We start from the raw sequence: 144,179 nt of genomic DNA on the forward strand, positions 1-144,179 counted from the left end.
AAAAAAAGCAATGATCAGATGAAAAGTGAACAGTTGTACAAAACCTGACCGTGTGTATTAGCATAAGAGCTTTCTTAGGAGGGAACTAGGAAGCATGCACTGTGGTACGCTGTTCCCCCTGATAAGCGTCATTGCTCCTCTCAAGACCTGACTCACTTTACATACGGAAAATGTCTTACCCCCTGCCAGAATGAATACAGGTCATCCTGAACCTCGCTGAAAGCCAGCTGAGTGATTGCAGACACGATCCCAGCTGAGCCCAGCCTCGCAAGCATTCCCACCAAGGTGCAAGGCGCCTGAATAAAGCTGTCTTAGACCCTCCGGGCCAGCACATCCAAAGCCAAGTGCTACCAACATCAAGATAAGCAGGAGAATCACCCCAATTTGTCAACATCAAGATAAGCAGGAGAATCACCCCAATTAGTTCTGTCTGAATTCTTAACGCCTGCGGATGGAAGATGAAAACGGAGCCAGTACTGCTAAGGGAGCTCTCTGAAACAGAGCTGGGAGGTCACTGAGTGACTGTGACTTATGCACACTTCAGCCTGGATGGGATCTGACCTTTTGACCATTTATTATCCTAACGAAGGCATCTAGAATATCTGCCAGAAATTCAAGATACTTCTCGGACCCCTACCCTAAAATAACTCCTGATTCCTTAAAGACAAATATTCCCTGACATGTCAATCATAATTCTCACCAGGCAACTTTCACAACCATGTGGCTATTTGTCTTTATAAGACCCTGACTCTTTCCCTCCCCTGGAACACTCTTTTGGTTTTACCTGAATCTGTGTCTCCTAAATTGCAATTGTGAAGACCCCAAATAAAGCTCCTTGTTCTTACAGGGTCGATACTGACTACTGTTCAACATCCCCAAATAGTTAAGATAATATAAATGTTGTTGTTGGCCCATGGGCCAAATCCAGCCCACTGCCTGTTTTTGTACAGTCTGTGAGCTAAGAAGGGATCTTACATTATTAAATGGTGGAAGAAACTCAAAATAATATTCTTTGACACAAGAAAATTCTCTGATGTTCAAATGTCGGTGTCCATCAGTAGCGTGGCATGGAAGGACAGCCATACTCCGCTTGTGTGCTGTCGACAGCTGCTTCTGCACCACAAGGGCAGAGTGGAGTAGCTGCAGCAGAGATTGCTAACTTACTACATGACCCTTTACAGAAAAAGTTTAACTTCTGTTTTAAACCACTAAGTTTTGTGTTGATTTCTTACACGGCAATAGATAAGCAACTGTCATCTAAGTCAAGAGACAAGATCTTGCAAATGGAATACCTAAGAAACACATCTTAATACAACAGTTGATTTCTTTTTTTTTTTTTTAACATCTTTATTGGAGTATAATTGCTTTACAATAGTGTGTTAGTTTCTGCTGTATAACAAAGTGAATCAGCTATATGTATACATATACGCCCATATCTCCTCCCTCTTGCGTCTCCCTCCCACCCTCCCTATCTCACCCCACTAGGTGGTCACAAAGCACCGAGCTGATCTCCCTGTGCTATGCGGCTGCTTCCCACTAGCTATCTATTTTACATTTGGTAGTGTATATATGTCCATGCCACTCTCTCACTTTGTCCCAGCTTACCCTTCCCCCTCCCCGTGTCCTGAAGTCCAGTCTCTACGTCTGCGTCTTTATTCCTGTCCTGCCCCTAGGTTCTTCAGAACCTTTTTTTGTTTTTGTTTTTTAGATTCTATATATATGTGTTAGCATATGGTATTTGCTTTTCTCTTTCTGACTTATTTTACTCTGTATGACAGACTCTAGGTCCATCCACCTCACTACAAATAACTCAATTTCATTTCTTTTTATGGCTGAGTAATATTCCACTGTATATATGTGCCACATCTTCTTTATCCATTCATCTGTTGATGGACACTTAGGTTGCTTCCATGTCCTGGCTATTGGAAATAGAGCTGCAATGAACATTTTGGTACATGACTCTTTTTGAATTATGGTTTTCTCAGGGTATATGCCCAGTAGTGGGATTGCTGGGTCATATGGTAGTTCTATTTTTAGTTTTTTAAGGAACCACCATACTGTTCTCCATAGTGGCTGCATCAATTTACATTCCCACCAACAGTGCAAGAGGGTTCCCTTTTCTCCACGCCCTCTCCAGCATTTATTGTTTGTAGATTTTTTGATGATGGTCATTCTGACCAGTGTGAGATGATATCTCATTGTAGTTTTGATTTGCATTTCTCTAACGATTAATGATGTTGAGCATTCTTTCATGTGTTTGTTGGAAATCTGTATATCTTCTTTGGAGAAATGTCTATTTAGGTCTTCTGCCCATTTTTGTATTGGGTTGTTTTTTTGATATGGAGCTGCATGAGCTGCTTGTAAATTTTGGAGATTAATTCTTTGTCAGTTGCTTCATTTGCAAATATTTTCTCCCATTCTAAGCATTGTCTTTTCGTCTTGTTTATGGTTTCCTTTGCTGTGCAAAAGCTTTTAAGTTTCATTAGGTCCCATTTATTTATTTTTGTTTTTATTTCCATTTCTCTAGGAGGTGGGTCAAAAAGGATCTTGCTGTGATGTATGTCATAGAGTGTCTGCCTATGTTTTCCTCTAAGAGTTTTATAGTGTCTGGCCTTACATTTAGGTCTTAAATCCATTTTGATTTTATTTTTGTGTATGGTGTTAGGGAGTGTTCTAATTTCATTCTTTTACATGTAGCTGTCCAGTTTTCCCAGCACCACTTATTGAAGAGGCTTTCTTTTCTCCATTGTATACTCTTTTCTCCTTTACCAAAAATAAAGTGACCATATGTGCGTGGGTTTATCTCTGGGCTTTCTATCCTGTTCCATTGATCTATATTTCTGTTTTTGGTGCCAGTACCATACTGTCTTGATTACTGTAGCTTTGTAGTATAGTCTGAAGTCCGGGAGCCTGATTCCTCCAGCTCCATTTTTCTTTCTCAAGATTGCTTTGGCTATTCAGGGTCTTTTGTGTTTCCATACAAATTGTGAAATTTTTTGTTCTAGTTCTGTGAAAAATGCCATTGGTAGTATGATAGGGATTGCATTGAATCTGTAGATTGCTTTGGGTAGTAGAGTCATTTTCACAATGTTGATTCTTCCAATCCAAGAACACGGTATATCTCTCCATCTGTTTGTGTCGTCTTTAATTTCTTTCAACAGTGTCTTATAGTTTTCTGCATACAGGTCTTTTGTCTCCTTGGATAGGTTTATTCCTAGGTATTTTATTCTTTTTGTTGCAGTGGTAAATGGGAGTGTTTCCTTAATTTCTCTTTCAGATTTTTCATCATTAGTGTATAGGAATGCAAGAGATTTCTGTGCATTAATTTTGTATCCTGCTACTCTATGAAATTCATTGATTAGCTCTAGTAGTTTTCTGGTAGCATCTTTATGATTCTCTATGTATAGCATCATGTCATCTGCAAACAGTAACAGCTTTACTTCTTCTTTGCCAATTTGGATTCCTTTTATTTCTTTTTCTTCTCTCATTGCTGTGGCTAAAACTTCCAAAGCTATGCTGAATAATAGTGGTGAGAGTGGACAACCTTGTCTTGTTCCTGATCTTAGAGGAAATGGTTTCAGTTTTTCACCACTGAGAACGATGTTGGCTGTGGGTTTGTCATATATGGCCTTTATTATGTTGAGGTAAGTTCCCTCTATGCCTACTATCTGGAGGGTTTTATCATAAAGGTGTACAACAGTTAATTTCTTAGCCACATAACTTTAAAGTTAAAATTTTAAAGGAAGTTAACTGAAGAAAAATTAACATTGAGCTTGCTAAATCTTTTCTCATTTATTGCATACAAATGGCAATATTTTATTCCCATGGGGAACAGGATGAATGTAACCTTTCTTGAACTCCTACCATCCACCAGACACTGTCCTAGGCCATGGACATGCAATGGTAAGTCAAAACAGATCATGACCCTGCCCTCTTGGAGCTTACTGTCAAATGGAGAAGAAAGACAGCAATCAAATAATTCCACTACACAATTTGTAATAGGTGTATCACAGTAATTACATATAGTGCTCTGATAACTATAGCAGGAAGATCTGACCTAGCCTTGACGACAGCTAAGTGTCCCCCAAAAACGTGATACTTAAGTTAATATCATAATGGTGAGTCAGAGTTAATTAGGCAACATGGAGTGGGCATGCTGAGCACAGAATTTTGCAGACTTGGTGTGTACGGTACATTTGAGGAACTGGAGACAAAGACAGTGGTGCAAGATGCAGCCTGAGATCACAGGGCTTGGTAAACTGTCTTACTGCTTTTAAATTATATTTATCTTAAGAGTCACTGAGGGCTTCCCTGGTGGCGCAGTGGTTGAGAATCCGCCTGCCAATGCAGGGGACACGGGTTTGAGCCCTGGTCCGGGAAGATCCCACATGCCGCAGAGCAGCTAAGCCCGTGCGCCACAACTACTGAGCCTGCGCTCTAGAGTCCATGAGCCACAACTACTGAGCCCACGTGCCACAACTAATGAAGCCCGCGTGCCTAGAGCCAGTGCTCCGCAACAAGAGAAGCCACCACAATGAGAGGCCTGTGCACTGCAAGGAAGAGTAGCCCCCGCTCACCGCAACTACAAAAAAGAAAGCCCGTGTGCAGCAACAAAGACCCAACGCAGCCAAAAATAACTAACTAAATACATAAATAAATTAAAAAAAAAAAAAAAAGAGTCACTGAAGTATTATAAGCAAGTGGCATGGGAACAGAGAAGGGTCTTGGCTTTAATGTTATTTGATTCACATTTTGAAAAATCATTTTACAGTGTGGAACAAATGATTGCTGGAAAGCAGGATGGCGTTATATAGAATGAAAAAGGAAAAGGGCTGGTGATAACAAACGTTGGGGAAATTAAAAAAAAAAAATCTTCTTGCATCCCAGAAATCATCTTCACAAAGGTGGCAGAGAAATAAAATCCTTTTCTTGTTGAATAAGCATTAAACCAGAACATGATTCGCATCTCAGGCAACCCGCTAAGAGGCTGCAAAGACGGAAAGAGATCTCCCCCTGTGCACAGCTGTGGAGCAGTTCTGTGCACCAGCCATCAGTCCCGGGAGAACAGGAAGCCCTGCACAGCTAACCAATCCCAGGGGGAGATTCCCACTACATGGAAGATGGCAAAGATAGTCACAATGCTGGTCACCAGGAAGAGAGGAGCAAACGCTCTGCCTGCTGCCTCTTGGTGGTGCCGAAGCAGGGCAATTCGCCTACATGCACCCCTGTCCTGATGCAGTGGAGGACGCCGTCCCCTCCCCGTGGAGGACAGACATAACAGCAGAGTTGGCCAGGTGCCACATGACACACTTGCTTCAGGTGAAGACCAAGGAGCACTTACTGAACCTGAAACAAGGAAAGATATTCCCACACAAGGTGACAAGCCCAGCATGATTTGTGTGGGCTCCTTATCTCTTGGTAAGAAAGTGTTCCAAGCCCAAGGCCGCTCCTGTGCTGCTGAGGGAAGCCTGTAAAATTGTGCATGAGACCAGCTTTCCCAACAGTAGCCAGCCAACTTCCCAACATCACATACATGCTCTTGAGATAAACAACTAGTCCTCAAGTAAGAGGACTTGACAGCACCGTTGGTCACACACGTTCACCCCAACTTTACCTGGTAACTGGGGTGGGGTGACCATTTACGCTAGCAAATTGGCTTTAACCAGAGGAAAAACAAACTTCTCATATCTTTTTTGACCGGAGGTGGTTTTGCAGCTTGAAGCAAGATGCCCACAAACTTAGCCTCCTACCCTCCCACACAGATTGGGGGTCAGTGGTGCTGTCTCTCTAGATGTTAAGTTTCAAAGAGACGGTTGCCAGGTCCTTGGGAAAAACATTTCTGGGTCATTAAGCTGACAAAAGTTCTACCAAGTCTTCAAGAAAATGTATATACATTTCAAAGAGAGGAGAAAGTACTTAGAATTTTCCTAAAGTAAATGCTCTGAGAAAAAGGAGGAAAAAAATATCTCTTTTCAACAGGGAGAATTAAGCCTCTTAATTTGTTTTTCCCCTTACACCTGTCCAAGGGAAGATAGAAAGTATTTCAGAAAGAATGGAGTGTTGAGAAAGGAATACCTTCCATTAAATTTAGGGTCACAGAAGTCATTGGTGACTTCCACGAAGACGGTTACTAGGATGTCCTTAGAGCAGAAGCCAGATGGAGTGAGTTAAGATGACTGTAGGTGAGGGGATAGAAAGAGTAAGAAAAGTAAGCTTCAATTTAATGAAGCTGCCTGTGAGGAGAGGGAGGGAAGCTATACCTGGAGGGGAGTCAGGCAAGTCAGAGGCTGCTGCTTTTCCTTCAGATGGAAGGTGCCTGAGCAGGTTGAAAGCCAACGAGGAGGCTCTAGTAGAAAGGGAAAAGGGCAAACTCAGGGTAGAGAAGCAATAATTCACGGCGTGAGATTCCTGGGGAAGTAAGGGAGGATAGGATTCAAACCTAGGGTAGAAGGATTGAAAGCTTGGCAAATGAGGAGAGTCTGGGTACACAGAGACAGCTCTAAATTCTAGAAAGCAGTTAGAATTTTGATGAACAAACTTTTAAAGAGATACAGATTTTGTTATATTTTTGTTTGAAGGCAGATTAGTTCTGGAGAAAACAGCGTTTAACCCCATATGAGTGCAAGGGAGAGACGATCACAGAGGAACAACTGTACTTACAGAAGTGTGAGGTAGGGAGAGAGGCAGCAAGCTGGTATCCTAGGGGAAGGAGGAGCTTTCCAGAGCCCAAGGCCACCAGGCTCAGATCTGACAGTGGAGGAGGGCCCTGCTGGGAGCTTTAAACCTGCCCAAACAGCCACAGCAGGACACACAGGCACCGAGGCAGGGAGGGAAGCCGAGGAACACCTGAGTCTCTCCTCCTGCCCTCCCAGCTCCTGCCGCGGCTTCCTGTGGGCAGGACAGGACGCAGCCGAGATTAAGGAAGGGGTCAGCCTCCCAGGCCTCAGAGCTGAGTCGAGAACAGGAAGGGGAGGTGGAAAGTTGAGGGTCTGAATTCTCATTACATCTTGAACCTTGAATTGTCTTGAATTTTGCATCTGTCTCCTCTTGACACACACGCGGATGAGGGGTCGATAAAACACAGGAAAGAGAAGGTGCCGAGCCCAGAATGCTCCGCTGGTGATACTCGCCTGGTTCTGCTCTTGCCCCCCTGGACACTTCTCAGCTTTCTCTTCTTGTTTCTCTACCTTGAATGTCTGCCTTCCTCCGAGCTCGGTTCTGGGTCCTGTCACCCTCTTCCACGCTCCTCGTCGGCTGCTGTCCTGCTGTCTCATCCACGCCCGTGGCTCCAAGTCTTGGCTACAACGTGATGACTCCCAAATCTGTTTCTCCCGGCATCTCACCGCCCCCCCGACCCTCTCCCTCTCCTTCTCTCTCCCCTCCTCCAACCCCCCCCCCGCCCTCTCTCTCTAACTTGGACTCATGGATTGACGTGCCTCCTGGAAAGCTCCCCTGGGATGCCCTACAATCATCTCAAACTCCTCAGGTACAAATGGAACTCCTTCTTCTCACCAAACATGCTCCTCCTACCACGTTTCCCATCTCAGGGGCTGACAACACCATCCATGCAGTCGTTCAAGACCTCGACACTCTTGTCTGTCACCACACATACAGTCAATCCCATTTACCTCCTGAATGTTTCAAATCCATATATTTCTCGCCATCCTCACCAGCAGTTCCTCAGCTTGGCCACCGCTTTCTCTCATGGCGACTATTCTAACCAGGCACCTAACTGCTCTTCTAACCTCAGTTCATGGCTCTTCTCCGATCCATTCTCTAACCTCCACACCAATCTTCTGATAACTCAAATGTGATGACACATGCAATTCTCAGGTAATTACACTGGTGCTAGCACAGAGGGCTAATCTTTAACATGGTTTAAAAACATGTTATAAGGGGCTTCCCTGGTGGTGCAGTGGTTAAGAGTCTGCCTGCCAATGCAGGGGACACGGGTTCGAGCCCTGGTCAGGGAAGATCCCACATGCCGCGGACCAACTAAGCCCACACGGAGCAACTAAGCCCATGCGCCACAACTACTGAGCCTGTGCTCTAGAGCCTGCGAGCCACAACTACTGAGCCTGCGAGCCACAACTACTGAGCCTGCGTGCCACAACTACTGAGGCCCGTGTGCCTAGAGCCAGTGCTCAGCAACAAGAGAAGCCACCGCAATGAGAAGCCCGCGCACCGCAACGAAGAGTAGCCCCTGCTCGCCGCAACTAGAGAAAAGCCTGCACGCAGCAACAAAGACCCAACGCGGCCATAAATAAATAAATAAATTCATTAAAAAAACCAAACAAACGTGTTATGATATGGTTCCTGCTGACATCATCAAGCCCATTTTTCACAAGTCCCCACTCTTCACACTCTGTCTCCAACCGGACCCCCTTCTTCAGCAGGATAACTCCTCTGCCTCTCCTCCTTCTACTGTAAAGGTCATCACTTCTTACAGGGTGCTCTCCCTCACTGTTTTAGTGTCCCTCTTAAGGGCTCACCCCCCCGATCATAACATTTATCACATGAAATTGTTATTGCCTGTAACTGTCCTTCCTGAATGATGACAGAACTATTTGTGCGTTAAGTATTCTCTCCCCAGTTTCAAGCGTAATGCTTTAACCTGAGTAGGAAATCAATAGATATTTTCATATAAAAGAAAGAAGGAAGGAAGCAATAAAACTCTTCCATGGAACAATGTTGGAATTGGTCATAAGGGAATTTTGTAAAAGTATAGGATGCTACAGTAGCTAAGGTGGCCGATGAGGGTGGTTTAAAGTTTGAAGGGTAGGGGAAGGCAGGCTTCTTAGCTACTCGTGGTGGTACCTGTAGGCACATAGATCTTGCTCTCTTAAGCTTGAAGTTAGAGGTAGAATTAATTACATGAAAACTTCCACAATAACAACATTTATTAGTGACAAAAAATGGTCTCTGTTGATATTGGTACATGACAATTAAGTAGTAAGACGTGACAGGCTGTGACTGAGTCTGCAATAAGCCATGTTTGGGTGTTTTGCACAAGTGTGATAACAGGGTGTCATCTTGACAGTAGGTAGGATCCTGAACCCAGTCTACAAAATATTAAATTGCAAATTTTCCTGTGAAAATCTTTTTCCTAGATTCTTTCCCTTTGAGTGCTTTAGTATCAAAGTAGAAAACAAAATAAAGGAATTTGAACATTAAAAAAAATTTAACTTCTGGACCTTGATGAAGCAATTTTAGGATCTAACTATATCCCTCCTTACTCAGCCAGGTCAGAAGCAGCAAAGGTGGGATGGAGTGAAAGTGCCCTCTGCTGCTTTCTGCCACCTTTCAAGAAGGGCATTTCTTTTTTTTTTTTTAAGATTTATTTTTATTATTTATTTATTTATTTTATTTTATTTTTGGCTGCATCGGGTCTTAGTTGCGGCATGTGGGATCTTTGTTGTGGCATGCGGGATCTTTAGTTGCAGCACGCAGGCTTCTCTAGTTGTGGCATGCGGGTTTTCTCTCTAGTTGTGGCACACGGGCTCCAGAGAGTGTGGGCTCTGTTGTTTGCAGCACGCGGGCTCTCTCGTTGAGGCATGCGAGCTCAGTAGTGATGGCGCACGAGCTTAGTTGCCCAGTGACATGTGGTATCTTAGTTCCCTGACCAGGGATAGAACCCGCGTCCCCTGCATTGTAAGGCTGATTCTTTACCACTGGACCACCAGGGAAGTCCCAAGAAGGGCATTTCTTCATACGATGGCTGCTAGCCCAGTGGATATTTAGAAATTTTCTCTCCCATGAGAGAATACCCTTCAACTTTTGGAACAGCATATCCAGCATCTTGGTAAGGTGGTTAGATGTTCTTAAGTCAGGGACTTCCTGTCCAGAAAGAGACAGACAAACAGAGGAAGTCAAAATATCTTACGGGGCTTGTCCTTGGAGAAATAATTATATCTTCAAAGATTCACTTTTTTTTTTTTTTTTTTAAGATTCATTTTTTGATATGACATAAATAGGAACAATATATTCATCAAGTCAGATTTTTTTTGTCTTCTATGCAGGGAAATTTCTGTAATCAACATGCTTGTTTTGTTCTAATATGTAGGAATCTTTGCTTCATGGCATAAGGAAGATGGGGGTGTGTGAATATCACGGTGTTAAGATTTTGCCTGGGTCCATTTTGCTCCCTGATTAACTTTGTGGCCAAGTGACATTGCTTTCTACTAGATTTATTTGGAAATCACTGTCCTTTCTTAGAGTTGAAATCACTTTTCTGCAACTTTTGCTCTTTTAGACCAAAGTACTAGATTTATGCCTTAACTCAGCTGAATTTATTGGACAGTAGGCGAGCATGCAGTGTCTTACTTGCAGATTGGGGCAAGGGGTCTGTCACAACTTTCTTTCCTACACGTTCCATTCAAGTTAGCTATGAAAGCACATTATGCCACTGAACACCAGATGTGGCAGTTTCTTACGGCTTTGTGAACAGGTTTGCCATTTTTGTTTGGGTTGCTGAGTCAGGAAATTGACATTCCACTGTTGTGGTTTTAAAAGTATTTGCTGTGATTTCAGTTTTTTCTCCCCTCTGACAGTTGAAGCAGAAAGGTGGATTAGCTTTCTTGATTCCAATGATCTTCCCTGTAGTATACTGCTGATACGCTACTGTGTCAGATAAGTTATGTGAAGTAGAAGAAAATGTCACCTGATAAATGTGACAGTGTTTGAGGGAGGCCTTGAAAGATATTTCTTGTCATTGATGGGTCTCCAAGAAATGTTTTTTAAGGACAGGTAGAATTCTTTTGAAATATTTGAATTGGATTTTTTTTTTCTGCCAAATTGCCTGAAAGATTACCATGCAAATGCCAACTTTTGTTTTTAAAAGAGACATAAATTGAGAAGGTCAGTGTAATATTCTACTTGATTTCATTCCACACTGAGAGTTATTGGAAGGTGTTCTTCACAGCACTTGAATCCTTCTCTGTGTTTTCTTATTGTCATACAGTAGATCACATCTCAGAAAGACCAGGTTCTCACTGACACACGGAGAGAGATTTGAGACAATGACGGGATAATATCTGGTGACAATGTAGTCTTCATGCTTACATGTTTTGTGTTGTGAATTGGTGAACGAAGGCTTAAGTACCTGTGACACTTTCAAAGTCTTTTGACTACAGAGAAATGCCTGCAGTTTCTGGCCATCTGGTGAAGTTGAGTTTAGTTTTCTTTTGATTCAGTATTTATTTCATAATAGCTTATTATTATTTTTTAAGTGTACAAGGTTTCCTGTTTTTCCTGATAAATCACCTTTATCTTTTTACCACATTGAGAGAATTTGAATCACAGTTAAAATATAAAATGCTCGGGCTTCCCTGGTGGCGCAGTGGTTAAGAATCCGCCTGCCAATGCAGGGGACACGGGTTTGAGCCCTGGTCCGGGAAGATCCCACATGCCACGGAGCAACTAAGCCCGTGCGCCACAGCTGCTGAGCCTGTGCTCTAGAGCCCGTGAGCCACAACTGCTGAGCCCACGTGCCACAACTACTGAGCCTGTGAGCCACAACTAGTGAAGCCCGCACACCTAGAGCCCGTGCTCCACAACAAGAGAAGCCACCACAATGAGAAGCCCGCGCACCGCGACTAGAGAAAGCCCGTGCGCAGCAATGAAGACCCAATGCAACCAAAAATAAATTAATTAATTAATTTAAAAAAATAATAAAATAATATAAAGTAAAATGCTCAACTATACTTCAATAAAAAAATAAAAATGTAAAAAAATGTAAAATGCTATCCATATTTTTTTTTCATGGTCAAACATAACTATTTATTATTTTTTTAAATAAACATTCAGTTTCTTCCTTTATGCTATCCATATTTTTGAGGCAAGGATGCATCCCTCAAAACTTTGTAAGGATGAAGGAACTGCTTACAGAGGTAAGATTAAAAAGGAAACTCGGTGATTATGCCTAAGGACGAGGCAGAAAGTGATGGCTGGGTGTTAAATTTGAGTTCTTTGCCTTATGGATTATATCACTGTGTCTTGGTATGATATCAGGAAATCAGTGTGCTATAAAACCATGAAACAAGGTGTTGTGGTTTAAGCTGGGCTCTTTTAACTCTTCACAGAACGGAGACTAAAGACAATAAATGTTTCTGAACTGCTACAGTGGATCATGACTTTTACTAGCTAGGACTGCTGATTGCTAGATTTGTTCATCTTTTTTCCATCAAAAATTAAAACTTCTGAATCATTTTCAGCACCGTATTGAATATATTTTTCCCTTTATTGACAGAAGAATTCCTGCAAATATAAATAGACTTAGGTCCTTGCTCTCATTTAGTCAATTACTGGCATTTCAGTACAAATGCAACCTTCTCAGTTGAGAGTTCCTGTCTTGCCTTCCTCTTGGTATTTACGTGATCTGTAACAATTACCTCCGGGCCTCAACTTCCTTCAACTCAGCACTTAAGCATTGCCAGATAAAGAAAACTCCCCTAATCATTCTCAAGAAGTCTCCCTATTTGCAAACCAGTCTCTTCAAACTAATGAGCAATCAGCAGGGCCTTTACTGGAGCTAAGAAGAGACCAGATAGTAATTTTATTGCCTTAGATTTAATGAACAGAAACTGGGATATGAAACTGGATGAGAAGGAAACCAATGGTATTTCTGTTAGCATTAGAAATATACCTGAAAAGAAAATAACATAGATAAATAGGGAAAAGGAGGAAAGCTTGCCCAGCAATGAAGAAAGACTTGCCAATGCTAAGTAACTTTTTCTGTATGTGGTAGCTGACATCTCCCCTTAAATACACCCTTTTCTGTTCTTCACAGCACACCTCAGGCTCTGAGTAACCAGGTTTGATCTGCAAGATGAATTAGGAAAACCCTAGGGACACAGAGGGAAACAGATGGTAATCTACAGGGAGATGAATTACCCGTCCAACTTGAAAATGTGTGGCTCCATCCTAGGTCAACTCCTGTGCTAATAGCACTTGCTTGCTCCCTGATTTTTCCTTCGGGAAATCTACTTCTGCAGAATATGTGAAAAAAGCAAGAATTTAGGAAGGGTGGAGGCAGGCGGATGAATGGGAGTATGATTTGTATTAGAAATAATCCCAGAAACAAAAAAAACATGTATTCTTTTGGAGTTGATGAGTTGGTATTTTTCCTGGGAACATTTACTAGAACTCTGCCCTGGTTCAGAAAGACTGACTAATCCAAAACTTGATGTGGCTCAAATAATCTGAAATTTGATACAACTCACATTTTACGGGACCTAACCCAAACATGAAATAGAAAAATTTGATTTATTTTCTGAAATTGCCCTTATAAAATTAATATTTGCTTTGAAAAAGTGAGACTCCATATTCCTGCATTCACTCTATGCCCTTATCATTCTTTCTGTGTTTTTATCAGACCAAAATACACACAACATATGTGTGTACATTTGTGGTACATGGCTGCACGCAAACATCACACACAAGTTGCTGGAAGCTGAGTGATTAGCAGGAGGGGAGGCTGAAAGGAAGATGGTTTATGAACGGGGTGAACTGCTAAGGTATCCAAGATTGGCCAGGAATGACGCTATACTCAGGGGAAAAAATGAAAACCAAGGAACAAATGAAGAGAAGAAATATAATGAGAAAGAGGAAACCAGAGTAACTTTGAGTGGAAGGATGAGAGGGCCTTCTTCCTCTTTGGCCAAGCCATGATTTTACCTGTGATCTATGAGTTTCGAGAAAACGAACTTTGCCAGCACACTGCTGAGAAGAGTTGACAACTACCAAGAAACCTACGGATGGAGAGAGATCTGAACAGCACAGCACCCAGTTGGAGCCCTGAGAGAGTAAAACAATGGATCCACTCATCCTTTGGTTATTTCTTGATTTTTCTGTCTCAGACACTATTCTGTGCCCAGGAGACAGAGCTATGAAGAAACAGATAAGGATCCTCCCCAGTGAACCTCGTGTAGGCAAGGGTGTAGGGGAGGACTGGAGAGGGAGGAGTTATCAATAAACAAACCCAACAATGAGATCCTCTCAGACTGACTGGTAGGGTCTGGGTGCAGATTTAGGTTGGTTGATCACAGGTCTTCCCTGAGGTGGTAACTTTGAAGCAAGGTCTGAATGTTGGGTGGAGCCAGGCATGGAAGATATGGGGCTTGATATTTTGCAGTGAATATTAGTTACCAAAATTGGCCCATAATTATCCTGGTCATCTCTAATACATACAGAGTTGCAAAATGACATCCTACTAAAAGCATTTCTGAGAGTTCTGGCAACTTCCATGTAGATGTTGCATTAAATATAATGCAGTATATGCCCTAGTCATTCTTTGACTTTTTAAAAATAAAATCCATCCAGTTCCCTCTCATACTCAGGCATATGTCTCCTGTTAATAATCATCTTCCCTTTTGGTCTTCCAGTATTAATTACGGCTCCTTTCAATGTTGGCGCTCTCAATGTTAATTTGAAAAAAAGCAAAAACATGTTTGGGCTATGTAGAAAGTTTTCTTTAGAAAAAGATTATACTAAATGTTTGTCTTGGCAGGAACAAGTATTTTTTTTGCCTGTGATTCAAAACTATCTGTGTTATTTCGTACCCGCTTTCAAGTAGCAGAGCTACATCTTACGTGATAACCAAGATGCTATATTTCTGCTCGTGACTATTTACATATTGGCAAATTTCCCTGTAATGACATCTCTTCACGTCTTAAGAGCAAGGGTGCTTCCTGGCTTGGCTTCGGGCTGTCTTTCCAAGGATGTGTGCGCAGTGAACAGACTTGGAAGACAGCAGAGAGCTCTCTCTGCAGCAAAGGCAGGTCTGAGTACTGTCCAGTGTAATAAAGGTAATGTCTTCCTCTGGGCAAAGGTCAGGCAGGTTTACTGCTCATTATAAAGGATTTGGGTTCCTTTCCATTATGCAACTGACTACCTATGCAGGCAACACCTGCCTTCTTCATGGCACCTGGCGGGATTCAGGGTTCAGAGAAATGGTGCAAATACAGATACTCTGGCCACTGCTGCATCTGTGGGTAGTGAAGTCCTTTGTTTCTGACCTGGGAGTTTCATGTCTTCTTCCAGCATTCATTAATCTGTCAGGCACACTCGTTAACTTGTATTCAGATAAAGTCTTAGACCCTTCACAATTCTTGACAACCAACATGTTAAGCATCTTTAATTTCAAACATGGTATATAATGAATGATAAAATACAGTTGACAATAGACCACTGATAGAAGTATAAACAGATTCCCCTGAAGGTATGTCTGAGGGACAGATAATTCTGGCTGGAGAACATAAGGGAAGTTTTAGAAATTAGAATTCAGTGGAGCGCTTAGGGAAGGGTAGGGCTTTTTCAACCGTTGGAATAACAGGGAAGTGCATTCCTAGCAGTGGGAATAGTTTGTGTAAAGTCTAAGAGCATGTTTGCCAACGCGAGACTGATTACAGTGGGAGTAGGGCCATCGGGAGAGAATAAGGAGAAATAAGCCTGGAAAAAAATAAGCATCCAAATTTGGGGGGACTCCGAGTTCTGTGTAATTTTTGCTTCTCTTCTTCATTAGAATCATGGAGGATTTTTTTTTTTACAAGAAAGTTTCACACTTTGTACTTTGCATTGAAGAACTGGCTTTGGTACTGGAAAACAATAACACTTAATAAGATAATTTCTACTCTTCCAAAATGAGGGTTGGCATTGTCTTAAGTATTCTAAACACAGGGTGATTTTTTTTTTTCTTTACTGCTTTCAGAAAGAGAAGGCATGCACACAAGCACTGTAGATAAACTGCACAGTTCACCACCCTCGCAAAGGTAAGATAGGTAGTATCACCAGGGTGATGAGAAATCAGGGCGTCTCCTCTTTTTCCTGTGTAATCTATGACTCCAGGAAATGGTAGATACCTAATGAGACAGAGAAGCACAACTTCCCTTGTAACCAGCAGGACTCTATGGCCCTACGGGGCCTTTCTGGGACAGACCCCTCCCCCATATCTGCTGTCGCTACTCTCTGAAGTACCCAGAAGTACCCAGATAATAGTATCTCATGCATATTTCTTGAGTTTTTCAGATGCTAAAAAACAACCAAATGGAAGAAATTAACTACCTGATGGTCATGAGCGCATAGCCCCTAGACCTTCTGGTGCCTTAGGATTGATAATGTTAACCACCTTATGACCTCAACATCAACCAATCAGAGAACTGCACACGAGGTGATCACATACTCTGGGATGCCCTTCCTTCGCCTGGCCTTTAAAAATGCTTTGCTGAAACACTTCGGGGAGTTTGAGCTTTTCTGGGGGTTCACGAGCCACCCATTCTCCTTGCTTGGCCCTGCTATAAACCTTTCTTTGCTCCAAACTCCGACATTTGGGTTTGTTTGGCCTCACCGTGAGTTGCACACCCTTTCGAAGCAGATTTTCAGACCCATGAGGCTTATTCAAGGGGACAACTCAGTTTCTTTGCACAGCAAGTTTCTTCCCTCTACAGAAAAGGTAGTCTGGCTAAATATATATATATATATATATATATATATAAATAATTCCCAGAAATACAGTCTGAAGATTGCAGCCTTCATCTCTTGAAAGACCTTAGTAAATGTCAATGATTTGAAAGTACACTCCAACGTCACATCAAGGACCATGCTTGCTAGAAACAGCTCATTTACACTCAGAGGGAAATAGTCAGAAATAAAATGTGGGAATGTAGCTTTTCAGATATCTTAGCAGTTGATTCTTGATAGAATTGATGTTAAAAAGTTCTAGCATTGGGCTTCCCTGGTGGCACAGTGGTTGAGAATCTGCCTGCCAATGCAGGGCACACGGGTTCGAGCCCTGGTCTGGGAGGATCCCACATGCTGCGGAGCAACTGGGCCCATGAGCCACAACTACTGAGCCTGTGCGTCTGGAGCCTGTGCTCTGCAGCAACAGGGGCCGTGGCAGTGAGAGGCCCACGCACCGCGATGAAGGGTGGCCCCCGCTCGCCGCAACTGGAGAGAGCCCTGGCACAGAAACGAAGACCCAACACAGCCAAAAATAAATAAATAAATAAAGTTATAAAAAAAAAAAAAAGTTCTAGCATTGATGATATTTATCACAAGAGCACAATATGAAAGCATCAAGGTCACTTCCTAAGTGTTCTTTCTCTATGTTGTTTTACAGAAGTGTAAATATGACAGTGTCTAGGAGCTGCCTAACAGCAGTTTTATCATAAATTCTGAATGATGAATGACTTTCAGACAGTCCTAAGCATCCCACAATGAGCTCTAATAATACCAAAGGAGATTTTTATGATGAATACAAATGACCCCTAAAACCCATAATGCATCATGCAGAGTAATATCACAATAAGAAGGGAGAAGAAAATGAAACTCTAAATAGGCATATGCTTTTATGTCCTTTGATTGAATTTGTATTCTTTCACTCCCTCAGTCCAACAATAAATATTATTATGGAAAATAAGAAAAATATCTTAAATATCTCTGAAAATTTGATCTGTAAGAAAAACTAATATCGCATTTCTATTATAAGACATTTGCATTATAATTTTTACTTATTAGCTAAGTTTAGTATGAAGACAATGCTTTATACATGCTCCCTTCTGAAAAGATTTTTACATGTATTCTCACTTAAACTTTAAAATAACTCCAAGGAAATATTCCCATTTTATAGACAAAGGAACCAAGGCATTAAAATAACACTCTGGCTAGCTCACAGGGTTAATGAATGATAAAACCAGAAGTAGGAACTTTGGTTGTTTGAAAATTGTACATTAGCCTTACCAACTACCTAAGAGTCACACAAATTAATTTTAAGGCTACCATTCTAGTAAATCTTATTGTGTAAAAAATGATCCCCGAACTTAGAGGCATTTCATTTTATTTTGTCATGACTTTGTGTGTCAGGGGTCTGGGCAAGGCTGGGGTAGGCATATCTCACCTGGGACTCTGATGCAGTCATGGTCTGGAGGTCAGCCAGGGCGGCGGTCCTCTGGGGGCTCAGCTGGCAAAGATGTCCCAGAGGGTCACTCAAGTAGCTGCGCTGGAGACTGGCTGTTGGCTGGGAATTGAGCTGGGGCTCTCTCTCTGGATACCCCCAAAGATACCCCTCCAATGTGTGTTGTCTCAGTGTAGCAGGACCTCTTCCATGACGTCCGACTTCCCTCAAAAATAGCACCTCGAAAAAGCATGAGGCAGAAGGCATAACCTTTTATGATGTAGCTTGGGAAACCATGGCACCTCTTCTACTATACTCTATTCATTAAAGCAGTCCCAAGCTCTTCCCAATGTCAGGAGTGTTAAATAATTTGTGGCCTTTTATTTTTAACCACTACTGTCTCTAAGGTCACTTTTCCCCTCTGATTTCATTAAAGAGAAAAAAATTTTTTTTTAATTTTTATTGATATATAGTTGATGTACAACCCTCTGATTTCATTTGAGCTAAATATCTCTCACATAAGTTTATGATAAAATTTCTAATAAAAACAAAAAACAAAAAACCCCACTAATCCAATTCATTCCTTTAGAAGTAAGATAAATTCTAGGTGATTTTTATCAAGTAATTTTAAGGTAAGAGACCTGCTTAATTTGCTTTTATGTTCAATGTTTTATGTTTTATGTTCTTAATTTTGATTAAGAGGAGGACATTCTAAAATCAGTCAGATCTACAAAGACTAACTACAGAAGAAAGTGATAATTTCAAAAAGAAGAAAAAAGCAGGATCACAAAGCTTGCTCTTAGTAACTCCTGTTGCTCTGTGGTCAGCTCAGAGCTTTTTTGTGAATGAAACATGACCTCTGCATAAATGACAGAAAGGATAATGGAGTAAACATCTGTGAAGTTTATATAATCGTTATCAGTTTTTTCCTAATGACAGTTCAGTACCTTTTTCTAAAACTGAGTAGAAAGAAAGTAGCTCCCCTAGTTGGATTTAAAGCATTCCCTCTAACTAATGGTGCTATGCAGTGAATGATAATATTGCCTGTCTCAGGATGCTCTGTAGCTGGTTCAACATCTTTCAGACAATGGTACCCACACACGACAGGCCACTCCATGTATCAATTGTTTCTTAAACTCAGTTGACTGCCTAGAAATGATAGGTGGGAAAAGCCATTGCAATTACATTTAAGATAATAATTTTATCCTATGCAACAGTTTACATCTATGTTCTGTGTCAAAGTTTTGAAACGTTTTTGATCAGATTTTGATAATATGATCCTCACAACAACCTTGGAAGGTAAACAGAATCACCATTTGCAGTCCCATTTTAATGCTAGCTATATGAGGTTGGTAAATGTGCACACAAACTCCTGAAAGTAGATGAAGGGAGGACTAGAACTGGGGCCTGACTCCCCCAGTACGCTTTCCATCAAATTACTAACAGAGGAGGCGCCACCGTGACAACGGGAAAGGGGAGTCTGCTGGTTTTGTTATTTGGCCAGAATAGGTCTGAGCTATTTCAAAAGCCCAGGTTATTTGGAAAACCCAAGGTATTTCAGGAAAGAAAACATGTAGTGGTTAAAAAAAGGGGGGAGGGGAGCATCAGTCTAAGAATTGAAGAACATGCAAATCATATCTTTTCTGTTATTCTCAAGTTTAGAAGGTAATTTGCTGCATTAACATTCATAGGCTTTGAGAAAGAAATGGAACAGTCAACAATGACTGCAAATATGTGAAATTATGCAAGTGAAAGATAATATGAACAAATAGTTATCGTTGTGGTAGTTAGTACCCTTGGGAGATATTCTGTTGCTTTTTAATGTTGTTAATATATGGTATTTTCAACTTAAAAATAAATCTGATTGATTCCTCAAAGTCTAACTTTTGAGGAAAATGATGATGTTGAAAAGCTGGGGAGGTATAAGACATGCACTGCTTCCTAAATAACTATGTGACTTTTGCTCTACTTGATAATTTTGGTGATCTTTTACAAGCAGGTGGTGGAAAAGCGGATTGTATGTGGCTCTAAAGTTGTTTCTACTCAAATGAGGATACGTCTGAATCCACAAACGCCTGTGTGCTAAGCAGTGTTGTTTACTTGAAGACAAAATTAGTCTCTGAGCCCCATTCTGACAATCTGGTGGCGAATTCCATTTCAATAACTATTGGTGTCTTTCTGTTCCAAGGTCCTCAAAGTTCCTTGGGTGTGTGGAGACTCACCCAGAGCTGACCACATGGGGATGTTCCACTAGTCACCGATTTTGGATGCCTCAAACACGTTCATGTTCCAGCCCCACATGGTCCCCGAGGGTCAGCTTCGATGCTTCGGAGCCACTCAGCACCTCTGACAAGGTTGCGGACTCTGTGATTACAGTCGGGTATCTCTGCGGCTCTTTCCTTCATGCTCAGAGGCGCTGGTCTCCTGCCCTGGTATAATTTCTCCAGGGGCTCAGGATTCTTGGAAACAAAGGCCAGGTTTTAAAATCTTGCTTCTGCCACTTTGCTTGGAAAAGTTATTTAACTTCTACAAGCTTCAGTTTCCTCATCTGGAAAATGGGGATAATAAAATTGGGTTATTGTGAGGATTAAAGGAGTTAACATGTTAAAAATATTTAGAATGGTCCCCGGTACATGGTAAGCGCTAACTATTGATATTATCATCATCCAAATAAGATAGTTCCTAGAGTTCGAAGGTAGTGAAGTAGATCAGTAAGTTTTGAAATCTCTCTATATAGAATGTGTTTATACGTAATATTTTCAATACCTAAATGTATACTTTGTTCAATTAAGCTTAGAAGAATAAATAGAAAGAAACAGCAGTTTTTAAAGCAGCTCTGCACTCATGCATGATTTGGGGAGAATCAGAATAGAAGTATTATTTGTAATGTCCTCCTTACTGCTGGTTAAGATGGTAGCAATGGATCTAGGGATATGTTTACAGCCTATATTTAAATTGACAGGAAATAATAAGACAGCAAGCAGGTGGCTATTAACCCCTCTTGCCCAATGAGGTAAGTATCTGATACTGAGTAACAGGAAAGTATTTTAGAGAAAAAAGTTTTTTTTCTGAGGAAATCCAATCTTTTGTGCAACAAGATAATTCCTCCTCAAGCCAAGGCTCTATCTAAAACACCTACCATCCCAGGAGCAGTAGAGTCACAGAGGTCCTTGTTAGAAAGTCAATCACAGCAAATGTTGTGGAAAAAGGAATCAGATCCTGTGTTTTAACATTAGAGGAAAAAAATTAGAAAACTAGGACTCTGTCCTAAACTAATGCAGCAAAGGCAAAATAGAATACTGCTTTTGTTTTTCATTGAAGTAAAAAAACATTTACTAGAACTAATGAACTAACACTAATGACATTTTGAAATCCCGCTTGTTAAAGTTTATTGTGTTTTGTCTTTACATACAAATCACAAAAAATTCTACTCAGTATATAACAGGATCATTGATCAAGTTTTACCAGTTAGATCTTGAGTTACAATAGCAAAACAGATCCATGTCTAAAAACTGTTGACCCTTTAATCACATTCAGTTCTCCAGGAGGATCTAGTGTAATTTTTTTCATTTCATTTTTACCCCAACTATAAAATTTATAATGAGAATGAAGGAAAAAATTGTATTAAACAATATATTGGGAACCCTCATTTCCTTAGCATTCTCTTTTCCCAAACTTCTTGGCTCCCCTGCAGACACCAAGTATAGTCGACTTTTTCTCTTGCACTGTGCTTCACATCTCTTTATTTTTATTACCAGAATAGCCACTCTAGCCTAGACCTTTACCACCAACCTCATGACCAAATTATTGCAAATGCTCTCATTTTTTTCCCATTTCACTCTGTACAGTATATTGCTCATAGACTATACTTTATAAAACTCATCTCTACTAAAACTCTTCAGTACTTTTCTGTAGGGTTAGATCTAGTTCCTTGAATGACTGGGTCTCATCTCACGTCATTTCATATTCAAGCTCTTACATCAATCTGCCTTCCACTATATAATTTCATACTGTCCTCAAATTATGGCCTCCATCCAATCAAGTGGGCTTCCTTCCAGCCCTCTGCATATGTGCCGTGGAGACCCCATCTCTGTGCCTTTGCTTGAGTGGTTTTCCCACGCCTAGAACAACTACCTTACTAAATTCACATTTCTTTATGTCTCACCAGCATCCTAACTGGTGTATGAAAATTATTTGCAAAATTCCAACTCAGAGCAAAGTCTTCTTTTTCTGAATTCCTACAGCATTTCTGGTAACGGTCTGTGTTCATATTAAATAATTCTTTACATTGATTTCTAATTGTTTCATTAAAATAAAACATTCTGTATACTGTGAGGGATGAGTAATTACTCCCAGGATGTTATCTATACAGTGAAAATGAAAAGATGATTAGTTCAGATATCTGATGAATTTTAATATTTCTCTACATCCAATTCAGACCTTTCAGAACAAATTGTCCAAGTAGATCAGAGGAGTGGCTGGAGAGGAAAGGAGAAACAAACTGAAAAGCACAGCCTCAAGCCCACCCACCTGTACTTAACCAGATCTCTGCAGGCAGCTCCTGCGGGTGTAGTTTTGGTGCACCTTTGTCTCTCAGAGGTCTTCTGTTGCTGCTCCCGTCTCCTCTTTCCCCATTTTCAACAATCATGAATGCTCATCAAAGGTACTTTTGTTCTGATAGCAGCAAAAACAGTTCAGTTATAAAAATCAAGCTTTACGTTGGTTATGGTCTATGGTCTTAAACTTAGGAATACCTGAATAGTTTTTCATTACAGAATTTTACATATTTATCTCAGAATGACATGATAGGCTTTTTTTTTTTTTTTTAAATCTGAGATTGATTGAGAGAATCGGAAGCGCATGCAATAATCTCTCAGGGTTGCAGGGGAAATAGGATAGTGAGGGTAACCTCCAGATGACAAGGAAGAACACAGGTATTTTTGATGTAGCTTACCTTCTAGCTATTGCTTCAGTGTTAGTTAAGGAAGGGAACTTTGAAATAAAGTTATGTAGTAGAAGGAATTGTGGAATCACAAATGATTAAAATTACAATAATTGTAAAATCTGAAGGATGTGATTTCCCTACCAGATACAAATGTATCAGACAACCATAGAGGAGACACAGGGAACAGTAGCCATTTGAATGAAGGTATTTCAGTGGCACAGAGAAGGTGCCCTGCCACTGGAGAGGCTGATGGTCCATTCTGGTTAATAGATTGAAGAATCAAATCCAAGACTTCTGAATGGTATTTCTTAAGACAACATTTAATAAATGCAACCCAAATAAATGCAACCAAAAGTTTTAATGCATGAATGGCAAGCATATTCAGGAAAAATATGTGCTTGCTGTACTAATTAAGGAAAGATGAACTTTGCCTGAAACAAGGTTCAAATTAGCTTCTGATAAAATCAATTAAATATAGGGAAATAATACTTGAATTAAAAATTCCAGAAAGCCAACTTTTAAAAAAATATGAGATGTAAGATTTTTAGCTTCCAAGGCTCAGTTGAGAGTAATGCAGGAATTTTATAGAGTATTTAAGGAAAATAGGAAGGACTAAATTGTTTATTACATTGGCCAATTGAACTGTGGGAGGAAATAGAAAAGCCCAGCTGGGCTGTGTAAATTCTTCAACACCTGTGTTAAAAGCCCTAATGAAAACACATTAGCAAGGGAAAGGAAAGCCTGCATAAAATTTGAATGTCAGATGTTTGGAAGATGAAAGAGGATAGAGAGCATGCCAATTACAAAATCACTAGGAAGGCTACCAAAAGATGGGAGGAGGAATAGCATTGCACGGGGAAAAGCAGAAAGCATCACGGTATTGAAATCTTACTGTGGAAAGTATGTACTTGGTGTTAGGCCATCTACTATTTTTTTTAAATGGCAATGGAATATATGACAGAAATTTGACAAGGATAAATCATTCTAAGCTAGGAGTATGAGTACTAACAGGGAGAAATGCAAATTTTAAAACACAGTGATTGTTTATAATGTAAGACTACCCTAGTACTCCATTGGTGAAATTTCTCCACTGGGCAAGAATAATTTAGGGAAGGATAAATGGCTACAGCCTTGAATCTGAGCCGTGAACAGAAGTCCTCGCTGGAAGTATTTGTGAATTAAGCCACAATATAATAGGAATCAATGTCTTCTTGGAGAGCAAGAAGATTTAAAAAAATCTATCACTTGGTTACTCAGCTTTAGGAAACAAACCATGATAAAATACAGGTACTGTAAGGCAGAATCAATAATCAGCAGGAAATCTGTACACTGTTTAAAAACACTCTGGAGCAAACCCAGGAAAAGTGTAAGCTATGCATCAAAAAGAACTGCCTCCTATCTTTCTTCCTCCTACCCCTTTGGCTAACTCTGACTCTTTTTCTCCCACCGGTTACTGCCCCACTTTCCCAACTTCTTACACATAGAAACTCACAGATAGCCCAGTTACCTGGCAAATAATAAGCCAGTATTATCAAAAATATATCTTTTCAAAGATGGTTATTTTTCCAAATGAGAACCAAAATCCCATATATTGAGGCAGACTAGGAACAAACTAGAAATCTCGAAGGCCAGAAATAATTCAAGGTGTATTAATATTATCCCAGTCTCTCAGGATGAACATCTTGGAGTTCTTTTTCATTCTTTTTCTCCTTCATTCCCTATATCTCCCTTTTTAACCTAATTGTCCCAAATCTAGATTGTAATAAGTACAACTTCTGGAGTATTTCCTATAAATCTGTATGAATATATTTCCTCTAATGCTCAAAACAATAGGTAAGGTAGACATTACAGCTCTCTTCCTGGAAGTAAAAGAATTAAGGCCCAAAGACCTACAGTGTTTGCCCAAGGCCATTTAGTGGACAAATGCCAAGAGCTGTGTCTTAACCAAAATTCCTTTCATTAATTTGAGTTCCTTTTCTTATAACCCATCCCTGTCCCCCCCAGCAAGGCCTCGTCACCTTTTAATTATTGCAAGAGCTTTGTGACTTTTAGATGCGTCTCCCTTTTTCAACCCATCCTTCACAGTAGTTCCCAAGCAAAGCTTTCATATCAGAAATAATTTGTGACATCTGTTTGATCTGTACTTTCAGAAGAATATAGTCGATGGGAAAAGGATCCAAAGGAGGGCAATTAGAGACATCAAGAAGAAGTAGAGACAACAGTGTAGTAACAGACTGACTGAATTACGACTCTGAAAAGTCAAAGCTTAGACGAGATAGGACAGATACCAATAATATGAGAAGGAAGGAAGGGAGTGAACACAGATAAGGCAGCAAGTCAGAGAAATGCCATGAAGCTCAAAGGAGTGATGAGTGGAGAACTTTTAAAGGTCTAAAAGGAAGAGCAGCTTAATAGGATGAATAATAAACTTCTGAAAATTCTACTCTGTGAGACGCTAAGTATAAAAAACATCAATGACTTAAAGACGGCTTTGGATAAATCTACAGATAATAGCCTTGTAAAGAATCATTAAGGGAAGCTTCTGCGATTTGGAATACATTTTAATTCTTTTGAGGTTAACATCATCTATATTAGTTAATAACTAATATTAACTTCCTTTTTTAAAGGACACTCTGTGGCTATGGTTAGAGACAGAATCATAGGCAGAGCAGTTAAGAGTCTCATTCTATAGGGAAAGGTAATGTAGCTTGATTCCACCTATGACTCTGCCACCTACTATCTTGGTCAATTCACCTGTTCTTTCTAAGCTTGAGGTTGATATCTGCAAACTGGGGGAAATGATAATTCCTACCTCAGACTATGATTGTGAAAATGAAAAAGATATCTATATCTATGTCTATATCTATATATCTCCATGCCTAGGACATGGTAAATATTGAAAAATAGTTAGAAATCTATGAACCTACCCAATAATTTTGAAATAACAATGAGAACCAGGGAGCAGGAAAGGAAGGGGAAGGGAGGGGAAAAAGGGATTGTAAAAATGGAAATAAGCCGGGATATTTCAAATAAATATGTAGTGTAAGGAAAGCCAAACAAACTAAACATCAAAATTTCTCAGTTAACAGGAAAAGTGGAGATGAAAAATTAGTAGAAATGATTGAAACAGACAGTAACCAAATAATCTGACAAGTTAATGAATCCATTAGGTAACCGTCTGCAAGGAGGAAAAGACAAGATACCAAATTGTATGCAGATGTAACTTTTTTTTTTCCCATGGTAGTCCCCAAATGGTACTAGGTGCTGTCACAGATAAAAGCGTAGGGAGCTCACATGCACACTGCTTTGAAGTCCCATCTCAGTGGTCCAGTAGGAGAAGAGAGGACCTCAATTCAAGGTAAATGTGGCCCATGAAGGGAGCACCATGATTGGATTTGTTTAATGATACTTCCCTATGTCATAGAAATTTGATATACTGATAGTTTAAATAAATAATTTATTTGAAACAATGATAATTTAAAAGAGAGTGAAAATAACAATAAAAGAAAATTGAATATTAAGTCAGTGAAACCTCAGGCCTGACCTTTCGCGATTTGTCCACAAGCATCCAGAGAGTTAATTTAGCAGATTTTAATGGAAACGTTAACTGCTTCGTGGTCATTCAGGCTGTGAAGCTGTTCCCCGTGGCAGCTCTGAAATGCAATGGCGGAAGACGCAAAGGTTGAGACGTTTATTTCTAGCCATTTCCTGTGCCTGCCTGAAATTCCTCTTCATTTCATCAATCTCTTGATAGACTCTTAAAAAGCATTATGCTCTTCTTCTGACCTGGAGGAGTCCTCTCCTTCTCTTCCAGACTCTGAGTATCAGTCACTCTTTGGTGTCACATCAGACAATTTGATAACCGTTCAGAGCTACAGTCCGTATGAAGGGAGAAAAATAATTTTTTCCCTCCAATTCCCATCTTAATTTCCATCTAGTAAAGTGTTCAAATGACATTTTGTGAATAGTTTTATCAGCCATGCTAGAGGGCTAGTGTCCTGTGGCCCACAAGCTGGATTCATGGATTTTTGCCATTAGCTCCCTTGGTGTCATTGGTCATCTGAGACTCTCTTGGCCTTTTTAATTTTTTTAAGGAAGGAGAAAAAAAGTGTGCGCAGATGTGGGAGGGTTAGCATAAAAAACGATAAGTTATCTTTAAAAGGGTTTTATATTTTTTCATAGGAGAAGATGTCATAAGCAGAAAATTTATTTTTATAATACTGTTAACCTTTGATTTATGGCCTAATATTTATCAGGAAATACTGTCACTTATAGAGAGCTATCATGTAATATATATCAACAAGCTCAACTCTTCACCCACTGATGCCAGAGTAGCCTATCCAGTGAAATTCAAAATCGAGTAAAGTGCTATGTATATGAAGGAATTTAATAAATTGCAATATGATTTTCTTTATTTGCTTATTAGAAAATACAAAACAAAACAAAGCTGTGGATTCTTTCCCAAGAACAAGTTCATGTAGTAATCAATAATCATCTGAAAACCCAAAGGAAAGAATAGAATACGTTCCCAATAAACCAAATGGCTTCAAGATAAAGTGTTGTGATGAACTAAGAAGAAAACATTTAAAAATGGATCCATTGTTAGACGTGTTTTAAAATTGTCCTAGTACTTCTCTGGGTATAGTACAGAGAGGGGAATGTACCCTTCTTTGTGATTCAGATACTTTTGTTCTGAGAGAACAGCCTTTTGACCATCATTCCCATCATGGGAGCAATTACAAGAGAATGAGTTAAATTGATACTTACTCTAAACTAGTCCCCTGACTTTTTTTTAAAGAAAAAAGTGGAGGTAAGCTTTTTATTTTGATATTTGTCTTTTAATAAAAAGCAATGAAATACAGTAAAAAAAAAAAAATCACCAATTAATTGCACAAGCTAGGTGATAGTTCATTAATGTTTTATTTTATCACCTTCTTTAAAGTCTGAAAAGTTTTTTTACAGAATATAAGATTTGAATGAGTTGGAAGAGTGATTGGTAAGTATTCTTGGCACATCAAAGAGTGTGGGAAAAGTCAGAATAATAAAGGAGAAAAGAAGAAACATAGACTTGAAAACAGGTTCAAATACCACTGAGGCCAGACTGAAGTTTCTCAACTCTGCTGACAGTAGAAACACCTGGGAAGCTTTTAAAACATACTGATGCCTGAGCCCCACTCTCAATGGTTCTGACTTAATTGGTCTGACTTTGGACCCGAGCATAGGTATTTTTAAAAGCTTTCCCTTCTTTTAATATGCAACCAGTGTTGGGCATGCCCTGTATTAGGCCAGCACTTCAGGTGTGGTGCATGGGCCCTGAGGGTTCCTGAGACATTCCCGAATGGTCCATGAAGTCATAACACTTTTCATAATAATATTCAGGCATCATTTGCCTTTTCCACTGTGTTGACACTGGCAATGATGGTGTAAAGGCAATGATGGATAAAACGGCTAGCATACCAGCATGAATCAAGACAGTGGCACCAAACTATGTTAGCTGTCAATCTATTTTTCACAATCACAAACTTGAGGTTAATAAAAAAGCCAGTTTCTCTTAAGAATGTCCTTGATGAGGCAGAAAATAGTATTAATTTTTATTAAATGTCAACCCTTGAATATATGTTTTTTTAACATTCTGTGTGACAAAATGGGGATTACACATAAAGTATGTCAGCTCCACAGTGAAGTATTATGTTGTTATGAGGAAAACATTGTGATTGTTTGAATTGTAAGCTAAAATTAGCCAATGTTTTTGTAAAAGATGTTTTATTTGAACAAATGATTAATAGGTAAACTATAGTTATACAGATTTGGGTATTTGGCAGACATTATATTGAAAATGAATAAAGTAAGCCTGGTACATCAAAGGAAAACAACTGTCAGTATGTGTTATCAGTGATAAAGTTTGAATTTTTATGTGAAAATTACATTTTGGAATACTTACCTTCACAACAATGAGATTTAACAGCATCTCACAAGTACTTGACTTTTCTTATGAGATCGGTAGTTATAATAATAAATATTACTTTTTGATATTGTATAATGAAATCATAAATATTTGTAACAGCTGCATAAATCAGTTACTCAATATTTTCCAGATGACCAATGCATGATGTTACAATAGCATGCATGGGTAAAAGATGCTTTCAAGTACAAGATAAGCCAATGGATTTCAGTGTAAGAGAGTAAAAGAAGTTCATTGATATGGTATCAATTTCTACGTTGCATATAGCATTTAAGAAATTACCACTTGTCAAGATTTGGTGTTGTATCAAAGAAGAAAATCCCAAATTAGCTGATGAGACAATTAAAATAGTCTTCCCTCTTCCAAGGACACAGCTGTGTGAGGCCACAGTTTCTTCTGGAACTTCAATTAAAAGAACACATTGCAACACAGAATTCAGAAAGAGAAACAAGAATCCAGCACTCTTTCTCTAAGCCAGCCATTAAAGAGCTTTGCAAAAATGTAAAGTGATACCTCACTCTTCTCACTAAATGTGTGTTTGTTTTGAAAAATCTAGTTGTTTTTCACAAAATATTTTATGTTAACATGTAATGGGTTTATTATTTTTTACTTAATAAATAGATGTTTATAATGTCTCCATTTTAAGTTTTCATACGGTAAATACTGATAGATGTAACACGCACCTACATTGTGGTTCTCAGACATTTTTAACAGTGTGTAAGGGGTCCTGAGAACAAAATATTTGAGAACTGCTGCCCTAAACCAGAGGCCGGTATCAAAGCCTGGTCAGACGACTGCTCTGACTAAACAGAAGGAAACTGAGCAAGCTGACGTGGAATCTGACACTAAAATCCCAGAGAAGCCAGGAGAGTGCTGAGGAACCATGTGACATTGTCAAGGGAAAGTGACAGACCAGCGAGATGGCTTTCACGGTGGAGAAAATGACAGCGATTCAGGCACGAGAAGACTGAGACCTGAACCCGAGCTTTGATTCGGATCTGTGGAAAGGAAGGTGCAAACATTCTGACTGCTCTAGAAGAAATCATTCTGATTTTTCAGGCAAGGAGTCAGAATTCACTCTAAGAGTTTGTCTTGGGGTGACTGCTACTGACACACACACCGCATGGTTGTTTAAGGGGCTGGGAGGCCTGGAGGAAGAGCATTAGAAATTAAGTCCTGCTTTGCTCTGGTGAGGTTCTTCCTGCCCCCAAATTCTTTGTGATAATTTAAAATAGCCTGTCTCATTTTTAGGATTTTACTCTCTGTATGAGGCTCTCTGAATACACCCATTCAGTTCTATTTATTGTGTCGGTCTTGAATGTGTTATATGATGTATGTTCACGGGTTTGACATCTCTGGGAGCGGGAAAGAGAAACTGGCCACGGAGCTCTTGAGTGGAGTTTGAGGCCCCTCAACCTGGGGTCTCAGAGCATCAAACCATGCTCCAGGAAGGGCAAAGACTTCGGGAGGTGAGCTAAAGATTACGGAGAATAAGACAAGTTTCGATCTTTGGGATACGATCGGTTTTGCCGAAAGTTGAGAGCGCTCCTTTACTCTGGGATTCTTCCCTGGGTTTGATACAATACATTTTCAAGAGCTGACTGGCTTGCTGCTTGCTTAACCATGCTTCCTATGAAGTGCTCCTTGAGAATCAAACTGCCATGTTACATTTGCATTGTGTGTTATGCCTGGAGTGTTGTCCTTTGAAATAGATTGGTCAGGGCTGCTATTCACAGAAGAGCAAAAAGCAACCAGCTTGATATTGACACTGCAATTGTGCTCTCGCGGAGAGAATGCCAAAGTAAGTTATCAGAGGCTACTCTTGAAAAATAAAAGAGCTGAGTAGAGCAGGAAACACACACACACACAGCCCTCTCTCCTTGACTAAACACGTCTTTATTCAGCGGGAGTACTCACATTCTCAGGCACAGCTGAAGAGCTCTCCTATAACCTCGGAGCGAAGGCGACATCTCCCTGACTTCCCATTTACAGCTTTGCTTCCGACCCTTTTGTGCTAGTCATGTTCACGCATCATCGTCACCTGGCGTTGGATGTGCGGAGGCTGCCTTTACGGCCTCTAGGAAAAGGACATTCACTCCAGTCCCTGAGGGACAGATATAAAAAGTCAGCTTTCAAGAAATTTGCTAACTGACACGGGCTTCTTCATTCTGTAACCCCATTTGGGGGAAAATAATTTCAAACTGGCCTCAGATATTGGAAATATATCAAGTTCCAAGAGGTCAATATTGTCCATCAAATATTTTTCTGAGAAAGGCAATGCTGAAGGCAGTATCATGGACCCAAAAAGCTACTAACACTTTAACTTTGTAATATAGCATGATGTTTAATGAATTTATTTACCAGTGGTCTTGAATATCTGAATTAATAGCATTATCGTGAAATAATAAAATTTTATGAAACGATCTGATCAAAATAAAGGTTTCTTTTCCAACTTATTGCTTATAAGAGATTTTCTGATCATCAATTAAGACTTTGGAGTTGGTCTCGGGACATGAATCCACCACCTTCTCCTCAGGTTGCCAGCTTTTCTGATTAAAGCACCTTTCCTTTCTACTGACACTTGCTTCTCGAATTATTGGCTTTTGAGTGGCCAGTAGCCAAACCTGAGTTCGGTAACATTTTGATGATATTTGTGTGAAGAAGAGAAGGAGAAGAATCTGTCCTTCTCAACGATAAGTGCTTTCGTTTTCTTTACTCTAAAACATCTTCATTTCTTTAAATGTTGTACTTGAAATATTTCAAGTTTTCAGTTAACAGAAATGTCTCAAGCATTATGCTGTTGTCATAAATCACTTAAATTGCCAGGTTATATTTTACAGCTTCAGTTGCTTGAATATTTATTGTAAAGCACCAAGTACAATAATTTCCATTTTTATAATTAATGAAAAGATCTGGGAAAATAATTCTAGTTGGGAAGGCAAGAGTGAATGCAACGTATTCTCAAAATGTTGTCAAATTTCTTAAGTATCATGCCCTTTCGTGATCACACTTTAATTAGAAGAGCAAAGGGGGTGTACTTACTAAAAGCTGAGTCACCGACACTTTAACGTTGTGATGAGCCACCAATAACAAGATGCTGCTTGGCCATCTTACGAATGCCCTTCTTTTCAATGCACAACTCTCTTTTTTGGTGCATTTTTCTATAATTTTTGAAATACTTCCTCAGTCTTAACTCATTAAATACTTCCTTCATGAGGGCAATTAAGCCTGAATTTGGATCTCCCAGTGTAATTCTGATGACAGTATTTAACAGTTATACTGGTCTCCCCAAATCTCTCCTAATCTCCAGCTACCCAGTACTCACATCATAACCTTAGATGTAGGAGAGTCATACAAGTAGTTCTCAGCCATGGTGTTCAAATAACTCACTTTGGAAATGCCCCATTTTAACATTCTTTATATACACATTATTCTTGACCTTGGTTTTCTCATCTGTGGAGTGATCATAATAAAATCTATTTGTATATGTGTATTATATCAAATATATTGTATACCTCAAATATGTAAAACTTTTATTTGTCAATTATACCTCAATAAAGCTCAGGGGAAATCTTAAAAAAAAAAATCAAAATTATACTTGTCTCAGACCTAACCTATCTACTTCTTTTATTCTTTAGTTTGACTCTGTTATCTTCCTGAACTTCTATGTCTATTCATTCTTCATTCTTTAAAGAATGCAGTCTACTTCCTTGTTATACGAGACAGCAGTTTGCTTGTGCTCTCTTTCCTCCAAAAGTTCTCCTTTTATATTGCTCCCAAGGCCCCAGATAGTTAAGTTACCCTTGACTTGAACCTACCATTTCCTCCTCTGCCTTTTCACCTGTCATGCACCCTTGAACATTTCTAATACATGCCCTTACCAGAGCCTTGCCTATGCTGAAATTCTTATTTATATCTTAATCATTTTCTATATCAAATACTACCTCTACCTCATTTACAGCCTTCTTAAATCTTTAATCTGTGAGTTTCAGAAGATCTAGGATTCTGCTGCTACACTATGTTACCTCTGCATTTTTCAAAGCTCTATGTTCTCGACCTTTTCCTATAATCATTAAAGATTATACCTCAAGGCTTTTTCATCCTTTTTTTTTTCCCCTAAACTCTCAGTTACCAGCTCACTTGGTTTATTCTGGATATCTTTTAAACTTTCTTATACTCTACTCTTGAAATGGTCCCATAAAAAAAAAAAAAAAAACCCAATACAATGTACCTAATCTCCATTGTGTTTCTGTGAAGTTTATTTTCACAGTATTATTCAACATACAGCAGTTGAATTCCTATAGTCTGTGCTAGAAAATGTGTAGGGCACTGAATATAAAACGTTATGCTGTATATAGGGCCTCTGTCATTACGTGTTTACTGAATTGATTCCTCAGTGTCATCTTTATGAACTTAGATTCCTATTCGAGGCTATAATAAAGGGTTGGCTTTACAATTGAATGAGACAGTAAGGTCCCTTACATTTTGAATTCTTGATCTCTGCTTTTTGTGGTTTCCTGCATTTCTCTGTGTTTTCTTGCTTTTATCAGTGTGGATACCAAGAAGCAACCTCTCTCCCTAACTCTTATTTCTGCTTTTGTCTCCCAAAGTCTGGAATAATAGACATTTATAATGAAAATAATGCACAACGAGTAAATAGGCTGAGAAGCTGATCCTCATTTTTAAGATGGTAGGAGTTCACCCCGAAAATAAGTTGTGGAAATTTAGTGCCTAGACTTGGGGAGCTGCACTTTATCTCCTCAAAAGCATGTTTTGCTTATTCCACGGTGTTCTACTTCTGTATGACTGTTGGATACACAGGTTCAAAATACAGATGTCATTAAATCGGTTAGTGAGGTAGCTAAGGGTATGCTAAAAATTTATTCACCTCTAAAATGCATGTGCCATGGCCACTCCTTTAGGTGAAGAGAATAATAATTTAGGGACAGACAGTAGGCAAGGAAGAAAGAGGAGAGTGGTTTGTGGTCTCCACAAGCGCCCCCCCCCCCCCCAGTTATTTGCCAGGTGTGGTTAGTCCAGCGGAGGGCAAGAGAGTCACCCCGGGGAGTTTGAGATAAAGTTGTCCTCCAAGAATAAAATCAGGAAGATTCAAAAAGGTAATGGATGAGATTAGTTATCTGTGGAAATGACATACCCTAAGGAATAGCCAGAAAGATTATGTGGAGAAATTTAGAAACACCCTGAGGAATTTGACAATGGCATAAACTTGATTGTATCCGTATATTTCCAGCAACAATCGAATCAAAGTAAATGGATGAAGCTGTAACACAATCAGGCAGGAACCTAATCTGTTATAGTGAATAGATTAAGTGCTCTAATCACAATCAATTGTACTGTAACCCACCTGAAGAACGAATGTACTAGCGGATGCTGGGGGCGTGGAGAGCCCAGGAAGCCAGGATTTGTCTGTGACCAGCTCCCTCCAGCGTGAGAAAGGCAGCCTCAACCTCCACTTCCAAAACTGAACCGGGGGGGGGGGGGGGGGGGGGGGGGGTGGGGGGGTGGGGGGGGCGCTGTTTCCACAGCAATTTGTATTTCAAAGGCTTAATTCACATGTAGATTTGCCTATCGGGGGAAAGCCAGCTTATCAGCAAAGCAGACTTCCCTATCAGTTTGGAGGCCAAAGGATTGCATTCTTAGAATTAAAATAACAGCCAGTAAATCTAGTAAAGTAAGAGGATAACGTTAATTCAACAGCCACTATGGAACACCTACCATATTGAAGCCGCTGGCCTAGGAGCTGGGAATCCCGTGTTGAATAAGAGAAAACCCGTGCCTGCGTGGAGGGTTCCGTGGAGGAAGACAGACATTAAACAGTTAATTATCCAGTACACTATTTTGTTACAATTGTGATTACTTCTAGGAAGAAAATACACAGGATTTACTTGAACAGAAAAAAAACAAAAAAACCAAAAAACCCGCAGAGGCCCCTGAACTGATCTGAGGTTTAGAGAAAGCTTTTATGAGGATCCCTTTGGTTGATTTACGCTTGTCTTACAAAGGGGAAAGGGATGGAGGAAGATGAGAATAAACACAAGTTGAGGGAATAAAATTAGATTAATACTGTGCATATAGCGGTGAGAGTAAGTAGCTCAAAAATGACCTGTGACAAAACAATTATCCACAGAGAGACTACTTAGAGGACTACTGCTAATATTCCTTTAAGAGTGGCTCCAAGAGAGGCTTACAGAGTGATCCACATTCCGGAGATGATGTACTCTTCAGAAGTGAACGCCTTCCGAAATATTTAGACCAGACAACAGCTTTGAAGATTTTACAGCCCTGGAGTTGACCAGGGATCAGAATTACCTATGCTCGCTCCCGAAACAAAATGAAGAGTTCTGGAGACGTGTTCTGGATGCATGCAGCCCCTTTGCAGAGGGCTGGACAATCAGCTACAGCGGACAAGCCCAGTCTGGGGATGCAAGACCGGAAGACGTAAAGGTGGAATGACTGCGAAGTGATGCTGAAATAGAGCATTCTCCTGTACTTTCCTATTCGAGGCAGAGAAGGGTTACTGAAAAGTTTTAGATCAACCAAGCACATGCTCTAAGTGGGTCTCAAGGGTGCTCGAGCAGAAGCTGCATTACCCAGGAACGTGTTAGGAGTGGGGTGCCGGGACATAAAACATGGAGTGCCAACATCCTGTGCTGTGTAAGAGAGAGGAGAGAGCCCGCATGTGTCAGCTCCCCAGTCAGAGATCGCATCAGAAAGGCAGTAGGGGCAGATGAAGCAGCAAATAGGTGAATCGAAAAACTGTCCCTCCTTGCAAAAACACAGAGAAAATATTTTGGAGAAATGATCCAAGGATTGTAAAGGGAACCAGTCTTACTGGGGCTAAGATTATAAGGCATTAAGCATTGATTCTTTAAGTCTGTATCCCTTAAACTTTTATTGAGAAAGTATTTGTTTAGAGTGTTATGCTAAATGTTATGGGAGGTTTACCAAATCCTGCCTTTTAGAAGTTTACAGTTTCACATATGCAAGATTTGGTGCCAAAGCAGCTCAACAGAAAGCAAATCAGTACAAGAGAAGATGGATGGAAGGAAGGAAGGAAGGGAAATTCTAATGGACTGTGTACAAAGGGAAGGGTTAAGTTTTTTCTCTAGGTCTCTAGCTTCTGAAATCTTAAGTGAAACATTGTTTTCTTCTTAGTTCCCATCCCCTGTGAATTGTTCACTTGACATTCAAGACAGAATATTTCACACTCCAAGATAAAGACTATTTGTTTTGTTTTCTTCTAAAAGTCTATTGGGGAGTTTTAATCAAGGAGCCTTCAGGGGAGTTTTAATATGTATCAAAGTAAGGGGATCCCATTTTAAATAACTATGTAGTGAACCAATCACTGACCCCAAAGTGGGAAGGTAGAAAGAAAAGGAGGTTTAAAAATGATGGACGGGAAACACAGCAGAGAGCAAGGGCTGGACCGCTTTCAAAAGACACAAGAGGAGAACACAGCTGAAGATCACCTGCAAAGAGACTGACATGTATAAATTATTTAATTATGCAAATAATTACTGTTAAAACCCCTTCAGAACCACAGTATTTTACACTTGGAAAGGGATTTTAGAAATCTTCCAGTATAACCTCTTCGTTTAATGGCTGAAGACCCTGAGGTCCAAGAGAAGTTCAGTATCTTGGCCGAGTGAGACTTTATTTAGCGGCATTTATTGTTACCATTTAGAGGCAGGGCTGGAGTTAGAAACGAGGCGGCCTGACTCCCAGCGCATTCACTGTTTTCTCCAACCTCACGTCCCCATTTCACGTCAGATTAATTTACCTGTTAGAGCACACTTAAAAAAAAAATTGTCACATGTTTATTCAAGTATATTAGATTAAATGTTGTCTAAAACACACGCAGATACTCTGCTCCAGAACAGCGGTTCACAAGCTGGAGCTTGTAGAGAGGTTACCTGGGTAGCTTGTTGAAGCGGGCCTGCCTGGGCCTGCATCCTGCAGCGGTTACCAAGCTCGAAGGCGACGCTGATGTGGCGGGCTCACATTTTCATCGGCACGTTTCCTAGCACTGGCCCTAGGGGACAGACAGTAGTGACAGTAAACCGTTCTTGGAAATCTGGATGAGAACAATCAACAACTTACGATGAGTGAACAACACGGGAAGAACGACCAGCGCCAGAGTTACTTGGTTAGCTCTAGCCATCGATCAGAGAGGCGCCATCAATAGCCGCTTTCCAGGCCAAAGCGCCTTGCACAAACCTTTCTCTCTGCCTACAGCCTCCTGCGTTCCACCTGGCACACTCCTCATCCCCAGCCTTGCCCCCTGGTGTCTTGCAGGTTGTCATGGGAGTTCTCTCCCCTATTTTCTCTTCGAACCCCGTATCTCTGTCACTCTGAACCGAGACTGCGATTGCCGCTTTGAACGCTCACTTCCCTGCGAAGACTTTAAACTCCTTGAGGCACTGTTCTTCATCTGCACTTTCAGCCTCGCCCAGCAACAGGCACAGAAATAACATCTGTTGAATGAATGCTTTTATAAATGAGGATAACTCGAGAGAAAACAAATATAAAATACATATGATAGAACTAATTCTCTGTGAGTGAAATGCATGGTTCTTAGTTGTATGTTTATTACCTTTTATTTATCTATGTATCTGTCTATCCATCTATCCATCCATTTTATCCTTAGTAGGCCTATGAATAAAATGAAAACTTCTGTCAAAAAACAATAAGCATGTGAACATGTGTAAATGTCATTTCACGTGATATCAAATCTTTAATGCAAGTATTCAGAAAGTACCACCCAAAAGTTTAGCACCATTGATGATAATACATTCATTTATTGCTGTACTATCTCCTCTAGAGATGGGATTTTACAATGTACCTTCTCCTCTAGGGTCTGAGATTACAGTGGGAAAAAAAACCTTTGATAGAACCTGAGGTCCTTCTAACCACATCCAGCCTTGCAGGAAGTCAGTCACTGAATTTAGTTGATGACATTCCTGGCAGGACCTAAGCACCTTCCAGTATACTCATTTCCATTTTAAGAACTCTGAAAATTTTTGGAATTTTGCCTTGTTATTAAATCTATCATCTCATGTTTTTCTGGACTTGTACGGAATGAACATGATTCTTTTTCCCGTCAGTCCCTCAGATTTCTAGATTGTTGTCATGGTCCATCCAGCATGTTTCCTTTAGTTAAAAAGGGATAGAAAGCAATGAAACTGTGTTTTTTGCATTTTTTAATTTAAGAAATACTTATCAAGTACATTTATTAATTCAAATGCAACTATATATTTACTGCATATATCATCATTCAGATACATATCTGAATATAATCTCATTCAGAAGGGATATATGGGAATGATATACACTCATTAAGAGAACTTTACAAATTGACTTCTGTCTTATCCTATTTCAATTTCCAATTTTACAGGAGCTTTTTGGTCACTGGTAGTATCCTTGCTTCCATATTTCTCATTTATAGAATTATATCCACATGAACATTAGGAATATTATCATCAGAAGAAAATGTAAAGTGGCCATCTGCCATCCAGCCTTAGAATCGTCCTTGATTTTATTTCATGGTGGCGCTCCCACCCAGTTCAAGACATAGCTGATACACCTCCCTTCCACTTGAAGTCTCCATGTCTGTTAAAAAATGAGATACTTGAGTTTATGCAGCTGTTCACGAGCTAATTATCTGCAATCACTTCTGATTACTTAATAGGCCATGGTAGGATGTGTGTTTGCTGCTATGCGGAGTTTACACATTAGGTTTTAATGCGCTGATATGGTTAATTGTGCTCACTGCTGCCTGCTAATAGACCATTCCTGAAAATGAGACCATATCTCAATGGAATTTGCTTGTTTATTTAAATAAGTAATAACTACAAACTCAGATCCTAGATTTAGTGCTTACCGTTTTAAGAACACACTTTTCTTTTTTTTAGTGCTGGTCATTCCTAATGCATTCAAATTATTCAAGTTTGGAGAAAACGAGTTATTAAACTAATGAGTCCATAACCAACTCAGATAGATTTAACATTTTTCCTGCTCTGTTCAGTTTCCTAAATTGTTTTCTGCCATTGACAGCAAAATAAATTCTTTTTAAATGGAGCTAAACACTCTGAGTATAATAATATAATGAGAAAGATACATGCATATGAAAAGCAGATGAATATTTATTAATATGTAAACCAAGATGCCAAGGTGAGCGATTGGGAGTGATAGAGATGTGCACACGGACAGTAGGTGTGGAATTGTTGTAATGAGACTGCTCATTTGCTTTGCAGTTTTGCATTTTATGATAGCATTTAGTCCAAAAGCTAGTGCTTAGTTTTAAAAATTTACAAGGCTGTTCTTTTGTTGACTATCCATATATTTGTGTTTCTGATTGCTAAAAATGCAGGCATAGTGTCCGTATAGATGCTTTAGACATTTCTCTTTGTCTTTTCCTTTCTGTTCATAAGATCTCTTTTTTCCTACCATCACATTTTCATTTCTTCATCTCTTTTAATTTCCTGTGTTTTCCCCTCCTTCACTACTCTTTCATTAGAGAAGCAAATACGATTTGAATAATAAATAGAAAGTATTTCAAGCCCAAAACCCTTGGCTCTTATTCTGCAACTTCCAAGAACAGTAGCGTTCATCCTCTCTCCATGTGTTTGGGGGCCTTGCTCTGCCTTGTCAAGCACTGGATTTACCCCTTTAAAAATAGATTTCAGTGAATGGGACTCTATGCACTGCTGGGGCCCATCACTCTGGGTGAAACTGTGCGACCCAATGACCTGCTTTCCCAGAAACACTATATGCAGTGCTTCCACGCGCTCAAAGCCAGAATCTCTTCTGCAGTCAAAGAAATAGGGAGAGAAGGGGATGCGAGTGATTGTGGTTGATAAAGATTTATACTCATTGTTGGGATACATGATTTCTATCTAGAATAATGGATGCCTGGATTACTATGAACCTTTGGATCTCTCAATTCTTCATGAATGAAGGCTTTTCATAGTTCTTTCATGTTTTGTATTCCTAAATTTCTGATGCGTCACTGGAAACTTAAAACTGAGTCCACTGTCTTCTTCCTAATACCTTCCTTATAAAGTTCCAGGCTCTCGGTTCCCCAAACACAACTGCACTTCCTCCCGCCCCCACGCTTTCCTCCTATTGCTCCCTTCCATCCCGAGTCCTCCTCTGTCTGGTGAAATCCACATCCTTTTTTAAGGCCACCACCAGTGCTATTTCCTCTCTGAAACCTCCCACGATAACCATTGTAAGGGTAGGAGGAGGAGTAGGAATAATGAAGATAAAAAAATGAACTCTTGTGTTTTGACGGCCAGGGATTGTGCTCAGCCCTTTAAACAGATACAGCACTTTATCCTCAAAAGAGCGTTGGAGATGGTACCCTCGCCACCTAACAGGTGAGGTACCTAAGACTCAGCACACAGTATCCCAAACCTAATAAAATATCACGTTCAAGGTCACAGGGTCAAGGTCAGGGTCAGGGGTGGGGCAGGCTTTGAACTAGCAGTCTTGACTCCAGAACTCAATTGTTTTCTACAATCTAAGTAATTAAACACTATACATACCATCTTGCACAGCATTGGCAGAATAATTCCTTTTTTCATTTGTTCAGAAGGCCCACTGGTTGCACCATTAACCCAGCACAGGTCCCAGTGTGCACTGGCTTGCTTCTCTGCCATGGGCTCCCTAAGGGGAAAGAGTGACTTTTTATTTTTATATCCTGGGAACAAAGAACTGGCCCATCTTAGGAACTCCATTTGTAGCAGCGAAATGGAATGAATTCTTCCTTTACAGATTTTCCCCCTGTATTCTCCTTCATATTCCCTATGATCTAGCCAAACAGGACTCTTTGCTATTCCCCACACATTCCCTGTGCTCTGAGCTTCTTTGCTTACGCTGCACCTATACTCTGAAATGCCCTTGCACATATGCAAATCTTCACCAAGGTGAAATTCCAGCTGCTGTCCTGAGGCTCCTCCAGCTCCTGAATCAGGCGTGGGCTCTCCTTCCACACTCCGCTTACAGAGCTGCTATCCCTTATTATCTCTCCCTCATTTAGGCATTGGCAAGATCTACTTTAAAAATACGTATCATTGAATTTTTCACATAGTAGGTGCTCAATAGAGATTACTTGAATTAAACACTAAGAAGTAACTTAAACCAGTTGACTTGGCTTCCTACAAAATGAAGAGGTTAAAACTCATGGGCGTTGTAAGGGGTACTCACATTTTTTTTCATCTCTATATGTTATGAAACACAGGGTAGCACTAAGGCAGCCTTATGCTTTCTTTCCTTTCCAGTGAATGCATACCCTTTGATCTGATTAGTTTGGGCCTGTCCGTGAAGACTTTCATTTAAGTTACCAGGAAGATTTAACAGCTTTTAGACACCAAGGAATTTCTTTCTCTTTTATAATAAACCAGTAACACTCTTTTCAATGACATTTAAGTGACTTCATGTTTGAATAGTGGTAACAAGGTTAACAATGTTCAAAAGACTGACATGATATTAAACCTTCATCTATTAGATTCATCAAATGTTTACCAGGTTTCTACTGTGTACAAGGCACAATCTTCGGTAAGAGTCTGTGAAGAACAAAGAAGGGTTACATACAATCCCTTAGGTGAACATCAGGAAATGCAGACAGGACAAGTAATACAACACAAGGCAAACACTAGCATAAGCTCCAGAAGAGATATAAGTGCTGGAAAGATATACCAAGAAAAAGGAGGTTAAATTTTTTGGAAACTCATTGGAACATTTGTTCCTTCATCCCACACCCCAACTTGCTAATAATGGTGGTCTAGAATATACGATGGCAGGTACCTTTAGAAAGTACATGAAAATAACAGATTTTTACAAAGAATTTTAATAGAAATTAAATAAATAAAAGCAATGGAAAGTAATGGAGATTTCAAATAAATTTATAGAAATTTTAACATGACAAATTTTAGAGAAAAAAAATGACCACAATCTTATTGTCATCTGACAATTATTTTCATTTGTGTACGTTAGATATTTGTACATATCAACAACACGCAATTCTGGGTACAGCCAATTTTCTTTAATACATGGAGAGGGGAGAAGCTTATTCAGAGCATGCAAACTTCATTCAAACCACAGCCTGCGTGACACATATTTCTGACTTAACCTACAACAAGCCAGCTTTCTTAAAGTGTAAAATGAGAAATAACTGTAATAGATGTCACAGGGCAGTCAAGAGGATGAAATGAAAGAATCTATGGAAAGTGACAGCAGCTGTCACCAAATAAGGGCTCAGAAACAGTGGCTCTTAAAATCATCTTCCTCATTTTTACCCTCTCTCTCATTGTTTTCCCCCAATCATGAAAAGCCTTTATATTCATATGCTATGGTCTGAAGTACCAAGAAATAGGCAGGTAAACTCCAGAGAGATGAATACCAGCAGACCACACAGCAGCTTCCAAAGGTTCAGACAGTGATGAACAGATGCAGCTCTGAAGGCTGACAGCCCGGTCCTGGTTCTGCTTCGGTGGTAACCAATGTTGTTGATGTGGAAGATAACAATACCAGTTCCCCCACCTGGTGGCATAAGGAGACACAGCACAGTGGCTTCTGCCCACACCCCTCTGCAGAAGATGTCCTAGAAGCACCAGGCAGCCCAGGGAATCACCTTCTGTGTCTGCAGACAGCACCAGAGGGCTTGATGAGGACCCACAGCAAAACCAGAAAAAAGCAGACCAGAACTGGATTGCAAAGGCTCCGAAAACTAAGCTGTCACTGGAAATAAAGCCCACAATGTAAGTCAGAGCCTACACACTTAACTAATCTGGACGACTGCATGCTAAAATATAACATTTACATAGGACCTAGAGCCTTCTAACATAATAACAAACATCCAGGATACAATCAAAAAATCACCTGTCCTGCCCCAAACTGAAGAAACCACATCTGAAGGAGAAAAGACACTCAACTGATGAAGATACTGAGATAAATCAGATATTAGAATTATCCGATAAGGATTTTAAAGCCGACATCATAAAAGTGCTTCTGGAATCAACTATAAATTATCTTGAAACCAATGGAAAAAATGGAAAATCTCAATAAAGAAATAGAAATTATAAAAAAAGGACCAGGTGGAAGTTATAGGTATGAAAAATACAATTATTGAAATAAAAAATTAGCTGGATGATCTCAATAGTAGAGTGATGAAGACAACAGAGTCAGTGAACTTGAAGACAGATCAATAAAATTTACTCAATTTGAATGAGAGTGGGAAAAATAGACAGGGAAAAATAAATAGAGCCCAGAAATCTGTGGGACAATGACAATCTAATGATCTAATATTTGTATCACTGGAATCTCAGAGAGGAGGAAGCGTGTGGAACTAAAAAAGTACTCAAAGAAATAGTGGTTGAAAACTTCCCAAGTCTGATAATAGATATCACATGCAGACACTTAACTTTTTACAATTAGAGTTAATATAGAACCACTTCACACAAAACGTAGAAAACTTGCAACTGTATAGCTCCTTTGACCTCTTTATGCTACAGTTCTCATATCTACATGCGTTATAAATCTCACAAGACTATGTTGTAACTTTTTTTTGCTTTGAACAGTCCCATGTATTATAATGAAACTAAGATGCAAAAATAATATTTTATATTTATTTAGATATTTGCCATTTAAGAGTTTCTCTATTGCTTCTTGAAGATTTGAATTTCCATTTGGTATCATCTCCATTTAGCATTTACTTCAGTGAGCACAGTTATAATGGCTGCTTTAAGATCCTTGGTAGATTCCAACATCGTGGTCATCTTGGAGTCGGTCTTGGGTGTTAGTCTTTTCTCTGAATCTGGGTCACATTACTCTGGACCTTATGTTGCATAATTCCCGAAGGAACCCTGAACATGTGAATATGATGTGGTGGAGACTCTGGATTTGGCATATTCCTCTAGACAGGAATATGATCCTGTCTAGAGGAATGTTGATCCTTTTGTCTAGAGGAATGTTGATCCTTTTTTCCTAGAGGAATGTTGATCGACTTCTGTCTAAGGCAAGTGGTTTCAAAGTGCAAATTCTCTTAGTTCAGTTCTTTTATCTATCCAGTTCTTTCAGCTGCTCTGTGTTGTCTGCCCCACGCCTGTGTGTGTGGTCCAGGGGTCATTCAAGGTCATGGGCAGTTTAGACACAGAACTTGGGCTCCCCATCTTGGAATCTCTTCTGAGATTTCCCCCTTCCCGGTGGCTGTGGTTGGCCAGACTGTCTGCTGGCTCTTCAGCCCAGAAAGACTCTGGGTTGAAACCGACTTTGTGCTGCCCTCAGGATAAAAACTGTAAAACCTGGGAAATTACCTCCAGGCAGTCCCTTCTTCCACATTTTACACGCCTCCAGAATCTGCCTGCTTTTGTTCACTCTCCAGTATTGTTTATTTGTCCAGAATCTGAAGCTGGGTTCAGCTGGAGCTTACTCCACAATGGAAGCAGAAACCTCCTTAAGATTTTGATGGGAAGTTTCCTTAAAACTCGAAATTAAGTTTGGAAGAATGACATTTTTTAAACATCCATTCTTTCCAGTCAAGATCCTGCTTTGTCTATCCATCTGATTCTTTGATGTTTGTCAGTAAAATTTTCTTTGTTTCTTAGTAGATAAGTCTCTAAACTTATTATATTGAAATCTATTGTTTCACTTGCCTATATTTCCTTGTAATTAATTTGCTAATTTTTGGAGACTGGAATTTATGGAAGCTTGATTTGCAGTAGGCCTTCTCCCTTGTTGTTGTACAATTAATTTGTAGTTGTCTTCTGAATACACACTATGTGTACTTCACATCATGTCACTAAGACCATCAATGGTCCAGTCTCATTCCTGGTTTGCTCTGTAGTTATTACCCTGTTGAGCAATTTAGGTGAAGACCACTGGTCTTAGGTTGGTTCTAATTGTGTCTCTTCAGGGTAGAGTTCAAACACAGGACGATGAAATATGCTCTGTCCCTGCTGGTAATTTCGTATGCTGTTAACTTCTAGAGCTCTGCATGGGCCATTTAGTTTTAGAAGGGGCAAGGGTTCCAGCCATCTTCCATGTTGTCTTTTTTTTTTTTTTTTAAATAGATTGAACCAGCTCTGAATGGAATTTTCCACCAACATGCAGAAATGCATTGATTAACGTTTTTCTTTTCTTTTGGGAAATAATAATACCTGAACTAAATTTTTAAAAAAAGGAGAGGAGTTAAAATAAAACTAGAAATAAAAAAATAATATCACATTAAGCTTTTGAAATGAACTTACATTTAAAAATTAATTAATAGGTATTAAAATCAAGATCAGAAAAGTTTAAACCAACTTCTCTTCTAAAGATATACAGATGACATCTTTTCTTAAATGTTACTTTTATATTCTGAATCCCCACAGCTTTTCACAAAAATGCATTTGAAGTTATACAAGTGTTTGGCATGTCTCTAGCATCTAGAGGAACTTGATGTTCTTATTTATTTGTTTATTTATTTAATTTGTTTATTATTTTTGGCTGTGTTGGGTCTTCGTTGCTGCACGCGGGCTTTCTCTAGTTGCGGCGAGCCAGGGCTGCTCTTCGTTGTGGTGCACGGGCTTCTCATTGCGGTGGCTTCTCTTGTTGCAGAGCACGGCCTCTAGGTGCACGGGCTTCGGTAGTTGTGGTGCGTGAGCTCAGTAGTTGTGGCTCGCGGGCTCCAGAGCGCAGGCTCAGTAGTTGTGGCGCACGGGCTTAGTTGCTCTGCGGCATGTGGGATCTTCCCGGACCAGGGCTCGAACCTGTGTCCCCTGCACTGGCAGGCGGATTCTTAACCACTGCGCCACCAGGGAAGCCCTAGAGGAACTTGATGTTTGTTAAATAGAAAAAAAGAAGAAAATATGATTTTCTATAACGAAGATCCCATTTCTTACATTTCATTTAAGAAAACAAGAAGTTTCTTTAATCATATGTTATGAATAGTGGTGATACTTGAGAAATTATTCATTTCAGACAGAATACCTTATTATTTTATTGTACTGCATACTCCACTCCTAAAAAAAAAATCACTGCTTCCCCAAAGAAGTTACAAGAGACCCAGAGCATACTAAAAATACTTTATTGTCATAACTAAATGCATTAAATATACATTCTAAATGGAATATATTGTATATTTGATAAAATGAAGAGTTCTCAAATATTGCAATAACTTTAGCATCCTGGAATAATGTTTATTCCTGGCCCATTTTCTGCCCATTGGAAAAAATTGCACTGTTTTTCCTTCCCAAGAGGGCACACAAAAAAATTCTTTCCATTATTAGGTCCAATCTTCAACACTGTTCTCATGATGGAGCGTTTGCCATGGCTGCAGAATGGGAAGGACAAATCTGCCCACTGGGGGGGAAAAAGATTGTAAAGTTTAGATGGAAGGTAGAATGACAGACAGGCTGAGCCTCAGCGCATTTGATTAGTACTGTACTGTCTTCACTGCTGTTCCTATTAATTTGACATTGTAAGATACACGTAAGTCATTAGTTGTTGCTCCTAAAAAACCTTATATCCTATAAGCATCTCTAACAAATTCGCTTGAATCACACAGAAAATTGTCATAATTCCGAGTTTCCCTCTGTCCAAAGGCATACTTACAGAAGTTCCTTCACTTTATTGAAAATCTCTCTGTAAAGCAAATCACCAGTGTTCCTGCTATAGCTCTGTTTAAGCTATTAAAGTCAAAGATTTGTTATGATTTTAATATTAAACTTCCTTAGTCTCCTAGGAAAAGAAAGCATCCAATACAGAATTACCAGGACTAATTCACGCAAATTCCATTGTATTATTCTTATCCTTATTAATTTTGGCCTCAAGAGAGCTACCAAGAAGGCTGTGATATTGTTAATATTGCTAATAATATTTTCTCCATTACATCTATACAAGCTTTGAGGGGAGGAGATCAGGAAGTTGAGTAGGAGGGAGCCACGTCTCGGGCAGGGGTTATGCTCTAAGATCATGATCAAATTTTCCCTGGGGAATTCCTTAGGAAGGTATCACACTGAAGACAGATCATTTCTCTCTCAGCAAGCCCAACCAGAAAACTTTTGCTCCAGTGCTGAAACAGATCCATATTTTCTTCTTCTAGTTAGGCACCAGATGAAGCAGCTGGGAAAAATACGTATCTTTAAACCTTAGGATCACAGTCAGAAGTGAGAGGCTCTCGTTCTGTGGAAGGCAGAAAGACTGACCAAAAGCGCCCAGATTCCTGTCTTGTATCTCACACTCATTTGCAGGGACAAACTCATAGATTGAAAGGTTGGGGAATCACCTACATCTAAACTGTTATTGTGCCATCACTTTTTTTGGTTAAGCCTGTGCAGTAGGATTTGCTAAGTTTACTGTAAATCCAGGGCATGTAAATTATTTCACTGGGTTCTTCTACCCAATGCATAAACCAAAGGTTTGGATGTCACACTGAAGTCAGGAAGAGCAAATTATCTATCTTGGATTATCAGTCACCTGGGTGACTCAATACCTCTCTCTTTGTAAACCAAGGGGGCAACACTTCTACCCTGTGGTTACAAATATGATATACTCTAATAATGGAATAGCTGTCATTTGATTAATTTTTCTTTTTGGGATGAACCTCTTTGAATTTTCAGTTATTCAACATTCAGGTTTTAGACTAAATGTCAGTCAGCATGGCTTTTAAATTTAAAGGTAAAACCAGAAACGGACTGCTATTTGTGACATTTTAATAACTGAAGTATTCAAGGACACTATCATTAAGCTTGAGGTCATACACTTACCTCGAAAAATCCACATTGTGCGTCTCTCGGTAGAGGACAAGCATAAAAGTGCCTGCCCTTGTTTTCTCCATCCTTCCTCACCACTCGGAGAACGCAGGGGCAGTCATGTTTACTGCAGCGGGGACTGCTGGCATTTAATGAACGAGGACCATCTGTCGTGTTACTTTGAAGTTCCCTGTAATGACAAGTTACAAAATAACTGCAGCATGATAGTGCTAAAAGGGGTCATTCACACCACCTCACCCCTGCATCGGAATCCCGCCTGTACAAAGAAATGGTACCAGAAAGTGACCACGGTCAACTTCCCGCAATTACTGGGTTGCCCAAAAAGTTCGTTCGGTTTTAAGTAAAAATAAAAGACATCTTTCATTTCACCAAGAATTTTACTGAACAATGTATTCACTAACCGAACGATCTTTTTGGCCAACCCAATACATAGACTCCTACATCTTTTTAATTCTTGGTTTTCCCAGGTAATTTCCTTGCAAAGCTACCTGTTTATGTAAATTAAATTTAAATTAGACATATCATTTAAATTTCTCAAGAATAAAAACAGCTGAATTGCACATCCAATCTTCTTAGTTTTCATTTGTGACATTTGGTTCTTTTCTTACCCAACATGACAGGGTGGCCACTTTTATTTCCCCTAAAATATTCTCAAGTCCAGCTGTCCCCTGACCCCCAAAGGAACTAGAGTCAGTCTTCTCCAATTATTTTCTCATTGGTAGCAAACTCTCGTCAATGGTTCTGACAAGGCCAAAGAGATCTACTGTCCAATTTAAAGACAATTTTCTATGCTTTTCTTTGATCAAGTCTACCATAATAGTTGCAATCATATTTCAGCAAGTAACAGGCTGCCCGGCAGAGCAGAAATGTGTATTTTGTAAAGCTAGCGAGGAAGCTTTAGTCTCCCCCCATGATTAGATCAAGAGTGTCTATTCAGGAGGTTACCCCTGAACACAGTGTATAAAGGCCAGAAGCCGGGCTTCCACTGTAGCTGTCTAGGTGGAATGTTTTCTTTGAAAAGGAGCTTCATGATTATTTTTAATTTTTTTATATTTTGCATATTTTAATAATGCCTTTATAAAAGTCTTTTTAATAAACCAATTGAAGAGAAAAAGAGCTCTTATTAAAACCAGAAGTCCTTCCCCTTAATAGCCCCATTTTTAACTTTTTAATGATAAAGTTCTTCCTTTCTTTTTTTGTTAACTTCTAAAGAACAAAATACCATTCTTAAATGATTTTTTAAAAACACTTATAAATCAGAGGTTGGTTCCCTCTTCCTTGCTTCCTAAACCACATTCTTCCCATACTTGTTCCTACAATGATGCCTTGAGGCGTCATATCTAATCGAAATGTTCAGAGTGTGAGATATTTTTTCCAGTCTTATTGAGATAGAATTGACATACAAGGGATCTTTTATTTGTGGTGAAATTGGCTTACACTCGTTTATAAAACGGATGCTTAAATATATTTCTTTAAATGGACTCAAGCATCCTGATATCTGGGATGGACTCAAACATCCTGAAGTTTCTGAAGCTGCTTGGGCAGCGGGCGTCTGCAAGATGAAAGCAGCTGTGGGCACTGCTAAGGAAACTGTTATAATTAAATATTTCTCCAGCAGCTATTTTGTCGGTAGCATTTTCAGGGTAGGGGATAGTGGCTTACATTTGAGCATCACGGGGGATGTTAACCAGAAATAGGGAGGGTGAGGGGCAACAGACTTCTCTTTTCCAAACCCCCTTCACTTCAACAGCCCCCCTCCCCAAAAGGGGCAATATTAAAACGTTAACTTCAAGAGAAGCTGAACATCTGGGTGGTTGTAGAGAAGTTGAGTGATTTCAAAGTTGAAGCAAGTGGGTCATAAACAGTGCTTAAAAAAAATTTAGAGGAGGAACACAGAAGGTCAAGAATCGTAACGGAAAGAAACTGATGCTTTCGTAAAAATAAAAGTACACCCATGCAAACGGTTTTATATATTATTTGGAAGGCTGTCTGAGGTTAACAATTAGTGAAACATTTGCAAACCCACTTGCTTCAACCCAGAAATCTCCAGAGTTTCGCAAATCCAGGGAGATGTTTACATTTTCTTACTAGTAAAGCTTTTCTGGAGAGGAGCACGGTGGAAGGCAGGATGAAGGCAGAAAGGAGAGATCCCAGTGTTTCCTCCAGGTTCCTCATTTCTGTCTGCAATCTGTTTCCTCCTTGGTACAGAGGTGAAGGAGAAGAGAGCCACCTGCTGTCTGATCTCGGCCCTCAGAGTGCGGTCCACCTGAGCAGCCGCGGCAGCATCGCGGGGCAGCTCCTCACAAGCACGGAGTTACCCTCCCCTACTCCAGCTCGCTGGCAGAATCAGCACCTGCATGTTAACAGGACGCCCAGGTGATTCGTATACGCATTAAGTACTGAAGCACTGAGTTAATGTAACCAAGACACTGATGCCATCTGTGAACACACCAGCTCTAAAGATGTACAGGGAATCTTAATTTTATGATAGCAAACATTATCCAGGGTAATTAAATGTTCTGATTAGTTGAGGACACCTTGGTTCCTCTTTGTTTCAATCATTACTTTAAAAACTTCCGAAAATGTAGCAGAGCATCTTCTTGGGTAAACTTAGCATATGGGATAGTTTAACTTATTTTGATAACTAGGACCATCATTTTGAATACTAATACTGGATTATAAATGGTCAATATAATAGATCAGGGTTGGAAAATCTTTTTCAGAAGGGACATACGTTTAGGCTTGTGGGTCTTATGGTCTCTGTTGCAAAATACTCAAATCTGCTGTTTTAGCATGAGAAGCAGCCAGAGGGAATATGTAAACCAATTGGAATGGGATGTGTCCCAATAAAACTTTATTTATAAAAACAGGGGGTGGGCTGACTTTCGCCCTGCTGGCTGTAGTTTGCTGAGGTAGAGGTCGTCATTAGAACCAAGAGTAATGCTTAATGTATAATAGGTTCTTAATAAATACTTATTAATAAATAAACACTGAACATGTTCAATAAGCATTGTTCAAGTAACACTGAACAGAGATCAGATAAAAACTATTATCAAGAAGGAAGACAGGGTTTCCCTGGTGGCGCAGCGGTTGAGAGTCTGCCTGCCAATGCAGGGGACACGGGTTCGAGCCCTGGTCTGGGAGGATCCCACATGCCGTGGAGCAACTGGGCCCGTGAGCCACAATTGCTGAGCCTGCGCGTCTGGAGCCTGTGCTCCGCAACAAGAGAGGCGGTGATAGTGAGGGGCCCACGCACCGCGATGAAGAGTGGCCCCCGCCTGCCGCAACTGGAGAAAGCCCTCGCACGGAAACGAAGACCCAACACAGCCATAAATTAATTAATTAATTAATTTAAAAAAAAAAAAAAAAAAAAAAAAAGAAGGAAGACATTACCAAGCACAGGTTTGTAATTTTTAAAACGGGTATTTTTTCAGTGATCAATTTATCATGGTTTAACTTATTTTACAGATAGGGTGATTCATTATAATAAAAACATTGAACTGATCAGTCTCACTGAATGTAGATTTTGTAGTTCAGCAGTATTTCAAGGATCGTAACAAACAAACAGAGGTTAAATGACTCATCCTGGATGGTCCCAGGTGGTTCTGATATCCTTGGGGACTGAAAACACCAAAAGGTGAACCAGAAGCATGAATGAGAGGTGAGGGCTTCACTGGTGATTAGAGGTAGAATTTGGCAACCCTGATGGCGGCAGACCTGAGAAAATGTTAGTGATTTTATTTGTTTCATTTCACTCATCTACGTGAACCTTTGCATCAGCTCAGGAAAAACTTCAACCCAAAACACATTATGCTTCTTTGAAGCGGTATCACTGTGTTTTGCTCTGCATTTACAATAATTGGATCAAAGACTTAAAACTGTCTAACAGTCATTCTTAACTGCTTAAAAATTGGTTCAATGATCTAATTTATAATCCAGTAGCTGGATAAAATTCAAGTCTATCTAAAGACCAATCTGAAAATATGCCCCATCAACATAGCACGTATCATGTGGTGATGAGAGCAGTAATTAAGAGAACAAAAGGCAAATTAATTAGCATACGATTATTAAAGAAACAATGAGCTGGCTTTGAATTCTCTGAGTGGACCACCTGCTTTAACCCTATTATGTTGTGAGCTTCTGCTGGGCATCTTGTCCGCAAGATGAACACTGTAGCAGCCAGACAAGGAGAAAAATGAAATAAATGACAGTAATTTGCAATTTATTCCTTGTAAAGTAGCTGGGTGCAGCAGGGCTGCTGGGTGAATGTATTTCATCACTTGACATTTATTCTGCTAGTTGATGTTGATTGATTTTGGAGTCTCATTCCTGGGGTTCTTATATTCAACACATACGCACGCTGCAGTGTTTCTAAGTAAAGCTGTGTGCTGTGATTAATCATATGACCCTATTACTGATGGCTTATGAAGAAATCTTTAAAATTTAAGGTTACATTAATGTTTTTTTAAATCCATAATTCATTAGTTAAATTGTCTGAGATTTTCTACAAAGCACTAAGGAAATAAAAATATGCCAAGATACTTCATTTGAGTACAACAAAAGCCACAATATTTTTAAATGATCACATCTGCTTCTTTCCACTTAAGCTACACAACAGAAAAGGCTGTTCAAAAATGATTTTCCTACGGCGTAGCCTCCCAAGTCAGACACTCTTAACTAGCTTCTTCATGAACTTTCGTCATGACACATTAATTAGTGTTCAGTGAAAAGGTGGTGTACTGATCAAGTCAGTTAAAAGTTTGCCCTCCATAGCTTAACTCAAATGTCTATATTTTGTGAGTATTATGGACAAAAGTCAAACCAGTTATTATAAATGATTATGAACAACAACAACAACAAAAATCAGCCAAGGATAAATGATCAAGATTAACTGATGGTAAAATTAAGAGTCAGTACAAGAAACTCGAGATTAAAGCATCTATTGACCAAAAACCGTCTCAGAATTCTGTTATTAAAGGATTCCCAGAGGTCGGTCTAGGTTTGTGCAATGGTGGTCTTTGATCTCACTGCCCAAAGAATCTTTCCATCAGCAAAGACATAGCTCATCAGATGAGAAGTTGGAAGTCAGAATCCCTCCTGAGATTATTTTAGATCCCATCCACAGCAACTCTTCCTCTTCTCATCCCCCGTTGGCAAGAAAAGGCACAGGGGAAGAAAACTCACCTTCACTCCATTTAAAATAGTCTTCCTTTCATTTAAAGATGCTGGATATACAGTGTCTGCTTTCTGAAGGAAAAGAAAATTGTGGAGAGATCTGTCTCCCTGACAGAGGCATAATATCAGGTGTGATAGGAGCCCCAGATAAAGAAATTAAACAAGGTTGGGGAAGAATAGTTCCAGGATCTGCCAATAATCATTAAGGAACAAGGATGACATTGTTTATGAAAATTTCTCTATCTCTGGTGACAGCAACTGGTGGCGGGGGTGGGGGGGGGTCCTTCTCCTGAATGTGTAGCTGGTAGTCTCATAAAACATATCTGATCTGGTAGCATTCATTAATTGGAATTCCAACTTTTTAATTTCAGGTCCAAAAGTAGTACTCACGCTCTCTGAGCCTTTTTGGTTGAAACAAAGACCACCCTCCCTGCCCCCTGGCTGTTTGAAATACAGTCACTTTCTTTAGCAGAAATGTCACTAAAAATATCTCAGATCCCTCTCTTTAGAACAGAAGACATTTACTAAACGTTATGAATGATAGTTTCCCTTCTAGAAGAACTATCTTTCATTGGAAGAAAAGCTTAAACAAAACTGCTAACAGTGGAGACTGCTAACCGGTAAGATTAAGGGGGATTTAATCATTATTCTTTATACTTTCCAATATTTTCCAAACATTCTGTATTAAGCATGTATATGGTTACAGTCAGAGAAAAGCAAAACAAAACTTTCTACAGATGGAGGAAATTCTGTTTTTCATTCCCTTCCCTTCTCTAATATTATAAGCTAGAGGAGGCAAGGGATGCAAATTACTGTAATAGTCTTTCAGGGTTTGACTGACATTTCCAAGATCAATTCAGCTTCCTCAGCAATGGATGATCTTTCTGCAATCTTAAAACTTAAGCAAATACCTTAAAGAGCAAGGTCAGAAGCATCATACCTGTTAGATAATCCAGGGTTGCCACTTTTGAGATCCCGTGATGAGTAGTGGGTTGTTTTAAATTTTTTATATGCTGGACTAAATAATTTAGACGGAGAGCAGACCACAGATGATATGTTTACTTTGTTAGATAGTTGAGTTCTATAGTTTGTTCTCTCCTTGGAGGGGTGCACTGTATCACTAAAACAAACGTTAGTAGGATGGTTTAGAAATTCCCCATCTAGTATCTGGTTTTGGCTTTCTTCTCTTTCCAAAGCACTGGATTTATTGCTGAAATCCGTCAAAACAAGGGTTGCAGTTCCAAATGCAGTTTTCCTGTTGATCTTCACTTCCGTCCTTGGTTTTCCAAAGCTATTACAAGGGTATTTCACTAAACTGTTAAAGGCAATAGGATTTTCTTCATTCTTGGGTACCGAATCTGGAAGGAGAGACCAGTAATTCTGCATTATTCCTATAAATACATTGACTGTTTGAAACATCTTCTCATTTGATTAAAACATTTAGTTCATTTATTACAGTGACCTCATGTATAGAACTAATAATACAAAGTTAGCTTGAGCAATTCAGAATTAACCACCTTCAGATTAGGAAATAAAGTACCATATGAAGTGCAAAATTTCCAGGGACTCAGAGATGGGTTTAATAAAGATTTCTACTTGTTGTGCTTTATGTTATGTTTAAGCATTTAAAGGTTACTGAGCTATCAATTTTGTTGCTATTAGGCCAAATATTAAAGCAGTGTAAATAAGGGGTGACACCCCACAAAGCTTTAGATCAGCAGTTAGAGCCTATATCTAGATTATCAGGAATGCTTCTGTGAATGACAAGACCAAGTGAAAGGCCTATTAAAATTAAGTAAAGATGAATTACAAAGATTTACATTTATTAAATATGTTTCAAAAAAGCATCCTAGGATTTTGGAATCTGTAATTTATTCTAAATTGCAGTTATCTGCCTTTCATACTCAGAAAAAAATAACAAGAAAATAATTAAGATGTGTAAAGGCATTTCAGAATGTCAGAATAAATGTGGAAACCTAAGACTGGGGTTTTCTGAGGGCTCTCTGTTGAATGATACTGCAGAGGGAGGGACAGAAATAGGAGACACAGTCCCTTCTGCTACCAGCAAAGCTGTATAAGGGGTGATGCCTGCATTTCTGGCCCAGCGAACAAAACACAATATGACAGCTCACACAATGGGGGGTCCAGAAGTCAAGAATGAACTTTCTCCTCTCTAATTGAAGAAAAAAAGAACACTTTGAGAACACAATAGAAGCTGCATCAATGAGATGGTTCTTAATCACAGGTTTCCTCTGAGGTTCTACATCCTCTGAACGCATGAAATTGTGAGCTATAAAGAGTTATTCTGAAGGATTTCAATGAAATCAGTACAATTGTCTGGGTAAAGATTTTAATAACAAGGGGTAGGAGGGATAAAGAAGAGAAAAAATTCAGCATTTTTCTCTTCCACCTGCAAAGATATTCTTACAGAAATCCTCCCTTTCAATTTTTGAAACACTTGGACTGAATAACAAACTCAAAAGTTGCTGAAATCTGCATAAAACAAAGCTTTATTGAATAATTCATTAGAAACAGTAGAGAACAGATGTGATCATCTCAGTTTTTTGAGACACAATGGCACATACTCTTTTAGCACAAGCGTGTTTTCCCCCCCGTTAAAAAAAAAGTGCTCAACAGAATGTCAGCACGGTTCACATGCAAAGGCTGGCAATTCCTTTAAACCTTCCGGAAAGAGAGCATTTTACTTCATTATGAAATATCAAGATGGAACAAGATATGTACCTGACTTTGTATAATTAACCCTCTTTGAAATGGAAGGAACTCGGAATCAAAATTCAGTCTTACCCGCAGGCCTTGAAGTCAGGCAAGCATCACATGCTCTAGAAGACGGCTGATTTATTAGCGTACAGACCTCACATGTCCACTGCTCTTCAGACTTCCGGGCCACCGAGTCCGTAAGATGACCCCCTCTGCTAGATGGCCAACTGACTGTAGTATTTCTAGCTGGCAGCCTGCTATAAGAGAACTTCTAAAGTTAATCACTAACACTTTCATTATTGTCTTGGTCTTATACATTCTGGGTATCTTAGAAACAATTACAGAACCATTAATACCCAAATGCTACATGTTTACCATTGCTTAGAAGTTCTATCTCTCTGGGAATAAAATGTTTTTACTTGGGCCCTGCTGATTGCTTTTAAAGCCAGAAATAACAAAAGTTTTAGAGTCAAAGAGTTGTGTGTGTGTGCTTTTTAAACTAACTAAAAATATTTGACATAACCACTAGGGAGCATTCCTCAACTAGTTTTTTAAGTAAGTGGGACTCTTCCCAAAGCAAAACTAAAATATCTTTATTCAAATTAGGGAGGAAAAAAGTCATGTAGAAATGAGAGCACTGAACTTAAGATGAGAAAAGTTTCACACTTACTTCGTGTGCCTCTGGAATTCCTCAGTATCTACTGGGCACTAAATCACCTGATCTATAATCTATAATGACGGAATTCCTAATTGACTCTACTCTTACAGGAAACGCCTTTCTAAAGCTCTGATACAGTCCTGCTCTTCAGCACATGGCTCTGGGCCTACAGAGCACATCACGTGCCTCAGCAGCCAATGCAGTGTCATGGATTCCTTTCATGATTCCAAACATTAATACTGAAAAAAAGCTCTTTCAGGAAAGGCTTTGTACCTTACGTTTCAGAACATGAGTTCTTTGACTTTCAAAGGTAGCCCTTGTCTTCTGTAACATTTTGCTCCTACGCATAATTATAACAGGTTTAAAATTCAGACTTGTGTGGAAAAATCATAAATAGCATAAGAAAATCTGAAAGTAAGACACACCTCATTATGGTTTTTTTATCTTTACTTACCTTGACTTTTAATGCCATTCAATATTTCTTATCCCTGTAAATCAACTATACTTAGATAAAATAAATTTCAAAAAATATTTCTTACTCCTATGGAACAGCAGACCTTCTATAGAATTTACTTGACCTAATCCCTGCCCTCTAATAACTTACTCTGAGAGGCAGCATCATACATTGACTCATAATTAAGTAAACACCATTTAAATAACCTTCAGATTTTCAATGTGCTCCAACTTTTAACCACTTTCATCTTCTATCCTATAAATTTCATTAACCATGAGGGGATATTTGTTGTTACATAAAGAAGCTTTGGAAGCATTCTCTCCTTACTGCTCTATTTCTTAATCGCCTACTAATAAATTCCTTCCAATCTCCAGTTGGACGTTTAACAGGAATTTCAACCTTAACCTGTCTGTAGTAGGCTGAATGATGGCCTCCTAAAGATAGCAGGTCACAAAACCAGGAACCTGTAAATGTCACTTTATAAAGAGGATCTTTGCAGATGTCATTAAGGATCTTGACATGGGGAGATGATTATCGGGGTGATCTCTTAATCCAAACCCAAGTGTCCTTATGAGAGAGAGGCAGAGGGAGATATGATACACACAGAAGGGGAGAAGGCAATGTGACCGCACACGCAGAGATGTGAGGAGTCGTGTAGCCAGAAATGAAGAACGCTGGCAGCCACCCGAAGCTTGAAGAGGCAAGAAATGGATTCTCCCCTAGAGCCTCCGGGGGAGCACAGACCTGCCCACACCTTGACTTTGGCCCAATGAAACGGATGCTGAGCTTCTGGCATCCAGAACCGTGAGAGAATAAACTTCTGTTGCTTTAAGCTATCAGGTTAGTGGTAATGTGTTACGGCAGCCATGGGAAACTGGTACAAATAAGTCAGGACCCCCTGCCCCCATCCGCGACTCCGCTACGCCAGCACCACGTGGGAACTTGTTAGTCATACAGCTCAGGCCTCTCCCCAGACCGGTGAATCGCACACTCTGGGGGTAAAGCCCAGCAATCTGTCCACATTCTACTTCAACTGAATCAATTGCCACAGTCTACTCCGATCCCTTAGTCGGGGAGCCACAGTATTTCCCAGAAGCCCCCCAGAATGTGTTTCTCCTGCTGAAACCAGAGAGAATCTGCTACCATGAGACTTGAAATGAGAGGGTTAAGCGGGAAGCAGCTTAGACCTGCCTGTATTCTTTCCACTTGTTCCATCTGTGGACAGCCCAGGCAAGGTCACCTTCAGGCGTTCCAGCCCCTGAGACGTGGGTTTTCACAGTTTTTCCATTGATGCTATGAAATCACCCCAATATTGATTTTGGCTCCATGACCCAGAAATCCCCATTTTAATTTAAGATAATTTGCACTGGGTATCTTTCGTTGTAGTCAAAAGAATCCTTTGTAAATTATGGTTTTAAACATGACAACTATGTAATCAAACTCTCTTCCCCAAACAGGGCTATCCTGTCAAGATTAACCCATCACAGATTTTCTTCACGTCTCCCAAATGCCCTGTAATTGCTCCATCCCCCTGAAAACTCTCTGCCAGGTCAGGTCGGCCTTAAGGACTGGTTTGCAGACAACACTAAATTCTCATTAACTGGCAACCAACCCTCAACACGTTTCCAAACTAGACGGTTTCTAGGGACGTAAATACGTCTTCGTACAGGAGCAAAACATCCCCCTCTCCGGCAGCTCCCCGAATGCACAGGGCGTTTCCCCGGGCACCTTGTCAGGGGCTGTGTTCTCTTCCAGGAAATCCCTTTCCTGCCTCTTGTCTTTGATGAGTTCCTATTTCTTCCCACGCTAAGCTCAAACTTCACCTCCCCAGAGAGGTTTCTTTGTTCTTCCCAGGTGGATTTCAGGGTTTCCTCATCCATACTATAGCTCCATTGCCATTAGCACAAATGTGCCCTTTTGCAGCATTTCCATCAAGGGGGTTCTAATGATCTATTTACTCCCCACATTAGACCCTGAGCACTTCGAGTGACTGTATTCTGTTTTCTCTTTGTTTTCCCAGTACCTGGCATATAGTAGACCCTAAGAAAGAAAGTAAATAGTACAGAAATGAAAAAGTGAAACAGAAAACTATAAAGACTCTAGTAAAAAACAAAGAAAAATGCAGTTTCCCCTTAGGGAAACAATACTCACACATGTAAATTACGCTAGTATATAAAGGAGAGCCAACAATAACTGGTATATAGGTATTCAAAGTGTGGTGTGATCAATGAAAACTGGAAAATCTGGGGAGGACTTCGGGAAGGGGTGAAGTAAACTTTTAGTGACTGAAGGAACACAAGAATTTAGATCATTACTACTGGGCTTCTCATATTTCAATTTAATTTGAAATGACTTTAAAGTGAAAAAATTTAGTCAATATAAAAAGTGCTCAAATGCTCATCCAGAAAATGAATTGAATATACTTAATTACAGAAATCTCTAAGAGGGGGGCAGATATTACTGGTTTTCAAATGTTTTATTTTGTATACACTTATTTTGCAATGCGTCTTGAGCTGGATGCCAATATAGAGAACAGAACTAGGTCAGGAGGGAGAAGGGAATGCAGGGCCCAGGACATTTCCAGTACAGCACGGCCTCCCTAACTCATAGTAACTCCCAAGTCTCTTTCAGGGAACCCTTGAGGTTTTGAATCCTAGTTTCAAAAAACCTTTGGAATTGACAATGATCTTATTTATATGATAAATAACATGTTTACTTGATGATCTGGAAGAATTTTTTAAAAATTCAAAAGCTATCAATTCACAGGAAACAAATACATATGGAACATTAATCACTTATTCAGTAGACAAATATATATTGAATGTACTCTATCTTCCAGATCCAGTGTTATACACTTTTGATCAAATAAATGTACACCTATAACATTAAAAATAAGAATCCCACAAATCTGTGTAATACAACATATTATTTAAACATATTTCAGATCTCTATGATAGTAAAATGGGATGAGGAAGCTTAGAAAAAGGGGATATGGTGTGGCTTAGAGAAAAGTAATTGATAACGAAAGGTGATGAAGAAAATGAAACACAGGAACAAGGAGAAAAAAAAAAAGATAGCTGCAAATATATTTATGAAGACATAATGGGGATCTGGACCACATCATCTCCATCCCAGGGCCCTGAGCTCTCCACAGACAAGATGGCAACTCCCTCCTCCTTTGTTCTTTTCTATATACTTTTTCAGTGAACTGATCCTGCTTTAATACTTCAACTAAGAACACAGGTAATAACACTCAAGCCATCATCTCCCACCCCCTTCCCACCCTATGTGGACTATCTAGTCCACACATCCAAAACTTAATTTATCTCTTCCATTCTACCCATCTTTTCCCACGTCTATAAAGTGAAAATTTCTGTTTTTGGGCCTGGAACTTTTTGCTTTATCCTCCATAGCAAACCTCTCACAATACTTGCTGGCATTAAAATTTTCTTAAAGTACCTATTTTTTCCTCCATTTCCAGTGTCTTGACCTCAGGACCGGAAACCATCTCTCGCCCATTACACAAGTTTCACGTCTGTTTCTTCATCTCCCATCCTAATTATGCTATAATCAATTAAAAAGTCCTTAAACTACTGATTCAGGTAAGACATTAGCCATCTCCAGAACTACTACTGATTCCTTCTAGTTGATCCCATCCTACCTGCAAAACTAGCTTTTGCTATTTAACAAACTTGGAGACTTCGTTTGGCTCCGCCACTGTTATCATCAATGATTCAAGGTTTGTGGCAATGCTCCTTCTTTCCAAGTAAATAATGTCTGTTTGCTCATTTAGCCAAAATTCTTTTTTTTTTAAACATCTTTATTGGAGTATAATTGCTTTACAAACTTGTTAGTTCCTGCTGTATAACAAAGTGAATCAGCTATACGCATACATATATCCCCATATCCCCTCCCTCTTGCATCTCCCTCCCACCCTCCCTATCCCACCCCTCTAGGTGGTCACAAAGCACCGAGCTGATCTCCCGGTGCTATGCGGCTGCTTCCCACTAGCCATCCATTTTACATTTGGTACTGTGTATATGTCAATGTTACTCTCTCACTTCATCCCAGCTTACCCTTCCCCGTCCCCGTGTCCTCAAGTCCATTCTCTACGTCTGCATCTTTATTCCTGTCCTGCCCCTAAGTTCATCAGAACCATGCTTTTTTTTTTTTTTTTTTTTAGATTCCATATATATGTGTTAGCATACAGTATCTGTTTTTCTCTTTCTGACTTACTTCACCCTGTATGACAGACTCTAGGTCCATCCACCTCACTACAAATAACTCAATTTCGTTTCTTTTTATGGCCAAGTACTATTCCATTGTGTATACGTGCCACATCTTCTTTATCCATTCATCTGTCAATGGACACTTAGGTTACTTCCATGTCCTGGCTAGTGTAAATAGAGCTGAAATGAACATTGTGGCACATGACTCTTTTTGATTATGATTTTCTCAGGGTATATGCCCAGTAGTGGGATTGCTGGGACATATGGTAGGTTCTATTTTTAGTTAAGGAACCTCCATACTGCTCTCCATAGTGGCTGTATCAATTTACATTCCCACCAACAGTGCAAGAGGGTTCCCTTTTCTCCACACCCTCTCCTGAATTTATGGTTTGTAGATTTTTTGATGATGGCCATTCTGACTGGTGTGAGGTGATACCTCACTGTAGTTTTTTTTGTTTTGCTTTTTTTAATAAATTTATTTATTTATTTATTTTAGCTGTGTTGGGTCTTCATTTCTGTGCGAGGGCTTTCTCCAGTTGCGGCAAGCGGGGGTCACTCCTCATCGCGGTGTGCGGGCCTCTCTTGTTGCGGAGCACAGGCTCCAGACGCACAGGCTCAGTAGCTGTGGCTCACGGGCCCAGCTGCTCCCCGGCATGTGGGATCTTCCCAGACCAGGGCTCGAACCCGTGTCCCCTGCATTGGCAGGCAGATTCTCAACCACTGCGCCACCAGGGAAGCCCCTCATTGTAGTTTTGATTTGCATTTCTCTAATGATCAGTGATATTGAGCATACTTTCATGTGTTTGTTGGCAATCTGTATATCTTCTTTGGAGAAATGTCTATTTAGGTCTTCTGCCCATTTTGGATTGGGTTGTTTGTTTTTTGATATTGAGCTGCATGAGCTGCTTGTAAATTTTGGAGATTAATCCTTTCTCAGTTGCTTCGTTTGCACATATTTTCTCCCACTCTGAGGGTTGTTTTTTCGTCTTGTTTATGGTTTCCTTTGCTGTGAGAAAGCTTTTAAGTTTCATTAGGTCCCGTTTATTTTTGTTTTTATTTCCATTTCTCTAGGAGGTGGGTCAAAAAGGATCTTGCTGTGATGTATGTCATAGAGTGTTCTGCCTATGTTTTCCTCTGAGAATTTTATAGGGTCTGGCCTTACATTTAGGTCTTTAATCCATTTTGAGTTTATTTTTGTGTATGCTGTTAGGAGGTGTTCTAATTTCATTCTTTTACATGTAGCTGTCCAGTTTTCCCAGCATCACTTATTGAAGAGGCTTTCTTTTCTCCTTTGTATACTCTTGCCTCCTTTATCAAACATAAGGTGACGATATGTGCATGGGTTTATCTCTGGGCTTTCTATAATGTTCCATTGATCTGTATTTCTGTTTTTGTGCCAGTACCATACTGTCTTGATTACTGTAGCTGTGTAGTACAGTTTGAAGTCAGGGAGCCTGATTCCTCCAGCTCTGTTTTTCTTTCTCAAGATTGCTTTGGCTATTCGGGGTCTTTTGTGTTTCCATGCAAATTGTGAAGTTTTTTGTTCTAGTTCTGTGAAAAATGCCATTGGTAATTTGATAGGGATTGCATTGAATCTGTAGATTGCTTTGGGTAGTAGAGTCATTTTCACAGTGCTGATTCTTCCAATCCAAGAACATGGTATATCTCTCCATCTGTTTGTGTCGTCTTTAATTACTTTCATCAGTGTCTTGTAGATTTCTGCATACAGGTCTTTTGTCTCCTTAGGTAGGTTTATTCCTAGGTATTTTATTCTTTCTGTTGCAGTGGTAAATGGGAGTGTTTCCTTAATTTCTCTTTCAGATTTTTCATCATTAGTGTATAGGAATGCAAGAGATTTCTGTGCATTAATTTTGTATCCCGCTACTCTACCAAATTCATTGATTAGCTCTAATAGTTTGTATGTTATTTGCTGCTTTTCCCTTGCTGCTTTCAATATTTTTTTCTTCGTATTTAATTTTTGATAGTTTCATTAATATGTGTCTCGGTGTGTTTCTCTTTGGGTTTATCCTGTATGGCACTCTGTGTTTCCTGGACTTGATTGACTATTTCCTTTCCCATGTCAGGGAAGTTTTCGACTATAATCTCTTCAAATATTTTCTCAACCCCCCCTTTTTTTCTCTTATTCTTCTGGGACCGCTATAATTCGAATGTTGGTTCGTTTAATGTTGTCCCAGAGGTCTCTTGAGACTGTCCTCAATTCTTTTCATTGTTTTTTCTTTTCTGCTCTCTGGCAGTTACTTCCACCGTTTTATCTTCCAGCTCACTTATCTGTTCTTCTGCCTCAGTTATTCTGCTACTGGTTCCTTCTAGAATATTTTTAATTTCAGTAATTGTGTTGTTCATCTCTGTTTGTTTGCTCTTTAGTTCTTCTAGATCCTTGGTAAGTGTTTCTTGCATTTTATCTATTCTGTCTCCCAGATTTCGGATCATCTTTACTATCAATACTCTGAACTCTTTTTCAGTTAGGTTGCCTATTTCATCTTCATTTATTTGGTCTTGTAGGTTCTTACCTTGCTCCTTCACCTGTAACATATTTTTCCGTGGTTTCATCTTTTTTGTTTGTTTGTTTCCTCTTTTTGATAGGTGGTGCTGTATTCCTGTCTTACTGGTTGTTTGGCCTGAGACGTCCAGCACTGGAGTTTGCAGGCAGTTGGATAGATCCAGGTCTTGGTGCTGAGATGAGGACCTCCGGGAGGCCTTACTCTGATTAATATTCCCTGGGGTCTGAGGTTCTCTGTTAGTCCAGTGGTTTGGACTCGGAGCTTCCACCACAGGAGCTTGGTCCCGACCTCTGGCCTGAGAACCAACATCTTGCAAGCTTCGTGGTGTGGTTTAAAAAAAAAAAGAAAGAAAGAAAGAAAAAAAGGAGCAGTACAATATCAAAGAATAAAAAACAAAATAAAATTAGAATGATAAAAAATACATTAAGAGAAATAAAAGTATAATTGAAACAACCAGTCACTGGAGGTTCCTCCCATCCCCTTAGGTGTCTGTGGTCTCCCACCGGTGCCTGGTAGGCGCCCTAGTTGTGCGGGGCCGCAAATTCCGCATCCTCGTAGTACGCCATCTTGACCCCGTCCCCCTATCTCTTTAAAATAAACTTCAAATTACACTTTTTCTATGAGATTTTCCCAACCTTTTGTATACCTATAAACTTCTAACATCCCCCAAACTTTTGTAGCACTTTATGTGCTTCATGTCTGTACTGGTTATTTTGGCTTGTAATCACATATAGTTCAGCTCCTTTATATTGTTAATATTTCAGCCAGCCATCCCCAAAGGGACCTATGGCCTCTTACCGGGGTAAGTGTACACTGCAGAAAAGGAAAGTGTCAAAGCATTGAGGCCTACTGGACACTGGTTCTGCACTGACACTAATTCCAGGAGACCCAGGAGCACCACTGTGCTCCGCCAGTCAGAGCAGGGGCTTGTGGAGGTCAGGTGATCAATGGGGTTTTAGTTCAAGTTCATCCCACAGCGGGTCCAGTAGGGCCCTGAGCCCATCCTGTGGTTACTTCCCCAGCTCTGGAATGCAGAATGGGAACAGCCTTACTCAGCCACTGGCTGAATCACCACACAAGTGCTTAGTAAGTAGTCGGCTGTTTCACCAAGAAGACTGCAATTTTGTAAAGAGAGCTTGCTAATGTTTTATAATATTATTTCAAAAGCAAGAACTTTTGAAAATACTTGCATTTTTCCAATTACTGACAAAACTACATCTCCTGGTAATCACTTTACAAATGAGATGAAAGTCAAAGCCTGGATATTAACATCAAAGTTAGAGATTTTCTACTGAATTCAGAAGAGGCTCATAAATCATCTCCAGCTCATTCTGGTTTTTGGATGATATTATTTACTATTTCCTTCCAAGGGTTCAAATACTTGTGAGTTATGTTCTGTTCTTAATAGCCTGATAGCTATTCAACTATGTTCTCTTATTAATAACATTTCTGTTAGAGAATTAGGGCAAACAGTACACTTTAAATTAGACTCCTCACCATATGTCAGCATGTTGAGGATTTTCCTTCTGACAGTGAGGACAGAAATATGTCATTCTCTTATTCTCCCCTAAGCGACACACAGTTATTTTGCAGCAGCACTGACCACAATTAGGACGCTTGTAAACCTTGTAGTGGTTAGAGACAGCAGATCCTGCTTTGTGGCACTAAAAACAAACAAACAAACAAACATTACAATGTTATCTACAAAATAGTATTGAAAGATACATTCTTAAAAGTCATTTCTAAAAATAATTTGTTAAAAATGTACATATGTTTATACATATGTCCTCATAATCTTTTCTTTCATCTGAGAAAAAGGTATTGACAAGATTCAGCAACATTTGTCAAATAAGATTTGTGTGAAATAATTAAGTCATTATTTTATAACTTATTAGTATTTAAAATTGTTCTTTGCATGGCTTTACCCTCCTATCTAAATGGGATATAAAAGTTCTATAATTTAAAATGTCTTTCATGCTTTTAAGGTTTTTATAATTAAACATAATTATGTGGTTATATGAAAAAGACTAGATTAGCTTTAAATCTGATTACTTTTAGAACACTGAAGCTGCTCACTTTGTTTCAACAGTCAAAAAATTTACTCCTAGGCAGAAACACTTAACAAGATCATCTTTTTTGTTGACCTGAAAAGGGACAGTTTTTTGTTTTTAATCTTACAGATTCACTGAAAAAGAAAAATTTAAATGCCATCTTAGCAGCGAACATGTTCTGTTTTGGCATAAGTTCTATTTCAAAAGACACTGATATTCTCTGTCACAGTTTTATTCTACTCACATACAGTTAAAGCTCCTACAAAGACAGCGTTAGGGATTTACATCAGCAGTGTGAAAATATAAAAGCCCAGAAATATGGTGGATCATATTACAAGCTGAAAATTACAGGAACAACTCATATTAATTTAAGCAAAGTATTGAAATACCCATCTTAATCTGAGCAGAAAATGGGTAGGTATCTGTAATCATCTTTCCCTAGAAGAATAAGTGAGCATATGTAACATTAAAATAGCCATCGATACTCAGGACAGGTATGTAAAGCAAGAGGCTCATTAACACTTTAGGCCAATTAATGAAGACGCCTACAATACCTGACTTTCTAACAGTAGTAAAAACAAACATTTTGAATACAGGAAATGGACTGTAGAGAAAAAGACAAATTTATGATACTTCGTTTAAAGACAAAATGTGTTTACTTAACTCTATATATGCATATATACGTGTATATATATACAACATTCAAAATTTACAGTTTAGTGAGGACTTATTCTCAAAACAGTCTCTGTGGTAGATAGAGAAGTATTATTATCCCATTTTACAGATAAAGAAACTAAATCTAAATTAAGTTACCTAAATAATATTAACCACACTGATGGTAAGTGGCAAAATCAGATTGAACTGAAGTCTATATTTATCCCAAAGTATTGAATCTCTCTCTAGGCTACCTATATGTTACTTTTATATATCCAAAATTAGAACAAGAGTCTAAGTAAGTAAAATGCTAACATAGCTGTCCCCCAACTTAGTGTAAAGATAATTTAATATAATTAGAGTTAGACAAGTTTGGACCGACCTGTGACCTAAAATTTCAAGGTGTTAATTATGCCCATAACATGTCACTCTCCCCTATTGCACCTCTATGCTCTTACCACTAGATGGCTACACACAGCCTTGATATTGCTGGTGCAATCAAAGGGAAATAACTGACATTTTATATAGTTGAAAAATTTTTGCTCTTACCCTGTAAAAAAGAAGGCTGAAATCACGTATCATTTTCACAAGGTGATGTATCTGTTCATGTGTTAACTGACAAACCTTAAAATAGAAAAACAACTCAGGAGAGTTTCGTAATTTGTTCATTATTGTAGAAAAACAATACCACTTGCCAGTTCTACCTAAGAGAACTTGAAATAGATTTGAAATATATGCATCTCTTCTAAAACTCATGTATCTATTCAGTGTTATTAACAGTGTATATTTTTAAGTGATGGTACTACAGATAAAAAATACCATTCTCGAACTTATTTACAAAACAGAACTAGACCCACAGACACAGAAAACAAACTTATGGTTACCAAAGGGGCGAGCCAGGGGTGGGGTGGGAGATAAATTAGGACTTTGGGATTAATGGATACACACGACTACACAGAAAATAGATAAACAACAAGGACCTACTGTATAGCATGGGGAACTATACTCAGTATCTTTTTTTTTTTTTAAGATTTATTTTTTTTTGATGTGGACCATTTTTATAGTCTTCATTGAATTTTTTACAATATTGCTTCTGTTTGATGTTTTGGTTTTTTGGCCACGAGGCATGTGGGATCTTAGCTCCCCAACCAGGGATCGAACCCGCACCCCCTGCATTGGAAGGCGAAGTCTTAACCACTGGACCGCCACGGAAGTCCCCTCAGTATCTTTTAATAACCTATAATGGAAAAGATTCTGAAAAAGAATACATATAATGTGTATAACTGAATCACTCCGCTGTACAGTTGAAACTAACACAACATTGCCAATTAACTATATCTCAATTTTAGAAAAATTCAAAAAAGGAAAAATACCAGTCTTATAAACTTTAATTCTAAATTCAAATATTTCTTGAATATCTATTCTGTACTGGACATCTTCAAAGTCCCAGCATTGCCTATCAGCCACCTTGAAAAGTCTTGCAGGAGAAAAAGGAAAGGAAAAAAAAAAGACCAGAAAGAAGGGACAAACAGGTACAGGAGCAGATGATCACCAAGGTCACTATCAAGCTTTAAAAAGATATGAATTTATAGACATGCTTTAATATTAAAGTACTTGTTAACACATGGAAGAACTCAGAAACAAACCTTACTGAAGAATTTTTTTGTGACACAGCCTATCATAAACCTCAGGGTCACCCTTTGCAGAATTCATTATCATTTGGCACATGTAGTTTCAATAGTAATTCCAGAAGAAATTCTAAAGACTCACTTTTGTTGTGTGTATATGAATACATATGTATATCTTTATACAACAGAAACAAATTTATCAGTGCCTATAAAATCTAAAGCCATCTAATCAACATAATCCTTCTAAAAGTATTATCTATTTTTTCATTTATTTAAAGTTTAAAACATATGTACTTCTCAACTTCATTTATTTCTTACCACATCTTATGTACTACGTTCAGTCACATCTTAAAAGGCTAAATTATACTTTTTCAATCATTGCCCGTGTGCTTTTAGGGGGCTGATAGCTAAGCTTCAGAAATATTAATTTTTAACCCCCTCACGCATTACGGCCAAACGATCTTTACTAGATGAACGGCCGGCTGGACGTACTGATAAAAAGTAAATTGTTGGGCTTCCCTGGTGGTGCAGTGGTTGAGAATCTGCCTGCCAATGCAGGGGACACGGGTTCGAGCCCTGGTCTGGGAAGATCCCACATGCCGCGGAGCGACTGGGCCAGTGAGCCACAACTGCTGAGCCTGCGCGTCTGGAGCCTGTGCTCTGCAAAAAGAGAGGCCGCGATAGTGAGAGGCAGCGCACCGCGATGAAGAGTGGCCCCCGCTCGTCGCAACTAGAGAAAGCCCTCGCACAGAAACGAAGACCCAACACAGCCAAAAATAAATAAATTAATTAATTAATTAAAAAAAAAAAGTAAATTGTCAGTTTATCAAAGATAATAACAGTGTTCTGGTCAACAACACTCTGGGTACTTTTTTCAAAAACATTTTCCATAGAGTTCTAGATGATTTTAAAAAGCTCATAAGCTCATTCGTGTTAAAATTCTGTTTCATTATTCCCATATTACAGAAATTTGACTAGCTTGCTCCAAGCGTCAAAAAACAGAACCAAATCTACAATAATTATTAACTGGTTTCTTCGAAAACTTATTTCCTACTGATTTGAATTTTATAAAAACTCTCTGGGAAGCAGTTACACAAAATAAATAGGTACCTTTGGAATCACGTAAAAGATGGTTTAGTTAATAGAGACTATTTGGGTCTGGATAAAAGCCCTAATGTAGCTTTCTTCCCTGGAAACTAAAATATATGTATCCTTCCACCTGGGTTTGAGTTCTAACTGCTCTGACCTTCTTACTACTTGGTCCTATTAATCACCGTCCCTTTTTTTTTTTTTTTTTCAATTTTAACCTCTCCCTCTTGATCAGTTTGTGTTTTTTTCCCCAACATATAAATAAGTTCATGTCACTCCAGTTGAAGAACAAGAAAAAAAACCCCTAAAAAAACCAGTTCTTGTCCCAACTTCTCCATCCAGCAGTCTAATATTTTCCCTTTGCTCCAATCTAAGCTATTTTAACAATTACTCTGAGTTTTGTTTCCATTTCCTCACCAATCACTTATTCCTTATTCTCTGCTACCTGACTTCCATTCTTACCATTCCACCAAAACAGCATCTTCTAATGTCATGAATAGGTACAAACAGGAATATATGAGTGTGTGTAGAGTGTGAATTTAATATGCCAGACAGTAAAAGAAAGTTGTGAGCTTAGCTCATTCATACATTCAACAAATATTTCTTTAATGCCTTCCAAATGCCAGACACTGTATTCTAGATACTTGGATACATCAACGAGCCAAACAGACACCTTCCTCCTAAGTCAGATCCTAAACAATATATATAACAGGTAAGGATCAGGCTACATCTGAAGGTGATCAGTGGTGTGGAGAAAAATAAAAAGAAAGCAAGTTATGGAAGCCTGGGAGGAAGAAGTGGGTGGCAGGGATGCACACAGCAATTTTAAAAAGAGAGGCCAGGGTTGGCCTCACGGAGAAGCTGACGTGAGCGAAGACCCCGGAAGTCTGTCTGGGGAGAATGTGTTACTGTCATGCCGATTTAAGTGTTCCACGTTGGTCCCTTCACAGTATTTAAAAATACAGAAATCATTTAAAAACTACTTAAAACCTACTTTAACAGCGGGATGAAGACCACTGTCAAAGAGAGCTTCATTTTTGATGATGTTTCCCACCCCGGGCAACACTTTCTGATCCATTAACACGTCACATAGCATCCGCCCTCTCTGCTTTTTCACTTCACTTTCTGCTCTTGAGAAACTAAAGTTAGGTGAACATACATCTAATTCTTCCATCATTCTTATTCTCTCTTGGCTTTCTGCTGAGTTTCTATAGAAAGGAATAGAAAACACATTAATCATGTGCCTGGTTACAATTCACAAAGTGTCATTTAAAATGATCTTTGATAAAAACATAAACACTTTATGTTAACCAGCTTATAAGAGTTACATAGCCAAACAATGACGACCCTAACAAAACATGTTATTTGAAGAATCTTTTAAAATGACGTTTTATCAGTTATAAACTACTTTTAAAATGTTTGTTTATTTATTTATTTTCACATGTGACATCCCAAACCCAACTGCAGAGTCAACTTTGCAGTTTTGCAGCTGAAGCAATTTTTAATTCAATCTTTTACCTGATTTCTACTGATGAGTCAAAGAAACAAATCAGGTCTTTGGTGAGCTGTACTTCAAAAACAGGAGAAAGTCCATTTTTATTTTTAGACTTCACTGGATTAATCACGAGGGAGCCTTTCATTCCAAAATGAATCCTAGAACAAAAGCAAACCCATCTTTGAGCGGCAGTAAGTATATCATGCATGAAATTTTTGTTCCTTCACTTTTTGGAATATAAGCAAACAAATGTTAGTCACAATAGACACTTCAAGGGCACAAAATGATAGCTAATATCATACTTTTCTGTTAATGGCTTTGTATCCTTATAAAACTAGATATGGCAATCATTTTTTCAACTCACAAAGAAAATAAGTTCCTAGAGAAATAATAAGGCCCTGACAATAAGCCCAAGAAAACACACCCCTGGTTCTCTTTTCTTGTCAGATGAGGTATCTTTTATTCACTCAACAGTCTACTGTCTCTCAGCTTTTTCTCTGATTCAAAGGCTTGGGGTGAGACAAGGCTAAATTTAAATTGCCTATAGTCGGTGTTTTTATGAATTCTACAAAGCCACCAACATTCATGTTCCTTATTTCTAGCCACAGTAGACTGGAAATGTTTACCTATTCCAAAATGAGACCTATAGTTTAAGACACTTACTCTTTTCTACCCCCCTGCTTTGGGATAACACAGTGAAACAATTTTTTGCAAAATCTTTCATATTAAAAGAAAAGAGAACAAGTCAAAATGCTATTGTCTTCAATTCTTCTAGTTTCCTTCTACCTTTATATGTATTGGGAAGAGGGGATTTATAAATATTTACGGTTATCTTGAAAGCCACAATGCAGTGATGAAAAATTCATAGCCTTTCAGTTTTTATAGGATTGATTAGCATGTCCAGTTTAAAAAAGAGGAAAAAAAAAAGTGGTTTTACGAGACTTCTGATGATGAAGATCAGAAATGATTCTCAAGATGAAATACTGTTTTCTGCCTTTCAAATCCTCCTCCTTATAGCTTTGTTGAGTTAATAAATATGGCTCTCTTGGCAGCAAATGTTACTGCTCTGTGCTTCTAATTCCAAAGCACCATGTTATAGTATTGTACAAGGTTAACCAGTCTAACTTTAAAGATGTGGGTTTTAAACTCTGTGTGCCCTACTATCAATCATAAATGCATTTTACATGCCCCATAGTTCTTGACAGGAAAAATGTGTGCCTGTAAGTACTCCATAATTTAGCTTATGGAGGTTCAACGCCAGTGAAAGGTGTACAACTGTCATGCCCAGAAGCCATCATACCTAAAATCTTTTCAGCTGCGTGGCCCCTAAAGTGGATTCTAAATCCCTTTCTATAATGAAACTGCATCTACATATAAAATCTCAAAGGTTAAGACCCAATTCAAATGCAGGAGTAACCCCAGTAAGAACCCCAAATTAAATAAGTATGCCTTTTTTTGGTCTTATAAATCTATTCAGGTGGAAATGTGCATAAAAATAACTATTTTTATAATAAATAAATTTTATTTTTATGAATTTTTATGAAATAGAAAAATGTTATGGTAACTGAGCCCCAATAAACCAATAAATATTGTGTTTATTATTAAGTACCCTTTATCTTAAACTAAGAAAAACATATCAGTACCATGAAAATTTTCAAGGCACAGTAAATGCCTGTACTGTTACAACAATTTTCATACTGATGTTTTATAAACTTGGACATATGCCCCTATTAACATTTGCATTCCAGAGTCAGATTTGCTTTCCAAGATTCCTCATTATTATCAAGCCAGTTTAGGAGAATTTTATTAGATCCTTATTTCTATCTCTTGATCCTCTCAAGCTCCATCCACTCACAATCCAACTGGCTACCTGAGACCATTCACTCTGCATAACATGACTGCCTGCCCACGAGGGGCTTTAGGCCCAACCGGGAGTGGTCTCTGTCCCTCCCTCTGATCCCATGCCTTTCACACGGCTGATTCGGGAATGGACACCTGGATCAAGCTGGATTCATCAGCGTTTTCCTGAGGAATTTATCTGGGACACAGAGGGATCAGTTTCTCGTTAGGATTGGGAGATCGATCATGGGAGCTGTCTATGGTAATGTGTCCTGACATGGGCACCAGAAAAGCCAAGAGGCCTGTCTGCAGAGATACAGACGACAGTAGATGTCAGCGGGGAACAGAATCAAGAAATGCAGACAGTCCTCATGGTGCTTAGTCTTTGCTCCCAGTTCTACCTGAAGTCTGACTGCATTATCTTCCGCTATCAAAAGACACCCATATTCTTATAATAAATCATCAGTAAACTTGTTTAAGTTGGGCTTCTGTCGCTTGCAACCAAAATTCTAATATAAAAATTATGTTCAAACTAAAAATTGAAGTGATAGTAAGAAAATTCCTCTAGTTAGAAATAACTGCCTGAAACAAATCAATAAATAAGACCCGATACTATTTTAACCACCAGCCACATTCTTCCTGGTTATCGCTAGCAGAATAATCTGAACATCCTTAACCAAACATAAATAGCATCAACAACAGTATTGTCACAGGTTCAGACTAATGACAACTACACATGCAGATGAGGCAGCTGCTTATGAAAATTATCAAGTGGTCAAAAGTGTCATACGGATACTAGCGTGTAAAATAGTTGAATATGAAGATTGTAAAACTTATGCTGGGAATTCAAGGAAAGAGGTTATAGAAAGAAAGATATGGTCTTAACCACGTTGAAAAGGAAAAAGGGAGTTCTGCTTCTACTTAGGATATAGGAGCTAAAAGTGAATACGGATCCTACCCTAACAAGGAGAGAAAAATCACAGTATTTACAAAATCCTAAATTTTCTTGAGCCCACCAGAGACAGGACATTGCAGGCAGCCAGGTGAAATAAATTCCAAAGAGTGACAAGCCCCTCTGTGGAAAGACATCACACACAAATTATTCCATCTGGGGAAGAGTACAGGAGAAAGAGACAGCTACTGTAGAAATGGATAAGAAGAAAACAGCTAATATTTTCAACAAACTTTTAAATAGTGTGGCTAGTATGACGGTTTAGAATCTCTGGAGCCCCAGACACAAGGAGAGTGTGCCCTCACTTGTAAGCTCTTTCCCACGGGCATCCACAAGTTAGCTGCCCACAAGTAAGATGTGAGTCATGGCAGGGGACCTGAAAGAACCACCCTTGGTGACATGGGACCTGCCTGCATGAAACCCTGTCTCCTTGCTTCTTGAACATGCCTCTTATATGAAGCAGAAGTCTTAGGAAGTTTTAAGATGCCCTAGCCAATAGAGAGGTACAAACAAAAAGCCGTCTGTCCCCGAAGAAGTAACAGGAAACTTCCTGCAGGCAGAGGAAGTCTTGTGCCAGGTAACAAGGATAAGCAAGCAGTCTGCCACTGGGGAGGGCAAGAAACCCTTCTGCCTCCAGGCCCAGGCCAAGTGCACTGCTGTTAAGAACTAGCGGAAGCAAAAGCCATCTGCCTCTAGGCATGAGGCAGGGAATCAACTTTGCCGCAGACTCCTACAGTGATACTCTGAGGCACCAGTCCCATGGGAGAGAGCAAGAAAACTCTCTCTGACCTAAGGCCACCTACACAGCGGAGGAAGCACGGCTGCCTTAGGGAGGAGAGGGGCAGCAGCCTTGAGAAAACTGCAACCCTGAGGCCCACATGCTCAGGGCCTGCCCCAAATTAAAGCTGGTCTGGAAGAAACCAGAACCTCTGTCTCCCCATCACGAACCTCTCACTGAGTAACAGGCAACAGCAGTCTGCCACCGGGGGGTGGGCTGGGGGACCTGAGTGTGGGGACTCCCTTAGGACAGGAATACGCAGGGTAGGTAGTCAGTAGGTAGCTGACTAAACAAATGATGATACATCCATAGAGTAGAACACTTTGTGCACATTAAAAATAATAATGTACGTTTTGACATTGACCAATGCAATACGCACGTTATGTAAAAGGGAAAAATATAAATTGAAATTCCTGTTTATATAAAAATCATAACATGCGATATATTATAATTCATGCATATGTAATATAAACTATATATGGTATATATACAATTTATATTTTATCTATGACATTTACAAAAACTGTTGAGTGGTTTTTTTCTTAACAGTAGTAATTATGGGTGGTATTTACTTTTTCCTTTAGATAGTTTGGAACTATCTTAAGGTTTTACAATTGGCTTATATATGATTTTAAAATATGGGAAAAACTGCAATAAAATGACGTGTACTGTGAAAAGAAGCAAGAAAAGGAAAGCGGCAGAACTAGTGACCCTGTAGGCTGTCAGGTGCAGAAGGGAACGTAAATGACTGCGGTAAAGATTTCCATATTTTCTCCAGTTACACATGAAAGCATTATGGTAATTGAAATACAAAATAAAAGCTACTATTTAAAAAATTAAAAATATGTATTTTTCGGGCTTCCCTGGTGGCGCAGTGGTTGAGAGTCTGCCTGCCAATGCAGGAGGGGACACGGGTTCGAGCCCTGGTCTGGGAAGATCCCACGTGCCGCGGAGCGACTGGGCCCGTGAGCCACAACTGCTGAGCCTGAGCATCTGGAGCCTCTGCTCCGCAACAAGAGAGGCCGCGATGGTGAGAGGCCCGCGCACCGCGATGAAGAGTGGCCCCCACTCGCCGCAACTGGAGACGGCCCTCGCGCAGAAACGAGGACCCAGCACAGCCAAAAATAAAAAAACATAATAAATAAATAGTAAATAAAAATTTAAAAAAAGATGTATTTTTCTACCTGTAGATTACTTTAATGGTCAGTTTTCTTAAATTGCAAGTGACAGAGACCCAACTCAAAAAGTTTAGGCATTAAGGGATATTTGGTAGTTTATGGAGTCTTAGGAAGGCTGAAGAATCACACTGCGGGAAAGGCAAGAATGTGGCTGGATCTTAGGAACAGAGGGAATTAGGGGCTAAAATGCCTCTGGGATTCTCTCTGCTTTATGGAGGCTGGCTGTATTTTCCATCACCTTGTCTTTCTGGACAAGCCAATGGCCACCTACAAGTCTTAAGGCCTCACATCCCCAGCTTTCCTCCAACACAGAGAGCCTAACCCACCTCAGCTCCTGCTGAGAAAGTTCACAGAAGAACTCGGGTTGACCCAATCGACTACGTAGGAGAGAAAGTTAAGTAAGATTATGCGAAATTCAACTTGAATTCTTTGGTTATTGCGACCAGATGATCAGTTTCCAGAGGAAATGCTGTCCCCAAAAGATAAGTGGGCATGTTGGACAAACAGTAGGTATTCACTACTCTAAAGTACAAAATTTCATTTAGAGTCCTTATCACACTCCAACTTTTCCTAAGATGTTATGTGACAGATTACAAAACTATGTTTAAGCTCTAAAACCCTCTTATAAGTAGCGTATCATGGACTCCTTAAAGACTTTTCAGCAAACCAGAAAGAACTGTCACATTATCTTTTGCATTTCTCTTTAGAGGATCATATCACTCAAGCTCCAATAAATTACAAAACTGATTATGTATAATGCTTCACTAAAATGGCAAAGCCTCCAAAATATTTCAGATACAGTTTCTGGTCTCTGAGTATGCACGTAATTGCAAACAATTGGAGTCACATAAACCATAAGTTGGAAACACCAAAGTGTTTTAGAAAAGATATTCATTTAAAAAATATATATATAAGTTCACGATATAAGCTGCATTCATTTTGATTGAAAATAGCAGCTTGTAGGATGGGCATGTCTGGGTGAATAGAGTTACAAATATATGCACACATAGTACTGGCAAAACACGCACTCATGGTTAACAGAGATTCTATTCGGTAGTGGGATTGTGAAGGTATAAATTTATTCTTGTGTGTTCATTGTTTCTCAGTTTGCTCTAAGGAGTATTTGATACATATTTAACAAAAAATTAAACATGACTCTTTTTTTTTTTTGTTACAGATGAAGAGCTTCTGTAAAGTGTTCAGAAAGAGTATAGGTATTAATCACAACTAACACCAGATCTGCGCTCCTAAAATAAACGTATATCAAGTCATTTTTATTGTTTTCTGGCACTATTCCAGAGCACTTTGATACATCTTTTAGCAACAGAAATAGTCACTGTCTAATTTGTATCTTTCTGAAGTGTGGATTTTACATGGCAGATTCCCCCTTCCAGAGGGCTAGGCCTGTATTCTACTTTCATAACAAATGAATCCCAGGAAGATTCATGGCCCGGCCTATAAGATGTACTAAATCCATGGGCAATTTTAGTTGTGAGAAGCTGCCTATTGAGGGAAAACTGTGATCATTAAGCATGTTTCCTGCTATCGGCTTTCTAAAGAGCAGACCAGCCTGGTGGGGAGGAAACAGAGGTCAGAAATGAACACTACATTTCTATCTCACGCTCACAGACCTGCAGGCTTACACAGGACCCCATTTCGCTGACACTGCCATCCATCCTCCCAAGAAGCACAGGTTAGGAGAGCATTTTCGTAACTTATGTTAAACTGTGAAAGGGCATACAGGTGATTTTAGGTGGTTCACTTCATATTCAAACAGCTGACCTGCCAGTGACCTTGAACTGTTACGTCACACAGTGGTCACGGCGGTAGGAATCGCACTGCTCCCCAGACATATGCTGAGACACGTGCTCGCCAGGGGCGGTACTAGTTCACTTAGTTTGAGGAAACAACTGCCTTTGTTTAGAACTTCATGGAACACTTGCTGACAGCTCTGCACTGAGAAATGATTCCCCCCTTTATCAGTCTGGTGGAGAACACTTGATAAAAACCTCCCTCTCGTGCTATAGAAATAAATCTGCACCTCACAACAGAGAATCAATAACATATCAATGTTTTCAACTATCTTACATGGATCCCATTGTGTCCTACTGTTTGGAGCAAAGAATTTTCAATCACATCAATCAATCTATTACCACAATAATGTAGCCTGTGGTAGATCACTGCTGCCTGAACCGGGAGGCGTGTGCTGATGCTATCAATTCCAGACTAAGAAAAACCACGGAGGGACAACGAAGGGACAACGCTGTCCAAGGGCAGCAGCTACTGACAATGAAGAGACCACGTCAAAGGAAAAGCAATCACGTAAAGTCTGAAGTACTCTAAACATGCAATAGATGAGATGCAATAAGTAACAATCATAGAGTCATATTATCTCTTTGTAACCATTATTCATCTTCACTTAGAAGCATGGGGTCCAGTAACAGAACTTTCAGGAAGGGGAAAACTGTTTAATATCTTAAGGAAACATTAAAAAAGATTCAAATTTACAGTTTGCAATAGATTAGGCTAAACTCCGAGAAGACAGATTTGACAGACATATTAATCCACAGGCCTTTTTTTGTATTTTTGGCAAAAATTAGATAGGTGATTACATACATTTTGACATTTTTATCATTAAGTCAACCAGTGTGTTAGCAATGAATTTCCATAAGCACTGTGAAACAGCAGAGAACCGGTTACTTCTGTGCAAAGTTTTGAAATCTATAAATAAGTTTCCATTTCCGTACGAGGCTTCAGAGAAAGAAGAGAGAAAAATGTAAAAATCTAGAGACATTCACACCAAACGAGGAGCTGTCATAAATATAAAGAGAATAATGTCGCTAAATGCAATAAATATTTGGTGAAAGTGAGAGGGGAAAAGAGCGCCCTAGGGAGTGTGAGGAGGAGCAAAACAGAGCTGTAGTGCTCTAGCATCCCCTGGGAGGCCCTGCCAGACTAGCATCTTTTTTTAAGAGAAATAAATTGACTAACCCTCCAAGGAACGATGACATCACAATCTGTTCTTCTTCTGCTTATTGCTTTCCATGATAGAATCTCAACCTCTTGTATGAGAGCTCTCTTAAAAACGGAGTACTTTCTACGTATTTCAACGTGACATGCAGCAAACTGCAAGAAAAGCCTTCTACACATCTTTAAACACAGAGGTACGACGTACTGTACAGATTTACCTTACCGTAAAGCTTTTGGCCCAAAGTACATAAAGAGCTCCTTCCCCAAAGTTTCCACGCCACTGTAAATGTGTCCATTAAACAGTCTCAAGAAATTCTGGCTGGAATCTTTATTATTATTCAGTGCAGCAGCCTAGGAGACAATACATACACATATGTAAACACACACAAACTCGAAACAAAAATCATAATTTAATTCTTAATTTTTTATATTACTTCATGCCCAGGTACATCCAATGAGAAGAATAATCTCCAACAAGTCAAGTAACGTAATCAGCTGTTTACATACATTTTGTCAAATTACTAGGCAGTCATTTGAAAAGAGAGAGGCCAAATAAAAATTAAGTGGAAAAAAAGTCACTGGCACACAATCAAAATGAATTTTCTTCCAGGACCATATCGCTCTGTGCATATGAAAAGCACAGAAAAATGATGTGAATGTTTTAAAGCTAAAAACTAGGGCACAGAGTCTTTCATTTCCAACGTGCAGCCAAGGTCCTCGGAAGAGCATTCAGATACAAACAGCTAAAAATGGTGGATAAAATATGAAAACAAGACATTTTGACTTGTAAGCCAGTAAGGAAGAATAAGAGGTCACAAGCCAAGTAAAAGTGAGAGAGAACCCCAAAGGTAAGAAGCCAGCTTTTATCAGAAAGGCATTTTACCAGATATAAGGAATGAGAGCTTCAATTTCATGGTCTTGTGGGATACGGGGGATCAGAGATAAAGCCTGGGGTCCCCCTGAGGAGGAGAATCTGATTTGAGGTCTGCGCCCCTCTCCCTCCCCAACTGCAGTGTTCAGAATAAAGGAAAAAGAAACCCACTATTCCTTCTCCCTATCAGCATGCAAAACCAAACAACATATTGTTAGAATTACAACATATGAACTGAACATTATCAAGAAGATCAAGGAAATTATAAACATAAAATCTCAGTTCTTCTGTGGGTGAAGGAAAGGAATGGGTTGAGTTTAGATATCCCTTGAGAAGCCCTGCCAACCTATCATTTTTTTTTTTTAAAGAAATCAATTGACTAGACTTCCAAGTAACAATGACATAATGACATAGAAAATGATGACATAGATAATGCTCTTTTTCTTAAGCTGGGCAGTATGGATACTGGTATCATAAAACTATAAAACAGTTTTAGATACTGTCTGTGAGCAAATCACAACTTTCCTTCCACTTATGTTAGGATGTTACCATTCAGTGATTCTCAGACTTTTGGTTTACAGACATCTGTCATCCTATATATTTAAGATGATATGTTCATTCTATTCTTTGACTAAATTGGTCCTTGTTTAAAAAAAAAAAAAAGACACAACTGTAGTATTTAGCTCAAAGGGATAAAGGAATAAGAGATGTTAAAAAGAAGAAAAAAAGATTGCAAATTGCTAGGGACTAAATTGTGTCCCCTCCAACACTCTTTACGTTGAAATTCTTACCCCCATTGTGACTGTATTTGAAAACAGGGCCTTTAAGAGGTAATTAAGGTTTAATCGGGTCATAAGGGTGGGACCCTGACCCAAAAGGATTAGTATCTTTATAAGAAGAGACACCAGAGAACACACTCTCTTCCTTCTGTATACTCAGAGGAAAGGCCATGTGAAAAGAAAGTGGTATCAGCAAACTAGGAAGAGAGCTTCACCAGAAACAACTGGCTGGAACCCTGGTCTTAAACTTCTAGCCTCCAGAACTGTAAGGAAATTAACTTCTGTTGTCTAAGCCACCCAGTCTGTGGTATTTTGTTATAGCAGCCCAAGCAGATGAAGGCATGAACAGACACTATTCTTCCACTAAATCCATTCACAGTTGTAATGGCTACAGCCAATGCCAAACTTTCCCAACTGCCTGAAGTTCAGAGAACTGGCTTTACATCTCTCCTTTGCAAAATAATAACTGTGGAATCAATCACAGACTTAGAGAGACCAATGAACGAATGCACAGGAGTAATTAACAGTGACAGCCTTGCAGTTCTGCACGAACCAAAAAACAAAAAAACAAACAAACAAACAAACAAAAAAAAACCTGTGGGAGAGTCTAGCATCAGGAACTACAGACACGTGCCACCATGTCCTCAGAACATTTGCCTCCGATTTCTCTTCTCTTTCTTGGATGAACTCTAGTGCCAATCCACTGGACCACCAGGGAATTCCCAGAATTCGTTTTTTAATACTTGATGAGGTGCTTGGGTTTAAAATGACATGTTAGTATAACCTCTTCCTTGCTCACATGTACTGTGTGTCCCTCTCTCTGGTTCTGGAATTTCCCCACTGGAAAGAGGCATCATCTTGAGGTTTTCAACCTGCCAAACCCAGGACAGTGCTTTCACCAACCACTATGATGGGACTGAACAAACTGAATGATGATCTGTCTTGTGTTTCTCTCTTATTTGTCCATAAGCTCCTGGGGAAAAGTAGCTCTGGTGTTTAATATCCCTGGGAGCCTCACACAATGCCTGGAATTCAGGAAACATCTGTGGGATTAATCAGATTCCTCCTTCTTTCCCTCTTAAAAATGAGTGTGGCTTTAAAATACAGGGTTGCTGTCTTCCCCACCCATCATCCTCATCTTGCTTTACCTTTCCCAAGGTTTCTTGGCAAAAACTTCTACTCTACCACCTGTTTTATCTCCTTTGAAAATTATTAACACCCTAGTCTCTTATTTTCTAATTATCTTCAATGGAGTGAGGCTTAAACGTAGGAGGACCAAATTCTCATGACTACCAAAAGCTAGATGGATGTAAAATACTGTATTTACCAGAGCTTCCCATAAAGTAAAAAGAACTTTATGGGAAGGTTTAGGAAAAGATTAATGTATTTTCAGCGACCAGTCCCAGCCTGTCCTGGTTTTTATTTAAGATGTTTACTTAGCATTTAAATGGCTGCTTTGAAAACATCTATTCCAATACCTTATTTGGGTTTTGAGAGAGGTGATACAAAAAGATCTTTTTATCCAGTTGTCTATCATGTGAGCACTTGACCAAATCACCTGATTCCCAGTACACTATCATTTCTAAAATAATCAGCTTCAGATAATATACTCAGGGCAAAATAAAAATTTCAACTTATAATCGCCCATCTCAAGCACCGGCATGTATTTTTACTGTTTTTTAAAAACTCCATTTAGGGGAAATTCTGGTGTACCAGTGATGGTTTGTTCCATTTATTTTGAGAGCGCCTGTGTACAAACTGGGTAAGGCTTTTGCAATAAACCATAGATTTACAAGATATTCACTTGTCCTACTGTGGAATCTGGGGTTATCACCTCTTTGTATAAGCTTCAGCTGTCCAAATTCAAAAATTAATTTCCACAAGCCTTATTTTTGCTGTAACTATACACAATGGCCCAATATATACTTGACTTTCTCATTTTGGCCCTTATAATCCTATTACAGTATTATTTGAACATTTCATCCTTTTTTTTTTTTTCCTGAAATAGAGAGGAAAATCTCCTTTGCCACAATTTTAAGTATGATTGAGAAGGATTCACCTGCCCATTTTCAAGTGGCTTAATATGAAATCGTCAAAACAACATATATCTTCAGAGACAGCACATGATTTATTGTGCTGATTACCATTTATCCTGCCTATCCATGGGTGAACAAGGAAGATGAACTTTTCAGAACAGAATAAGGCTTTTCCATAGATAAATGTTTCAGCTCTAGTGCAGTTACATATTTTCCCCAGAGAGGAAGAAAATAATACCATATTTACATTCATAGTCTGTCCTCCTTTTTGTCTCCCACATGCTTTACTTTCCTAATACGACAACACTTTCAGTAATCAGAAGTCACTTCTCTACCAATTTAAACCATCAAAGAACCTAATTTTAAAATGGTCTCTAAGCCCCCAAACAGAGGTCTTTAGGCCCTTTCATCAAAATATATTCTACAATTTTGTAAGAGCAGAGGTTATAAGCGCTTACTCAGAGGCTAAATGCTTTATATACAATATGAGGGCACCAAAAGATTACACCCCTTCATAAGGGAATAGGTCATGCCTCTGATAAATGGGTCTGGTGAGACAGCCCTGATCTGCGAGAAAAAGGAACAAACAATTACCAGGACGTTTACTTTACATTGCTAGGCACTAAGCTCAGAGTTTTATATGTCCTCTAATCTAATCCTGACCAAATAAGCAAAGATGTAAGTATAAGCACCTCCAGCTGAGGAAGTAACAAAGGAGCTGGAATTCAAAATCAAGATAGTCATATGTTCTTTTCTCTACATCACCCCCAATACTTTGTTGTTTGGTGAAAGCTCCAATGGCCATGGAAAGTCATCTCCCTGAGTTTCCTCATCCGTAAGACTGTTATCTGTTCTCTGTTGACCCTTGTTCCATGACTCCATATAATGCTGAGTGCTGATAATAATGATCCTGAGCCATTAAGGTGAAACCATTATCAGTATCCACTGAAGAAGGTAAGCAAGTACTATAATGCAATTTTAAAACCCCTTTTTGGATTTAAACAAGTAAGCTTCATTTAGCTGGAAAACGAATCTCTGTGGATTAGCTCCTTCCTTTACAGAATGGCAATAAAAATGAGCTATGATTCTTTCCCCCCACTATGAAGAAGAGAAAGGAGGGAGGAAAACCTTTACTATGTGGCTTCACGATTTTCTTGTCATAGGAATTTCCATTTAACATACATAACAAAATACATAGTCATAAAGAAAGATTCTGAACTGAATCGATTTTTAAATCCTTCATCAAAACTACTTTTGCACTATTCAAAACTTCGCTCTTCTCCATCCAAATGTTTACCAAACGCCTACTCTGTTCAAGGCCCGTGAAGGGCAGACCAAGATGAGGAAGAGCTCGCTACATGTATCAGTGCCTAAGGAGTGATGGAGTAGCCAGAGGATCGTGTTTCACATGAAAGGAATACTTATAAATAAACTGTTTCATATCCTGTTTTGTGAAAGGAGATTGAAAACTCATGCAGATTACACACCAATTTCACTAAAATATTGTATACACCCAACAATTAACATCAGAGGATTGACTCTTCACAGCTCATTAACCAGACATGTTCATTTATATTCCAATGTTGTTTCGTACCATAAGGTTCCAAAGCTCCAACAGAGTTTTATGCAGTGCACTTACAGAGTTGCATAATTTTATGCTGACAAGACAGTGGATCAAAACTCAGCGAAATAATATAGTGCATGCAGGACTAGCAAATGCCGGGACCTTCTATGGCGAGCCTTTCTTCTTCAAAATGAGGATCACTTGTCACAGGGAGACATGCCTTAAATCGTGTTCTCTATGAACTTCAAACTGCAGCAAAGAGGAAGGCTATACGCCACAGTAACTGGTTCATTACGGCGGTAGCTACAGAGGTGTTTTTTTTGGTACAATGATTATCTGGAGTTTAAATCATTTATTTTAAATAGCCAATTAATATTTCTTTAACTCTCTTTTGTATTTTTTCCTGTTTACTGCAATATAAAGAAGATTGTATGCAGTTATTTTTCAACTGCTGCCTTGTGAAAACTAATGACTTCAAGCCAGTAGCAGACACCTTTAAATAGCTTTAACTCTGGCATAAAGGCCTAGAAAACACGGGATCATTACCTGTTACAGTAATGATCATGCCAGAGACCTGTGACAACCTACCATGTTTTGATGCAATTTACTATGGATCTAACAACCCTCTAAAATGCAAAGAACCCTTCATGTTGATAAAGATATTATTTTTTTAGATCAAAGGCCCAGAAAGTGAAGCCATGGCAAAATATTTAGAATATTCCCAATAACCACAAAGGGATTATTCATTCCACATTGATTTTCACAAAGGGATTATTCATTCCACATTGATTTTCAAAGCCAGTTCCCACAGAACCAGATTCCTGATCCCAATCATAAAGACATCTTCTAACTTTTAATACCTCTTTACGTCAAGGTATTAAGCATAACAGCTTTATGTTCAAGGCTTTTTATTTAAGGGGTATAGAGCTCATTTAGTAATGCTTCCAAGTTATATTAATAATTGCCCAACCATTGACTAAGCGTTTGTATTATATTACCAGGCTGCACTGTGAACAGGGGAATGGAAGCCATTAGGATTATCAAATTAGGTAAGAGAATCAACCAAACTGAACAAAACTAAAAATGGTGGCAGACACAGCCAAAAACCTAAGGTCTCACTTCTCTGGTTAATCAGTAATCACCACTATATGCTGAGCAATATGGTGTTCCTGACAGTGAATTAGCCATTTTCCTACTGCACCGTTTATAACTGAGGGGATCTATGGTTAGGAGCGTAGGCTTTGGAGTCTGAAAGCAGGGAGGCCAAACCCTGGTTCACCCCTTCCTAGTCATGTGATCTTGATTATTTAAATTATTAACTTAATTATTTAAACTCACTCTGAGCTTCACATTCCTCATCTGTAGAATCAGGTTAATCCTTTATCATGGGGTTATTATCTATAGTAATGAAATGAAATGGAACAGTTCTTCAAAAGCACTTTACGCCTTGCTCCTAAGGACAATCACAAACCAAAGGGAATGTGCATTGCTGTTTGGGCCTAAATACCAATGAGGTGATGTCTAGTTAAAACACTAAGTGGGATTCTCACAAAAGGAAGTTTATCTAACTCATCTTTGTATCCTCGGGGGCAAGCTTAAGACCTAATACAAAATGTATTATTGTTGAATGATGTCAATGATGATATCTGTAACATATTCATGCCACAGTTACCAAGCCCTGCTGCCTTTACTTCCGAAATAGCGACTCTGTTCCCTTCTCTTCATCTCCGCCACCAGCACCCTCCTCCAAGGTCCAGGCGCGCCGCCCTGGATTCCTACAGTCCTCGTGTAACCGAGGGAGCTGCGTCTACCCTGCCTTTCCTCCACTCTTTTTATTTTACCTTTGCAAGGTAGAGTGACCTTTTCAAAGTGTCAGTGGATCTTATCACCCTTCAAAGACCCCCATTACTCCTAAAATGAATAGAGTCCCTACCCAGGTCTACAAAGATCCGCAGCGTCTGACTCCGACCCACCCATCCCAATCCTGTCTTATTTCAAACCACCTTCCTTCTATCTCATCCTCCCTTTTCCAGCCCCACAAGGTTTCTTTCGACCCCTCATACATTCGCAGCTCTCTTCCTTTGCTATTCTTCTGCCTGAAGCGTTCCGCCCGCCAACCTTCAGTTCAGGTCTGCATATCTCCTCATCCTTCATACCTCAGCTTAATTGTTACTTTCTCAGCAAAGCTTTCCCTGAACTTCCTGTAAGTTCTTATGGAACCGTGTATCTCCTCTTCAGAGAAGCTATCAATTTATATTTCTTTCTCTTCTTACTTAATGAATGTCTGTGTAGCTTCCCAACTAAAGAACAGACTCCACAAGATGAAGTGTTAGTTTCTGTTCCCCAGGTTCCTTGAGTATTCAAAATTTTGTTGAATGAGTGATTTTTCTAAACGTTAATATTCTTAAGAGACCACTCAAGATCCATCTCTGTGGCACCCTGAAATGATTTTGAGAGAAACGCTACAATAAAAGAATAGGTGCAGAGTACTAACTGACATGTAAAGTCAAAAATAAATTCAATACAAGGGCAACTGGAAGGAGGTGCAAAACTTACTCTTTTTCCAAGTTTGAAAATGTATTTTCTCAGACTCAGAACCTCATTTCTTTCAAGTTGTAAGCATATGCTGATTTCATAGCAGGCAACTTTTTCTTCCAGGACCAAAGGCTATGGTGAAGCTTTGCAGGAGAAACTGAAGTACAGCGCAGCGTGCATGCATCCATGAAATACAACCATCCGTACATCTAAAGGGCTTTTAAGGCACGATGGCTTAATCAGAATATTTTTAGTGCTAAATTCTCATTTAGTTCTAAGTTCTAAATTCTTACCAAATGACTACCCCACCATCTGGAATGCATGCCTGAGTGGCAAGAAGCTGTGCTACAATTTCCTTTAAAAAGCAATAAATTCACTTAAGGGAACCAAAATGGGTTTCACTGCCCCTTCATTAGTCGGCAATATTAATTTGAGTGGGAAGGTTGGTGCTAAATCTTCTATGTGAAATTTCAGAATTATATATTAGTTGTGATACATTTTCAATTGCAGAGTATTAGGCAAGCGAGAAGCTAGAATTGTATCCTACAAAGCTTATTGTCTTAAAAATGTGAAGAAAAAAACACGTCAGGGGGTGCGGAGATCTGAGAACATTAACAGCAGAAAATGCAGCTCTAGACAGAAGGAACCACCTTTCGCTGGGCTGTAAAGAAGTGACGTGACCTGGAATGAAACACCATCCGTCACTCCCCGCCCGGGCGTCTCCACCGCACCCTTAGCCCAGCGGCCCAGCAGCTCTCAACTGCGCAGGCGCAATAGCACGGCCTTCTTCCTCCGGTGAAGTCAAGGTCAGCTTTCGGGAACGCGGGGCCCCAGGGAGCCTGGACCAGAGCAAAGAGATGACACTTTGGACCCTGGAAACCCGATGGGGTTTTTAATCCACTTCGCACAGCTGGTCCCCTCGCAAGATATAGGAGCGTCTCACCTGTGAGGAGCCCGCAGCGCCAGAGGCCGAGGGCGGCGAGCCGCGCCCCCCCGGGCTCTGCAGCGCTCGGCCCCGCATGTCCGTCACCGCCTGGCCCGGGCGCACTCGCGCCCGAATCTTCTCTCCATTGAGAGTACAGCCCGGTCCTTCCACCATCTCCCGGGCCGCCCTGTGCCCCACTAGGCTGCGCGGCCCTGCTGAGAAAACTGCCGCGCAACCTCACCTCTGCGCGGGCGCGTACCTCGGCCCCGAGGAGATTCAAATCTCGCGCGCGTCCGGCCCCGCCCCGGAAGCCCCGCCCCCGTCCACGGGCCGGGCTCCCGGGCGCAGGCGCAGTGGCTCAGCGCTCCGGGCCCGGACGCGGGATTACAGGCAGCGAAACATGAGATCTGGCGTAGCTCACCTACCACCCACCGGGGCCGAATCTTAAAAGCGGAGGCAATTGGAACCTCAGAAGCTCCAACTTGTTCTTTGCTTTGAGGTTTTGCCTTTGTCTTTGAGCTGCTCCGTACACCATTTTGGACCTTATCCTCTCATTCTGTCCTAAAATCCGAGGTTGCCTGGCAGGCCTTTGCTTGCCCTCTTTGGACGTGGGTGGGCGCAGAGGGAGTCAGAGGAGGGTTTTAGAGCAAGCAGCTTTTGCTTTTTCTCTTAAAGGTTTAGCATGTCTTAGGAAACGTGGCCTCATATGCCAAATATATTTTAGTGCGTATATTAAAATCTTCATTTTTTGATAGCTGAACTAAGCGAGACCCTACCCAAATTCATGCAACCATTCTATTTTGGGATGAACGCTATTTGAAATTGATTTGTAAAAGTCAGGGCTCTGTATAAATTTGAGGGCAATGCATAGCTTTTCAAATTTACACAAGGATGTGTGCATGTAAATACATAAAGATAAGGACTCCATACAATTTTTTAGAAAATGAAAAAATCTAATCATTTTTGAAAATTAAAACACAGCACATTAAAACAGTGTCAATTTATAAGTGATTTAATAAGCATACCACTGCTGTCGTTAACCAGAAAAATATATGTAGTAGAGACTTGAATTACAATATATTACTGGGCTTCCCTGGTGGCGCAGTGGTTGAGAATCTGCCTGCCAATGCAGGGGACACGGGTTCGAGCCCTGGTCTGGGAAGATCCCACATGCCGCGGAGCAACTGGGCCCGTGAGCCACAACTGCTGAGCCTGCGCGTCTGGAGCCTGTGCTCCGCAACGAGAGGCCGCGATAGTGAGAGGCCCGCGTACCGCGATGAAGAGTGACCCCCGCTCGCCGCAACTGGAGAAAGCCCTCGCACAGCAACGAAGACCCAACACAGCCAAAAAAATAAATTAATTAATTAATATTTAAAAAAAGAATATATTACTAAAGACTTGAATTCAAAAATTTGAAAACTAATAAGTCTTTCTATAGGGAGAGATCAGTGGTCAAAAGTTAGCTGGATCAGGTTCAGAATTCTTTGTACTTCCTTGCTTAATTGTTTTTTTAATAAATTTATTTTATTTATTTTTGGTTGCGTTGGGTCTTCATTGCTGCATTGCAGGCTTTCTCTAGTTGCAGTGAGGTGTGCAGGTTTCTCATTGCGGTGGCTTTCTTGTTGCAGAGCAGGGAGTCTAGGCACATGGGCTTCAGCAGTTGTGGCTCGCGGGCTCTAGAGCGCAGCCTCAGTAGTTGTGGCCCACGGGCTTAGTTGCTCTGAGGCATGTGGGATCTTCCTGGACCAGGGCTCGAACCCGTGTCCTCTGCATGGGCAGGCAGATTCTTAACCACTGGGCCACCAGGGAAGCCCTTCTTGTTTAATTGTTGTTTACTCTTCTAGGTCAAGTTACTAACTAATCAAGGAAGAATCCTATTCCCTACAACCCAGATTCAGTCATAATCTTTGCCCTTTGATGGAAGACAATCCTCATACACCTTATTCACGTTTACCTTTTTATTCATTATTTTTTGCTACCTAACAAATTATCCCATTTGTTATTTCAAAGTTTCTGCAGGTCAAAAATTTGGCAGGGGTCTGGCTCAGTGGTGCTGGCTCAGTGCTTGTCAAGCAGTTGCAGCCAAGACATTGGCCAGGGCTGCAGTCATCAAAAGGTTTGATTGTAGCTGGAAGATCCACTTCTGAGATGGCTCTCTGGCATAGCTCTTGGCAGAAGGCTTTGGTTTCTCATTTTATGGGTCTCTCCATAGGGTTGCTTGGCTGTTTTCCTGACATGGTAGGCGCCATCCCCACCGTGTGTGATCCAAGCGGGAAGGCAAGGAAGACGCTGTACTGTAATGGCCTTTACTACCTAGTCTCTGAAGTGGCGCGCCCACACCTTCACTCCTTCATTTCATTAGAATCCAGTCATTCGGTACAGCCCACAACGGGTAAAGGAGGGGAATTAAGCTTTATCCCTGGAAGGGAGGAGTATCAAATAACTTGTGAACATATTTTAACGCCATCACAATCTTCATTCATCTGATTGATTCATCGTGAACTTATTCTCTTTAGCTGTTGTGTACTGGGGCACATTTGGATCAAATAAAATCTTGAACTTGAATTAGGTTTACCATTCTCCAGAGAGCTGAGTAAGAGCTGGGGAGTAACACTGAAGACACTGAGAGACGTCACTGATGTGCCCCTGCAAGGCCAAGCCAGATTTTGTTTATCTGTGACGAGACTCTGAGTCTTTGGATACTTCTCTTTTTTATCCTTCCTTACGTGCAATTAAGAGCGAAATCGCATGCACTCTGCATCTGCAGTGTTTATAGACAGTCATCCCACCATTGCAAGCAAACCTTCCCTCGTATAGACTCGATTTCTTCCTAAGCGTTATTTATTACTTGATGACTTTATGAAAGTCATTCATTTTCTCTAAAACACAATTTTTTCTTATGTAAAATAAAATATACCTTTCCTATAAACCTCCACATGATTTTTTTGGTTTTAATTCCCAAGTAGCATAACATATGTGAAAGCACTTTGAAAACACACACCACAAATTCAAGGAATTAAAATAAATTCTATTTGCTCTGCCCAGAATATGCTCTGTACTTTCTGTTTCTTGGCTCATGCTGTTATTCTCACCTTTTTGTAACCTTGTCTTCATCCCAGTTTACTGAAATTCTCCCAATTTTTAAGTCCTAATTGAATGCACATCCTCTAAGAAACCTTCCAGGTACACTTTACAAATGAAGGAACGGAGAGGGGCACGGAGAGGTTAGGTAACATGCTCAAGGTCACAGAGTTGGGATTCAATGAGGCAAGCCAAGGTCTTAGCCAAATGTTTTCACCAACATCACTTACATGACACTAGCCCTCAATCAAATATTTTTAGGAACAACTTATGAAATGGTGGTTTAGAGGAAAAGCACCTTTTAGTCAGCCTTATATGGGAATTAAAGGCAATCTCAAAACCTTCCTTTAGCATATTAAGTTTTAACATATCCTGGATAATGAAACTTTGTTTTTACCCTTCTCCTTACAAGGTCTGTGTGCAGATTTTTAGTTGGAGTTGGAATGATAAAAATGTAGCACGGGGGATATTTCATTAATTTCTGTGTTTTACATAAATTACCTGAATATATTTAACAGGTAGAGAGATAACATCCATCCTCTCTGAACACCCTCTTAATTTTAGCTCTGAATAGAGGAAACAGTCGTTAGTGAACATTACGTGCAGGTGTTTTCAGTGGTATTTACTAAAGAGTCTCCAGTTTATACCCATTAAGAGAAACTTTTAACGTTAGATTACAAGAAGAATAAAATGCACAGCAGCAGAAACCATTTTTGACACTTTCATTGTTTGAAGCATATACCAAATGCTGGGACTTTGCAAAACAGTGGATTTTGTTCCATTGTGAAGGCTGGAAGTGCCAGGTGACAGTTTTCTGCTTGCAAAGTCAAAATCTAAATTGCAGAATCAACCATGGGCTTCTGGGTAACTCACGAAACCGCTCTGACATACCTAGCCTTTTCACAGTGATGCGAAATCTAGGATTGGGTGCTTTGATTTTGCCAGATTCTCCATGGAAGGGATTTTTCTAATTTATTTCTTAATTTAAGCATATTTAGTAAGCAAAGGTAGTTTCTGAGCATGAACTTAATTTGGGGGAAAATAATAACTAGTTGTTAAACACTCATAAAAGAGCCCAGATAATCTCGTTGTGAGGGGTTCTCTCCATGAGAGAGAATAGGAGAATTAATTCATTTTCTATTTTGAAATAGAAAAGCAGGTTATTTTTTGTCAATATCTTGGAGCAATATTCTTCGTCGGTCTCAGGCACTGGAGGGCGTATTCAAGTTGAGGCATGAAATCCGCCATTTATTCATTCATTCAAAAAGCAATGCAATTCTTGGGCACCTAATTTGTTGCAGGAAGAGTGCTAGATCCATGGATACAGATATAAGTCAGAGATCTAAACAGCCCACCAAGTAGTGCAGCGAGAAGAGGAAATAAACACCAGCGTGCCGACAGGTAACCTCAGGGTGCTGCCGGCAGACACAGGGAGGAGACCTCGGTTTTCCGACATCTCAGCTAAATTTTGAGGAGACGTAAATAAAAGTTTGTTGCATAAAGGATAGGAGAAGGGGATTTTTAGGCAGATAGGGGGAAACAGATTTTACAACGCCAGGAGGTGTGAGAGAACCTCATATTTGGGGGAACCACAAGAATATCTGGAGGACAAGAGGATAGGGAGTGAGGGCAGATGGGGCCAAGAGAAGTCAGCAAAGCCAGATGACAGAAAACCTGAATGGTGTGCTAAGAAGTATGGGTACTCTGTTGAAAGTAATAGGGGAACAAATAGAGAATTCTATGCAGGAGATGGACGTGCTTAGCTTTGCTTTATTAAATGATCCCCAGAATAGTGTGAAGCAGTGGGTCTCAACCGGTGACATCTGGTCACGACTAGGGGGAGAGGTACTACCGGCATCTCATGGGTCGAGGGCAGGGATGCCACTAAATATCTAACAAAGTGCAGGACAAGCCACCACAGCAGATCGTTAATTACCCAGTCGAGAAAGTGTTACCAGTACCAAGGCTGAGAAAGCCTGGTGCGGTAGGCTGAATAAGGCTCCCCCCAACCCTAACGTGTTCATGACCTAATCCGTGGAATCTGTGAACACGTTTCCTTAAATGGCAAAAGGGATTTGACAGATGTGATTAAATTAAGGATTGTGAAATGAGGAGATGATCCTGAATTATCTGAGTGCACCCAGTGTAATCACAAGGGTCTGATAAGAGGGGGCACGAGGGTCAAAGACAGAAAAGGTAATGCGAGGACAGACCCAGTCAGTGAAGGAGATGGATGACGCTTCTGAAGATGGAGGAGGGAACAAGGAGCCTAGGAACGCAGGCGACCTCCGAAAGGAGCAGCCCTGCTGACACCTTGACTCCAGGCCAGTAGGACTGATGTTGGACTTTTGCCCTTCAGAAAAGTTAGAGAGTAAATCTGTGTTATTTTAAACTGCTAAACATGAACTACTTAGAGCAGCAATAGGAAATTAATGTATCTGTCTCGGAGAACAGGACAGATGGGAAGTGAATCTTGATGCAGAATAAACAGTAAGCAGGTGTCAATATTGCCAGGCACTTATCTGAGCACTGGAGATACAACAGTGATTGAGGAAGGAAAAAAAATTCTACTCTCTTGAAACCTATAGTTTTTTTTTTTTTGTATGTGCGAGTTCTTTTTATAGTCCAGGAAATAATGTCTGTATGACACTTACTTTCTTTCCCAGTCCATCACACATCAGCTAACTTTCTCTAAAACTTGAGAGTTTTACTTTTGATTTATTTGAATTTATCAGTATTTTACATTACGATTTGTGCTTCCCCCCTCTAGCCCAAGGTATTTTAACGTCATAAAAATACCTTCCTACATTTTTCTACTAACTTTGTTTATAGTTTTATTATGATAGATTATTATTCCTAATTACCCACTCACTTCTTCATATCACTATTATTAACCCGTTCCTACCACGCGTCCCTATAAAGGAACAGACTTCACCACACCATTGTCAGGACAGGCCACTGGACTACCTTTGGCTGATTGAATGCAAGTTCTTTTATCTGATCATAAACTTGTGAGGGAGAAATAAAATGATTATTGTTGGAAGCCACTGAGACCTGGGGATGGTTCGTCATGCAGCTTACCCTCGAGAAATTTGACTAAAACATTTATGTTTACATTTAGGCCCTTTATCTATGATGCCATCATTGTTACATGCAGTTATCCTTTGTACATAAGTCTGTTTGGTCTTTCTATTCTGTGTCATTGATCTATCTGTTCGGGTACCAATTCAACACTATTTTTAGTCCTGTGATATTATAATGTGTCAATATTTCATGAGTTTCCACTTTTAGTCTTCCTTCTCAAAATTATATTAGCTTTGTATGAATGTGTAAACTTTATTTAAAATCAGTTTCATGTTCTCTTGCAAATTCTGAGATACTGATTATATATATACATTTAGTTTATAGATAAACTTGGGAAACCGTTAATAGCTTTACAATGTTAACATGCCTTCTTTTATTAAGGTCTCATTTGATTAACTTTAGAAATCTTATAAATGTCTCTGTGAAGATGTCGTGCTTTCTTCGTTGGTCTAATTCCTAGGATCTCATAGTTTGGGTTGATATTTTGAGTGGCATATTATCTTCTCTTATATTTTTAGTTGGTTTTTACTATGTAAGGTGCTGGACTCCAGTGTAAAGTATACCCAACTGAGGAAGAGAAGAAAATATTAGCGCTTCTATAAATACTTATTTTTTATTTTATTTTCTTTTAACATTTTAATTTTTAGGCAAATAGTACCTAATGTATTAATACATTAGTCCTATAATAATAATTATTATTATACTAATAGCTAATTTTTATGAGACACCAACTTTGTGCTATTCAAATGCTTTCCAAGTATTAATTCACTTAATCCTCACAATATCCTAAGTGGTAATTTTTTTCCTCTCATTTTATAGGCAAGAAAAATGAGGCAGAGAGTGGTTATGTAACTTGTCTAAGTTCACACAGGTGTAAATGACTGAACCAAGATTTGAACCCAAGGCAATCTTGCTTTCAATCTCTACACTATGTTGTCTGTAAAGTACATAACTGCAGTTTATAAATAAACACTGGGATCATACTGGGCTCATAAAATGAGTTGGTTTGCTTTTTGAAGATAAGAATTATATGTTTTTTAAAGTTTTATTTATCAAATTTTAGAGGAACCAATATTTTGAGACTAGTGGTGTAGAAAAATGCTATTAATCTTTAAAGTTTATCTTGTATCTGGCAATTTCACTTAACTCTTTTATTAGATACACTAATTTGTTCATTCTGTTGGGTTTTCTACATAATCTTATCATTTACAAATAATGACAGTTTTATGTCTTCCTTTCCAATTCTTATCATTGCAATTATTTTCCTTGTCTCATTGTGTTGGTTAGGGCCTTCAGTACTATACTGAATAGCAGTGGTGATAAAATATATCCTTGCTTTGTTGAGTTCAAAATTTCTTCAATAAACACTATCTAGCTGAGTCTTTTCAATGAAGACTTTTATTGTTAAGTTAAAGACATCATATTTGCTCCCAGTTTTCTTAGTTTCTTTTGTTTTCTCATTAAATAAGTGTAAATTTTATGAAATGCTTTTTCTGTATCTACTGAGGTGATAAATTTCTTTTTTTTAGTCCACTGTCATGATGAATTACATTGATAAAGTTTTGATCGGTAAGCCATTGTACCATTCCTGAGATAATTCCTACAAATTCACACTGTATTGTTCTTAACAGACAATGTTTACTTGGCTAATATTTTATTTAGTATTTCCTTATCTGTGTTTAGAAGTGGACTATTTTTCTTTTTCGTTTGTACTGTCCTTATATAGTTTTAATATCAAGATATTAAGCTCATAAATTGACTTGTGCAGTTTTTGTTTTTTCTGGAAAAGCTTTTATATGATAAAATTATCTGCCTTTTAAAGTTTCACTTAACCTCTAAAGGACCTTATTTCAACTAACTCCGAGGTATTTAGTTACCTAAGAAGAAAAAGAAGGATACCAAAACTATACTATGGCATTTTCTAGAGATATCTTATTTAGTCAGTTAAATATGTTCTGCAATTCATCATAAGATAAGTGAGCTTTAAAGCTTCATAGTAGAATTTTGAAATATGTAGTATTTGGCAATTTTGGAAAAGATTAAGAACATTAGTGCTTTTGTATATTTGCTTCATGGCACTGTCATTTGGTTGCCAACCATTTTTGTAGGGTGTTTCCCCACAATTCCTGTCAGATTACTAATGAAAAGAATTAAAATAACTACGTCAACATAAACTAAGTTTTATTGAGCAAACTGAAAGACGAAAAGGAATCAGGTCTCAGAAGGCCATTACTATAACATTAGATTTCTGGTGGGGACCACATTTGTTCTAGTGAGAAGTTACATCAAGGATATCCTTCTTCAAAAATGTGGCATTGCACAGGAAATTATACTCAATATTTTGTAATAACTATGAGAGAAAAGAATCTGAAAAAGAATATATATATATATATATTTATATGAAACTGAGTCACTTTGCTGTATACCTGAAACTAACAGAACATTGTAAATCAACTATACTCCAACTATAAAAAAAGAAAGAAAAAATCATCATGTTGTACGCTTGAAGTATATTTTTAAAATGCGGCATTGTCACTTGAGGCAAAAAAAAGGCAACTATTTTTTGCCTTGATTGGGTCAGAATGTGGGGAAGGGTTTAGTGAGGTGCCCTCCTTAAGAAGTAAAAGCTGAGAAGAGAAATCTTAGTAGCTTTCAGGTAGCAACTTAGGCAGGGACTTGGTCATTTTAGACCAAGGATCAAGACTCTAAGAGGTTTGCAATCTTCTTAATTGCAGATTCATTGTTGTTATTTTAAATGACTGCCAGTTTCATGTAATGAGTTACTGGAAAACTCTTAAGACCTTAGCAGGCTGTGTGCTCTTTTAGGAACAGCAAGGCATTTGGAGAAGTGGAAGCAAAACAGAGAGGGAGGTGACAGCAAACAAGACAAGCAGAGACTGAGCCACTACAAGGAAGAAAAAGAGCACAGGAAATTGTCCTGAGCCTGAGAAAAGACCTGAAGTTTAAAACAGAAATGCTTGGATTCTGTCATTATGCCACGCTATCTATACTTTGTGGACATTCCAAGTTTGGCTGGATTGCACTGGGGCCTGATGTGAAGTCAGGTAGCTCTGATAGCTGTGGAATGACAGCAACAGATGGACCTTGCTAGCATGAAGCAACCAAAGGTGTGCACGGTTTAAGGAAAAATCCTCAATCCTGAGCTTGACAGACCATATAGAAGCAGCTTACGTCATTAACTAAAGGTCAGATATAAATACAGTGAGCTTGTTTGAGACAGTTGGGCATGCTCTAGACTTCTCAATCACACTTATCTACCTGGGAGATAACCTGTCAGCTATATGTGTATCCCTCTCTACGTATGTAACAGAACAAACAAAAATCTCAGGAGATGGTTGAGTCCAATCTATTGTATTTGATGTCTTATTGAGAACACAATGGGCATAATGTAGTAAAATAGATTTATATTCCTAGCAGAAGGGCCCAGTTCAGCAGACAAATATAAGATCACTTCTTGCCAAAGTGATACCATATATAATTTAGCATATATAATTTTAATCAGCTACCCAAGTCAACAGAAAAACTTAGTCTTAAGTAATCTGTAGATGTCTTGAAACCCATTAAAAAAACAAGAACAATATTTTGACATTGTTCACATTATGCAGACAAGGCTCAAAGTTTATCTGTTAAACCTCAAGAGGATTCTTTGGCATTTCTGATCTAATTATTATTGGCTTGGACCCAATTTGGACTACTGATTAATTCACAACAGGCTCTATTTTCCATTATTAATCTCTTAAGACTTGAAAAGCTTATCAGACCCAAAGCTATTAGATATTTCAAATTCTGTACTTTTTGCTTACTTGCTATATATTGACTCCTAGTTTTTTTTCTGTTCCACTATTTTCATTCGTGAAGCAACTGGAAAATGCGAGTGTGTGTGTGTGTGTGCCTGTGCACACACAAGTAGAAGTTTTATAATCTTTCAGGGATAAGCACTCACCTTCACAAAATATTCAAATTTAAGTTAGCAGAGCTGAGAAACACTGCATTCTATTCCTCTGCTAACTCTCAAGTAGGGCATCCAGAGCCATATCCTAAATGCCGAGTGGAACTGCTGTCTGTCCTAGATGTGGAAGTTTACATCAGTAGATATTCATGTGAAAGCTTGATTGTGAACGGGTTGATTAATTCCCCAGCACATGCATGTGGGAATTTGCTTCTGAGGTTCAGTGCTAATGCGGAAGGGATTCGCACTGCACTTTGGGAATTCAAAACTCCCCAAGAGAAAACGGTTAAGCCTGACGTCAACTCAGAGAGAAAAGGCCAAGGCAGTTACAGAAACACATTTGCCGAGATACCAGATAAGAAAATAATTTTGTACAAACTTCACCTTGTAATGTCTTTCAAACTGTGCGGGAAGTCGAATTGTTTTACGGAAGGGCAGTCAACAATCTTCCTCTGTATAGCCCGGACTTAATGTTTCATTTTAGAAAAAGGAGTGATATTTCAAAGAGAAAACCACTGCTTGGAGGACTTCTGATTACCAAAATGATGCCAAATGGGTGAAAGTCTGCACTGAGTTCTTTGCATGATAACGTAGAAAGTTTTGAAGTTTATTTTTTAAAGAAATTGTTCTAGAAGAGTAGAAAATGTGCAAGTATAACTCAGGCAGAAGTTTGAATTTGGCTTCTGATAGAGTAATGAGTCTCTTAATACTTTATCTTTTTAAAGTTCAGCTGCATATAACAGAAACACAATTATGGCAGCTTAACCAAATAGGGGTTTCTTGTTCTTATACAGTAAGTCTGGACGTAGGCAGGCCAGGTGATGTAGCAGCCTTGTAATATCATCAACATCCTGGATTTACTCGGTCTTTCCGTTCCTTCATTCGCACGGTTACTTCACGGTTGCGAGATACCTCTGACCCCCCTTCTGTACTCCAAGCAGGAAGAATAAGAAAGCTATGAGGAGGAAGACTGGCACCTATGTCAGGAAAGCAAAACTACACAGGAATTCCTGGTTAGGTTCCAGCTAATCTCACCGACGAAGCCATGTCCTACGGTCAGCCTTTGCGGTATTAATAGAGTCTGAGAAGTGGTAGGGTCGGTTTGTTTTGGTTTTTTTGTTTGTGCGTTTTTTGGCTGCATTGCCAACGAAAGCTGAGAACCAGGGTTCTTTCAGTAGAAACAAAGGAGAGCGTGGCCCCCGGGCAGGCGAGCAGCATGCTGAGCCACACGCGCGGCATGTTCACCAGCGCCCATCCTGAGCTGGCACTGCCGTGACGTTCCCACTGCTGCTCTGTACACTGTGCCCCCTTGTGCTTGACTGGAAGTAGATTTTGTTCAACGTAGCTCTGGTGCACAGAGCTGAAGTTCTCGGGGAGAAACGACATTCTGAGAGCTTGCTGCTCCGGAGCCCCCTCCCCCACAGGCTCGCAAACGACATCTGCGATGACCGCCCACGACCCGTCCACGGGAGGGGCTGCCCAGGTACGTCCGACTGCCAGCCCGGATGCGAAGCCCAGAGCAAGGCTGGCGTCATGCTTCACGTGGGGCGGCGCTGGGAGCTGAAACTTCAAGGATAAACCGCGTGGATAACAAAAAGCCCAAAGCAAACACTGGTGATAAACCTAATGGAGATTTTAACATCCCTTGTCAAGTGCATACAGTAAAATCTCCAGGAGAAACTCTATGCTGGGGAAGAAACACATTCAATAAACTTAAAAGGCTTGATTTTTAAAGCCTGTTAACTGACAGTAACAGACTCAAATGAGAAATCAATAACACATCTAGATAAGCCTAGACGTTTGGAAATTAAAGAACTCCCTTCTAAATATCAAAGAAGTCAAGGGGAAAAAAATCACAAAGAAGATGAAAACTTGATTTGAGAAAAATTACAATGAAAAATATAGCCTATGAAATGTTACGGGATGCTGTGGGATGTTGCTAAAGCAGTACTTAAAGGGAAATTCTTAAATTAGGAAAGAAAAAAAGACTTAAGATCACTCTAAATTTCCACCTTAAGAATCTAGAAAAAGACAAGCAATTTCAACCCAAATATATAAAAGGACAAAAATAATAAACATTAAGAGTGGAGATCAAGTAATATAAAACAAACAATGGAGGAAATTCACAAAACCAAAAGTAAGTCCTCTGAAAAGGTTAATAAAACATTTCTTTTGATAAAGACAAGAAAGTTAAAAAGAAAACCAAAACTATTTCTTTCAGGAATAAATGAGAGTTTGGTTTTTTCCATATATTATAGATATTAAAGGAATAATAAGGGAATATTTTGAACAACCATATACCAACATATATGACAATTTAGATGAGGTGGACAAATTCCTTTAAAAGCAAGTTACCAAAACTAACAAAATAGAAAATCTGAGTAGCCCCATAATAATGGAGTTGAATCAAAGGGAACTCTACTCAATGCTCTGTGGTGACCTAAATGGGAAGGAAATCCAAAAAAGAGGGGATATATGTATACATATAGCTGATTCACTTTGCTGTACAGTAGAAACTAACACAACATTGTAAAGCAGCTATACTCCAGTAAAAATTAAAAAAAACAAAAAAAAAGAAAGAATCTTAACCACAAGTAGAACTTGAGTCCCAAATGGCTTTATTGGTGAATTCTATCAAACTTTAAAAAAGGAAATAATGCAAATCCTGCAGATAATTTCACATAAAATAGAAAAGGAGTTAATCCCCAACTTTTTCTATGAGGCTTATATCCAGCCTGGCAATTGATCTTATCTGACTTACAGGTTAATAAATTAGCCTATTCCTGTTTCATAGATTCAGAAGACGTGAGACTCTTGGGTGGGAGACAAAGGACTTTGTTACTCACAGGCACCAAAGCAACATGAGTGCCATCGTGCTTGTGGCTGTTCCCCTTGTTCTCAGGTCCCATGGAAGTGACACAAAGGACCCAAATAGATGCTGACACGTGCAGGGACCTGCATTACAGGAGAGGGTCCTGAGTCTGGAGAACACACTGACTTGTGTGTTTGCTGACGTGGAGCCTGAATGAAAGTCAGGAAAAGGGGTTTGGGTGTTAGCTCAGCTACTGATATATTCCTAGCACGAGACAAATCACCTGTGTTTTGGGATCTCAGCTTCATTATCCATAAAATCAGAGGATTTGGACAAGATGATCTCTCAAGTCCCTTCCAACTCTATGATTTTAAGTGTCCATGTCCATGAACTAAAGAGGTTTGAAAAACAGAGGCTTAACTTATTTTATGTAATGGAATTAAGAGCATGAAGTTAAAGACACGAGGAACTAACTCCTTTGGTCAACTTTTGGCCTGAAAGTATCAACCCCCTTATGACTCATACATTACCTGGGGATCTATAACTTCCTGACACTTATATTTAAGATTTCAGATTTGTACTTCTCATAGTATTGTATTCTCTTATCCATTAAAAAAACTCTCTTGATGGTGAGGACAAATCAAGTAAATATACCTAGGTGTTTCTATGTGTATGCAAATACCTAGCAAACATCCAGATATATGGGTACATAACTATATTTACATATGTACGCGGGTATATATATGTGTGTGTGTATATAAAATATACAAATATGTGTGCATGTGTACACATTGATAAATATGAGCATACCTCAGAGACATTGCCTGTTTGATTCCACACCATGGGAAAAATAGCCACACCATGGGAAAAAGAGCCACACCAATTTTTTGGTTTCCCAGTCCATATAAAAGTTATGTATTTAAAAACAATTCCACCAATAACACATGCTCTACATAACATCATGTTTGGCTTTGAGCTAGAAAAAAATCTGAAAAACAGTGGCTTAAACACAGAAAGCGTTTCTTTTTCTCACATACAAGACACTGTGTAGATAGGGAGTCTAAGGCTGCTGTAGCTGAAGCCCTGCAAGGTCATCAAGGCTTCAAACTCCTATTTCCTATTCTGCCTTCCTCAGCATGTGGCCTTTGCACTCATGTTTGCATAATGGCTGCTGCCCCTCCAGCCATCACATTCTGATCCCAGGCAGGAAAAAAGGGAAAGATCCAGAAGCCTTTCCCATAAGGCTTTGTCTTGTCTTGAGAAGGGATCCTATCCCCAGACATGTCTGCCTATACCTTACTGGCTAGAACTAGGTTAACATAGCTTTCCCTAGCTGCAAAGTTATTTGGGGAAAGTGAAGATATTTACATAGTAAGCTGGAAACCTTTATAATCATCTCCAACAAAACTGGAGTTCTGTTAGCAAGGAGGAAGGGGAGACTAGATCGTAGTAAGCGACAAGCAGTTTCTGCCATATGCCTACTGTAGAAAAGTTAGAAAAAAACGAAGAGGCATTTCTCCATTCTTTTCATTCCATTTATTTATTCCTTTGTTTAGCCTTTATCCTTCTGTCTCCTGATCCATACCTTATTTGAAAAATAGAGATTTTCGTGGCCTTACCTCAGAGAGTTAAAGCAACGTTGAGGCTATATCCTTAAGTGATAGCTTTCTGATACAAATAACATTTCTCCCCCCACCCCCCACCCCGGGAGAATTTAGTAGCCCTAAGATAGAACCTTTAAGGGGGACAAAAAATGTAGATAAGGGTTTGGGGCAAAAAATAGTTTCATGACGGACTGTCAGCATTTTATTTGGGTCACAAAACAGGCCATTTCCTGTCTTTGCGAAGCCCTGCACTTCTTAAATCCCCGCCCTGTAACCGGCATGTGGAGACAGACTTGGCCGAGGCCTCAGAGGCAGCGGCCTTCCCCGCCTGAGTGCCCAGTGCCCGGGGGCTGTTTACTAACGGCTCTAGACGCTGATGGCTCACCATTGTCTTAATCGCCGCGGGTTAGATTTCTGAGTGCCATGGGGGGCATGGCACTGCGCGGTGCAAAGTGTTTACTGTCCTGTTCCTGCTTCCGAATCCTTAGATGCTGTGCTCACACTTACCTCAGCTCAGACCACAAGCAATACTGTCCGCTGCTGTCAGCTACCTAAAGTTAAAGCTTTCCATACTGCAGACATTCCCGGAAGGAATCTGACGAGACAGTGACACTACCACCTTTTAGCTAAGTTTCTTCATCATTAATGGATTTGCTCAACAAGCCTATTAGCAGGTACTATTTTCTTGATTTACGGAGCTAAGCAATGGCGTCGCTGACTTCAAGGTTGGCCAGAACCTTCTGGATTTGGAGGAAAAAGAGCTAATATTTATCAGTCCTGGGGACAGTCTTACACACTACTATGTGTAAAATAGATAACTAATAAGGACCTGCTGTAGAGCACAGGGAACTCTACTCAATACTGCGTAATGGCCTCTATGGGAAAAGAATCTAAAAAAGAGCGGAGATATGTATACGTATAACTGAATCACTTTGCTGTACACCTGAAACTAACACAACATTGTAAATCAACTATACACCAATAAAAATTTTTTAAAAATAAAGATAAATGCTTTATATTTCATTCTCGAATTATCTCTCTGAAGGTGTAATCAGTACACACATTTTGTAGATGAAGCAGCTGTTAGAAGAGTTTAGATGAGTCGTCCAAAGTCACATAAGCTGGTAAAAGATCAAAGCTGAACTTGAACCTGGGTCCTAATTTAATTATCTTTCAGCTACAGGACACTGTCCTTTAAGAAGTGTCATAATATTTCACCAAGAGGTCACAAAACCCAACCCTCATTAGCGAATTGGGTTTAACCTAAACTGAAGGACCCTCACCTCTTATTGACATCAGTGGTTACCCCATATGAGGAAGAAGAGGTGCTTTCACAAAGTAAGTGAAGGGACTTAGGAAGTCTAACAGAATTCAGGAATAAGGCATATTATTTTCTTCAAGGTATGTTATGTACTATGTACATTTAACGTAGCAGAACTAAAATTACACTCTATCCTTGTTCATTGTGCTTTATTTCCCCCGTACATATTTACAGTTTTATTCTGCTTACTGACTTTATGAGTCCTCCATCATAGTGATAGTTTTCCTCATAGTTTATCCTTGCTCTTAACTCTTCTTTCACTGAGTAGCAGTTCCTAGCGATGCTATATATGATTCGTGCTTTCTTGCTTCTGTTCGAGTGCTTTCGTAATTTTCACCCTCATTCACATCAGCCTCAATCTCCTCCTGCATTATTTCTGAGTGGTACTAACTGCACATTTATTTCCTGAGTATGTTTTAGAATCCTCCCTCTCCCCTCTGTATTTTACAATTGCAGATGGCTTTTCTGCAGCATTCTTATTTTCTCAGAGTCTCTACTTGTTAGAGCTTGAGGCTCCGCTCACGTAATGACTCAGTAAGAACCTGCACATCTGCGATTATGATTGCTATTGAACCTGACTGTGCCTTCTATTTCATAGGTGTCGTGATTTTCCTTATTTCTAATAATTCCATCTGTAATGATTTTAAACTGTATTATAACTTTAAAAAGGAATCTCGAAGATCTTTTTTTGCATGTTTCCTTCTCTACAGATTTTGCTGTACAGAGGCTGCTCTTTCCTGTAATCGTTCTCAGTAATGAAAAGTGTTTATATTAGAGACTAAAGCCCAAAGTTGTAGCATTAATCTCTCCTGTTTCTTATGCCACACTCTCTGGCCTTTAACCCCCATCTCCCATCTGATAACATGAGATACACCATGTTTGTAGCTTTTCAAAGCATTTTTCATTCGCCTCATACTGTCTTGATATTCAGGCATTGCCTTTGACAAGCACGATTATTTAATAATGTAATATTCTGGCCCATGTACTTCCCTACGATTACATGGTTAGAAAAAAAATGATTAGCTATATAATATATTCTGATAGAGACTAAAATATACTAGCAGATCTAAATATAGTTTTGAAATAAATAGACCAATTGAAGGAAAGAAGGCTTGCATAAGAACCAAGAAAAGAACACAAAGAACCCTGGGACTAAATGTAAAGGAATAGTAAAACAGCAACAGCTGTCTATAAAATACATGAAAATTAAACATCAGGTTCTTGGCATATTTTACCTCACAGAATCATGATACAGTTTTTAACCCATTTGAAAGAAAATCAGCAAGCATTAGAATTACCCACAGTAAATGGCCGAGCAGATACTGAACAAGGCAGCCTGACATTCGACCTGCCCACATCAAAACGCTGGGGCAGACAAGGGTCCAGGTGTGCCAGCCTGAGCTGGGCACAGAAGACAGTAGCACTAGGGACCCAGCCTGGTGAGCAAAACTTTTGAGTCAAGAGAGGACACAAGAGGGGCTTAGGTTGGCTATACAGTGTGTAAATCTGAGCACTTAAGATATTCTGGGGTAAGGCAGACCTGCTCCATTTGCAACTGATTCTGAAAATGGGAAATTCATAAAGCATGTAGTCGGAAACTGCATTATATCACATGCTATTATTATCAGTTAGCACGTATGTGATGCATACACTAATGGAAGGCTGCAGAGAAAATAGTTCAGGGGTCAAAACAGTCAAGTGAAGACAATCAATCTATATTACTTTTGAAGTTTGGAAATCCTTGCCTTGACAATAGGAAAGCTGAGTTTTTTATTTTATGCCATTTTCTTGCATGATTTAAGCTTATCTATTTTTGTACTATTTCTCCATTCATAAGAAGGTCTAGTCACTTCCTTTCATTGTACTACATAAGCACTCAGTGACAATTAAATGTACTACTCCTCTCACATTTTGATTCTTTAAGCCCCCTTTTACTAACTTCTAAAAAAAAAGTCTCTCTATAGACAAGGATTTTACATGTCAAATAGTGGCCTTGTGAAGGGCTACCAATTAGACATCCATCTGTGCATAAATATTTCCCTTAAAAAATAAGTCTAGGAAGACTAGTTTATTTTGGCACTCAGGGTCAATTTCTTTCATCGGCACATTACTGGCCCTCCCCTCTCCCACAGTTTTCTTCCTGCCGTGCCCCCAGGCATGACACCAGGTGACCAAGAGGGATAACGACCCTCTGAAGCTAGCCTGAGCGGACACATGGCAGGAGTCGCTCCGAGAGAGACCGCCTCAGTGCCCGCCACTCTCCTGGGGGCCCATCGCTGCCTCTCAGCGGCTTGCCTCACCCACAGGTGTTGCAGTGTGCTTTGTGGACCCTTTTCATACTCTTTGCCTTACACAATGCCTCCATCCAAGGCCTCCCCTCCTCAGACCCTGGGAGCTAGTTGTTCACGGCTCACTTGCTCATAAATAGTTGTTTCTTAGGCTTTGAGTAAAATATAGTCCGACATTGGTTCACTCACCCAGCCTGAGAGCTTCCTCTGGAGAGCAGACCAGTTAGGGGAAGTCAAGACCCTCACTCCCCGGGGATCCCAAACCCGGCCTCCACAGACTGGTGAAGACTTGAGGACCACTAAGCACTCGAAAATAAGATTTGTGACAGAGCCAGGAAAGGAGAATGGAAACTCTGGAGTCCAAGGAAAGGCCTTGGTGGGGAGGAGGACACCCAACACTGAGTACACGTGTCAACCTGCTGGCATCTGTAAGGCCAAGTCGGGGGCGGGGATGGAGGGGCTTGGTCAGCGGGGTGAAGCGCTTTTAAGAAGAGACAGAAAGTACATCAACGTTTCCGTACACCCTGCAATTCTGATCTAAAGCTTTCGGAAGCAAGGGAACTAGGAGTGGGAATTCCCGGCTAGGTAAAGGTAGCTAGCGGGCAGCTCTGAAAGGGAAATTATATGAAGCCAGCGTTTGCTGGAATTAGAATAGGGGTCAGTAAGATTTTGCTACAAAGGGTCAGAGGGTAAATACTTTAGGCTGAGGCAACACTGAAGACATTATGCAGGAATTTATATGGCAGAAGAGAAGACAAATTTGCAGAAAGATTTTATGGATGACCTTCAAAATATAATGATGATAACTTAAGTTCGTTTTTAAAAATACAGGCCTACTAATGAGAAGAACGGAATTCTCTTTTGAGGGGATGGCATTTTGCTTAATTGAAGTTCAAACTTAGTTTTCACTACAGTCAGAATCAACTGCAGATTTATCTGTTAATGTTGATCCAAAATGAGATGTTAAGTATTTCATCTTCAAAAATATCTTTTCACACTTACAGGTATCACCAAACACATGTCAGTAGAGGAATGTATGATTTTTTAATTTTTAAAAAATTTTTCGCTGCACTGGGTCCTCGTTGCTGCATGCGGGCTTTCTCTAGTTGTGGCGAGCAGGGGCTACTCTTCATTGCGGTGCGCGGGCTTCTCACTGCAGTGGCCTCTCTTGTGGCGGAGCACGGGCTCTAGGCGCGTGGGCTTCAGTAGTTGCAGCACACGGGCTCAGTAGCTGTGGCTCGCGGGCTCTAGAGCGCAGGCTCAGTAGTTGCGGCGCACGGGCTTAGTTACTATGCGGCATGTGGGATCTTCCCGGACCAGGGCTCGAACCCGTGTCCCCTGCATTGGCAGGAGGATTCTTAACCACTGCGCCACCAGGGAAGTCCCGGAACATATGATTTTAATTGAGCATATTTATCGATTGGAAGGCATATAGAATTCTATTATATTTTTCTCTTGATGTTTGATTTTAGCATGCTATTATATTACATATTAGTAAGTTCCAAAGGAAGACTACATGAAAGCTCCTCCGTTGCACCATTAATTGGATTTTTAAATATGGACTTTTTTTCTTGCATTTGGATTAAGGTCTGAAAAATGCTGCTAGAACTATATAATTTGAACTTGGAAGCTATATCTACTTCTGCAAATTTGTGTGGAAATAGAGATCTTGTCTTTTGTTTTAACTTTTAATAGAACATGACATATATAAGGAAGTTTTACTTTATTTTGTTTCAAGCAGCATTAGTCATCATAGAAATGACTTTACTGCAGAATAAGTTTTGCATATAAGCACTCTTTTACCTTGTAATTTTACGTCAAATTCATTAAGAAATGTTATCCAGTCGGCACTAAAAGCTAATTTCCAACCATCCAGAGTCTGATAATAGTAGTTGAGGGTAGTACTTCCAACCACTTAAAAGTAAAAAAGCCATTCTCAGCTTGTGGGCCGAACAAATACAGGCAGCGGGCAGGATCTGGCCTGTGGGCCTTTGTTTGCCAACCTCTGACTCAGACTGTAGGGCCTCTGGAGTTGGACTCCCAATACTTACTGAGCCTTGTGACTTTGGGCAAATTATTTAACCTCTCTAAACCCTCTAAGACAGGATAAGAGTTGGCCCCCTTCCTAGATTTGTAAGGATTAAATGAAGGGAGTGCCTGAAATACTGTAAACAATTAGTAAATAGTCTTTAGTAGTAAAATAGAAAAACCACCATAATGCTATAAATGGATCAAATAATTCAACCATGTGAAATAAGGCTGGGAGGGGTGGCAGGGGCGTGAGGACAAGGACTGGAGTTGCTCTTCTGGAAGTGAAGCTAATGCGACGAACTTGGGGAACCTGCTGTGGAGGACACCTGCCGTCACCAGTCACCTGCTACCTGCAGTAGCAGAAGTCCTGTTGAGGGACTTCACTGTTAGAATTACGGTAAGTACTCTATTAACACTGCCATCATGACACTCTCTGCTTTATTCTTTATAACCACCTTATGAGCTAGGCATTGATACCACTGTATAGGCCAGGGAGTCAAGGCTGCCATCCTGGAGTTTACCCAGTTCAGCTTCTCCCACCGTCCACGCTCAGCTCATCCAACCTCACCAGTTCCGGGCAGCAGCTCCCCAGCTAATCCCAGTTCTTCCTTCTCCAGAGTACCTGCCAGCAGAGAGCACGCTTCACGGGTTTTGCCCCTCCTCAGACCTTGAAACTGCCTTTAAAGGTATTAAAGTCCTTAAATATGACCTTTTACGTGACCTGACTATGTGCCTACCCTCCTTCCACAGTGGGTGATCCTGAAACGGCAGGTGTGTCTTATTTATTTTTGTGTGGACGGAGGTGACTACTGAGTAGTCATTCAGAAGAAAGTACTGAATTAAGTAATGGATGAATGAAGATCATTACATAAATGAAATAGTATTTTACTATTATCCCTCACTAAAGACAGTGCTCTTCAGGCATTTATTTCATGCATTCACTATTTTCATATTCTTTTTTATATTATGTTATTTATTTATAAACTAAAAGTAACCTTTTATAGAAAGAACACATAGATTAACATGTCATGTTCAGGTCCCAAGTTTGCCATTAAAAAGCTATGGGGGGCTTCCCTGGTGGCGCAGTGGTTGAGAATCTGCCTGCTAATGCAGGGGACATGGGTTCGAGCCCTGGTCTGGGAAGATCCCACATGCTGCGGAGCGACTAGGCCCGTGAGCCACAACTGCTGAGCCTGCACGTCTGGAGCCTGTGCTCCGCAACAAGAGAGGCCGAGACAGTGAGAGGCCCGCGCACCGCGATGAAGAGTGGCCCCCGCTCGCCGCAACTGGAGAAAGCCCTTGCACAGAAACGAAGACCCAACACAGCCAAAAATAAATAAAAAAAAAAAAAAAAAAAAAAGCTATGGGGACTTAAGCAAAAAAGTTCACTTCTCTGTTCTTTCTTTTATTTCCTTATCTGAAAGTTATCTTTAAGATCAAATTCAATTCTGAAATTCTTTGATACTTTTCAAAGCATATGGTTTACTTTTGATAATAGATTCTGTATTATTTATATTTTGAAAAATAACCTATAAGATTTAAATTAGGTAGAGAAATGCAAATCAAAGCTAAGAGGTACCACCCCCACACCAATCAGAATGGCCATCATCAAAAAGTCTACAAATAACAAATGCTGGAGAGGGTGTGGAGAAAAGGGAACCCTCTTGCACTGTTGGTGGGAATGTAAGTTGGTGCAGCCACTATGGAGAACGGTACAGAGGTTCCTCAGAAAACTAAAAATAGAGCTACCATAAGATCCAGCAATCCTACTCCTGGGCACATAACTGGACAAAACTATAATTCAAAAAGATACATGCACCCCTATGGTCACAGCAGCACTATTCACAATAGCCAAGACATGGAAACAACCTAAATGTCCATCAACAGATGAATGGATAAAGAAGATGTGGTACATATATACAATAGAATACTACTCAACCATAAAAAGGAATGAAATAATGCCATTTGCAGCAACATGGATGCAACTAGAGATTATCAGGCTAAGTGAAGTCAGTCAGAAAGAGAAAGACAAAATACCATATGATATCACTTACATGTGGAATCTAAAATATGGCACAAATGAACCTATCTACGAAACAGAAACAGACTGACATAGAAAACAGACTTGTGGTTGCCAAGAGTGGGTGGGGGAGGGATGGAGTGGGAGTTTGGGGTTAGTAGCTGCAAATTATCACATATAGAATGGATAAACAACAAAGTCCTACTGTATAGCACAGGGAACTATACATATTCAATATCCTGGGATAAACCATAATGGAAAAGAATATAAAAAAGAATGTATATACGTGTATAACTGAGTCACTTCGCTGTACAGCAGAAATTAACACAACATTGTAAATCAACTATACTTCAATAAAGAAGATTTAAATCAGGACTTAAAAATATCTCAGCTCTACACGGCTTTAGGAGATAAACAGTGTCCTTTTATTGTTTGATAGAAATATGTAAAAAAACATATTTGGTATAGGAATACTAAGTTTTGTTAAACTGTTTCCTTGAGTTTTTTTTTTTTTAATATCTCCCACCAGCATCCTAACTTGATGCATCCTTGAAATTCAGCATTGGGCTCTTTAAACCACATTCAAATTTCACTGCCCATAAGACCCGTGTCTTACCTGGGGCTTTACACTGATGTAGTCAGCAGCCAAAACTGAAAGGACCCATCTGACTCTGGCAGGAGGAACCAAGGTAATTGCTCTCTCACCTCCTAGAAATGTGCTTTATCTGAGGGACCTCATACAATGAAAGAAAACTCTAATCTGGTGTGTATACGTGTTTTGCTTTTAATCAGCCCAGTGTTGAGTAACGATTTTTGTTATTGATTACCAGGAACGGGATTGGTCATTGCTATCTTCCTCCAACACACTGCATCTTTCTTCTTAGGAGGGTCACCAACTTGTGCAGCTCGCTTTACCATGTCCCAAGATCGTCTCCCGCCATAAGGCAGGACTGCGGCTGTCGTCCTGTGTGTTCCCAGCCACTAGCTTAGAGCCTGACACATAATCCCTGACTCAAATAAATATTCTCCGAAAGAGAGAACGAATGAAAGCATCGTCACGTTTGACACTCATGACATTATCCCCATTGGACAGATGAGGAAAGAATGGTTCAGGCAGGGTAATTAGGGACTAGATCAGGGTCACAGAGATGATAAGTGATAGCCTTAAACCTGACCTCCTGACTTGGGAGCCATTATCTTTTCAATGACTCCAGGCTGCTTCTCCTGGCAAATCATTAAAGCTGTACAAGTTTTTAAACTAGACCTATCAAGTCACGTTATTTTTCAGCAGATTGCATCATGAACACTTCAAACTTTTGTCTCTAGCACTTTTATGGTGTTTGGAATCATAAAACAGCTTTAAACTTCCTCAGCACAAGAGCACCAGGAAGGCCGGTTGAGAAACTTTGCCACAAACTTTTAATGGGCGTCTGTAGAGCATTAGGGTCCCCATAAACATTCCGGGGCACTCCCCAGGAGTTCTGTGGGATACTGTTCCCCAAAGCTTTCCAGAAGTTCCGTGAGGTTAGGAACATTTTTGTGTCACTTAGGCAAGTATGGCATCTGCAGGCTCTAATTTCCCAGGTCCAAGGAAAGAAAACATTGGTGATGGAAACTTTCTCCAGGGGCCTCTGTAGAAAGCAAGCTCACTGATCACAAACAAACCATTTCTAAGACAGCAACAATTCTGTTGACTACGTTTAAAGACAGAACATGCGGTTCCCAAATGCAATTTCAGTTTCCAAAGAACAGTTTTACTCTTTTTCAGAAAAGCCTGGGTGATTATTTTTTGCTGTTTTGTTTTGTTTTGCTTAAAAGGGTTGCTTAGTGTGCCTCCTTAGTCAACATGACAAAGGAAAAGAACAAGCAACGCAAGTATCCCCTGAGGGCCTCAAGGGATTGAGGACACCTGGCTTTTAAACCCAAACAGGTATTCTCAGGTTGCCGGTAAAGACTTTTCAAATCGGGCTAAAATACTCTTCCAACTCTGACCCAGTCAGATTGATTCAGATTAAATGTTTTCTTTTTTCCTTGAGACTGTCTGTTTTCCACAGTGTTTTTAAGAAATCCCCTTAAAAATACTGAGACCTCAGTAATAAGATGTCAATCTCTTACATTAAGAATTGGATTAAATTTCCTTACAGTGGCCATTCTTGGGTTTTATTATGTTTGGCATATGAATTTTTTTCTTTTGACAGCTACTATGATTAAAATTACTGACTCTCTGCTTTCTAAATTTGTGCTATTAGGCCTTAGTATATGTATGTGTATTTATTTATTTTTAGACAAGAAATTAATAAGAATTTGGCACCAGGACCAGCAATGGCGTCAATATTTTAGGACATTTATATACAGTTTTGGCTATGTAGGGAAGGAAAATAATTTTCCTTTACCCTTCTGAGTTCTCAGCTGAAACCCCTGTAATAAAAGACAGATTAACCAGAATAAAACACACAGGCGTTTGATTAACATGCAGACCTCAATGTATACATGGGAGATGCCCAGGGAAAAATGAGTGACTCCCCGAGTGGCTTAGAACTCAGGCTTAAATACCATCTTAATAGAGAAAAGGGAGGGGAACTGTGCCCTCTTAGGGGAGGAAATGATTTTTAGGAAGATGAATGGGCCCTTAGAAGTGCAGATGGGAAGTGTGCTAGTTTGTGACAAAGTGTGTCTAGGTGTGGTGTCCACTTCTAGTTTCCTCTCCTGTGACAAGAGTCCATCTTCCCTGGTTGATGAAACTCCTGGGATGGGATTTATGACAATTAGTTCCTTTTGGAGGATCTGTCTTGAGGCAGATAAAGGAGTTCAGGGAAAGCCTCTCCCTGCATTGCTGTTTTCCAAGTGCCTACAGCTCCCAGTAATCAATACACCAAAGTGGAGACTTTGGGGTGTCCTGTCCTGTAACCCTGCATCAGCTCTACATCTCTCCTATATTCCTCGTAGGTAAGACATACGTGGTTCAAATATGTGTAATCCCTTAGAAACGATATGATTTTCCCAGTTTAATTAAAAGTTTATAAGTAACGTTGTGACTACTTTTATCTGTAAAATTTATACTCTAAAGTTGCCAAAAAATATTTTCAGGATAATCATTTTGGGAAAATGAAGGATGGGCTTAAATTTGGGGTTTGTTTATCATGAGCATCCTACCAGATTATGAGCTTTTCTATATCATCATGGCTGTATCCTCAACACTTAGTCGGATGACTGATTATATTAAACATTCAATAAAGCTTTGTTGACTGGAAGATCATTAAACTATACACACCATGTGTTGACCCAGGGGTCAGCACACTAGGGTCCAATCTGGCCCATGGTCTGTTTTGATATGTCCTGCAAGCTAAGAAGGTTTTTATGTTTTTAAAGGGTTTTTAAAATAACGAGGAAGAATATGTGACAGAGACTACACGGCCCACAAAGTCTAAAATATTTACCACCTGGCCCTTTACAGAAGAACATCTGCCAAATTTAAAATCTTTATTCTTAAATATACACCTATTTTTTAGACATACTTTAGCCAGAACTCAGACCAATTTGCAGAGTAAGGTTATCCGGGGTGGGAGACCCTAGTATTGCCTATTCAAAATCCTCCTCCTTCTCTCTAATTAACAGAACTCCTATTGTGTACTCACCTCTCGGGATGAAATGCAGTAGGTCAAAGCCAGTCTGGGCAATCCCAGTCGTCTCTACTAGGGATCTGTCTGGGGTAGACGTGTGACTCAGTCCTGGAAGATGAAACAGAAGGGGAAATGTTCAGGGAGACATCTGGGAAGGATCTTACTCTTCTTTTGGAAGCAAACAGAGAGAAAGAAATATACATGTTTGCTCCCACTTTGTTCCATCTTTCTTGGGACACAGTTATGTGCCGATGTGTTTCGGATCCTTAGCCGTCATCTTTTAACCATGAATGAAAGACCAAACAATTCACAGTGATGCTGGCCTCACACTGTGTCACTGTTGGGCTCCTTGACCTCAGCACCACCCACCTCCAGTTTCCTTGTTATTTGGTAAACAGCATGGCTTTTCGGTTTAGGCCATTAATTGTGTGTTCTCATACTTGCTGCGAAAATATCCGGATTCATTCAGGTTGTAAATCTGTTCTATTAATGAGCTAGAGTGAATTATTAAAAGTTTGTTTGGAATGAGGAGCTTTCGCAAATGACTTAGAATGGTGAGTGAAATTGTAGTATAAGAGGGATTATAGACAGGGATTAATATAACCTGGTATTGCATTATCTTGGACATAACCATTTGGGCTTAAATTTGTATAAGAAGTAGCCACTTGGAGAGCAGAGTGAATTCGACCATGAAATCAATTTAATTTTCCTATCTGATTAAGAAGTAAGTGTGTGTGTGGGTGTATGTGGGTGCAGGTTCTGTAGGAACACGGAATGCATGGATTACACCTAACTAGAGATTGTTCAGAACATACCAGACTAGGAATTAAGGAGGAAAACACCTTTGACCTCTCAATAAAGACGTTACAAATCCATGCTCTAAAGTTCACGCCTCTGAATTTCATTAAGAACCCCAAGTTCCTCCCTCAAAGCTTGTTTCCAGAACGAATAAAAACGCAATGCTAGGAGTCAAGATGGCAGACTAGAAGGACGCGGAATTCTCGTCTCCACACAACTAGGGCACCTGCCAGGCCCCGGCAGGGGACCGCGGACACCTAAGTGGACGGGAGGAGCCCCCAGCGACCGGGTAGGACGTGGGGCGTGGCGGGAGTGAGGGGGGAGGAGAAGTGGAGGCGGGACAGGACTGGAGCCCTGAGGGGCAGCTGGGGGAGGGGAAGGGATCCCACGCCCGAAGGGGGAAACTGGGGGACCACTGGGAGGGCAGAGGATCAAAAGGGAGCGTGGCCAGGTTTCCCCTGCCCACTTGGGCCCCCGGGAACCTGCTGAGATCCCGGGCCTGATCCTCTGCCCACCGAGGCCCCCTCCTGCCACGGGGTCCTGCGGGAGTGGGAGGGAAGGCGAGCAAAAGTAAAGGCCGGACCTCCGGGACCTGCACCCCTGAGGGGAGGCTGGGGGAGGGGAGGGGTTCCTACACCCAGCGGGACCCACCCACGGTTAGGGGTGCAGCGGGGACGGGGGAGACCCTGGGGGAGACGGTGAGGAAGGGGCCTGGAGGAACGGAAGGGCACTCGGCCAGTGCTTTCCCTGTCCACCCAGGTGCCAGGGAGTCTGCTGGGCTCCGGGGCCTAATCCTCTGCCCTCGGAGCCTCCCTCCTGCCGTGCAGAGCCCAAGCCCCGCCCCTACACCCCCACCCGGGGCCCCACCTCTACACTCAGAGACCGCCTCTGAGACCCCCTCCAACACACTGGGCCTAAGCCCCACCCACACACCCTCACCCAGGGCCCTACCTCCAAACTCCAGAACTCCACACTCCAGAGGCCCCCTTTCCACGGGCTGCCTCTCCCCTTCGAGCAGGTCCTAAGCAGAGGCCCCGCCCCATGCTCAAACGTCACCCTCCACCCGCCTAGGCCCCGCCCCACCCTAAACCCCGCCCCTGCCTAAACTCCACCCCCACCTAAACTCCGCTCCCCATAGCCAAGACTTTTTTTTTTTTTTTTCCTCTTTTAGATTGGGGTTCTATTTTACCTTGTTGATTCATTGTTGTTGATTCTTTTATATTCTAATTTTTCCTAATAAATCTTTTAGTTTTCTAATTTTATTTTATTCTTTATACTCTGTTAGTGATCTCTCCTTTTGGCTTGTTCCCCCCACACCTTTTTTTTTCTTTTTTCTCTTGTGGTTTTATTTTACCTTGTTGCAGTTGTTTCGATTATAGTTTTATTTATCCTAATTTTTTTTTATCTTTCTAATTTTATTTTGTTTTTTATTCTTGATATTGCACTGCTCCTTTTTTTCTTTCTTTCTTCCTTTTTTTTTTTTTCTACAGTGCCACGAAGCTTGCGGCATCTTGGTTCCCAGGCCAGAGGTGGGGCCCAAGCTCCTGTGGTGCGAGCTCCGAGTCCAAACCACTGGACTAACAGAGAACCTCAGATCCCAGGGAATATCAATCAGAGTGAGGCCTCTCGAAGGTCCTCATCTCGGCACCAAGACCCAGCTCTATCCAACTGCCTGCAAACTCCAGTGCTGGGTGCCTCAAGTCAAACAACCAGCAAGACAGGAATACAGCACCACCATCAAAAAAAAAAAGAAATGACAAAAAAATTTGTTACAGACGAAGGAGCAAGGTAAAAACTTACAAGACTAAATAAATGAAGATGAAATAGGCAACCTACCCGAAAAAGAATTCAGAGTAATGATAGTAAAGATGATCCAATATCTCAGAAATAGAATGGAGAAAATACAAGAAACATGTAACAAGGGTCTAGAAGAACTAAAGAGAAAGCAAACAGTGATGAACAACACAATTACTGAAATTAAAAATACTCTAGAAGGAATCAATAACAGAATAACTGAGGCAGAAGAACGGATAAGTGAGCTGGAAGATAAAATGGTGGAAATAACTGCCAGGGAGCAGAATAAAGAAAAAAGAATGAAAAGAACTGAGGACAGTTTCAGAGACCTCTGGGACAACATTAAACACACCAACATTCGAATTATAGGGGTCCCAGAAGAAGAAGAGAAAAAGAAAGGGTCTGAGAAAATATTTGAAGAGATTATAGTCAAAAACTTCCTTAACATGGGAAAGGAAATAATCAAGTCCAGGAAGCACAGAGAGTACCATACAGAATAACCTCAAAGAGAAACACACTGAGACACATATTAATCAAACTATTACAAATTAAATACAAAGAAAAAATATTGAAAGTAGCAAGGGAAAAGCAACAAGTAACATACAAGGGAATCCTCATAAGGTTAACAGCTGATTTTTCAGCAGAAACTCTGCAAGCCAGAAGGGAGTGGCAAGACATATTTACAGTGATGAAAGGGAAAAACCTACAACCAAGATTACCCAGCAAGGATCTCATTCAGGTTCGATGGAGAAATTAAAACCTTTACAGATAAGTAAAAGTTAAGAGAATTCAGCACCACCAAACCAGCTTTACAAGAAATGCTAAAGGAACTCCTCTAGGCAGGAAACACAAGAGAAGGAAAAGAACTACAAAAACAAGCCCAAAACAATTAAGAAAATGGTAATAGGAACACACATATCGATAATTACCTTAAATGTAAATGGATTAAATGCTCCAACCAAAACACATAGACTGGCTGAATGGATACAAAAACAAGACCCGTACATATGCTCTCTACAAGAGACCCACTTCAGACCTAGGGATGCATACAGACTGAAAGTGAGGCGATGGAAAAAGATATTCTGTGCAAATGGAAATCAAAAGAAAGCTGAAGTAGCAATTCTCATATCAGACAAAATAGAATTTAAAATAAAGACTATTACAAGAGACAAAGAAGGACACTACATAATGATCAAGGGATCAATCCAAGAAGAAGATATGATAATTGTAAATATTTATGCACCCAACATAGGAGCACCTCAATACATAAGGCAAATACTAACAGACATAAAAGGGGAAATTGACAGTAACACAATAATAGATGGGAACTTTAACACCCCACTTTCACCAATGGACAGATGATCCAAAATGAAAATAAATAAAGAAACACAAGCTTTAAATGACACATTAAACAAGATGGACTTAATTGATATTTATAGGACATTCCATCCAAAAACAACAGAATACACGTTCTTCTCAAGTGCTCGTGGAACATTCTCCAGGATAGACCATATTTTGTGTTACAAATCAAGCCTTGGTAACTTTAAGAAAATTGAAATCGTATCAAGTATCTTTTCCAACCACAACGCTGTGAGACTAGGTATCAATTACAGGAAAAAAACTGTAAAGAATACAAACACATGGAGGCTAAACAATATGCTACTAAATAACCAAGAGATCACTGAAGAAATCAAAGAGGAAATCAAAAATTACCTAGAAACAAATGACAATGAAAACACAGTGGCCCAAAACGTATGGGATGCAGCAAAAGCAGTTCTAAGAGGGAAGTTTATAGCAATAAAATCCTACCTCAAGAAACAACAAAAATCTCAAATAAACAACCTAACCTTACACCTAAAGCAATTAGAGAAAGAAGAACAAAAAACCCCAAAGTTAGCAGAAGGAAAGAAATCATAAAGATCAGATCAGAAATAAATGAAAAAGAAATGAAAGAAACAATAGCAAAGATCAATAAAACTAAAAGCTGGTTCTTAGAGAAGATAAACAAAATTGATAAACCATTAGCCAGACTCATCAAGAAAAAAAGGGAGGACACTCAAATCAACAGCATTAGAAATGAAAAAGGAGAAGTAACAACTGACACTGCAGAAATACAAAGGATCATGAGAGATTACTACAAGCAACTCTATGCCAATAAAATGGACAACCTGGAAGAAATGCACAAATTCTTAGAAAAGTACAACTTTCCAAGACTGAACCAGGAAGAAATAGAAAACAGAAACAGACCACTCACAAGCACTGAAATTGAAATTGTGATTAAAAATCTTCCAACAAACAAAAGCCCAGGACCAGACGGGTTCACAGGCGAATTCTCTCAAACATTTATAGAAGATCTAACACCTATCCTTCTCAAACTCTTCCAAAATATAGCAGAGGGAGGAACACTCCCAAACTCATTCTACGAGGCCACCATCACCCTGATACCAAAACCAGACAAAGATGCCACAAAAAAAGAAAACTACAGGCCAATATCACTGATGAACATAGATGCAAAAATCCTCAACAAAATACTAGCAAACAGAATCCAACAGCACATTAAAATAAAAGGATCATACACCATGGTCAAATGGGGTTTATCCCAGGAATGCAAGGATTCTTCAATATACGCAAACCGATCAATGTGATAAACCATATTAACAAAATGAAGGAGAAAAACCATATGATCATCTCAATAGATGCAGAAAAAGCTTTTGACAAAATTCAACACCCATTTATGATAAAAACTCTCCAGAAAGTGGGCACAGAGGGAACCTACCTCAACATAATAAAGGCCATATATGACAAACCCACAGCCAACATTGTTCTCAATGGTGAAAAACTGAAACCATTTCCTCTAATATCAGGAACAAGACAAGGTTGCCCCCCCCACCACTATTATTCAACATAGTTTTGGAAGTTTTAGCCACAGCAATCTGAGAAGAAAAAAAAAATAAAAGGGGGCTTCCCTGGTGGCACAGTGGTTAAGAATCTGCCTGCCAATGCAGGGGACACGGGTTCGAGCCCTGGTCTGGGAAGATCCCACATGCCGCCAAGCAACTAAGCCAGTGAGGCACAACTACTGAGCCTGCGCGTCTAGAGCCTGTGCTCCGCAACAAGAGAAGCCACGACAATGAGAAGCCCGCGCACCGCGATGAAGAGTAGCCCCTGCTCGCCGCAACTAGAGAAAGCCCGTGCACAGAAACGAAAACCCAACACAGCCAAAAATAAACAAATAAATAAATAACTTTATTTTAAAGTAAATAAATAAATAAATAAAAATAAAAGGAATCCGAATCAGAAAAGAAGAAATGAAACTGTCACTGTTTGCAGATGATATGATACTATACATAGAAAATCCTAAAGATGCTACCAGAAAACTATTAGAGCTAATTACTGAATTTGGTAGAGTAGCAGGATACAAAATTAATGCACAGAAATCTCTTGCATTTCTATACACTAATGATGAAAAATCTGAAAGAAAAATTAAGGAAACACTCCCATTTACCACTGCAACAAAAAGAATAAAATACCTAGGAATAAACCTACCTAAGGAGACAAAAGACCTGTATGCAGAAAACTATAAGACACTGATGAAAGAAATTAAAGATGATACAAACAGATGGAGAGATATATTATGTTCTTGGATTGGAAGAATCAACATTGTGAAAATGACTATACTACCCAAAGCAATCTACAGATTCAGTGAAATCCCTATCAAACTACCAATGGCATTTTTCACAGAACTAGAACAAAAAATTGCACAATTTGTATGGAAACACAAAAGACCCCGAATAGCCAAAACAATCTTGAGAAAGAAAAATGGAGCTGGAGGAATCAGGCTCCCGGACTTCAGACTATACTACAAAGCTACAGTAATCAAGACAGTATGGTACTGGCACAAAAACACAAATATAGATCAATGGAACAGGATAGAAAGCCCAGAGATAAACCCATGCACATATGGTCACCTTATCTTTGATAAAGGAGGCAAGAATATACAAAGGAGAAAAGAAAGCCTCTTCAACAAGTGGTGCTGGGAAAATTGGACAGCTACATGTAAAAGAATGAAATTAGAACACTTCCTAACACCATACACAAAAATAAAATCAAAATGGATTAAAGACCTAAATGTAAGGCCAGACACTATCAAACTCTTAGAGGAAAACATAGGCAGAACACTCTATGACATAAATCACAGCAAGATCCTTTTTGACCCACCTCCTAGAGAAATGGAAATAAAATAAAAAAACATATGGGACCTTATGAAACTTAAGAGCTTTTGCACAGCAAAGGAAACCTTAAACAAGATGAAAAGAGAACCCTCAGAATGGGAGAAAATATTTGCAAATGAAGCAACTGAGAAAGGATTAATCTCCAAAATATACAAGCAGCTCATGCAGCTCAATATCAATAAAACAAACAAACAATCCAAAAATGGGCAGAAGACCTAAATAGACATTTCTCCAAAGAAGATATTCAGATTGCCAACAAACACATGAAAAGACGCTCAACATCACTAATCATTAGAGAAATGTAAATCAAAACTGTCACCTCACACCAGTCAGAATGGCCATCAACAAAAAATCTACAAACAAATGCTGGAGAGGGTGTTGAGAAAAGGCAACCCTCTTGCACTGTTGGTGGGACTATAAATTGATATAGCCACTATGGAGAACAGTATGGAGGTTCCTTAAAAAACTAAAAATAGAACTACCATATGACCCAGCAATCCCACTACTGGGCATATACTCTGAGAAAACCGTAATTCAAAAAGAATCATGTACCACAATGTACACTGCAGCTCTATTTACCATAGCCAGGACATGGAAGCAACCTAAGTGTTCATCGACAGATGAATGGATAAAGAAGATGTGGCACATATATACAATGGAATATTGCTCAGGCATAAAAAGACACGAAATTGAGTTATTTGTAGTGAGGTGGATGGACCTAGAGTCTGTCCTACAGAGTGAAGTAAGTCAGAATGAGAAAAACAAATACCGCATACTAACAGATATATATGGAATCTAAAAAAAAAATATGGTTCTGAAGAACCTAGAGGCAGGACAGGAATAAAGACGCAGACGTAGAGAATGGACATGACGACGTGGGGAGGGGGAAGGGTAAGCTGGGATGAAGTAAGAAAGTAGCAGTGACACATATACATTACCAAATGTAAAATAGCTAGCTAGTGGGAAGCAGCTGCATGGCACAGGGAGATCAGCTTGGTGCTTTGCGACCACCTAGAGGGGTGGGAAAAGGAGGGTGGGAGGGAGACGCTAGAGGGAGGGGATATGGGGATATACATATGCATATAGTTGATTCACTTTGTTATATAGCAGAAACTGACACAACACTGTAAAGCAATTATACTCCAATAAAGATGTTAAACAAAATGCAATGCTGTCTTGATGCCATTTTACCCTGTTTCTCTATTTTGACATTCCAACTTCGTAAGTTGCGTTTTCGCTGCCACATAGGCAACTTTCCAGGGCTCACAAGAGTAACACTCTTCAGACTTCTATTAACTCTTCATTAGCTTTGTTAACGATTGCAAACTCTGCTACATACTAACGTTCATTTTAGTTGGATTGCATATTTTCTGAAAGCTTTCAAGTCATTTTATGATGGGCACAAATAACAGTTTGGATGGACAGTCCACATTCTCATCCATCTCTGACTTGTATTACTTTTTTTTTTTTTTTTTAAGTATTTATTTATTTATTTATTTATTTATTTATTTATGGCTGCGTTGGGTCTTCGTCTCCGTGCGAGGGCTTTCTCTAGCTGCGGCGAGCGGGGGCCACTCTTCATCGCGGTGCGCGGGCCTCTCACCGTCGCGGCCTCTCTCGTTGCGGAGCACGGGCTCCAGACGCGCAGGCTCAGTAGTTGTGGCTCACGGGCCCGGTTGCTCCGCGGCATGCGGGATCCTCCCGGACCAGGGCTCGAACCCGTGTCCCCTGCGTTGGCAGGCAGATTCTCAACCACTGCGCCACCAGGGAAGCCCTGTATTACTTTTTATTATTGGTTTATCTATGAAATTTTATGCATTATTTTGTTCCTGTACATTCTTGTGAACTTTTAACTACCTGGCAGGAGTCCATACTTCCTACATTTGTGAAGAGACAACTCCTTGCCCCCCACCAAACTGCTCTCACAGAACAAATTAAGGAAAGAAAATTTCTTTATCTCAAGATAAAAGGGGTACATTTCTATAGTGAAATTCTAACATGTACATAGTGCTTTACAGTATAAAGTGCATTCATATTTCTTATTTTATCCTCATAAGAACTCCGTAAAGTCAACAGGTGTGACTTTCTGTATGTTTCATATTGAAAAAGCCAATGCTCAGAAAGTTTGAGACTTGCTCAAGTCAATCTCCTTTGAAGAAACAGATTCTAGCTCTGAATCCATGTCTCCTAATTCTAACCTCTAACAGAAGTAGGGCATTTGAACTGTTTTTTTTAATTAATTAATTTAATTTATTTATTTTTGCCTGCATTGGGTCTTCGTTGTTGCGTGCGGGCTTTCTCTAGTTGCAGTGAGCAGGGGCTACTCTTCATTGCGGTGTGCGGGCTTCTCATTGCAGTGGCTTCTCTCGTTGTGGAGCATGGGCTCTAGGCACATGGGCTTCAGTAGTTGTGGCACATGGGCTCAGTAGTTGTGGCCCACAGGCTTAGTGGCTCTGCAGTATGTGGGATCTTCCTGGACCAGGGATCGAACACGAACACGTGTCCCCTGCATTGGCAGGTGCATTCTTAACCACTGCACCACCAGGGAAGCCCTGAACTGATTTTTTTGATGATGGTATTGCCACCATCTTTTTGAATGGCTTTTGGAAATGATTAATTTTTGAAACAGAATTTTTGTCAGAGGTGGCCAATTAATTAGGCTGACAGACATATGACATTTTCACTGAAATCACAGAGCCTATTTAAAAATTTCTCCATCCATTTCTCTTTTAAAAACATGTAGGAAAAATGTTCATCCCTCATTAGGAATATGTAGAAATATTTTGGAAATGTGTGAACACAGTATGTAAAATCAGTGTAGTATACAACTATAAATTCTATGGGTGTAATGTGTCAGATTGTCAATGTCAATGGGAGATTGTAATAAAAAGTGTAAACATGAAGGTCCCCAGTTAATTTGCCATGCTATCTTTTTTCACTTGTATTCTCAGTAGATGACAGAATTCTGTGTACCTGCCCGTCAGATTTTCCTGGTGGTCCACATATGTTCAGTGTCATTCCATTTTAATTAACCTCAAGATTCTAGTTTATGTGGCAGAGCTGGGTTTCCTAATTATTTTCATAAAACTAGTGATCTTCCCAGAAACAAAGCGTCAGAGAAGATGCAAGCCATCAGAGCCACTGCTAAATCTCACACAAATAGGCAAAGGTACTAGAAGATGTAACAAACTACTGTTTGTTTTTTAAAGACTCTCATATTATTTAATTTTTGTTGAATGGTGTTAGAGTTAACTCTAGAAATGACTCAGGGGCTAATTCTTTTTCTTTCTGGACATCTGTCTATTTATCTATATGTATATTTTAAAGCATATTAAAGAAAATATGTCCTATGGTAATAGTTTTCATCTGTATAACGTATGTGAAAAATTATTCTTGTTTTATCCTCTCAGGATAGTTAAGATGGAATTGAATTCACTGTTGCTCACATGCTGGCCTTGACAGAGAAAAGCCCGGATTATCTTCAGAATCAAAGCTTCATTATTGAGATAAAATGAAAGAGACTTTACCACTCTTTATGTAATTAAATGCAATCATTATTATGAAAATTTTTCTGCACAGCTGTTAGGATGAAAAAAAATTTGCATTATCAGTAATCCCTTTATATCTTTGACACGTTTCATAGCTCCTTATGTATTCCCTAGTCTGAAAATGAAAGAGAATTTGAAAACTTCCATAGGTAAGTGTTGCTTATTTGTTGCCTTAATAGCAATTCTATACCTTTTTTTTTTTTTTTTAACTCGGTGAACCATTCAAATGATTAAGATGCCATGTCCTTACAACTTATCCACTCAGTGGCTTGTAGATAAAGGGTCAAATGGCCAAGCAGGTCATAAAATAGTCAATTCGGTTTAGTCTCAAGCTTTGACAACTGAAGTAATAGCCTCCAATGAGGCTGTTAATTAGGCAACTTGTGTCATAACATATGTGTGAGAGTGGAGGTTGCATTGTGTTCCAACATAAGGGTCTGGATAGGTCCATGGCTGGGGAACTGGGGTGACTGGTGTATTACCTAAGCTACTTGACCACATCTGACAAGATTTTCCAATATATTCACTAGTATTAAAAATATAGTTAAATTTCCTTTGTCTAAATCTCAAATGATTCTGAACTCAGGCAGGGAAGATAAGAGGTGCAGCATACTGGGATCCTTAAAAACCCATGTATTTATCCAAGTTCAGTAATTAGTCCAAGCTGAGACCTGAAAGGCCTGGGAATTTCCCATTCCAGTCCCTTGGTAAGTGGCCCTATGTCCTTTTGGGAAAGACTGGAAAGAAGATTCAGCAGTCACAGGTCCTCCCTTAAGGGAATCTGTTGTACTCTTTATTTACTCTCACTCTTTGTCTTGAGAAGTGATTTACACCTAAGAATTAGATGAGGTGGCCTTCTACTTCTTTTCAGGTGTCAAAGACAGGCTTTTGCTTACAACACCGGAGATTTGTAAGTTGACTCAGACCAAGCTAGCCTCTAAGTCATCTGCCCAACCATTTTAGTCCAAGAGATACCATGGTAAATCAGAAGCTACTAAAAATCCTTATGGGGCAAATTATTCTGGTTATCTTTCTGTCCCTGCTGCCTATCTTTGTAATCATGATCACCTTGTTTCTAGCAGTTCATTGCTGCCACTTAGTCTTTTCCTCTCTGGGATCCAATCCTCTTCATGGAAATCAGTGAGCCTATATCAACAGCTGCATTTCCGCCTTGCATAAGGCCTACTGGGGATGTCTTCCAAGCTGCTGTATGGTTTTTTTCAATAAAAATATATATTAAAAATTTTTATTTGGAAATAATTTCAAACTTACAGCAAAGGTGCAAAAATAAGCCTATACGAAGAACAACAAATGCCCTTTACCCTGGTTCACTTATTTTTAATAGTTTGCTCCGTTTGCTTTATCAATGGACTCTCCCGCTCAACATTTGGGAGTAAGTTGCATACCTCTGGGTCTTTTGCCACTAAAAACTTATTTCCTAAGCAAAAAGATATATTCTCATGTAACAACTGTGCAGTTACCATCTTCAGTAAATTTAACATAAATTTCATACTTTTGTTTATCTATCGTCTATTTTCCAATTTGGTCCATTGACGCAATAATGTTCTGTTGAATTTGCTTGGCCTCCAGTATAAAATGTAGTCTAGGGTTAGGTATTGCACTCAGTTGTCATGTTTTTTTGAGACTCATTTAATTTGGAACACTTTTAAAGCCTTTCTTTTTCTTTTATCACTATTTTTACTATTTATTACTATTATTAACATTTGTGCAGAATACAATCCTCCCCTACCTTTCAAAAAACAGAAGAGAATGTTCTTCGTTTTGAGTTTGTTTCATGTTTCCTCATGATTAAATTTAGATTATGTATTCCTAGGCAGAACACTACATAAAGGACATTGTGATTTGACGTCCTTCTCAGGGTATCAAATCAAGAGGCATACAATGTCAATCTACATCTTTATCACCCTGTGAATGTGTCTGATTTCTTCACCTTGCCTTGCAGTGACTAAACAATCTAGAGGGACAATTTAAGATCATACAAATATTTTGCTCCTTATCAAAATTTGTCCCCCTGATTTTAGCATCAATTGATGATTCTTGCCTGTACCAATATTTACTATATTACTATAATTCCACAATTCCCTTCACACTTACCAATCAACATTTGGCATTCTTCTAAAGCAAGAGCCCCTCTCCTCTTTCCTTTCTTTCTTTCTCTCTCTCTCTCTTTCTTTCTTTCTTTCTTCTCTATATAAGTACATATCTTATATATATATATAACCATATATATTTTCTGTATAAGTCTATACCAAAATATACAAGTAAACATATATATGAAGGTGAATATATATATATACATTTAATATATTTTAGTGTGGACTCATAGTTTCCCATTTTTTACCCCAGTGGTTTATAACCAATTTATTTCTAAATGCTAGATATCTAATGCTAAAGCCCCCTCAAGGGAAATTCTTGCATAATAGATTGAGTGATTTAGGAGCACATCAAATAAATCCATTCCATTCTTATCTTTCTAAGTTTTAAAATTCCTTCTTCCATATTATCCTAAAAATTTTAGGCATCTCACCTTCATTTAGTGCAGGCCACCCACTGAGTCCATATCCCAGTTGACCAACCAAGCCAACACTTAATACCATATTGGGAAGTTTATGTTAGCACAATGAGCATATAATCCCTGGTAGGCACACCCATCTTGCTATATTTGGCCTGATCAATAGTTATATTTCTTTTTCCTTTGTCTAGCCCTCTTGGAACCATTCTCACACATAGCCCTCAGCTTTTGCCAATATATATTAGCAGAGTCATGGATCCATCTTGATATGTGATGTACCTTCTTCCATGTCAGAATGTATTTGTCTCGTTGGGACAAGCTGGGACCTCACTCTCGGTCATAGCTACAGGGTGCAGTAGAGGCAGAGTTGAGGGAAAGGAATTGTCATCCCTTTGAGAGGTGAACGTATCACAGTGTCTCCACATGAGTCAAGGCTTGTTTCATCAGAGAGGGAAGAACTGTTGTTGGCCGAGGTATTTTCACTGGCCTTTGGGGATACAGAGTGGTCAGGTCCATTTGAATCCACCAAAATGTCCTCAGTCAGGACGCCACTTTCTCTTAATAAATGCTCAAGCTTTGACATACAAACCATGGCAAGGCTTTGCATTCAATTTATGTTGTGATTTAGCAAATTAGAGGAACTGATTCTGTGTCTGATTTCTGGCTATGTCAGTTTCGAGGCTGCAAGAGATCATGATAAATGTTCCTTAATTTTCTAACCATGTCTTGGGCTGAGAATTTAAAACTCAGAGAGTGCGTTCCTCCTCTTCCTAACGCAATGTAAAAACAGGATCCACTTCAAATATCTTAAAGAGGAAAAGATGAAATGCAGAGAACTATAGGCTTACGTTAAGGAAGACTGGAAGGGCAGACTGTAGTTGAGGCACCAGAAATGACTTCCACAATCAAGGGCAGATCCCCAAGGGACCGATTGCACTGGGACAAGCTCTGGAACTGAGAGTGTCCGTGGTGCAGGGACCAGGGATCCGGTCTCACGAAGCTAACGCCATACTGCCTCTGACGCAACTCCTATCGAAACAAAAGAAGCAGGAAAAAGGACAGTTAAGAAGGCAGAAAATCTTCAAATTTCCATGACCTTGTTTGTTAGGAAAACGTCAAAAGGGACAAGAAATGGTTTCGAACTCATTTTCACTTTACAAATCTCACTCGAGTGCATTCAATCTGAGGAAACTTAATTTGCATCCAGAACCCTAGTTGCCATGGATAAATGCTGTTTTCAGTTTTCTCAAATCTCAGTCAGAGGTAGGGTAGAAATCTAGGCTGAACAAGCCAACCACAGTATTTAGCACGGTCCACCATCGAGAACTGCCACACTTGGACTCACAATCAAAACCCATTTACCTATTTTTAATGAGAGTTGTAAGCAGCAAATACTTGATTCAATGCTCATAGTGTGTACGTATAAACCATACTCATGAAATTCATAAAACGGATGATTCCGACTCCCCCAGACTTAAGGGTATGACACCTCTTTTCCTCTTTTGTTTAATATTCTTAAATCATAAAAGTAAATGGCACCCAGCTCATGGCTAAAGGGATTTTGATATTTCGTTTTATACTTAATGGTAATGCATTTTTCTTTTCTAACAAAGCCTTGGTATGTTAAAGTTAATCAACCAATAATTATATTTATTGCAATTAATATATTGCAATTAATATAAATTGCAATTCATATATTTGCAATTAATTAATTAATATAAATTACAATGAATATATTTGCACTTCAGGCACAGCAAGACCCAGCCGATCTTTCAACAACACGGTATGGAAGATCCAGTCCAACCCTCAGTAAGGAAGAGTCTTATCTCCTCACAGAGGTAGCTGGGCTAATCTGAGTGTGCTGACCACACGACATCCTCTTGACTGTTAACTAACAGATTGGCTAACTTGATATATCTGTTGATATAGGTCCGATGTAAACATCTTTTATGTTGTTGCTTTTATCAGTAACGGCATTTTTAACTGAAGTAGAAATTCATGGGGAAAAAAGGAAAAACACAACTGTAGGCTAATTGGCTTTGAAGCTCTGGGGGATTCATTTTATTATGGAAGATTCAACTTGAAGATAAATGCACATACACAGCATGAAAAAGTATCGACCACACGGAAACCACAGGAGAAAGCTCAGTTGGCTTGTGAAGCTATCTGATGCAGAGGTGCACAGACATAAACTAACTTTTATTGTGTTTGTTTTATTTATACTTGTTTATTTCTTCAAAGCAAGGACTTATTATTTGAAAAAGAATTCATTGAAAGGGAAAAAAGACTAAGAGAAGAAACTTTAAAAAGTGTCTTTCTAATATCTTATTTGAGGGTTTTCATTTTGTGGTAAATTATTTTGTTGCATTTTACATTTTAACTTATACTTGCAAATGTTTACTAGTTAACACGTTAACCTTTGTAATTCTTGCCTAAGAATATTTATTCCCCAAGCTCTGTTGTGAAAAGAATCTCCTTTATATAATAAAGTAAGGTGGGTATATATTAGAGTCAAGTTTCAGTTATTATCTGGCCTTCTGTGTAGGAGTAGTTGACCCTTAAGAATACCTTTCCAAGGCAAAGCCCTCTGACTGCTTTGTAGCAATCAAATACCAATGGTGTCACAGGGGAAAACCACATCTTCACTTCTGATTGAGTGTCTAGAAGATTCACTCCATTCTCCAAATCTCTCTGAACAATGTAGATTGATCTTTGGAAGAGATAATGTTAACAGATATATGGTGCAAAGTTTTAAACATTATTTCATATGGTATTTTAAAATTTACTGAAAATAAGTATTTTCAGTTATATCACAAAAATCAAAATTCTGACCCCAACTACAGATATGGAAGATGACACGTACAAAAATATCACTATAAGGAAACAGAAGACGTAGCTGAGAGAAGGGTGATGTGACCTTAGGAGCTGCGAGCAGGGCAGGGAGGGGGAAGGAGATCCTGTCGGGCTTTGGCGACTGTTTAACCATTTTTATTTCAACTGGAAGTCACTCTAAGATTTTAGCAGGGATGTGACATGATCCTATTTATGTTTTACAAATATCAGTCTGCTTTTTATACTTTTATAGCAATAAATGTCTTGATGATGTTTTTTAAACTAATTAATTAATTATTAAAAAAAATTTTTGGCTGTGTTGGTTCTTCGTTGCTGTGCGTGGGCTTTCTCTAGTTGTGGCGAGCGGGGGCTACTCTTCGTTGCGGTGCGCAGGCTTCTCATTGCGGTGGCTTCTCTTGTTGCGGAGCACGGGCTCTAGGCGGGAGGGCTTCAGTAGTTGTGGCATGCGGGCTCAGTAGTTGTGGCTCGTGGGCTCAGTAGTTGTGGCTCACGGGCTCCAGAGCACAGGCTCAGTAGTTGTGGTGCACGGGCTTGGTTGGTCTGCAGCATGTGGGATCTTCCTGGACCAGGGCTCGAACCCGTGTCCCCTGCACTGGCAGGCAGATTCTTAACCACTGCGCCACCAGGGAAGCCCTGTCGTGATGATTAATGGCACATTTTTGACAGAGTATTTATCCCTTTTAACAGATGTTTTCTTCATGATTTCAGCTAGTTCACTTGTAGCACAGTCACCATGTGAAAGATGCTTTTAAACACAGAAACCATCTTTAAAACTGTTTCTGAATGAAGATGGGTTTTAACATAAATAAATCTGATACGTATAAAAAGCAAATTTAGAAGATCTGTACATGTTACTATGAAATAGAAGATATGTGACTTAAATATTATTAAGTGTTTCACAGTGTTGTTGATAAAAGTTACAATGTGGCTAAACAGTTCTTGTTGTAGGTTAGGTGCATGTTAACGTTAGTGTATTAAAATATTTAGACAATATTTGCTATAAAGAATACTGATGTAGCAATATACAATTATAATGTAATTATAATGATATAATAAACTATTATCAATACATAATTCTATAATATATAATATAATAAACAGACTCAGGTTTACTATTTAACTCATAGTTTAAATATAATAAGTTAAAAGGCAAAAAAATGCCAGCATTTTAGTAGAATTCGGTAAAAAGAATGCCTATTCTGCCCTGTATAAGGAACTGGTTAGACTAACAGGTTTGTACAGGCAGTGCATGTTTTTTGCAAAACCACCACTTAGGAAAAGAACGTAGCTACCTTTAGGGTGCTGGGTGTTTGTATCTCATTCACATACACAAGTTGTCTTTTGGAATCAGAAGCAAAAACCGTGGCCTATAGCACTGGTTAAAAGCAGGAGCTATTGCTCTAACAAAGAGTAGTTCTCTACCTGAGCTGGTAGGAGATTGGCAGAAACTCCGCTCTTAATGAGCAGCGCGGGCTCACGGTCCCGCAGCGCCCCCTGGAGGACGATGGCAAAGTCGCAGCCCGTCAGGCCGCAGGAGGAAAGCAAGGAACCCGTGAGGCTGATGGGCATTTCTGAGGAGGCGCTACAGGCAAGGAAAGACCGCGGAGAGCTGGAAGGTGACAGGACAGACAGCAAGAGAAAACGGCGTCATGCGGTCGGTTAGTGATTCCAACCGCTGAGAACGTTACAGCTGGTAAGGGAAGGTGGCGCAGGTGAATTACCTCTTGATAACAGTCAGGGAAATCCTTCACAAGATTTGAATGTTCTTGCCTATCAGGACACGTGGAAATATTTTGCTCGTGATAATAAAGCATTAAGGCCAGTTTTTTAAAAAGGATATATTATTGAGAATGCAAACGAAAAGAAGCCTATGAATACAGCCCAGAATGTGTGCTCATGATTCTGCTGTTACCGTCAAAGGCTGTCCTGGTGGGTAATTTACTGCTGATAAATTTTTGATACAGCCAAATTATCACTGGGCTCTCACCATTGTACAGGAGATTGTTCCTTCATATTTTAAGGTGACCTAAAAATACAGAATACTCAAAAGATAAGTGGGAAATATTATTAGCCAGATCCCTATTCTTTTTAATTGCACACAGATGCAATTATTCTTTTAAGTGGGGTTGGAGAAGAGATGTTCCTGAAGTACTGGAAATTCTGCAGATGTAAATTAGGGGTGCAGGGGACAACTGTGGTTCATCAACAAGAGACAGAAAATAGCAATGAACATTTTCAGGCCACGGCAAGGGGGTGTAAAGAGGTGTATTGGACCCTTCTTTGCCCAGGATTTCTGTGGGTTTTTGGTTCCCTGCCAATCACTGTGTCGGGGCAGCTTGCTCAGTGCACCTTGATAACACCCTGGCATGTCTTCCGGTTTTAGCTTAAAGCCTCTTGTTGAAAGTGTGAGTTAATATTGGTTCTAATACTACATTCATGTATTAATAAAGTAATGCCAGAGCAAGGCTGTCTATTTCACTTTCCAACCACAGCAGAAATTGAATCCACAGCCTCAAAAATGAATTATTTTCACTTAAGTACTTATGTAACTAGACATAAGATCACAACCTTAAAAAGCTCTAAAGACTAATATTTTACGAAGCACATGCCTCTGCACATAGGCACTATGGTAGTAAAACAGACACGGACTTTCTCCTTCACGGAACCTAGAGGATAATTATTAATCTTACAGCAGCCATTGATGTGGTTAATTTGTTGCTTGCATTTGCATTTTTAAGAGAGTTTAGAATGTTTAAAAAGATTGGCTTTGGGCAGAAAGATACCTGAGGTTTATTTCAGGCAAGTGCAGAGAGAGTAGCCGGAAGTAACGACTAGGATGGAGCCATTCTGGGTAAGGATGGAGATGAAGCGGATCATTGTCATGGGCCGGTGTTCAGCCCCTGGAGCGGATTATCCAGTTTGATCCTCACATTGTCTGATGAAGTAGGTGTTCTTACTATCCTCCCAATACTCAGGGAGTTTGGGGTTGAGCTGCAATTAAATCAATTGCCCAATGTCACACAACTACTAAGTATATATTTTAGTATTTCTCACCCAATTAAAAATCTAGAAAGTGGAAGATTTTTTAGAAAGAAATAATTAAAATAATTAGGGCTTCAATACACACAAATAGATACTAGTAAAACCACAGAGATGCCAATGTCAGGCATCATAATGTGACTCAACAACTGTGAGTCACTTCCCTCTGTGTACTTTGTTCTACTGCTCTTACAAACCACCAACTATTTCCTGCTAACGCTCATTCCAGAAAGAAGTCTTCAGAATATTATAATGATTAGACATGAAGCTGAAAGGTGGAACTGTCCATTAGGAATAATCTCCTGGTTTTCAAAAACAAGCTCTTTTAAACTGTTTGTACACAAATCATTCAGCCAAGAGCAAGACATCAGAAGTTCTTAGCAGGAGGCAGATGGGAGGTCAGACCAGACTACTGCAGTCAGTGGGCACTCAGCGAAAGGAAGCTTATAAAATGAAAAAAAAAAACTGAAAAAAACCCAAAAAGGCTTTGCCTCCTCTTGTTCATAATAAAATGCTGACACAACTTTAATTATAGTGCTATGAAAAGTGCTGTTGGACTTCACCATATGGGACTGAGTACGATAAATATGTTCTATATTGGTTCTTAGGAAAGGAAAATGTAGAATATCCTCTTTGTAAGAATCATATTTTTATGAGCCTGCTGAAGAGTAGCTGAATGTTGAATCAAATCACGAATTCTCAAGATCATCATAATCAGAGTAGGCAGAGTGTATATTTGCTCAGGGAAACATCTGTTAAGGAATTTCTCCTGAGTCTCATCAGTAGTTGGCAAGCTTTACTGCTTTAACTATGTTTTCATTATTGGCCTGTCGGCAGAATAGTTTACACTACTTGTCCTTCTAGCGTTAATTCACTGGTGAAGAAACAGCCTTTTTAATGGCCTGCCTTTGCTGATAATGCTCACGACAAAATTTAAATTATAAATTCACTCCCTGATTTGTATTTTATTGAATTGTATTCTTGAATTTTATATACATGCAAAGAGCTCTCAAAAGGATATAAATAGTAAGCTACGAAATGAGTGTGAATCAGCTGTGGTGTTAAAATGGACAACTTAGCTCCTTTTGGAATATTACAGAAGCTGTATCTTTACCTTGTAACGCTTTGTTCACAGAGATCATGCCATAATTTCTGATACTTCTCAGGGAAATTATTGAAGTTGGGTAAATTATATACATAGAAAAATCTTCTTTGGTCCAAGTAGAGGCACTTTCAAGCAAAATATACTTTCATCAAACTCTCAAATCAATAATAGGAAGTACAGCATTTTCTGGAAAAAAAGAAGAAAGCCAAAAAAATCATCTTCTTTGATACACTTATCTCATAGATGTATATTGCAGGTGGCATACATAAAATGTGGGATGGGCTCTTTGGGGATATGTTTGACATTAAATACATTTGTGAACAGGATGATGTTATTTTCTTTCTAGTCTCCATTCGGTGCTTCCCATGTGTCATGTAGTCAGTAAAAAGGCTGTCTTGATAAACCCATTTGTATTTTGTTGCATAATGTTTACAGTTGATTTGCAAGTGATTAATTTTTGAAATTCTGTTAAGGACACTTAACATGAAATATACCCTCTTAAGAAAATTTTAAGAGCACAATATGGTGTTGTCACCTATAGGCACTATGTTGTACAGCAGATCTCTAGAATTTATTGATTTTGTGTAAATGGAACTTTGTACCTGTAGAAGAGCAACTCCCCATTTCCCCTCTCCCCCGGCTCCTGGTGACCACCGTTCTACTCTCTGCTTCCATGGAGTTTGACTACTTTAGATTCCTTATATAACTGGAATCACGTAGTCTTTGTCCTTCTGCGACTGGCTTATTTCACTTAGCATCATGCGCTCTGGGCTCATACATGTTGCACGTGGCAGGCTTTCCTTCTTTTTGAAGACTAAATAATATTCCATTCTATGTATATACATATTTTCTTCATCCATTCATCTGTTGATGGATATTTAGGTTGTTTCCATATCTTGGCTATCGTGAATAATGCTGCAATAAACATGGAGATGCAGATATCGCGTTGCGATCCCGATTTCAATTTGAGGATGTGGAGAGATTGGAACCCTTGCACACTTTTGGTGGGAATGTTAAGTAGTGCAGCTGCTGTGGAAAACAGTATTGCGGTTCCTCAAAAAATTACAAATAGGAGTACCATATGCTCCAGCAATCCCACTTCTGGGTATATATGCAAGGGAATTATTTTTGTATGGCACTTGCTAAAACCATATCAAAATATCATACAATTACTATTATAGAATAAGATTTCAGTTTTCTCTAACACTTTCTCTGGTCAAAGTATTCATATAACTTGGCCAACAATAAGCATGGACGAGAATGAAGGTACTATTTCCGTTGTGTGCAATATCAACCCGCAGTTGCTGATGCTATTATTAAGTTTCAGTAATCGTCTAGGTCATCAATCTCTCCAAGCACCTTTCAGAGTGCTTGATGACAGTGCAAACACCAAGCTGTGCTACATTAAAAAATGATGAATCTCTGTCCAGGTAAAGCTCTGCCCTTTGGCTATCATAATGTATCACCATTTTGTTTACAAATGGGTATTCACTGTGCTAAATGGCAACAGGGTACAGGGACTTTTTATAAATAGGTGGAATGTTGGCGCTAGCTAATGTCAGAACTTATGTGGTTGAAAGTGCAATTGGAAATCTAGGGAAAATAATCAGTTCCCTGTGAAATAAATGACTTTGTTACATTAAAATCATGGTGCTCAGTTATTTAAGTGTCTAAAGATGATTTATTTAAAGTATCATGCTCTTCATAGGGTAACTCAATTTTGACTTTAAATTTTCAGTCTTAAAAAATAAAGTCTATGTCTCCTACCTAAACATAACTTTACATCATCAGGCATAATTCTGGTAATTCATAAATTTCAGAGGAACCCCTAATCTTTGCTGTTAGATTCATTCAGCCATTAGTCACATTATGGCCATGTTATTCAGTTTTGGACAAGAAGCTTTTATTTTTGACAGGAAATTTATTTCCTGAGCACACAATGGAAATGATTGTCTTTAACTCCTCTTTGGCTGATTGATTTATAAGGCAGCTGCGTTCACTCCCATGCAAACTTCCTTATTAATCAAAGGTGGCATTTTACAGACACACAGGAGGAAAGTTGTGCAGCGCTTGCTGTAACTTTTTATTTTATTTTACTATTTTATTTTATTTTTTTGACTTATGTGTTTTGTCCTGTATCTGTGTTTACTATGATAATTATGTTACTTTTGGCTCTATTATCATTCTTTACTCAATGTACATGGTAAAACCTCCATTTTTATCAGCAAATTTTTTTAAGCATACAGAAAAGTATGGAAACGCTACAATCATCACACCAAGAGAACAACACGAAGCTTTATCAAATCTTTAACAATTTGATACATTCAGATTTTTTAAAGAAATGAAAGATCACAGAAAGAATTGCAGTACTTGGCTACCTTTCCCAGACTGTCTCTCTGCCCTCCATTCATATCTTGTTCACTAGAATGTTTGTCAGTTTCATGTATGCATTTATACTGTTACTGCACAAGGATCTATCCATCCACGCTATGTCATGTTTTGTATATTTTCAGTCTTTATACAAATAGCCTGAGACTGTGAATATCATCATTTAACTTGCCATTAGTTTTCAGTATTCTGAGTTTTCACCGTGTTAATACATGTACATCCCTGAATGATTCATTTTTAGGTACTGTACATTCTGCTCTTGATGGAGTGCATCACAATTTACTCAATGAGCAGTTAGGCCTGTGCCCTATCTTTCACTGTTATAAACATGCGTGTCACACCATATGTCTGCTTGCTAGGATTTCTCTAGAAGAGTATCTACTTAAATGTTCCAACGTGTGTATCTACAACTTTACCAGGATGGTGCCGTATTGCCCTCCAGGGAATGTGTATACACTTTACACTTTTGGCAGTGTATAAAAATTCCCTATTTTTCCACAGCCTTACCAATGGTTGATATCATCAAGCACTTTCAATGTTGTCAATCTGATGGATATGAAATAATATTTTGCTGTTTTTTTTTTCATTTCCCTACTTGGAAATGAGCTTGAGTATATTTCCATACATTTATTGGACATTGGCTTGTCATTGGATTAACTATTCATATTTTTTCTCACTTTTTTGGTTGTTGGCCTGTTTTCTTATTAACTAGTAAGAGCTCTTTGTATGTTCTTATACCTAATTCTTAGTCAATTACATGAATTGCAAATAGCCTCTCCCAGTTGGCATCTGATCTTTTCACTTGTTTGTGGTTTCTAGTTGAAGAGTTAAAAATTTAATGTATTCAAATTGATCAACTTTCTCTTTTATGTTTTGAGCTTTTGAATTATGTTTAAGAAGCCTTTCTCTACCTTGTAGATATAAAGATATCTACTATGTTTTCTTTCAAAAATTTTACAGAGTAGATCTTTCATTCACTTAGAATGGATTGTAAAGTATATCTCTTATTTTATTTTTATTATGTATAATAAAATCTGTTCTCACTGTAACATTGATTGAAAAACAAACTTTTCATTTATTTCTAATGCCCTTTCTGTCATGTATCAATTTTCTAAATATTCACGGGTCTGTTTTCGTCCTCTGAATTCTATTGCATATGTCTAATTTATATCTTTATACCAAGGCTTGTCATTTGTTAGGACAAGACCCACTGAGCCATGCAAACTCATGTGGCACCGTTGTTCAAATTAGAAAATCACTTCTCTTCCTCAAGATGTCCTTGGAGACCCCTTGGAGAACCCCTATTTATTTTTAACTTATTTTTGTCTCATTGTTCTCCTTTGTGAATTTGGGATAAGATTGTCAAGTTCTATAAAAAACCCCACTGGAATTTTGCTTGGAATTGAGTTGAAATTAATAATTCATTTGGAGAGAATTATACTTTTATAATATCATGGCTTTTCAACCATGAGCATGATTTATTTCCATTTATGCAAGTCCTTATTAATATTATTCAACATGTTATTATAATTTATGTTAGATTTATTCCTAGTTATTAGAGTTGCATGGAGATTTTGTTTGGCTTTGATACTTGGCCAAAACCAGCTATTACGTGGAACTTCAACCTTGGTTCTTAATAGACTAAACAGCTGCAAGCCAACTTCAATATAATTTCTGGCATCCCTGAACTTGAGTATGATCAATAATTCTGTGATCTCAAAGGTTTCTTTCATATTTAAATATGGTTACAACATCAGTAATACAAATAAAACATGTTATTTGGATTTTCTGTGAGTATCTTAATATTCATTTACAAATATATATAAATAATCTAGATGGTACTCAGAAAGAAAATTCTCCTTATGTTGTTTTCGTGACGAAAATCTATTTTGAAACAAAAGTGTCTATTTATTATTGCAAAAGCACAATGCTGTAGTAACTAATAACGACTATAAATATTAATACCATGAAGAAAACTACTATAAACTTTCAAATGGTTAAATACGTAGGACAATAAATTTGAGGATTAAGTTAGACTTTGAGAATGAAATTAGCATATTAACAAAGAGTATGTCAGCTACTTAAGATGGAATATTCAATACTTTTTGAACCAACAAATGTTTACACAATTTAAGCAATACAAGGCAGAATGTTGGAGATTACATAATAAATCTAATCTTTGTGCAATTGTTCAGTGTACAGTACTCAAAAATTTAAATGAAGGAAACTAAGAACTCTAATTTTTAGCTATTTAACTAACTTTAAGGCATTTTTCTCCTTAAGAAACTATAATTGAAAATGAATGCCCATTTAATGGTGCAGCTGTTCTGTGTAGTGGCTGCACAACAACTCAACAGCTGAAATTATGGAGAAATAATATTTCCTGCATTATGAAATTTTAAAAATGATTTTGAGAACAAGCCTTTAACCATTTTCAAGGTTCCTTGGAGAAGTGGTATATTCCAGGGCTGAAGTAGGGAAAATAAGAGATGAGCCTGGAGCATTGATGTCAAAAAGTAAGGAAGTTCTCAAAAAGCAATGGGGCAGATTGCAAGGGCAAAGGAGCCAACTTGAGGAGGTCCTGATGCCCAAAGGTGCAGCGACTGCAGGAACAAAATAAATAATGAACCTATAGAATTTTTAACCCATAGAATTAAAAAATCTATGAGTCCATACTAATATGAACAAATAAGTAAATAGGTGGGAAGAAAGAATGGCCCTCTTACAGAAAAATTCCAATGAATAAATATATGAGAGAGGGAAACAGTGGATTGCCGTTAAAACACCATGGGAATCATTATTTCAGGCAAGAGTTGCCAGTGCATGCTCAAATTCCTAGGCAAAAATTAGAAGAGAAACAGGATATTTGCCTAGTCTCAAGAAGTCTCCCTTAAGATATTTGATTAAAAGGGGGAAAATTATAACTTCAGAGTGAAAAATTATGGCAGACACCAGCTTAAGCAAGTGACATGTCCAATAATAAGACATATGGGCATTATGTGCTCCCTGACAAGATGTACTGAAAAGCACACAGCATAATTGTGGTATTCTTGCCCCAAATGCATAAACTCTATCTGATCATGAGAAAACATCAGACAAATCCAAATTGAGAGACACAGAATAACTGACCCGTTGTCTCCAAAAGTGTGATGCTGGTGAAAGACAAGGAAAGACTGAGAAACTGTCACAGACTGGAGAGGACCAAATAAAGTCTTTAATTGTGTTGTACTAATGCTAATTTCTTAGTTTAATAATTACGTTTATGTAAGATGTTAACATAAAAGCAAGTCGGAGGGGGGTGCATGAAACTGTGTTATTTGTGCTATTTCTGCAATATTTCTGAAAGTTTAAAATTATTTGAAGATAAAAATTTAACCAAAATGTACATATTTTACATTGTTTGTATGCAGGATTTCTATATACGTACTAGAACAAACATGTACTTTTGAACATTAAATCTTTGATTATTTGGTTTAATCGGTTTCTGTTATAGTTGTATTAAAATTCCCCACTATGACTGTGGAATTATTAGTTTCTGCTAATAATTCTTTCTGGTTTTGCTTTGTGTATTTTGAAGCTGTGTGGTTAGGTGCATACAAGCTCATAGTTTTTCTATTTCATGGAGATTCTGTGTTCCTTTTATCCCTATTAATGCCTTTTGCCTTTAATATTATTTCATCTAATTTTAATATTACTAGAAATATCTTTAATTATTATTAGCACAGTATACTTTCCCAATTCTTTTATTTTCTTCCTTTCTGTATGTTTTTTGTTTTATATATATTTCTAGCAAGAAGTTTATAGATGGATTAGATAGTAGTCACAATTTTTATCTTTTCATATAAAAGTTTAATCTGTTAATATTTATTATAATTACTGATATATCATAGCCATAAAAATATTTTATTTTGTGCTTTTGTCTTTGGCAGTGTTCCAAAATATACATTCTCCCTTTCTTCTGAATGAACAGACCTCTTAGCTGGGCACATGGCTGACGGCAAAAAATATTACATGTTCCAGCCACCCTGGAGTTAAGTGTGAGTATGTAACTACATTTTGGCCAATGGGATATAAAGCATACAGCCTTCCAGAGTCTTTTTTAGGAGACAATGGAAGATGTTCTTGCTTTCTTCTTCTCCTTCTCCTTCTCCTTCTCCTTCTCCTTCTTCTTCTTCTTCTTCTTTATTTGGTTCTTTCCAGCATTATTGTGCCTGGTATATGGATGCTTCCTTAGACCATGTGGACCAAGACCACATCCCAGGGATGGCTGAATGGTGACTTGAATAGTCTTTCAGGACAGCATTGAACTGTGTGACCACAGCAGCTCTGGACTTCTTATCTCTGGACATTTATGTGATTAATGTGAGCAAAAATAAACATCTTCCATATTTAAATCTATATCTGTGTGTGTGTGTCTGTGTGTGTTTGTGTTTCTCGTAGCTGAATCCAATCTTAAGAAATCTATCCTTTCCGCCGTAATTTTTCTCCTTCTGTGACTTCTTTGAGGTTGATAATTTTCTACACTCCCTTCTTTTTCTCTGCATGCATGGAGAAGAATATAGATCTTATTTTTGTCAGCAAACATACTTAATTATATAGTTTAAAATAAAGTCTAAAGTTATTTCTACCTTCTCTTAAGCAAGACACAGACCATATTATAGTCAAATAGACATTGGATTTCCCTGTTTCCATTTGGTTATTATTATCTAGATGCATTGCTGACCAGTACAAATTTCTGTTATGATAGAAATGTCTGAACTGTCCAGTGGGGTAGTCACATATGGCTGCTGAGCACCTGAAATGTGTTTAGTGTGACTGAGGAAATGAATTTTTAATTTAAATTAATTTAAAATTATGTTTTAAGAGCTACATTTGACTAGTAGCTAAAATATCAGACTACGCAGGTAGAGTTTTAATTATCGTTTTATCTCCATCATTTAAACAAAAGATGAGTCAAGACATACCTAAGCTGTACTCTCTGCCTGGGAGTCCTGTCTCTCTTCTGCTATGACAATCCTATACATTTCCAGGTCTACCTTAAATCGCATTATCATTCAGTACTTACCCTCCTTTCCTCGCAGAGTCACAAAATATTCTATCTCAAATCATCTAATCTAAGCCTTTTATTTGACAGAAAGGGAAAAAATAGACTAAGTGAGTTAAATCAGGATTATTAAATTTAATTAGTTTTATGTGACATTTCATACTCTGTCCTGGCTTTTGAAAAGTTAATTTCAACATTCTTGTATACTATGACTACACTAAATATTGCCCATAATAACTGTATATTGATTAAGGATTAGAAATATTCTTTTTTGTATTGAGAAATTTTTATGGTATGTTATTCTATAAATCTGATAAGAAGTGCTTAATTGTACCATATATTAATGGTGGTAGTACTTTAATCCTCATTTGAAAATATCCAAATAGTAAAGTAGATAGACATTATTCTCAACATAAGTTTAAAGTGATCTTATAAATACAAGGTGCTAGTAGCTATTACATACCTGCATTCATATTTTCATTTGATATGATAATCTGTCATAAAATATTGTAATCTCCAATTTAAGTGAAAAAACAGCCAAAATACATACCAACTTTAAAGACTTAGTTTATATTATTTATTACTAGTCCCACTAAAAAAATTAATAATATGACAGACTCTATGGAGTCTAAAAACATTAAGATGACTGAAAAATTAGCATTTTTTGGTGTTAGAGTGTATAAAGGTTTATGTCTAAGCATCCTGATATGCTGACAAAGAAACATTTTTTAGGCAAGGAAAAGTGCTGCATGGTGATTTTTACATTTAAAAATAAAGGGAGTAAGAAGTAAAACCTTAAAAAATTTAAATCTCATTAGACTAGAATAGAAAATTAGACCTCAAAGAGACCTTAGAAATAATCAAGTCCAATCCCTTCACTTGTAATGACATCAAATGTTAAGGAAGTTAACTAACTTCTCTTAGAAAACACAGCACATTAACCAGAACCAGAGCTACAAGTGAGGTCTGCAGTTCCCTGTCAGGTATGCTTTCCACTAAACCAGGCTGTGTCTTTAGACATCATGTTTGTTGAGAATGTATTTTAAAGACTATGAGTTGATACTTTTACTACAAGATTCATTCTACAGGAAAGTTCATGTATCTTTGGCTTAACTTGTAGGATAGAATGGAGTGTATGGCATTTCTACATCATTATTCCTATGGGCTAAATGAACTCTTTGCTGTCACTTATCAAACATGGAAGGAAGAAGTATCATCATGAACTAAATACCTTGTCCTCAACATTTCCCCACTTTCTACTTTAACGATAATAATCATTATTATGACCGATTATGACTGTCGTCATCAAGTGATGTAGAATTTTTCTTCGTGAGAGGGCTTATTCACTTAATGAGATTTTATTAAGCATCTATTTACTACTAAACAGAAACTGTGCTAGGCACTGGAGTGTCCAGTGAAATAAAATGGAGACCTATGACCTTCATGCAGGATACATCCTGTAGTAAAAGCGATCCTTACATATTCTTTATGTTTGCAGCAAATATAATGTCTAGAAACACAGAGTAATCAAGAGAATCGATAGAGTTAAAAGACATAAAGATCTTAAGTAAAGTAGAACAGAAAAGTTCCACTTTTCTGGTTGGGCAAATTGATTGGTTGGGCAAATAAAATTTATTGATAACCTTCGTGATTTGAAGGATGAGGTGAAACGATGGAATAACTTCTGAGGAAATTACGGTGCCAGCTGCGAATTGAGTGCTCAGCTGAGAATCAGCTGAGAATCGAAACTGAAGCTAGAAGGCAGTTGATGGTTTGCAACAATAAAGTGGCCCAGGGATTGAAAGTCTCACTGTAGGTGAATAACAGCCGAAGCAACAGTAGAAAGTGAGTGCTCTGGAAATATGACTGGGTCAGAGGGAAGGAGCCATTTTGTAGTTTAGATTTTCCAGGGATGATAAGATGTATTAGTGAGTGTTCTCCAGAGAATAATAGGATATAGATCTGTATGTACCTGATTGATAGATAGATAAGAAGAGAGCAGACACTATGGACTGAACTGTGTCCCTTCCCCAAATTGATATGTTGAAGCCCTAACCTCCAATGTTATGATATTTAGAGATGGGGCTTTTGGGAGGTGATTAAATTTAAATGAGGTCATGAGGGTAGGGCCCTCATGATGGGATTAGTGCCCTTATTAGAAGCAACTCCAGAGAGCTTGCTCTCTTCCTCTTCATCATGGGAGGACACAGCAAGCAGGCACCATCTGCAAGCCAGGAAGAGAGTCTTCACCAGGAACCAAACCCTGCTAGGACCTGGATCTTGGACTTCCAGCCTCCAGAACTGTGAGAAATAAATTTCTGTTGTTTAAGCCACAGCCTCTGGTGTTTTGTTATGGTTGCCCGAGTAGACAGAGAGAGGGAGTTGAGAGCGTGTGTGTGTGTGTGTGTGTGTGTGTGTGTGTGTGTGTGTATGGGTGCGGGGGGGGTGTTGAAGGAATTGGCTCATGCAACTGTAAGTCTTGCAAGTGTGAACTATGTAGTTCAGGACAGTGGGCTGGACACTAGGGTGAAAGTTGGTGTCGTAGTGTTGAGTTTGAATTTCACAGGGCAGGAAGGCAGGCCAGAAGCACAAGCAGGATTGGATGCTGTGGTCTTGAAGTGGGATTGGGGTGGGTTGTAGAAGTGAAAACAAAACATCTGCCTTTGGAGTTGACAGCGAGCACATGGAGAGCTACCTATTGGGTAATTCACCCACAGAAGTCACCCATTTGGTGGTGACATTAGGCACATGATGTAACTACTGTACCTTTCTTATTCTTAGAACACATTCAGAATCTTTTTGCATTCTATCTCTTCAATGGTCCAAAATGCAACATGAAGACTGCACAGCTGGTGATACTTCCAATGTGTCTTCAGCTTAGTAACTTGGCTATATTTTTTTCATTTGCAATTACGATTTTAATATTTTCATACATCTTTTCCATTGTGGCCTAACAGTAGATTATTTTCTACAAAATACATGTACTATTGCGACTACCGTCATTTCAAATTTACTGAGTGGTTAGGAAATATCATGTTATTACATGTAATCAGCCTCATGTTCCAATGATCAACTTCTGATTTTAAAGAGAATTTGGCTTTAGTATCTGTGCTATAAACACTAAAAGACAAAAGCAATGCACAGACGGTTATGTAGCGGGAGCCCCTGCTTCGTATTTGCAAATCCATAGATACAACATATGCATTTTTTTGCAGCTTGAACATAATTAAGCTGGGTGGAAGCCATTCATTTGTACTATAGTAATACTGTTCTACATTTAAATACAGAAAGACTCTTGGCTCTGATTCCAGGTTGACAATAGCTTTACTTGTGAAAAATATAACAGTTAATCCAAGAGAATTAAGTGTGTAAATCTTATCGATAATAAAAATATAAAGTTAAATTCTTTTCAGAGCAATTGAAGGAATGCAGTATTACTATTAAGATGCTGACTCTTTTCTATTGTATATAAGTTTTAATAAAAATATAGTGATCCAAGCATACCTTCTCATCAGCTCTATACTTGAAACAATCCAGTTAACCTTCATGCAGCAGGGACATTTTTACTTTACTTATTATCTTATAAATACTGGTTTAAAGTTCATGAAACCAGAGGATTTTCTAAAACATGCCTACTGGATATTACACCATAGATTCACATTTCAGCTCAAAGAAAAAAGATAAAAAGGTCTCATATGTTTTGTGAAAATCCCATTCTGGAAAGAAAAAAAAAAAATCAAAGATTGGTTGATTGTAAATCGATTTTATGGGGTATAAGGAATTCCTTACCATCACAACTCTTCACCCTCAGCCTATTTAACCTCCACCTTCGGGGGCTCAAATGCCTGAAGTGAAGGAAATGAAGATACAGGTCCAACAACAGAAGCTCATTTTGAATATTTCAAAGTTATCTCCTTATTACCGTAGCTCTGTGGATGACCTTAGGTATGTTGCTTGCACCTACACAGGGCATGTTAAAGAAATTACATTCCTCTCCTCCTTGATACACTTTTATAGTGCTATTAATGAATTAGCCTTCTGGTACTTTAAATGTATTTTAAAAGTTTTACGTGCTGTGTTTATTGCAAATCTTCTGGTATACTGGAAAAGTGTATGCCAGTATCGTTATAATCTTCCTTTGAAATTCTCTCATATCCAACAAGTAAATGACTAAATTAGCAGATAAATACATTACATACGTTGTTACTGCCTCTGTGCTCAAGTCACCAGAGGCAAATGGTCATGAATGACTAATTCATGCCCTGGGGCTTCTTATCACCCCATGATGGATAATGTGAGTCTCTAAATTCAAATTAATCTCAACTGCTTTCTGATAGCATATTTTCC

The 144,179-nt window shown here is 39.2% G+C and overlaps 1 protein-coding gene across 2 annotated transcripts; it reads right to left on the reverse strand.

The window, feature by feature from the left end:
• Positions 1-45,972: 45,972 nt before the first annotated feature.
• On the reverse strand, positions 45,973-86,932 carry NEIL3 (nei like DNA glycosylase 3). 2 transcript variants are annotated; one of them, XM_068532217.1, is made up of 10 exons: positions 86,686-86,932; positions 78,181-78,308; positions 70,264-70,398; positions 69,740-69,953; positions 66,578-66,652; positions 64,821-64,987; positions 55,548-55,717; positions 53,683-54,100; positions 47,562-47,736; positions 45,973-46,155 (listed from the first exon to the last, which is right to left on the reverse strand). In XM_068532217.1, exons 1-10 carry the CDS (start codon positions 86,839-86,841, stop codon positions 45,973-45,975), a joined length of 1,821 nt encoding a protein of 606 aa, XP_068388318.1. In that variant the 5' UTR covers positions 86,842-86,932. The 2 variants fall into 2 exon arrangements, with proteins under 2 accessions (XP_068388318.1, XP_068388317.1); XM_068532216.1 differs by lacking the exons at positions 45,973-46,155; positions 47,562-47,736; positions 53,683-54,100; positions 55,548-55,717 and adding an exon at positions 60,535-63,640.
• Between the last annotated feature and the right edge of the window lie 57,247 nt (positions 86,933-144,179).

The sequence above is a fragment of the Eschrichtius robustus genome, chromosome 21 (genome assembly GCF_028021215.1).
Source record: "Eschrichtius robustus isolate mEscRob2 chromosome 21, mEscRob2.pri, whole genome shotgun sequence".
In the NCBI taxonomy this organism is placed as follows: domain Eukaryota; kingdom Metazoa; phylum Chordata; class Mammalia; order Artiodactyla; family Eschrichtiidae; genus Eschrichtius; species Eschrichtius robustus.

Coding starts and splice junctions, on each gene's coding strand:
- NEIL3 (XM_068532217.1), bottom strand. CDS start 86,841: ATGGTGGAAGGACCGGGCTGTACTCTCAATGGAGAGAAGATTCGGGCG. Junction 55,718..64,820: donor CCTCAACATGCTGACATATG/GTGAGGAGTCTA, acceptor GTTCTCTTATAG/CAGGCTGCCAGCTAGAAATA. Junction 54,101..55,547: donor CCTGACTTCAAGGCCTGCGG/GTAAGACTGAAT, acceptor CTCTCCTTCCAG/ATTCGGTACCCAAGAATGAA.